The sequence below is a fragment of the Emys orbicularis genome, chromosome 1 (genome assembly GCF_028017835.1).
Source record: "Emys orbicularis isolate rEmyOrb1 chromosome 1, rEmyOrb1.hap1, whole genome shotgun sequence".
Taxonomy (NCBI): domain Eukaryota; kingdom Metazoa; phylum Chordata; order Testudines; family Emydidae; genus Emys; species Emys orbicularis.
In genome coordinates, this window is record NC_088683.1 from 106,356,533 (window position 1) to 106,500,711 (window position 144,179).

A 144,179-nucleotide genomic window follows, 5' to 3' on the forward strand; every position below is an offset into this window, starting at 1 on the left:
AGCTGTGCCTCTCCAAACAGCCTGGCCCGCCCCCATCCGACCCCCACCTACTTCCCACCCCATGACTGACCTCTCAGAACCCCCGACCCATCCAATCCCCCCGCTCCTTGTCCCCCGACTACCCCCTCCAAAAACCCCCCGCCCAAGACCCCACCCCATCTAAGCCCCCCTGCTTCTTGTCCCCTGACTGCCCCCTCTAGAGACAACCCCATCCCTAATCACCCCCAGTACCCCTCCCCCTACCCAACCCTCCTGCTCCCTGTCCCCTGACTGCCCGACCCCTATCCACACCCCCGCCCCCTGACAGGCCCCCCGGGATTCCCACACCCTATCCAATGCCTCCGTTCCCCGTTCCCTGACCGCCCTGCCCCCAGAACCTCCGAACCATCCAACCCCCCCCTGCTCCCTGTCTCCTGACCGCCCCCTGAGACCCTCTGCCCCTTATCCAATCCCTCGGCCATGGCCTGGCACCCTTAACACGCCGCTCAGAGCAGCATGTCGGAGCCAGACACGCTGATCTGCCGGAGCATGCAGCCCCACCCCCCAGAGAGCTGCTTTACCGCGTTATATCCGAATTCGTGTCATATCGGGTCACGTTATATCGGGGTAGAGGTGTATCTCTTGTTTATCATTTTTACAGTGCAAATATTTGTAATCAAAAATAATAATATAAAGTGAGCACTGTACACTTTGTATTCGGTGTTGTAATAGAAATCAATATATTTGAACATGTAGAAAAACATCCAAAAACATTTAATACATTTCAATTGGTATTCTATTGTTTAACAGTGCAATTAGTCACGCTTAATATTTTTGAGTTTATCGTGTGAGTTAACTGCGATTAATTGACAGCCCTACTAATTATTATCTTTTAGCCCTCTAAACATTTAGAATCTGAGCTTTGAAATGTGTTGTCTTTACTGAAAAATAAAGAGAAAATATTTTTCCACTAACTTTTTTGTTATATTAATCTTTGGTGTTAGTTGTATCTACTGTAGGTAGATTTTCAGATAAACTGTGATTGTCAAGTTCACAGTTTCCTTTTAAATGAAGCAATTTGGCCAAGATCACATAATGGCAGGATTGGGATACAACCCATCAGTGTGGCACTCTGGCCACAAGACCATATTTCCCCAGTGTGACATTTTGGGGATCACCCAGACTACTATGGGGTTCTGTCACCACATGTCCCATACCCAGGGGGTGTTTTAAAGCTGTGCTGCTCTGGCTCAGATCCCTGCCTACAAACACAAAGTCTCGTCCTGGCTTCCACCAGCCTAGTTACTCCTTAATTAGGAGTATGGAACAGCTTCCGTATGAGGAGAGATTAATAAGACTGGGACTTTTCAGCTTGGAAAAGAGACGGCTAAGGGGAGATATGATTGAGGTCTATAAAATCATGACTGAGGTAGAGACAGTAGATAAGGAAGTGTTGTTTACTACTTCTCATAACACAAGAACTAGGGGGTCACCAAATGAAATTAATAGGCAGCAGGTTTAAAACAAATAAAAGGAAGTATTTCTTCACACAATGCACAGTCAACCTGTGGAACTCCTTGCCAGAGGATGTGGAGGCCAAGACGATAGCAGGGTTCAAAAAAGAACTAGATAAATTCATGGAGGATAGCTCCATCAATGGCTATTAGCCAGGATGGGCAGGGATGGTGTCCCTAGCCTCTGTTTGCCAGAAGCTGGGAATGAGCGACAGGGGATGGATCACTTGATGATTACCTGTTCTGTTCATTCCCTCTGGGGCACCTGGCACTGGCCACTGTCGGAAGACAGGATACTGGGCTAGATGGACCTTTGGTCTGACCCAGTAGGGCCATTCTTAAGTTCTTATGTTCCTTTCAGGGTAACACCAATAGCCACTCCAATCCCAAGTCTCCCCAAATCCATCCCTCCTGAATTTTTAACTACCAGACATTCAAACATTTCCCCTCTGGTTCATCACCCCACCCCCCCCAATAATGTGAAACCAGCCTTCAGTTATCCGCTCATTTTGGCGCACACACTCAATGCAGTTTGCACAACGGAGACCTATTTAGGGTAAAAATAAACAAAATATTTATTTAATCGTAAAACCACACAAATTCAAAGATGACAGAAAGGGAAAGCAAACATATACAAGTTACACAGTAAATAAACATGAAGACGTAGCTTCAGGCTTTACACTTCTATAGTAGATAAAATCTCTTTCTAATATAAGTTACTCATTGCCTTTGAAGAATTTACCAGTATACCGCTGGCCATAGGGGGGATCTAACAGTCACAGACAGCTCCCGTCTTCGAGACTGTCCCTCAAGTTCTGGATGAAAACCTCAGATTCAAGCCTCCTTTTTAAAAGGCTTTCCCCCCCCCCCCCTTTCGCCACACCACCCCCTGCTCCCGGCATGGTGACTTATGGTTTTTCAGAGTGGGGGAAATTCTGTCTTGGCTCAATGTCTTTCCATTAACCTTAATGCTCCACCATTGTCTTTTCCTGGGCTGGACAATGGATGGGTACTTGAAGCTGGTTCCATGTAAACAACTGGCTTAGGAGGTGCCTCTCTTTGTCTGATCTGTCACTGTCCTGCTGTGAAGTGGAGTTGACATTAATGAGCTCAACTCTCTATATACACAAATACATAAATTCATAACCATACTCTGTATACGTCTCACAACGCTTATTAAATGTAGAATGTTCTAAGCTTTCATAAAAGTCCTTACTCGACATATGTTATAGCACTATAACATTGTATGCAATCAGTTGATTCAACTATTTATTACACTGCTCTACAGCCAAAATGCTTCTGAAATAAATGTAGTCAAACTTTACTAATTCTGGGTCACTGAGAACGAAAATGATGCTTAAAATTGTTGATTGGCTCTAGTTTTCAAGATATGCTATTGGGTCAGTATATACAACCCTTGACTTGGGAATGGCGGAGGATAAGTGAGTTATAAAGGGAAGGGATCTCAATTTAAACCAGAAATGACTAAAATACATCTTTGACTGGATCTATGAATAAATCTATGACTGGGTTTGGACAGTACTTGCTTTTTAGGCAAAACAATGAATGATGCAATCTGAAGCTGGTATTGCGTCATACATGATATGAATTGCATCATGTTAGTCCTAGAAGTCATGGATGATGCAATCGTAATGAAGCTTACATCACTCTGCTGAACAAATTGCCCTATATCAGCTCTAGAAATCATACAGTGTCGTGCTCTCTTATTTTCAGTGTTTGATTTTGCAAAGGGACACATTTCTGTTTAGCCAAAGTGAGCAGAGATGCCTCGTACTTGTGTGAACAGTGCAGATAACTTCTGCTATGTTTGTGGTGAAGTGACTTTTGCATCACAAAAGCGCAGTATAACCACTATGGTTAAGAAAGCCTATCACCTTTATTTTGGCTGCAAAATTGGAGATCAGGACAAGAGGTGGGCCCCACACATATGCTGCAACACTTGTGCAACAAATCTTCGCCAGTGGTTGAACAGGAAAAGGAAATGTATGCCTTTTGCAGTGCCAATGATTTGGAGAGAGCCAACAGATCATACCAGCAATTGTTACTTCTGCATGGTGCCTCCAGTTGGGAAAGGTGTGTCAAAGAAGAAAAAGTGGACTGTGCATTATCCAAACATTCCATCAACTATACGCCCAGTACCCCACGGAGAAGGACTGCCGGTTCCTGATGCACCAGAATCATTCTCACTTGAGTCAGACGAGGAAGAGGAAGAGGATGAAACTTCTGGTCCTGAACCATCAATGTCACAGGACCCACATTTTCTGCCATCCTCCTCCTCTGAACCACACCTCATAACACAAGGTGAACTGAATGACCTTGTCAGGGATTTGGAACTACCCAAGAGTAAGGCAGAGCTGTTGGGCTCCAGACTACAGCAGTGGAATCTCCTGGCAGGTGATGTTAGGGTTCCCATGTTCCGTGACCGTCAAAAGGATCTTGTCCCATTCTTCTTCATGGAAGGTGATCTTGTAGCCTGCAACAACATCGATGGTGTGATGGCAGCCCTCAGCATCGTTCATGATCCAGATGAGTGGAGACTGTTCATTGATTCATCGAAGACGAGTCTTAAAGCTGTTCTACTGCATAATGGCAATGTTTTGCCATCAATTCCAGTTGGTCATGCAGTCCATATGAAGGAAACCTATGACAACATGAAACAACTTTTGAGGTGCATAAACTATGACCAACATCAGTGGCAGCTTTGTGGCGATTTGAAGGTTGTTGCTCTCTTGCTTGGTCTGCAGACTGGATACACAAAGTACTGCTGTTTTCTCTGCGAATGGGATAGTCGTGCAAGAGATTCCCACTACATCAAGAAAGATTGGCCACTCCGACAGTCATTGGAGCCTGGGAGGAAAAGTGTTCAGCATCCACCACTTGTTGAATCAAGGAAGATTTTGGTACCACCCTTACACATCAATCTAGGTCTGATGAAGAACTTTGTCAAAGCCATTGACAAAACACAAGCAGCTTTCAAGTACCTCCGTGGAAAATTTCCAAGGTTAAGTGAAGCTAAGATAAAGGAAGGTGTCTTTGTTGGTCCTCAGATTCGTGAACTTCTTCGAGATGATGCATTTGACCATGCACTGCGTGGCAAGGAAAAGACGGCATGGAAAGCCTTCCAGTTAGTGGCAATACATTTTCTCGGAAACAACAAGGCAGACAGCTACAGGTTGTTGGTGGAAACAATCTGAAGGCATACAAAAGCCTTGGTTGCAACATGTCACTAAAGATACATTTTTTGCACTCTCATCTAGATTTTTTTCCACCGAACTGCGGAGCAGTGAGCGACGAGCACGGCGAGCGATTTCACTAGGACATTGCAACAATGGAGAAACACTATCAGGGCAAATGGAGCCCATCAATGCTTGCAGACTATTGCTGGACAGTGACAAGAGATGCTCCATTTAATGAATACAAGAGACAAGCCAAGAAGCGCCGAGTAGACACTGAATAGGACTAAACTATGTACAGAATAGTTTTTTGCCTTTTGTTTCATAATAAATTTTATTTATATAACCCTTTTGCTGATTTTTAAAGTGTTACATAAACAGGACAGGTGAAATATTATCATGTAAAGCAACCATAAACACATGAAAAGACCTTGGTTTACAATTTATGATTAAAACTCTACTATCTACACAATATACATAGACATAAAATGTAAAAACTTAAATATCTTAGAAACAGTAGCCAGTTGTTTTAATTGTCATATTTGAATTCAGCACATCAAAATACATAATAAATAGCACATTTTATCTCTGAAGCAGACGACTTCTCAAAAATTGTAGACCAGTGTTATTTGGGGTTCAAGCCCCCTGTTATTCCCATGGGGTGTCTGGACCCTAAGTGTCACAATCCGTCAATGAAGTGCTAAAGTAATTTGATCAGCAAATTGGATAAATAGGGGCACATACAGGTCTAAATCCTGCAAGTTGCATCATTTGGGTGTAATATATATTGTTTTTACTATTATTTATTAATTATTATTATTAGGGCTGTTGATTAATCATAGTTAACTCACGCGATTAACTCAAAAAAATTAATCACGATTAATTGCACTATTATACAATCAAATACCAATTGTAATCGATTAAAGATTTTTGGATGTTTTTCTACATTTTCAAGTATATTGATTTCTATTACCGCACAGAATACAAAGTGTACAGTGCTCACTTTATATTATTATTTTTGATTACAAATATTTGCACTGTAAAAATGATAAAAGAAATAGTATTTTTCAAGTTACCTCATACAAGTAGTGTAGTTCAATCTCTTTATCATGAAAGTGTAACTTACAAATGTAGATTTTTGTTACATAACTGTACTCAAAAACAAAACAATGTAAAACTTTAGCGCCTATAAGTCCACTCAGTCCTACTTTTTGTTCAGCCAATCACTAAGACAAATAAGTTTGTTTACATTTACGGGTGATACTGCTGCCTGCTTCTTATTTACAATGTCATCTGAAAGTGAGAACAGGCGTTCGCATGGCACTTTTGTAGCCGGTATTGCAAAGTATTTACATCCCACAGGTATGCTAAACGTTCGTGTGCCCCTCCATGCTTTGGCCACCATTCCAGAGGACATATTTCCATGCTGATGATGCTCATTAAAAAAATAATGCATTAATTAAATTTGAGACTGAACTTCTTGGGGGAGAATTATTTGTCTTCTGTTCAGTTTTCCTGCATTCTGCCATATATTTCATGTTATAGCAGTCTCAGATGATGACCCAGCACATGTTTATTTTAAGAACACTTTCACTGTAGATTTGACAAAACACAAAGAAGGTACTAATGTGAGATTTCTAAAAATAGCTACAGCACTGGACACAAGTTTTAAGAATCTGAAGTGCCGTCCAAAATCTGAGAGGGACGAGGTGTGGAGCATGCTTTCAGAAGTCTTAAAAGAGCAACACTCAGATGTGGAAATTACAGAACTCGAACCACCAAAATCAACCTTCTGCTGGTGGCATCTGACTCAGATGATGAAAATGAACATGCGTCGGTCCATTCTGCTTTGGATCATTATCGAGTAGAACCCATCATCAGCATGGATGCATATCCTTTGGAATGGTGGTTGAAGCATGAAGGAACATATAAATCTTTAGCACATAAATGTCTTGCGACACCAGCTACAACAGTGCCATGCAAACACCTGTTCTCACTTTCAGGTGACACTAAACAAGAAGCGGGCAGCATTGTCTCCTGCAAATTGTAACCAAACTTGTTTGTCTGAGAGATTGGCTGAAGTAGAACTGTGTGGACTTGTAGGCTCTAAAGATATACATTGTTTTATTTTTGAATGCAGTTTTATTGTAAATAATTCTACATTTGTAAGTTCAACTTTCATAATAAAGAGATTGCACTACAGTACTTGTATTAGGTGAACTGAAAAATTATTTGTTTTGGTTTTTACAGTGCAAATATTTGTAATAAAAGATATAAAGTGAGCACTGTACACTTTGTATTCTGTGTTGTAATTGAAATCAATATATTTGAAAATGTAGAAACATCCAAAAATATTTAAATAAATGTTATTCTATTATTGTTTGACAGTATGATTAATCGCGCAATTAATCGCGATTAAATTTTTAATCGCGATTAATTTTTTTTAATCGCTTGACAACCCTAATTATTATTATTACTGAAAGTATCAGCAGACTATAAGAGAGTGAATGAAAATAACCTACAGTACCTGAGATCAAATACATGTGAAGTATATACAAAAAGAAAACTCTTCCGCCAACCAAAGAGAATCAGCCAGAAACTCTTCTGTTTCTTCAAAACTAACCTAGAATCATTGCTCTCATACCGTGAGCTGTATACTTATGGGCCTACTAACTAACAATCCCTTCCACAGGAGGAACTCATTCTATGAATGTCCGAGTCACCATTTTGGATTTCTTTCAGACATAACTACCATTGCAGAGGGCACTCAGAAGCTGTTGAGTTTTTGATTAAAGAAAGAAAGCAGAGAAAGAATAGGAGAGAGGGTTATTACTGGGACAATGTAATGAATCATTTGTGGGGTCTGCTCTCTCTCAAGTTTGAAAGGAAACAAAACATTTACTTTTTGGAGTTCAGTGGGATACAGGGCATTTCAGATTTGTTGCATGTTCTTCTCAGAATGTTCATTCCACCAAGTGCCCACAATGTAATGTAATACTTCATTCAGGTATGCATTAAACCAGTTTTGCCAATGCTTGTGATTTTAGGTGTTTTTTGTGAAGCCCCAGCTCCTAGAGTAATATGATCCTGTGAGAATTTCTACTTTCTAGGTTTTCTTTTTTTTTAAAGTAAATTTCTAGCCTTTATGGTTGTGGAGAAAGCTTGAAAACGTGAATCCTGAAGGTTAAAAAAACCAGAAGGCAAATAAACAGAACCCTAAATTTATTATTATTTTTTAAAATCCTATTATCTTAAAGTCAGTCGTGTTTGTTTGAGGCCTGGCTCATGGTTACCTAGGGCTGGCAAATCTGCCATATCCATAGAGATAGTTACAGTTGCCTCCATGCTCCATAGTGCAATGTCCCTGTGGTGCAGCTTACAATTGCATTGGCGTCCCCCCACTATATTGCATTACTCACTTGGTTCTGATTTGCTGTCCACTGTCACTTCTAGGTCTCTTTCAACTGTACTGCTTTGCCAGTCTTTCAGGTTGAATGTCTGTTCTAGAATATTTCTATGCTAGATGTATTAGATTGCATTTTTTCCAAGTTGGATCTCCTCCTGATTCTACTTTCCAAGTACTTTTGTATAATTTCTTTGTCATCATTAGAATTTGCAGCTCCTCCCAAGCTAGTATTAATTACAAATGTCATTAGCATTCTGTTTACTCCCTGTTATAAATCATTCATTAAGGCTATTAAATTAGGCTGAGCTGAACACAGATCCTTGCAGCATCTGACCAGATAACCGCTCCTAAATTAAAATGGTAGTGTTTATCTTTCATTACTCTTTGTTTGTGGTCCTCCAGCCAGTTTTTAATCCACTTGAAATTCCTTTCCTATCTAGTTCAATCCTATAATTCCTCTTCAAGTCAATTTCAATTAATTTTGAGACCAAAATATGAGGTCCTGTATTCATTCTCTAGTCTATTGCATAGCTGCATAGGTAAATACAATTAAATATAAAGCAGTAAATCTAAGCTTTTTTCACTATTGCTGTTCCAATATTCTACTTTTCCCTTTTGAACTTTATGCACACCAGTATTCCCGTTCACTTCAATGGGGTCTATTGTGTGTATAGTGTGACAAAGTTCCTCCTCTATCTTGGTGGGTCCTGCGCTTATTGGCGGATTTTCTTGCTTCAGAGATTTGCCATGTGGGTTGTGGAACAGCCCAGAGACCTTCTCCTCTGGTAGAACCCACAGTCCAGGTCAATTGGGAGGTTTGGGGGGAACCCGGTCTCACCCTCTACTCCGGGTTCCAGCCCAGGGCCCTGTGGACTGCAGCTGTCTAGAGTGCCTCCTGGAACAGCTGCACAACAGCTACAACTCCCTGGGCTACTTCCCCATGGCCTCCTCCCAACACCTTCTTTATCCTCACCACAGGACCTTCCTCCTGATGTCTGTTAATGCTTGTATGCCTCAGTCCTCCAGCACTACATCCTCTCACTCCCAGCTCCTTACACACACACACCTCACTGATTGGAGTGAGAGCCTTTTTATACCAGGTGTCCTGATTTGCCAGTCTGTCCTAATTGATTCTAGCAGCTTCTTCTTAATTGGCTCCAGGTGTCCTAATTAGCCTGCTTGCCTTAACTGGTTCCAGCAAGTTCCTGCTTGTTCTGGAACTGCCCCTGTTACCTTACCCAGGGAAAAGGGATCTACTTAATCTGGGACTAATATATCTGCCTTCTATCATTCTTCTGTAGCCATCTGGCCTGACCCTGTCACAATAGTTAAGTACATGCTTAAGTCTTTGCAGGATCAGGGCTTGTATTGCCTGATCAATCAATGAAGGACTGCCTATTTGGTATTGTCTGCACTTGGGTTATTGGGAGTAAAAAATGTGTACTGTTCCTAACATAATTTTGGCTCTACTGTGGGTAGACAAGGCACCTGAGGCCTTCAGTTTTTTTAATACCATGACGTTTAGACCTGCTCTGAGTATGGTCATGTTTTTATGACTGTTAATCTTCAGTGGTGCACTCTAAAATACTTGAGACGCTTCTCTGTGTTGTTTTGAGTGCCGTGCGCATTTCTGTAGATGGAATCAAATGACTATTGACTGTATGGAGTATGGAGTCCATTTATAGGGAGAGTAGGAGTCACTGTCTCCATGGTTACTGGGTGAAATTTCCGTTAGCAAGATTTCTTAATGCAAGAGAGGCATCTTATATTTTTAACCTTATTTGAGAAAATGTTAATCAGCAGGGAGACTGGTATGAGTTGGAGAAATAGGTTTAGTTAAACAGAAATGTGGTTAGGAGTAACAGATTTTTTTTAAAGAAACTAACGATAACTTTGTAGCAGCATAGGTGTGGATAAATCATACAAATTAAACTAGGTGCTAATATGAGCCGCAGTCCTGCAATGAGTGCCATGTGGGTGGATGCCTCTGCCCACACGGAGCCCAATGGCTTCAAAGAGGACCATTTATGATTGTGCCTCATTGATACAAATCTCAAGGTTACCCAATTTACCCCTTATTTTCCATTCTTATTTCCTCCCTTCTCTTTTGCACGTCTTGGTCTGTCATTGTTATGTTCTCCACTTTATTTAGGCCCCAACCCTACAATTTATAATGCATGGGCAGATTGCTACGCACACATGGAGTCCCACTGAAGTCAATGGGGCTTGGGGTGATCACCCATCCCTTATTTTAAGGATTGTCCCTTGACCATTTTAAACATTAAATTGAAGCGTATGATAATTGCATTGTATACTTAAGGGCAGGAGAAATGTACACTTGAGAGAAAAATACATGATATGCTAAGGAACATGGTGTTTCCCTAAAATGTCCCTTAAAATACAATATTGTCCCTTATTTTTCATGTGGTTTTCCCTTATTTCCATCCAACAAAAGTGGTCTCCCTAGTGGGGCTCCTTGTTGGGTGCATTATTCCGTCCACAAGTTGTCAATTGCTGGACTAGGGCCTTGGCTTGTAAGTTCCACAGGCCAAGTTCTCACTTGTCATGTGCACCAATGGCACACTGTATATAATCTGTTTAACTGGTTCTATTTGAGCTTTATATTTAACATACTCAAGTTTGCTGGGCCTAATTGGGTGCTTCAAAGAAAGTAAAAGGTTCATCTGCATTTATCAGAAGGAACAACTGTGGTAAGAGTCTGTGGGACTGAAGCTCAGATTCCTGAAACATGAAGAAGCAGCTTTGTGTCTCTTTGGATTTGCAAAACTGCCCTCAAGCGAGTGGATCTAGTCACCAGAGGATCCTCGTACTCCAGGGAAATTTTTGAGTGATGTAGAAGCCCCGACGCCATCTCTACCCAGTTGCCAATGCAGTGAGCATAACTGGGATTTCTTCACACCCCAGCAATTTCCAGCTGCTGGAATGGCTCTTGGTTGACACTTGGCATAAACGAGAGCAGCCTTCAGGAGCAGAAGGCCTAAGGCACCTCAAATTTATGCTGGTCAGTAGATTGACAAATGCATGGCCCCATGATTGAGAAAGCATAAAGTGGGCATAAAGCTGTGCACATAAACACATGCACATAGCATAGGAGGCTATGCACACAAATGCTCCCCGCCACCGAAGAGGACTGAACACTTCTAGCCACAGCTCAGGGTCTGGCCCTAATAACCAATCTAGTGTTATTTATTATATAAATGAAGACAAAGTGCTTGGTGCTGCATTAAAGACAAAGATCAAGAAAGCCCCCGTCTCAAAGGGCTTAGTCTAGAAGGTACAGAAAGACTAGATTAATTGGGGGAATGCAGGGGAAGGCGATATCTTTAGTGTTTTATTGCATTTTCCCCTCATTTGAATTTGATATTTTACAAATTATTTGTTGGGCCCCAAACAGAGGTGGGTCTTTTAGTGAGATCTGAAATGAAAGATTGGTGCCTGGAGCACTAGTAGTGGGAGTTCCTGTCATGCATAGAAAGCATGAAAACGGGGGTAGGAGGAGAAGGAAATGAAAAGGGTATCAAGACCGGGAAGCTTAGCAGAGCAAAGGGTATGAGGATATTCAAGTTGCCAAGGTGAAGGAGGAAGTGGTAACCAGATGCTTATAAAGCAGTGTAGAAACACTAGCTCAGCAGTGACTTGCCAGTGACAATGAAAATGCCTGTGGCAAAGAATGTCTTGATTATAATACCCCATTTACAGTTTCATAATTTTTATCTAATGGTTATTTTCATATTAATGATTCTTCCAACATCAGACAGCTGCTGTGTTGCAATTTCTGTATGTTTTCTCTATTATTGCATCAACCAGTTATTCCAACCACATGATAAACCTTTGAACAAGACTGCACTTCATAACCTAGCCTATGTATGAAGTTGGAGTAACAACCAGTAAATAAATGACAGGACAGAACATAACTGAGAACCGAGCCAAATTGTTTGTTACCCCATGTCTTGTATGTTTCACAGAGTTCAATGGAGAGCTAAAGAAAAACACCACATTCATTAAATGCAACCACCTGCTTCTCTTGGAGGTTAATGTTCCTAGCACTGGGAAACTAATGTAACTATTTTATCTAATCAAAAATTTTCTATATAAATCTTATCCTTGATGTTCATCTTGCATGATGAGGAAAGAACCTCAATAGCAGTATGGTTATGAATTACACAACTGCTGCGATGTGTATAAGGAATCAGTGAATTAGGGAGGGACAGGTTGGTGAAAAGATAAGGAGAGCTGTCACTATTCCTATTATAATTAAAAACACTGCAAATATAAAAGAGTATATATATATTCCCCCAATTTTTATGCCATTTGTCTTAGATGGTAAGCTCTTTGAGTCAAAGATCATGTTTTCATATGTACTTGTGCAACACCTAGCACAATGGCATCCTGGTTACCACTGGCACGTCTGCAATGTGGAAATTAAATGCTAAAAGAAAACAAAAGAAGCAGGGAGAGACAAAAGGGCATCCTTTAAAAAGTTGAAGTTAAATCCTAGTGAGGAAAATAGAAAGAAGCATGAACCCTGGCAAATGAAGTGTAAAAATATAATTAGGAAGGCCAAAAAAGAATTTGAAGATCAGCTAGCCAAAGACTCAAAAAGTAATAGCAAACATTTTTTTAAGTACATCAGAAGCAGGAAACCTGCTAAACAACCAGTGGGGCCATTGGATGATCGAGATGCTAAAGGATGCACTCAAGGACAATAAGGCCATTGCAGAGAAACTATATGAATTCTTTGCATTAGTCTTCATGGCTGAGGACGTGAGGGAGATTCCCAAACCTGAGCCATTCTTTTTAGGTGACAAATCTGAGGAACTGTCTCAGATTGAGGTGTCATTAGAGGAGGTTTTGGAACAAATTAATAAATTAAACAGCAATAAGTCACCAGGACCAGATGGTATTCACCCAAGAGTTCTGAAGGAACTCAAATGTGAAATTGCAGAACTACTAACTGTAGTTTGTAACCTATCATTTAAATCAACTTCTGTACCAGATGACTGGAGGATAGATAATGTGACGCCAATTACATTACGCAATTACAGGCTGGTAAACCTGACTTCAGTACCGGACAAACTGGTTGAAACTATTGTAAAGAACAAAATTGTCAGACACATAAATGAACATAATTTGTTGGGGAAGAGTCAACATGTTTTTTATAAAGGGAAATCATGCCTAACCAATCCACTAGAATTCTTTCAGGGGTAAACAAGCATGTGGACAATGGGGGATCCAGTGGATATAGTGTACTTAGATTTCCAGAAAGTCTTTGACAAGGTCCCTCACCAAAGGCTCTTAAGCAAATTGAACTGTCATGGGGTAAGAGGGAAGGTCCTCTCATGATTTAGTAACTGGTTAAAAGATAAGAAACAAAAGCTAGGAATAAATGGTCAGTTTTCAGAATGGAGAAAGGTAAATACTGTTGTCCCCCAGTGGTCTGTACTGGGACCAGTCCTATTCAGCATATTCATACATAATCTGGAAAAAGGGGTAAACAGTGAGGTGGCAAAATTTGCAGATGATACAAAACTACGCAAAATAGTTAAGTCCCAAGCAGACTGCAAAGAGCTACAAAAGGATCTCACAAAACTGGGTGACTGGGCAACAAAATGGCAAATGAAATTTAATGTCGATAAATGGAAAGTAATGCACATTGGAAAACATAATCCCAATATACATATAAAATGATAGGGTTTAAATTAGCTGTTACCGCTCAAGAAAGAGATCTTGGAATCATTGTGGATAGCTCTCTGAAAACATCCACTCAATGTGCACCGGCAGTCAAAAAAGCTAACAGAATGTTGGGAATCATTAAGAAAGGGATAGATAATATCATATTGCCTCTATATAAATCCATGGTATGCCCACATCTTGAATACTGTGTGCAGATGTGGTCGCCCCATGTCAAAAAAGATATATTGGAATTGGAAAAGGTTCAGAAAAGGGCAACAAAAATGATTAGGGGTATGGAACGGCTTCCATATGAGGAGAGATTAATAAGACTGGGACTTTTCAGCTTGGAAAAGAGACGACTAAGGGGGGATATGATAGAGGTCTATAAAATCATGACTGCTGTGGAGAAAGTAAATAAGGAAGTGTTATTTACTCCTTCTTATAATACAAGAAATAGGGTTCACGAAATGAAATTAATAGGCAGCAGGTTTAAAACAAACAAAATGAAGTATTTTTTCACACAACGCACAGTCAACCTGTGGAACTCCTTGCCAGATGATGTTGTGAAGGCCAAGACTATAACAGGGTTCAAAAATGAACTAGATAAGTTCATTGAGGATAGCTCCATCAATGGCTATTAGCTAGGATGGGCAGGGATGGTGTCCCTAGCCTCTGTTTGCCAGAAGCTGGGAATGGGCGACAGGGGATGGATCACTTGATGATTACCTGTTCTGTTCTTTCCCTCTGGGGCACCTGGCATTGGCCACTCCTGGAAGACAGAATACTGGGCTAGATGGACCTTTGGTCTGACCCAGTATGGCCGTTCTTATGTTCTTAAATAGTAATATGGTGAGATAATGTAAAATAACAATCAATAAACAGTATTTTGGTAGGTCTTAAACACTTCATGTTTATTGTACATTAAATAAAACACTTTAATTTCAGTTGAAAGAAACTTGATTTGTGGGTGAGTCATAAGAAATATAAATCTTCTAGATGAAGAAATATTCAACTGAAATGACCATTAAATGCATGTGTATTAAACAGTCAGTTTATAGCAAAACCGTATTCTTTTGAACTACTGTTGGATGAATAAGATCCATTATCAAAAGAGGTATGTATGTCAAGGCCCTACTGGATTGCCACTGGTTGATCAGTCTACTTTCACTCTGACAAAAATATGCCTAGCCCTACAAAGTACAAAGTAGAAGACTGTCTTCTCATGCGTATTACACGGCTTCTTCTCCTTTCTCATTAAAAAACAAACAAAACACATTATCAAACAGAAAACAATGCTGAACGTTACAAAATGTGTCTTGGCTTCAATTTCAACCCCAAAGCAATCCATGCGTAACTTTTATTTTCAGCAGCAGGAAGGGGAAAAAAAGCAGGGAGGCACACTGTTGTGATGCTATTGCAAGAATTAAAACGCTGTAATGCTGGCTACCAGTTTCCAATGCAGTGGCAGGAAAACACTGTGTGGACGGGCTCTCACTTTCCCTCAGGGTTGCCTGCTTGCATTTCTTGCATATATGAATGAACGATATGTGGAGGCACCCCTTGCATTAATAGTCTGAAGAACGAAAGTCCACCTATGGACAAGAAACAAGACAATCGAATGGTTAAAATTACCAGGAGAAATAGATTTTTAAAAATATTTCTCTGGCTCTCTGTGAAAAATATTGACCCAGTTAAGTGACAGAGATCTAGTCAGTCCCTATGCTGTATTTTCTCTTGACACATGGTGAAATTTACCCCTGTGCAACGGGCCAGCACAAAGATTACTCATAATTTAAGCCCTAAATTGGGATTTTAAGTGGTGCATAGAACTTGTGCTGGCCCCTTGCAAAGGGGTGTATTTCACCTGTAATGGGCCAGAGTCGGTCATCAGTTGCACCCAATGCGACCCCACCGATACACAATACATAGCTTCATCTCAGACAACCCTGTTCATTTCAATGGAGTTGCATGAAGTGTATCTAAGGGTAGAATTTGACTAAGAAAGTCCAGTGCAGAGAACACTTGACACGCAGAAAAAAGACAAGAAGTGCAGATTCACATTATTAGTGCTGGATTTTATAATAAACATTTAGCAAAATATTTACTATACCTCTTGGAATTTGACTGAAGTATGTGTAACTTATTTATGTGTATGAAAGAATTGCAGAAAAAGGCCCGGATTTTCAAAAATAGATGCCTGAATTTAGGTTCTGAAGCCCATATTTAGGCACCTAAATTTTCAAAAAGTTCTTTGAAAATCTGACTATAAATTCTCAAATAAATGAAGTAGAATTGGCATGAGTATTATTCCTGTTTTTATTGTAAAAAATCTCCTCTAAGATTCAGCAGTGAGCTTTCATTTTAGTTTCAGCACCTTCAATATGGCACTGGCCCTTATTATAGTTTGAGCACAGGCGTGGGAGCCGGCAACTCCTGAAAGTGAAACCTTTCTCTGATACCGTGACCTTAAGGAAATCACTAAGGCCAGATGCTCCTCTTCTGCATTGTGTGGAGGGGAGTTAATGTACATGGAAAGACTGCAGGGTCAACATTTGGAAGGGAGCCATGGTCCTTCCAAGCTGGCAGTAGGCACTCCACACAATGAATCAATGAATCCTGTCAAATACTGCTGTCAGAGCTGGTCTTTGAGAGGTGTAAAGCCTGAGGATGTGCTTCCCCCATTTCCTCACTTCCTTGATTCTGAGGAAAAACAGAATTGTCAAGACACATCTCAGTAATTGTGGGGTTTTTTTTTTAAGGTGATACATTTAACTTTCTTTGTCGCAGGCAGCACCTTGAAAATGTAAATCAGTTACTGGGGTTCAAAGTTTGTCACAGTTTCCCCTAAAATTATAGCTCATTCATGACCTCTCCTACAAACATCTAGTGCTAGCCATTGGAGCCCATGAAAGCCATAGGTATGAGGACCCCGCCCAGGTTTGGGGAGACCCCTGTGGAAGAATTTGTCAAGTGGGCGGCTATTCATAGTGATGTGATTGTTTCCCAGCTTCCTGCAGCTTTATTATTAAAAATTTATATTATGGTAGTTCCCACAGGTCCCAAGACCGAGTTAAGAGAAGCCAGAAACTGAAGCAAAAATGGCACTTCAACGAAGAGGCATTTGCACAGGAAGTGAGTGAAATGGACCTTGAGTATAAGGTCAACAAGGACATGGATGAAGACTACAAAGAGTTTATCTCACAGATAATCTCAGCAGCTAAGAAGGCAAAGGCATTGAAAATGCTGGGACGCAAGCAGAGGATCAGCGAGGAAACTGTGAATCTGATGGCGAGGAGGGCGTGCATGAAATTAGAAGGAAAAATGGGTGAAGAATACAGAACACTGTGCAAAGAAATTTGTGTGAAGATCAAAGAAGATTACAAAGACTTTAGAAAGAAGAAATTGAGAGAGGAGTCCAAAAAGAATGAGAGTCTGAAGAAGGTACAAAGAGATGTTAGGCTGAAACAGATTATCCTGGCAGCGCTGAAAAATGAAAATGGTGACGAGGACATTGAAAAGGAGTAAGATAAATGAAATATGTACAAAATTCTACAATGACCTCTACTCCTCGCATGTCAATGTCCAGCGTACACTGTCAAGGCAGCAGGTTACAGAAGAAGTTCCTGACGTTATGTGGGAAGAAATTGAATATGCAGTTTGTAACATAAAGAAAGGGAGAAGTCCGGGAGTGGACGATGTTTGGCCGGAATATCTCAAAGTAGGGGAAGATACTCTCTTCAAAGCGTTGGCGCAGCGGTTCACCATCTACATCAATAGCAAGCATGTTCCAGATGCATGGAAGAAATCGAAAACAATACTATTGATGAAGAAAGGCAATCCAGAAGAACTGAGCAACTACTGTCCGATCACACTTCTCTCAAGTGTATAAAGTCTTCATCTGCATCATACTCAATCGGATTAAGAAGGATCTTGAAATGCACGAAAGCAGAGAACAAGCTGGTTTCTGCTTGGGGTATTCGACAATTGATCACATCCACTCAGTTCGGCAGCTCATCGAAAAATGCAAGGAATACAAAGTACCATCGTGTATTGCATTTGTCAACTACAAAAAGGCATTCAACTCGGTAGAGATCAACGCTGTACTCAATGCGCTCGGAATTGACCCAAGGTACATCGACCTGCTGGAAGAAATTAACCGCAATTGCTCGACAGAGATAACATTATTCAATGTCCCCTGCATTATTACTATATGCAGAGGAGTCAGACAAGGCGGCACAATCTCACTGAAGCTGTTTGCAGCAGTACTGGAGTCGCTGTTCAAGAAATTGAACTGGGAAGAAGGAATCAGAATTGACGGAGAACAGTTAACGCATAAGTCTTCACTGATGACTGTGTAATACTGGCAAAGGACACAGCAGAACCGGAGAACAGATTGCAGAAACTGCAAAGACTTTTGCATGATATCGCGTTGGAAGTGAAGATGTCAAAGACGAAGTGGATGTGGACTGAGCATTGTGCGGAAGGAATCATCACTGTAAACGGGAAAGAAATCGAGGAGGTCGAAAATATATTTACCTGGGTCAGCAGCTGAGCAGAGACAACTCATTCGAAGGGGAATGCAGTAGGAGACGAAAGGCGTGGTGGCAAGTTTCAACAAACTAAAGATGTGTCTAACGGATGATGAACTGCCCATGAAGAAAAGGAAAGAACTGTTTAACTCCACTGTTCTGACAGCAATGATATACAGAGCGGAAAGCTGGTCAACGACGAAAGCAGAGGAAGAAACATTCACTGTCACCCAGAGAGCAATGGAAAGGCGAATGTGTAAGATATAGCTCCGTGATCACATACCGAATGAGGAGATCAGAAGGCATACAGAGGTGACCAGTGTAGTGCAGGTGATATATGATGCAAAGCGAAGATGGGCGGGTCATGTAGTCCACAGACAAGACAATAGGTGGACAACCCTCATCAGTGACTGGATCCCCAGAGACCACAAGTGACCGCTGGGCAGACCGAAAACGCGCTGGGCTGATCCCATGACAAAACTCTTTGGCCAGAAATGGAAAGAACGTGCTCTCAACAAAACAGAATGGTGTGGCGTTGACTTGCATTCGTGGAGGGATGGACGAGGACAAGCTGGACAGAGGTGACAAAGGTGATAGGTCCCAATAAGAACTGAGGGGTCTCACTGTGCTGTGTGTTGCTTTGTCCCTTCCGACCCTCTGGAAAGTCTGTTTCTGGTCTCTGGGGAGTTGGGCTTGCTTTGGAACTTTGACAGGCAGCGGTGTCTACTGAATGAGCATCCTACAGCACAGTCAACATCCACAGCCTCTCAGGGCTTCCAGGGTTTGGAAGGCATATTGCTTTGGATCTGGCACTGTATGGGTAAAGAGAGGGGACCAAACCTGTTTTTAGTTACACTGGCACAATGTAAACCTGGGGCTATCATGAAGACAATGGAGTTATTCAGAATTTAGCCTGGTGTGATGGAGGGCACAGGTTGACCTGAGACCTTTAAAATAGATTTTAATATATATAGAAACATGAGAAAATTTTACGTTTTTCACTCTGTGCAGGACAATACCGGGTCTGTTTTTAGACCCAGCTTTGCATTTTATGATTTTGTTTTGTATTGTACCATGCTTCCACCACTCTCTCTTGTTTCTAGTTAACTCGCCTTTTTTAAATAAACCTAATCTTGTTTTGTTGTAAGTGCTCACACATACTGTGTGATTTTACAGGAGCAGTGGTTTAAGGTAAAACTAGCCAACTGGGGTATGCTGCTTCTCTAAGAGCAGAGGACCTGGGATTTCTGTGAGTAGCCAGTGTCAGGAGCTGGATATCACAGGAGAATGATTCAAAGGGACTTGGGGATGAGGGTGCACCTAATGATAACTTACAAGATGATGACAGCACTGGATTAGCCCAGAGGAGAGTGCCTGAGTGGCCAGCAGGCTGGTGATGTTAGAGAGCTAACACTGAACTACCAGAGACAAGGCTACCTCTCCTTAGAGGCAGGGGGTAAAAAGGTTTGTCAGTGTTGGGTACCCCATGAACTGTCAGAGAGGGACAGTGGGAAAATGGCAAATATTTTGCTAAAAATATTAGAGATCACCCCTCCTCGATAGGGAAGGTTGATATGCATGATAAAGAAACTGCATTGCTACTGTACCTTTTATAAGTCTGCATGGATGTTCACTTCTGCAAGGTGCAAACACAACCAACCCCTAATAACACTTACCTTCTGAGGCATTTCTGTAGCACACCAAAAGTTTTAAAGCAAAAGTACATTTTCAGGATGAACACATCATTCTCTTTACCTGAGCAAACTGTACATTTCAGCTAGATTAAACTGACTGATCCAATATTGATATAATCTTATTCTATTTACACAATTTAGGACAAGCCAATATATCCATTAACAACATTTTCCTACTAAAGAGCCATTATTTAATTGTAGCTCCAAGTAAGTGAGCTACATCATTTAACCTTATCATTCTTTCAGAGTTGTGCTTTCCTGGTCTTAGGTAAATGCTTAATACAGACAAAAAATGGCATGCTTTATAGCATTCTTTAAAACGTGTGTAATGCAAATGTTCATAAGAATCATTCATTTTTAAATAAAATTAAGTGATGTAAAAATGGTCTCATTTATTTAGAAGTCTATCCTTAGATGCAAATAATTGACTGTAGATGAAAAAATGCTCTTATGTTACTTGTATTTTCTCTATGGTAAGTAATTAACCTAACTCATGCTCTGTTAAATTCAGCTGAAGCATTTTCACTAGCAGAAAGTAAGTGGATGTACCACTAAAGGGAGTTACTATAACAAGCAATTATTGGAAAGATTAAGGGTTAATTGTTAGTTTAAGGATAGTGTAATATAAATTCTAATTATTAAATTATTGATTGAAAAACATTTTCATTAAATGACATAATGAAAATCATGCCATACTTGGCAGGCTTTGTATGACGTGAAAACAGACATAAGCTTCATATGCAAGAACCATATGAAAGCTTACCTTAGATGGCAATATACATTCAAAAATCCTTACTGTGCAACTAAGGGAGAGAGAGAAAGAGAAATAAGCACTTAATTGCTAACACCAAAGTAGAGAACTTGTTGGGTGAAATTATGTTCATAATTATGACAAGATGATGTTTTAATCCTTAGTCATGTAAAATATGTAAGAAATAGAAGCACATGGAAAGTAAATGGCAGGGATCCAGTACCACTTCAAAATTATAATTAATATGTGATATTAATATGCACAAACAAATATGACTGTTTTCTGTAATTAGTCTAGGGTACACAGTGGAGCCAGTCAAATTGTGCAACTCACTTTTAGAATAAAAGTTTCCAAACTTAGCTTCAGGCGAAGCTAAAACATATATATATATTTGTGTTTTTCAACACAGGAAAAAACCCACACACATAGCATTATAAATATATATACATATGTTGAAACTCTAAAAGGCAAAATTATCAAGTATAGACTAGTTACACACCAGTACCTTATTATGTACCTTTACACAAATACATATTTACATTAGTTAAGGCATGCCATTTACTCTATAGGAACCATTAGTTTTAATTAAGTATTTTACGTATGTAGTGTTATGTATGGGCACTAAACTGTAGCAGCCATTTACAAAAAGAAATATTCAAAAATATCTAAAATGGTTGCAGTACATTCTAGCTTAATTGCGTCACAAGAGTAAGTTTTTAAATTGTGCATCTGAAAGCCTCCAGTACTGGAAACATCAGTGTTTGGGCATTTCTGCAATTTAAAAATGGCCATGTTGATATTTTTGAATTTTGGTAATGTTAAAAATGTCCTTTCTATTTAAAGGGGTAAATTCTCTGCTGGTGTAACTCAGCTGAAGCTGAATTTGAAGTTAACAGAGTTATGCTCATAGATAATTTATTTGGTTCTAAGGGTGAAATCCTGGCCCCACTGCGTGGGTATGTCTACACTGCAATTAAACAACTGCAGCTGGCCCGTACCAGCTGACTTGGGCTTGCAGGACTGTTTAATTGCGGTGTAGACGTTCGGACTTAGACTGGCATCTGGGCTGTAGGACCCTGTGAGGTAGAAGGGTCCCAGAGCTCGAACTGCAGCTCGAGCCCGGGAATCTATGCTGCAATTAAACAGTCCTTTAGCCCGAGCCCCGCAAGCCCGAGACAACTGCATGGGTCAGCTGCAGGTGTTTAATTGCATGTAGACATGCCCACTGACATCAATGGAAAGGTCCCATTGACTTCAACAGAGTTAGTATTTCCCCCTTAGACTTTGCATGCCAAGTGTCAGCCTGTATTGAAGTTCTAAGTACCAATTCAGAATAGAAATGTAGTTTACAATAAGGAATAAATTTTAAAATAAAATGGATAACATGGTGATACCTCTGTTCTTTCAATAATTCTCCAGGTTATATCAAACTAACCTAAACCTGATCCTCTGAGATGCACCTTGACAAAGGGAGTTGCATACATTTAAGGATTTTGTTTGTTTGTTTGTTTGTTTTTTTATACACACATATATGCATGGTTTTATGTCTAATGAGAAAGTATAAATTCTTGCCTCAACTTTGCATAACTCTGATGTTAGCTCCTACATTCTTGATTAATTTGGCCTTCTTTGCTCATGTGACATAGCCAATGTATGCCATGAGACACTAGCTAGTGCAATCTAAAAGCAACTAAGGAATACACACTTTACATGCAAATACATTTTGATGTAAAAAGAGAGGAATGGAATGGAAGGTAATGTCCAGTGGAATATGCTTTTTATAAACCTGTTTCTTCCCCGCCAAGAAGAATGGTTCTCCTGGGGTAATTATTCCATGATATAACACTGCAGAATTAGAATATTCGTACTGGTATTTATTCTTGTTTGAAATTGTTCCCAATTAATTTAACAACTTATTTTTTTTAATATGATTAAAACCAATTGCAACTTTTCTCAGAATCCATTACTATCATCGAGTTATTGAAGTGATAAGCAACCTTGGCTTCACTCTTAAGGCTGATCACTCTCTCCAAAGTAGTCAATTATCTCATGACAACAGGTTCATGATTAGGGCTCTATCAAATTCACGGCCATGAAAAACACATCATGGACCATGAAATCTGGTCTCCCTCTGTGAAATTTGGTCTTTTGTGAGCTTTTATGTAATACTATATAGATTTCACAGGGGAGACCAGCATTTGTCAAATTGAGGGTCCTGACCCAAAAGGGAGTTGCAGGGGGGTCACAAGGTTATTTTGGGGGGGGGGGGTCACTGTATTGCCACCCTTACTTCTGTGCTGCCTTCAGACCTGGGCGGCTGCTGACTGAGGGCCCAGCTCTGCAGGCAGCAGCACAGAAGTAAGGGTGGCACTATCATACCAGGCCATCCTTACTTCAGTGCTGCTGCTGGCAGTGGCTCTGCTTTCAGAGCTGGGCTCCCGGGCAGTAGCCCCTACTCTCCAGCTGCCCAGCTCTAAAGGCAGGCTGTTGCCAGCGGGTGACCTGTGGGGGAGGGGGCGAAGGGTCACATGACCCTCCCCAAAATGCTGAGGGGGGCAAGGCCAGCAGCTGGGGAGATGAAGGGGCAGGGCCAGATCTGGAAGGGAAGAGGCGGGGCCAGAGCCTCTCCTCTTCCGGCCTCCTGGCCATGCTGCCTGGTGCAGCTCGCAGACTGTGTGTGGCCGGAGGCTGCCTGGGAGAGAGCAGCCGCTGGGTGCCGCACCACGGGCAACATCCCAGGCAGGCAGTGTGGCTGGAGGCTGCCTGGGAGAGTGCATTAGTGGCTCCACACATGCCAGGGGGACTGGAGCAGAGGCCTCCCCCACCCCCCAGCCGGGTAACATGGGATGGGGAGGGGACGGGGAGAGCACAGGGTCCTTGGGCTGGGGGTGGGGATGAGTCACATGGGGGGGTCATGTGGGGAACAGGTTGGGGAGGAGTCATGTGAGGGGGGTCACGTGGGAGGGGGTCACGTGCCTCCCTTTAGCTGGTGCCTCCTTTGCGTCGCTCCCACTAGTTACCAATCCCCCTCACAACTCCTTGATGGGTCAGGACTCCTAAAATTACAACACTGTGAAATTTCAGATGTAAATAGCTGAAATCATGACATTTGCAATTTTAAAAATCCTGTGACTATAAAATTGAACAAAATGGACCGTGAATTTGGTAGGGCCCTATTCATGATACATTCTCTTAGGGCCTGATCCAAAGTCAACTGAAGTCAAAGGGAGGCTTTCTATTGATTTCAATGGGTTTTGGAACAGGTTCTATCTACTGAAAACAAAACAAGACAATGATTACGAATTCTTAAGACAAACCAGCCACGATTAGGAATCTAGCTCAAGGAACCGTAAACAATATTTTAAAAATTTTCTTTGGGGAGAGGGTGTGTGAAAAATCCAATAATAGTTTTAATGGAATTCTGTGTTTATATAGCTTGTCATCTTGCAAGACATAGTTCAGATAGAACTTTTTTTCTTAACAAAGATCTTTTGCAAATTGCAGCATGAACTTTTTCAGCACTCTTGTAGACCCTAAACTTGTCATGCTATTGTAGTAAATAGCCCAACTGTTTGCCATTTTAAGTACATCTAATAGACCTGAAAAAGATTAAGCAAATGCTGTGGTTTATCGGAAATAAATAACATCTATGAACAGAAAACATTTCACTGACAGTAAAATGAAATACTTGATATTCTATTTGTCTATTATTATCAATAAAATGTTTTAAGAAATGAGGTAAAATTTGTAACTCCTGATAGTCTAGATTTGAAGCCTAAAATGATATATGCAAAGTGATAAAAGAAGATAATTGTAATGCACTACTAGTATACCGTGCTATTACCATAACTTTTCATTTATTTAGATACCAGATAAAATATGAGTAGTATACTGTATCCATGATATTTTTGTGACATTCCTAGGAATATGTCTACATGTTAAAACAGAGATTACTAACAGCTCAGAAACAGAGGGAAGAAATTCTGGACTATTTAGAAAAATGAGAGTTAGTGCAAGATATATTTTTGTATGGTGTATATCTGTCTAACACGATGTGCTATCCAAAAAAAAGTAGTTACAGTACTGTAGCTCTTAAACTCACCAGTTATGTAACATCCCTTACATTATAGCTTTGACCCTGCAGTCCTTACCCAGGAAAAATTCACTTTGAAATCAATAATGTTTTGCCTGAAAAATGACTGTAGACTCAGGCCCTAATTTTTTACTTCCTGGAGTAAAGTGGAAGCTACATTTAAAAAAAAATATATACACAATGATTTGTTTCCATTGACTCAGAATGCCTTTCCTCCAGAGATCACTTTTCTTTGTGTCGTTGTGCTGCTCAAGCATCTGATCGCTCCTGCTGAGGCAGCAGACGGGCAGAGTGTACAACCAGCATATAAGTGGATGGATGGGGGAACACCTGTAAAGTTACCTTTTTACAATCTGGCTATGTGCAATACCCACTGCATTTGTCTCTCTTTCACATAGCAAATCCGGACTGTTTATTAATGCACAGATGCCAAAAGCTGGGACTGGACAACAAGGGATGGATCACTGAAAAAATTGTACTGTCCTGTTCATTCCCTCTGAAGTATCCAGCTCTGGCCACTGTCAGAAGATAGGATACTGGGCTAGATGGACCATTGGTCTGACCCAGTATGGCCATTCTTATGGTCAGTACAATTGCTGATTATGGGCTTGATCCTACTCTACTTGAATGCCGTGGTTAAACTCTCCCTGACTTTAATAGCAGCAAGACGGAAACCTCTCCACAGATGTACTGTATTTGAGTCTAACAACATGCTAGTCTGAACCTTCTTTTGAAAGGTGAAAAAATTAATGGCTAAATATGCTAGTTTAAAGGAAGGAATATAAACAAGAGAGATGATTCATGGTCCCTAATTGTTGGGGATTAGGAAGGGAAAAAGGATTTGCATGCCTCATGAGTTTGGGGGGGTGCGCTGGACTGCCCAACGGTTAAGATGAGTTTAGATTTAAAAACCAGTCAATCAACAAGAGAGGTGTGACGTGGGTTAAACAAAGAATTGGTCAAAGACAGTGAGAACGCACAGCCCAGGATGGAACGCTGACAAAAGACACAACTATTTCTAGGACTCTTTCCAGATCTGATGCAGAAAGTGGATACAATGACATGCTTTGAACATGAAGACTTTCAGCTTTTGTATAGTCTCTGGGGTCTGCCAAGATCATTCACTTTACTTTTTTAACGTAAATGTTGAGTTCTTTAGGGGGAAAAGGAGGCATGGAAGCTATTAATAAGGATCCATCAATGATCATGCTTCAAAGCTCTTGAGGGCGAAGGCGGGGGAAGGGGTAGTGGAAGGTTTTGTTTAAAAGTGGGGAAGGATGGACTGAGACACCGCTAAGGGGAGTGAGTTTCACACCCTTCTTCCCATCACAGCACATGCATGATTGTTTGCTAATCTAGGATGTGATACCACAGCAACTGAGGTTATTTGAGGCACCTAAGCTTCCTGACAGTATGAATAGGACAGGGCTGCTAGTTCGACATTCTTGCTGAGTGATTCTTGGGCTTTGGAACTTGCTTTCTGAGTTGGGTCTGCTGAAAACTTGATAGTGTGACCTTCAGGACATGCTGCAAGACCTACTTGTTTACCGAGGATTCCCCTTGGGATGGATGACTGGGGGAATGAAGAGATCTAACTGAGGGGCTGGGGCATGGGGGGTGTTAGGAGCTGAGTTGTGAAGAATTGTTTTTCTTTCATATAACAAGCTGTAGAAGTAGTCAGTCGTGGATGCAGGTAGGCATGGCTGTCAGTGGTAGTATTTTGGATTGTTTGCAGTTTTTTGTGCACCATCCAGAGCACCAGACTAGAATCTTATAAATTTTTTTTTTTTAAAAGTAGTAAGAGGTGGATGGTGTCAGATCAAATGCCCATCAGGAAAAGGCTCAAAGGGGTCATCTCAAATGTAGCTGGTAATGACTTTTTGCATCAGAGCCATTAAAGTTCTACCCAACTACATTACTGAGCATAACAGACACATTGAAAAATGATCTAAGCATTTTTACACTTCAAACATCAATTTGTAAATGCCAAATGTAAAGAAACATGATTCACATCAATATTGATCAGAATGGCAAAATCTCCCATTCATTCCTCAATAAACCACTGTTCAGGGCAGGATCAATTCTTGGTCAATGATTTCCAGGTCAATGTTGCAAAGTATTCTGTGGCTTAGATACCAGGGAAAGCCTGAATAAAGAGTTGGTCTTGCATCATATGCTAAAAGTGGCAAGACTATAATTCATCCTGATGTCCAGTAGCAAAGACTTCCAGAGTATAGGGTTTCACACCATACTGGATCTTTCCCCTTGTACAGTTATTATCAACACTGTTGTTGGGTTTACTGAAGAATGCTACACGGTCTTTGGCAACAGTAACATCTATGGATGCTTAAGACTCCTAAATTTGACAAATATTAACCAAGGAAAGCTTATGCTCCAATACATCTGTTAGTCTTAAAGGTGCCACAGGACTCTCTGTTGCCATTAATCAACATTGTTTTTTCTGTTTGAACATGTTTGATATGCTCTATTTTCATGTAATTAAAAGCTATTCTGTAGGGAAAAAGTGCCCTGTTAAATCATTGGACACATAGAGAGACAGAGAGATCTTACTGTGATCATAGAATTGTGTTATTTTGACCATTTTATTGTGAGCAGAACATTAAAGATTCAAAAGTTGAAGGTAACTACTGGTAAGGTATTTAGGGCTTGGGGGCTTATGAGTTATAATGAAAGATTAGTCTAACTTGGCCTCTAGATTTTAGTGATTAATGGCTATCTTTGTTAGGCCATATGATCTTCTCCTGTGCTGTGAAACAGGGAGCCTTGCTTGGTATTAAGAAACAGACTGTATAAATCTAGAATGAGGACATCACTTTCACCTGCCAGAATATAGTAAAAAGGTATCAGGACAGTCAAGAAATGTGGCTTTACTACCACATGAACAGACCAGTTATGTCATTACTTCCTTGCTACCATATTTGAGCTATGTGACAAGATATATCAGAAATGAAAGACAATATTAATCATAATCCAAAACAAACAGAAAGCAACCAGTATAGAAAAGCTAAATATATTGGCTTTCAGTACATACAAAATAATGGCTACAGAATAAGTCTTTTATGAACTGGTAATCCTACGAAAATATGCTTTTTAGACCATTTACTGCATGTCTGATCCGAATCCCATTGACTTCAGGTGTTGGATTGGGCCTTAGGACCATTCACAATACCTGCAGTCAATACTAAAACATCTTGAATTCATAAAATATATTCATTTAATGGATTTAAAAGGGATATTCTCAAGGTTGCAGAAATCTGACCAACTTCTTCCCCTTTATGTCTGTTTGCAAAATCAATATGATTCTCTATATGTATTTTTCCTAAAAACAAATACAATAATAAGATCTATAAGCCAGTGAAAGATTCTCCTTTTGGAACTAGTGGAAGTGCCATTACGTGAGGCATTTAAAAGTACATTGGGCAAAACACTAGAAAAATATACTGTAGGGAATAACCCTGCACTGGACAGTGGAAAAACTATCTAGATCAGTGGTGTATCAAAGCCTCAAAGTATCTTGGGGCAAGAATAGGTTAGTGGGCCCTTTTCTGACTTTGAAATCTATCCTTCTCCAGGTCCCCCACAGACCCAATCCAGCCCCCATCCCCTACCTCCTTTCCAGCCCTCCTGTCCCTCCAGACCACTAGCTCCCCCACAGCCCCAATCGAGCCATCCCACCCCCCAGCTCCTGACAAGATTCCCTCCAGCTCCCTCGAGGCCCCCTACATGACCCCAGTACCTGCCACAGCCCCCCTCACCCTGCCCCATTTCTGATCCGGCCCCCATCCAGCTCTTCCTCAACCATCCTCCAGAGTCCTTCAGTCCAGCCCCCAGCTCCCCCAACCCCGATGCAGTCACCCCCGCAGGTTCTTTTAGTTCCCCTCCTGCCTCCTATTTTCCTGATCCACCCCCGCAGCTCCATTTCAGGCCTGTACAAGCCCTCCTCCAGCACTGCTCCAACCCCCTGTAACCACCATCCTCCCATCTATGCTCCACACCCTCTGAGCTCCACTCCAAGCCCCTCCCCACACCTTCAACAGCTCTGATCCAGCCCCCCAGTTCTACCCAGATCTGCTCCAACCTCCTCTTCCACCTCCTTTTTTTAAGGCTGACAAACTTTATTGCCGTGTTTAGTTTAACTCCTTTTGGCATCCTTTACAGATACTCCTCCCATCCAAAACTGTTCCTTGCCTAATGCTTGTGGCATGCGCTGTACATCTGAGAGTCGTGTTGGAGTTTGTCACATGAGCAGTACACCTTCTGGTCCCTAAGGGTCATGTCCACTCATGAAAGAACCCTTGACGTCAATGGATATTTGAATAAAATTGGTGCTAGGATATACCCCCCAGCATTTGCTTACTGCACTCTTGACTCTAATATATGCTGTAACAAAGAGTGGATTTGCTCTGATCTTAGAAACCTTACCTTTCACTTCCAGTTTGCATTCAACCGCTGCCTCTCCAAGTTCATTGACTGCTTTGCAGGTGTAAGTGCCTCCGTCATAAGGGTTGGGTTTGCGGATCTCCAAGGTACAGACACCTTGGTTACCAAACATTCTGTATCTTGGGTCATTTATTATAGTCACTTTGTTTTTCATCCAGGTTATTTTGGGCTGTGGTAAAAAGTGCACACAAATATAGGCAATTAAATGTTAAACTCTTTCTGTGACCTTGTATTAAAGTTGAATGATATATTAGTGGTATATTAACAAAATATTGACAAAAGGGAAGTTGTAGTCCATCCATAAAAATAAGTTTGGGCCATATCATGCCATTATAAGGGCCACAGCTCCCTGTGGCCCTTATAATTTAGCTGAATTCAATCAAGATAATATTTTTGGGTGGGCAAAAATGTAGATCAGTTACATTACAAAGGGTGTACCATACAATAGTAAACTGACTAATAATTTTCAAGATCTAAATATTCTAGGTTTGTCAATAAAGCTGTTTTTTTTTTACTAGTAACCAATGCATAGAACTTAATCCAAAACCTTGGAAGTGAATGGTGGATCAGAGAACACTTTTTAAATAAAAATTCTGAATTCTGATTTTACTGGGTCAGTTCAATTTTCTACTCTGGAAAATTGGTCAAAGAGAGAGAGAAACTCAGTTGGGCAGGGACCATGTGTTTGTACAGTGCCTAGCACAATGTGACCAGATCCTGACTGGGCCTTTGGGCGCTACTATAATATAAATATTAGTATTTATAATTATAAAGAGTATTTTGTTTTAAACCAAAATCCTTATTGATGTATTGACCATGCAGCTCTTGTGAGTTACTGAAGTAGCAACCCTAGATTTGCCTGATCAGCTGGGAAAAATCCACATTTTCATTAGGATAATCTGTGGACTCAGTAAATCTCATAATACCCACGTTGTAGAGGGGTAAACGGAGACAGAAGGGGATGTGGTTTGTCCATTGTGATACAACAAATCAATGGCAGAACGGAGAAGAGTACTTAGGAATCCTGACTCTTGCTCTATTCTTTAGCCCACTGATTCTCCTTAGAGCATGTGTGTGAATTATAAGAACAGGAACAGTACTAGAAAACATCAGTGTCTGATTAAACTCTCCTTTCCCTTCACTGATGTTATTAAGTGGTATGCCATACCTTTGGATTTCCTCGAACACTGCAGTTCAAAGTAGTATTGTAACCAGCTACAGCATATGTGTTAATTAAAGGTTGAGTAAACATTGGTGCTTCGGTGAAATTAAAGTCTTCATAAATTGGATTTTTGTAGACTTTACCTATGAAATAAATACAAGACATTAGGAGCTGTTAGAACAAAGTTAAGCATTTCATATTGTTTTCAACAGTATTCAACAGTAAAGAGTGAGTCTGCTCTAATTTGCACTGCTTTATATACCAATGTAACTCCATTTATTGCACTCATTCTCACTAGCGTGAGAGCAGAATTGAGCCTGGAAAGTTACTGTAGTTTCTGATCATACTGTACAGAGGACTTAAAATCTCCCCTTGTTGTATGAATACATGGTATATTAAGTATAATGTATATACTCTGTATGCATGCCTGCAATTACACACACACTTTGTACAACAATATGAATACTGACTAGCGGGCTGGTAAGAGTGATCAAAGAGGTGACTAAAATGTCATCTTAATGTTCCACATTTATTCTTGTCACTGATTTCTTTTCCTAATTTGTTCCATCTACAACTAGTATTTCCTAACTGCCAGTACTGTAAACTTGGGCTGGCACAGTCTCTGAAAATCCATATGTTCTTCTCCTTCATTTTGCACAGCACCACCAATAAAGACCACAGAAAATGTGTTGATCCTGTATAAAACAAAATCTAGTAGAGCTGGCTTTCTCGCTGATAATGTATCTGCACTTGTGGTGCTGACAGTAGTAAAAACATTATTTTTCTCTGTAAACTATGCTGATGCATAGAATGGACATACGGGGTGAAATTCACCCCTGTGCCAAGGGCCAGCACCAAGAGCTATGCACAACTTATACCTTACTTAGGCTCTCCAACAGGTGTTCACGGGTGCATGGGCCTTGTGCTGGCCCTCGGCACAGGGGTGAATTTTCAGTGACAAGAAACAATTTCTACAGCGCCTCTTCTGACCACCCCACCCCACTTTTAAATAGAAAACTATTTCCGCTCTGAGCGATCTCACGGAGAACTGACAGCTTTGTGAACTCACTGTTTTCAGTTTCCTTTATGCAGTCCCCATTTTTGATGGGCAGAACGGAGATGCTTTTCTTTCGAGCGAGAGAACAAAGTTCTGCGTCGCCAATAGGAATGCCATTAGCACTGGCTCATACAGCAAGCGACGGTTGTCACCCATCTCTCTAAACTTAAGCCAACTGCCTTCACAGGACATACTGTATCGGAGAGACTGAGCATTCCTGAACTCAGGTCATGCCCACTGCCGTTCTCCTTTACAACAGTTTATGTATAGATTACAAAAACACCTTCATTTCTATTTTAAACTGTTTGAAAGCTCAGATATATAATTCAGAATCGAGAGAGGAATTGATGTTACCATTTAAAATCAAGCGTCATCCTCCCATAGTTTGTTGCCTGTCCCATAATTTGCAGTTGTGTGTAGTGAATGCCATACACTACCAAACTGGAATGGTAGCAATTTACACTCACTTTGCACAGGTGTAAGTGGCCACACCAGGTACAAAGAGTGGAGAATCAAATCTTTTGTCTCTGATTCCCTTCCCCACTCTGAACCCCATCCTTCCCCCTTAGGAACATAATTGACAGCTAACCATCCTTTGCGATCACAGCACTCTCTGTGGTCATTGTCGCGTCCTCACTGAGGCCACACATGTTTTCAGCGAAGATCCGGAAGTAGTACTCATTTCCTATGATGAGTTCAGTAATGGTGGCACTGGTTCGGTGGTAGTGCTCAATTACAGTGAACCATTCCTGCAAGACACAAACACAGACTAAGTTTGCCTGCAACACACTTCATTTATCAACAGCTAGGGTTTAGAATAGCCATTGTGCATATGAAAGCATGAGAACAAATTTTAAGCAATTTATATAACCAGTAAGGCATAATATAATAACTGAGTTGATGGCAATGGATTCTAAGCTAATCACTACACAGTAACTGGGTGATGACAGAAGGGTCACAAGCAATTCACCACTGTGCTATGAAGGGTGAATGGAAAGTGAACCCTATTAAATTGTCACATTCTGATGGTTAGTCAGGCGGGATAATTGTAGGAAATGCAATATTACAAAGGTCCTATTGTGCAAGAGAAGAAAGGCAGGCTCTGCCACTCAGATTTCATATTGCTGACAGAGAAAGTATTGCTGCAGATAAGAATGCAATCCCAGTACTAATCTGCCTCCTCTGGCACTAGGCTAAATGAACAATATGATTATGGAAAGTATGATTCCATTCCGGTTATTTCTCATGATTTAAGAACAGTTTAATAGGGTAGGAGGAGCAGTGGATACAGCCCAAACTACAGACACTTCATCAGACAGGTGACTGGATCTTAGAGGCTCTTTCTCTTAGCAGTAGCAACAGTACAGTCTAAGGAGAGCAGTGTGTAAAGCTCACTCAGCCAGAGTCATGCGACTGGAAGGGGCCAGGTCTCCCATGGCAGTAGCCAAGAGGTAATTTATTTGATAAAAATATGACTTCCAATTCATTCTTGATTTAATTTTGAGAAATCGTGTAAATAAGGGACATTCACACAATGTAATAAACAGCTAAAAAACCCTGTTTGTTAAATCAGTTTTTGAGGCAGTTCCAGGGGCAAAGTTAGAGGACAGAAACAAGCATTCAAAGTATGGCATGTGTATTTTTTTTTTCTGTAACAAAGTCCTGTGGATGTAATTTCATCAGTTCTGAATTCCTGTGATTTCTGGCACAACACTCATCTCTTGGGAAGTATTATATACTCCAGTGCATACTGCTTCAGGCATCTATCTGCATAGCTCTCAAGAGACCCATGTTTAGATGAAAGGCATCTCTTTAAATATCAAATTTAAATTTGATCTTGGTACACAATATCCACCTAGTGAGATCAGCAAGACTAATGCTAAAAATATTATTCACGTAAAGCAGAATCTGACCATGAAAATGCTCTCTTTTATTTATGCCACCCCTTCCAGTTGTCTCCCTTTCTCACAGTATATATTTGTGTAAGTTTCTTGTGCCAGAGTTTATACTGATATGTACTAAACCTGCAGAGCCACATTATTTTAGACTTCCCAGTAATATAGCTCATAGCGCTCAGAAAGGATCATCTACTCGAAAGAAATTGGGACATCCTTTCTTCAGAGGCAACTGTTTAAGAAAATGTCCCTTTGGAAACAGTCATTATTTAAAATCCCACTTGGTACTATTACAGGAAAATTCTTGTCACAGACAGTGTGGAGATAACATGGAATCACTGCCCTATGAGCACACAGTACACTTTGGACACTAGTTATTATTTTATTTTGTATTACAGTAGCACCTAGAAGTCTGAACTGAGACGGGCCTCCATTGTGCTGGGCACTGTGTATGCATATAATCAGAGACAGGTCCTGGCCGGAACAGCTTATGGTCTAAAGAGAGATGAAGGGTGGGAGGGGGAATAAAGTCACAGGGAGGTGAACTGACTGGTCAAAGGTCACACAGCAGGTCAGTGTATTAGTATTCTTCTCATGCAAACTGGTTCATCTCTCTTAGATTCACAATGTCCAAACTTGCAGTATCTATTAAATGTAGAAATCCAACCGCTGTCTCTTACAGAGCTATAAAAATTGAAATAATAACAATAATTAGCTCTCATATAGCACTTTTCATCTGTAAATCTTAAAGCACTTTTCAAATTAGGTAAGTTATCAGTATCCCAATCTGTAAAATAGGGATAATGATACTTACCTAATTTGTGAAGTGTAGTACAGAGAAGTGAAGGGATCTGCCCCAGGTCACCAAGCAGTGACAGCTGGGAATAGAACTCAGATCTCCTAACCACCTAGTGGACTATCTGTGGGGCCACACTGCCTCCAAAATGAGCATTTGGGATTTTGATTCTCTATTTCCAGAGGGAATAAAACAGAATTATTTCTCTGTGCTCCCCATGAACTCTGAGGGGTTTAGACAAATGAGATGCAGATCTACTCCTGCCCGTCCCCCTCACTTGCCCCATCTCTAATCTGAACGCAGATTTGTAAATACACATGTTCTCATTTATAAACTTTGAATACTGTGGACACTGGGATTTTCTGATGAGCTTTTGAGATTTTCTGAGTAGTGGTGTGGTTCTGTAATGATCCAATGTATCAATCATCGACATTAGTCCATGCAAATAGGGCTTTTTATATTTAAAAGAAAGAACATGGTGACTGTCGGATTTAAACTGAGTCAAACATATTTTATAACTTACCATGCTCTTCTTGTCTGCTTTTTGAATCGTGTACCCAATAATGGCTGCATTACCATCATCCTTTGGTGGCTGCCATGATAAAGCAACATTCTCTCCCCAAACATCCTCAATCGTTACAACATGTGGTGGGCCAGGGCGATCTGTAATGATGATATGGCATGGTCATCTTTCCATTATGCCTGCTCTCTGTTTCTCTCTCTCTCATATATGATATATCTCTATCTAGATCTATATCTAGAGCTAGATAGATATATATCTTACACACACAAAACAATGGTAAAAGACGACAAGTCAAGCACTCAAAAGTCAAGCACTCAAAAGTTAGGAAATGCCAGAATTCAAGTTGCCTCTAATTTGGCCTTTAATTTTGGCCTTTAATTTGACCCCATTGTGCGTATGCGTTATGATCCAGTCTTCAGTTACATGATCACATACTATTTTGGCAAAGTTATAAGCAAATGAAAATGTGATCTTATAATGGGAAGTCTCAGGCAAGCTTAAGTATACAGCTTCACCTATAAGATATAGTGTCTGAGATTTCCCAGGTGTGTCTCTTTTTTCCATCATAAGGCTTTTAACACTGGTGGTCTCTTCCAAGTCATGTTTGTGAGAAACTAACTCTTGCTACAGTAGAGCTGTATCAGATCTGACTGAGTGCCACCTTAACAATAAAAAGCTTCAGTGTTTCGGACAAATATGGAACATAAAAATCCATTACAAACAGTGAAGTAGTGTAGGATTCTAGGGTGGGATTGGAATGTTCAGGCTGGCTACTGACGTTTTGTACAGAGGTCCCCAATTACCCTAGCTGAGGACCTGGCTCAGAATCTCTGGCCAAGTGAGCTGAAGTAGAGAGGTACCATTGTAGAGGAGGCTGTAACTGGAAATCTCATGTTTTCCAGCACACTGGTAACATGTTTTTGGAGTCTGCTTTGCCAAAATAATTTTATTTTATTTTTTTAAACATACCAACTACTTGAATATCTATTGTAGCTTTGTCCACCAAGTTTTCTACTTTCACTTTCAGGTCATATTTTCCTGAGTGGCTCCTCTCTGCCTTTCGGATAAAGATGATAGTATCATTTTCACTGTTGCGGATGTTAATTTGGTTCTTGTCTACGGAAGCACCATTTTTCTTCCAAGATACCTTTGGCCTTGGTCTTCCCTGTAAAAAGCCATGGAACAACTGATGTATGCTTTTGGGAGGAGAAAGAGGTGTTAGGCTGTCTCAAAGACAAAAATAAAAGTCTTCTTTAACCAGAATGGTGGAAACTCTTTAAAGAAAAAGCAGATAATTCTAAACACAAGGCAATTCAGAGGCAGTCACATGTTCAAATACTTGTCTTTTTCTGAACTTAATGGGCAATATTATTTTGTTTTTAGTGGTTCTCAGAAGCAGATGCCCTAAGAGAATCACAGTGCGATGTCAATAGACACTAACTTGTTGATCATGCAGTGTCACTACTGGGAGTTTGCCCTTCTAGAAACGAGAATTTCAGAAGTGCTGTCCAAATATGGTAACCTCAGTCCTTTCAGAGTGTATACACCACACAGTAGTACTTTTAATTTACCAGGAGCAGCATTTCCTATAGCACATAATGTGCACCGGCATCTGTGTATGTGCACAAAGGAAGGAGAAGGCATAAGGTCTGGACACAGTAGGGGTTCTTGCATTCAGCAGAGCAAGGACTCTGCAGACAAGTATTACTGGAACAGTTAGCCTCTGCAGGGGGTGTCGGATGAGGTCAGGCTATAGCCCTGCCTCCAGCCAGCAGAGCTAACCAGCTGGAGTAGAAAGCGCATGTTGCATCCTTGGAAGTGCTGGTGCAACAGCTGTGCTTCCCAGGGGCTCTATGAAGCATTGTTGCACAAAGATTCTGCTGGGTTGGTGAAACATCACACCACCCCCAAAGCAAGATAGTGAATAAATGTCACATTCCAGCTCTAGACACCATATCTAATCATTGTCTATTGCAACCACTCTGTGCTGTGCTAGTGATTCTCTTGTGTGTAATGGCAAGTCTACATTGGAGATTATGGGTATTCTGTGGACAACAATAGACAACAGATCAGCACTGTTTGCTAGTTACAAAATTCAGTCTTTGGTTGAGCACAGTCTGATTTCAGAAGACACAGAAAAAGCCATCTGGCAGGTATCCTGACTGACCAGGATTTAATTCTGCTTAAATTAACTTCATGCCCTACCACAGTTGTATAACATGCAGTTCTAACAATCTCAATATAAGAAAAATAAGCATTAATAACTGTCTTTATTTCTTACCTGGAAAGGAATAACAAGATTCACAGCTTCTCCAACCCTTCGAATGTAGGTTTGTTTTAAGTGTCTTGGTAGACGAATCTTTGGAGGTTCTAAAAAAACAAATTAAAAAAAAATAGTGTGTTTTTGTGAGCACCAACATTAGTAACATTAAAACCTATGGCCTACATTTCTCCAAAGTGAGATGTGAACTGGATGCCTCAATTTTTGGGTTCCCAACTTAAGACATCTTAAAGAGACCTTATTTTTTAGAAAGTGCTGAGCGCACTGATAGGCTAATGGGTAGGTCAGTGATGGACACAGTTAAAAATGAAATGGTCAGACTGCACAAAAAGACGAAGGGCCAGATCCTACTCATGCTAAAGCCCTTCTGTGCTATTCCAGTGACTCAGAAGGTCTTTAAAAATGCCCTATCTGGCCAGCTGAGGATTCCCCCACCATAGGAAAGGGCTGTGGGAGTGTGTAAAATGTTCAGAATGCTGCTACACTTTCATGATCCCTGCCTGATATATTGGTCCCATGCTAAACTGTTCTAATTTATGCTAGGCCAAACCAGCCCCCAGCATCCCCCTGGATTGGACAATTGCAAAGGCAATGTACAACTAACTACCTTTGGTCCCAGCTGGCTACAAAGATATTGGGGGGTAAATAACTTCACATGGTGCCAGGGCAGTTGTACTGATCCAATAGTGGACAACAATGTGTGTATGAACTGATGGTCAAATTCAGCTATATTACTAGATCTCAAATTTCAAAACTTGCCCATGTCATCACTGGTCAGCAGCATAAGAAGGGAATGAGACTGAATGTAAGTGTAACCATGTCTTTTTGCGTTACTGTTCCTTCCACTTTTTGAGACAATGAAAAAGCAAATTGAAGTGATAGATGTGACCTACTTTCACCACTGTGCCTGCAGCTTGTTCTATCCAGCATCAGTGTTGCCAATTCTTGCAATTTTATCAAGAGTCTCATCAGATTTGGTGTGCTGTTTATTATTTTTTAAGCCCCAGTTCCTGGAGTCATGTAAGTACATGAGAATCTCAACTTTCATTAAAAGAAAAAGCAAACTTCTAGCCTTCTTGGCTGTAGAAAGAAGCTTGAAAACATGAGGCCTAAGGCTTCAAAAAACCCCAAACAAACCAGAAGGCAAATAAAAACAACCCAAAATGTATGATTTCTAAGGCAATCTCATGATTTTTGAATGCTTGGAGTTTGCAGTACTGCATTGGCTTCAGCATGTTACTGGATGGCAGTGCTTCTGCAGTATACAACTGCAGGTGCTAGTCACAAGAAAGAGGAAGCATGAACGCTGAAAGTGTGTGTTTATTGGTGAGAGAAGAGATAAACAGTGGTGTATCTTACCTATAACTTCCTTGACTAAAATAGGTTGTGGGTGCAATCTAGGTTCACTGGGACCAGCAGCATTCACAGCTTTCACTCTCACGAAAATTTTGGAACCAGTTGGCAGGTCAGTGATGGTGTACCTTGTTTTGTCTGTCAGCTCGGGGTTAGCCACTATCCATTCTTCCGCTGGTTTAGGAAAAAGAAAAGAGGGGGCAAAATTACAGAATTATATACGTAATCACTTCTCCATCAAGAAAACTTACAGTATAGTGAACAACTGCACAGAAACTGTTGCTGATTTTATTCTCTAATAATGCTATTATATGACATTGATTTGGATTAATACAATGATAATAAGTAGGGGAAATGTTTCTAAGGATACTCAACATTATCTTTTAAAAAAAAATTAAAAAGTAAATACGTGTGAACAGTAATTACAGGATGTAATTATAGAAATCCATTAAAAGTCTGTTGATAAATAACAAGGGCATATAGAGTGTGGTTTTCAAAAGCACTCAGCATTGGCCTAACTCTGCTTCTGTTGAAGTCAATGAGAAATTTACCATTGACTTCAGTGGGAGCACAGTTAGACCAGCACTGAGCACTTTTAAAAATCACACCTGTCATGTACAGATGGTAGTAGCACATAATTAGCTATTTATGAAGTGTCAGTTTTCCTATGGCTATTGCTTCGTTTGGGAAACATCATGGTTCACGGACAGGGCCTAAGATTAGCAATCTGAGTTCTATTCCCCAGCTCTGCCACTGACTGGCCATAGGTGGGTCACCAAAGCTCTCTGTACCTCAGTTGTCCCATTTGTAAGATGGCGTTAATGATATTTACTTACAATGTAGAGTGTTCTGAGATCTAAGTATGGACAAAAGCATTTTATATGATCTAACTGCATTATATTGTTAGCTCTAATGCTTATTAATGAAGTATTTGTTATTTAGCTACTTTAGAATTTTAACAAATAGGGTTGCCATGAAAAACAGACTCTCTGCTTGTCACTTTAAGAAAAAAGGACAAGACTGATCAGAGTTCTTCAAATGATTCCAGTGTTCTCAGTTTTTTCATCTTGCTATAATACAGTCACATATAATTCGTGGATCCATTGCAAAATTACATATTTTTAGAAAAGCCCAGGTTACGTATGACACAGTTTCCCCCATCCCTCCCCTCCTGCCCTCCAAATTTGGATCACTTTAAGACCCCTAGCTTTTTGACATTCAGAGTCAGATTTCTATAGCAACAAGTCAGGAGTTTAACTTCTCTTATAAAGAAAAAACACTAGCCCTCAAGACTAGTTACACTGTTATAAGCTTTAGTGCACTGGAGAATTACTGAAGAATATTGGGATACATTTTTATAAGGATGGGCCCCACTCTTAGGAAGAGATTAAACAGAGTTCTGTTTACAAACATTTCTTCCAACTAACACAAGAGGGTTGGGGTCAGGGATTCAGTTTCCTGATCCTTTCCCCGTCATCTGAATGCTCCCAGAGCTTTCTGTGGGTAAGTAAAGCCGCAGGTTCTGGAGGTTCATGACCCCCAAAGTCAGTTAGGCTCTCAGAAATCTGTCTTTGTATGGGTAAGAAAGTTTTATAACCTTCATTGAATACTGTACCTTCCAGGTCATAAGTTGGCTCCACCAATTCATCACACAGATCTGCCGATATACCTTGTGAGAGTCCATCATTAAAATTAATCAGACACCCACTTTCACACAAGAGTATTGTCAGTGGTTAGCATTCCCTGTTAGTAATTATGCATAGATCTGTACTGCTCCCTGGAAGATTCAGAGGAACCTGTAGGGTGATCAGGGAGTTTGCAGGCAAAGTGCATCTGGGGTGAGGGACATTCACCAGAATAAAGCTTGTATAAGTAGTACTCCTCCAGGTAAGCAGAGTAGTTTAACTGGTTTCCTCCATGGTTTACTAAGGCCGAGGCTCCACCCACAAAGTGAGGTTGAAGAAGAAAGAACCACAACTGACCCAAATAGGATAACTCAAGGAAGTTTTTGTTGTACTATCTTCTCTCTGCATCAGGTTCCCATTCTTCTTCATACCACTGCTTTGCTGTCTTCAGCCCTATCCCTTGGCCTGGGTGCTTTGTGCCTGAATCTCTCAGTGAACTGGGAAGTGCATCCGGCTATTTAAACCCATGAGCATCAGGGCATTTGCCTCGCTCCATTTGAGCATCCCTACAGTAAAACCCCTAGTGGCTCCAGAAAGAGTTTTGGTTCCTAATAGTAATCAGTTTGTGCTCAGGTGGGAACAGAAATGAGGCCTAATCATATTTGGATAAACATCTTGTCCCTCAAACTGCATGTGGCTTGGCAGAACAGAACCTCTTCTTTGGGCCAGTTGCAACTTTGAAGGTGCATGGGAGCTACTATTCAGGGTGATTATGGCTCTAGAGATGGCTAATGGGAAAGAAGAGATGCTCTTCTGAACCATTCAAGGTGCTCAGGGAAAAGGTGGCAGGTGGGACAGAAGAAATTGTTTTTTGGACTGATAAGTCATGAAAAGGGGAAAGGAAAGAGAAAAAAGGAGAGTTTGAGAAGAGAAATGGAGCAAAAAGGGAGAAGGAAATACAGTACAAAAGGAGGGAATGGCGAGAAAGAGTATTGAGTGAGGGAGGACAAAGAGAATAGAGGGAAGGAATGAAAAAGAGGTTTGAGAGAGGACAAATTTAACTAATGGGGAAGAAAGAAGAATAGCAGAGTGCAGGAATAAAAATTAATTTAAGGTAACCCCTAAGGCTAAATTTCGATCATGGCTGTCATGGCCATAAAATCATGGGCTCTGTAATTTCCACAATTTTAAAAATCCATTATTTTGAAACTGTTGCAAGCTGGTGGATGGATGTGATGGCAAGGATCTGAGCCAATTCAACTGAGAACCTTGTAAGCTGCCAAGTTGCTAGCTTTCAAAACAGACCCAGGTCTAAGTGGTTGCACAGGTCCTGTGCAGGCCCTTTGTACAGGGGTGAATTTCACCCGTAGACACTAAAAGCTCATTAACCCTGAGATGACACAAAGAACTAGATCAGTCCCTATATTACTGAGGTTTAATTCCTCCAGAGTGGATAAGGTTTCTCTCCCCACCAAGGAGTAAAGGGGGAAAAAAAGACCTTCCACTCCCTTTTTAAAGGAGAATCAAGTTGGATATTAAAGCCTGGCTCTGGGGTAGGATCTCCTGTGTTCAAATGTGTTCCCTGTTATCACCGTGCAAGCCCCACAGTGCAAGTTCTAGATATTCATCCCAATGCTCCAAACCTGCAATAGATACATGTAGATGCAACCTTACAGCTGCATGGGACCCACTGAAGCCAGTGGGTCTCTGAATGGCTACAGCGATCCATCTGTGTAGATCCAATTGCAGGATCAGGCCCTACACCGGGGAAATAAAGGTTTCTAGGGTACAAACCAATGCCTGTGACACCTGACACTTGTAATCTATATATTTCTATGATTTTCCCCCTTCTCCCTGATTTTTCCTGAAAAATTTGATGATTAAAAAAACTCTAATAATCCCACATTCAAGGGCAAGAAAGAGACAACATACTACTGAAGGGATAAAGAAGCGGGCTAGAAAGGCAGAATCAGACAACACGAAGAATGACAGATACTGTCTTTTGACATTCAAAAGAATTATTAAACATTATAGAAAAATTAGTCCGAGGGACAACAGACACTGGAAAAGACTGAAGAGAACATTGTAAGAAAGAAAAAGGGATACACAGTAAGTTAAATATCTATTTGTTTGTATTTTCTATAAAGCTTGCTTCCTAAATGTTATGATAAAATATATACATAAATAATTTTGATTGTGTATATATAAATGTATATGTATATATGTGAGGCATATATAGATATATAAAAACACACACAGAAATCTATGTAAAATACATTGTAATCATTGTATTTTATCTGAGGTGGGTAACACCAAAATGACAGATTCAACTGTCATTTTGTTGTATCTTCTTATGTTTTAAACCTATCTGAAAGAAAAAAGTAAAGAATTTGCTCTGTTCGACAGGTATACAAGGATCTTTGGTCTTCTGCCACTTTAAATGTATATTTGGAAAATCCCTCTCAATACTATCACTGGTATTATCATAAATATTGTATTTAGCCTCTTATCTGATTAGAGAAAATTCCTCTTGCTGTTCTGCAATGAGCTACATAGTACTGAGACCTTAAGGCCATATTATATCCCTGATTTTGAGCTATGTGTGCGGAACAAGGGCATAATGTACGGCAGCTCTTAGATTCATTAAATCGTCAGTTGCCTTCTTAGTGCAGTGTTTTCTACAGAGTTTATTAATAACATCCAGGCCTGTGCATTTGAAATATCATAGGAAAATATGAATGTATCATGTACGTGCTGCATTTGGATCTAGTTCTACATGTTTCCTCTTCCCAGACCTTCTCCTATCTCCCTCCCTCCATACATGAAGGAAAACCCTTCCTACCATTCCAATTGTGTTTACCTTTATGTCAACTGCTCAGTACCTCTGAGCTTCTTCAATTCTCTTTCCTGCTCCTTATGGATTTTCAGCCCACTCCTACAAGGTGCTGAGGGCTTCCTCAGAGGTGCTGACAGCCCTTTGCTCCCATTGACTTGACTGAGATTTAAAGGCACTCAGTACCATGCAGGATCTGGCTGATTTTCTGCTCTATTTTTTCCACTGGGGTGTTTAAATGCCCCAAAGCTTTCCTGTTGTGGGTCATATGTTCTATCCTGTACAGCTCTTGCCTTCAGGCTGAATCCTACAGCCCGTACTCATGAAAAACTTCTGTTGATTTAAATGCACAAACTGGCGTTCATTTGTAGATACTTGTGTAATATGGTTATACTAGTCCTTAGATTTACAGCATTGATAACATCACAAGTGGTTAAAATAAACTAAACTGCATCACTATTCATCAAAATTTGCATTTTTCTGGCAGACCCATTCCCCAGAAATAGTCATCTGGGACACCCACAATGACTTATTCCACTGTGTCAAGTTTTGCTTACCCATTCCAGATGTCACCAGCCTTTGTTGCTTTCTGTTCCCAGACTCCATTTCTATGTCCACTCATAAGAAAGCTTCTGCTAAGTATGTAACTGGGAAACACTGAGGTTTTGCTATTTGATCACTTTACACAGTAAAACTGCTGGTTGTATGATATATATTGTTTGCATTTCTCTGTCTCCCATTATTTTCCTCTGCTCATTTAATTTTCTCTTCCCCGTTTCACCTTACACTCCTCCTATCCTCCTATATGCCTCTATATCTGAATGAAAAATCCTGTACACGAACACTCCCAAATGCAAGGGGCATTCAAAATCCAAATCTGAATTTTGTGGCTTGGACCACTTCTATCTGATGATATACCACAGCCACAGGGCTGTCTGTCCTCTGTGTGTGAAACTGGTACTCGAGGAAGCCACTATTGATTCCAAACACAGAGAAACCCTTTTGTTAGTATTTTGAACAGATTTAAGATACCAGATATAGACTCTCCAAGCCCCTATGTGACTGGACTTTAATCCAAAACAAGTTGAAATGTGGTTCTCCAGTTTTCTCCAACTGCCAATTAGGAGGTTCATTTGTCCTGCTTTTCCTTTTCCCCCATCCATCCAAATATTTAATCTCTCTGGTGTGGCCGGATTTCATGTCCTCAGGGAGCAAGCTGTGGAAGCCCCTGAACAATGAACTCTTTCACATCAGCACAGTGCACAGCCGCCAAGTCTCTAGACTAACTGGATGTTGTTTTGAAATGCCAGCTCAAATGTAGGAACGGATAGGTGTGCAGGAGCTAGAAAGGAGCCTGGATGAAACTCAATAGCTTGAGAATTCTGGCTGGCTAACTTTTACCTCAAAGCAACAGTCAGCTCTCACGGAGAAAAGGTGGGGCAAGTCTCACCTATTTTAAGCACTAGGCGCATACCATAGTTGTTGTCACTTACTTCCTTCAAAGCAGTACTCTATAACATAGCCGTCTAAACCTGCTGCTCCAATGTGATCTGGTGGCCGCCATTTCATTGTAACGGTGCTATCAGTTACTCCATCAACTGCCAGGAGAGTTGGTGGACTGGTGACAGCTAAAAATAAAGAAAACATTTGTATTAGCATTAAAGTGTGCACTTATGATATACAGCAAGTGGGAATCTTCTAATTGTTACCCAAAGTGGCAACACAGATTCTAGGGCATAGATACTGGAGAATTTAAGCCTTTATTTCTCACCTTTCTGAAAGGCGTGTGTTTTATTCTGTCCCATTAGAAATTAAGAAACACCTGCTCAGTAAATAAAATACTGGCCCTCCGGCAACTGCTCCCAGAACTTCCATCTACCAGGCTCTGCAGCACTGATGTGCATTTGGATAGATGAGAAGCTCCTCAGACCACAGTATTGTTACTCTCAGAAGAGGAGAGGACACTACTGCAGCAGCACTCTTTCCCCATGCTCTCTAGGATTATGAGTGTCCTCTGTAAAAGGCAGCAAACCCCTACTGACAGAGCCAGATTAAGATTTATTGGGACCTTGGACACAAAGAACATTTGCCCCCCCCCACACCCTGAGGGCCCAGGGGTGCTGGAACCGGGGGGCGGGGGGGGCGGGGGCAAGGCCTTCCACTTTTAAAAGTGGGAGGGCTATGCTTGCCTACCTTTTAACATGGGCATAGTAGCCTTGGGCAGGCGCAGAGCGGTGCTGGCAGGGGCTGTGCTGATAAATTTATAAGTTCCCCTGCTAAGAAGCGCAGACCCTGCTAGTGGCGCCAGCCTCTTCCAGTGCAAGGCTGAGGATGGCCTTAGCCCCCCCTACACGGGGCCCCATTCCCTGCTCCTCCTCTTCCCCCTGAGGCCCTGACCAGGCCGGAAGCTGGAGCCCGGCAGTATTAAGAGCTGCCCAGGGAGTCCAGGTTGCTATGCAAAGCCTTGGACCCTCCACCTGCCCTGGGTGGCGTGCCCCGGGGGGTGGGGTGGGGTGGGACAGGGACATGGACAGGTTCTGCTCTTGCCACGCTGGCCCCCACCCAGGGCAGGTGGAGGGTCTGAGGCTCGCCACAGTGGCCTGGCTCCCTGGGCAGCTCTTACCACAGCTCAGCTCTGGCTTCTGGCCTGGCCAGGGGGCGGGGTCTTGGGGGGAAGTGGGGGATGCAGGGAGGGGCCACAGTTCCAGTGCCACTGGCCTGCCCATTTCTACACAGGTTTCAGCATTCCTGCAAGGGACCCCAAATTGGCCGGGGCCCCTGGGCATGCGCCCCGAGGGCCCATGCATTAATCCACCGCTGCCTACTGACCTAGAGAATAAGGCACTGTGTGTACTACAGGGAAACTGTGTTTATCAGAATCATTTAAAAACATGTGTCTTTCCACAAAGGTGCCAACATAGCTTTCTGGGACAATGTCCATCAGATTTAACCAGGTTGGGGTTTACTAGGGTCCTGGTCCATGACTAGGGCTCTTAGATGCTACGACATTACCAATAATAAATAGTAGGGTATGCAAAACTCTTTACAATATGGTTAGTTTACCCTGGCTAAGAAAAGATGTTGAAACCATGTTAGCCGTTCTGGGGGAAAGAAATGTGTTTTCACTAACATGGTATGGTAAATGGAGCATAGGGCTGGAACCCAGGACCTCCTTAAGTCTTAATCCTAGCTCTGCTACCTAACTTACTGTATGATTTTGGCTAACTTAACTACTTTGCCCCAATTTTGCCATCTGTATAATGGAATTGATACCTGTCAACTTACAAACGTGTTGAGAGGATAATTTACTGTTTGCACAGTTATTTGAAATGGCAAAGCACTATGCAAGTGCTAAATATTACTAAAGGAGTAAGCTTGAAAGAAACTCAGATCTCCATATGGAGTTTGTAGCACATGACACTGAGCCACTCAACATGAAAATATTGACATTTGATTTTTGGCCAATTTTTAAAATTAATTTCCAGTGCTTGGTTGCTTCCAGAATGAGAGATTTTGCTAAGGAATACACAGAGGGACCAAGACTGTCACTGATCCTATTCTCTCACGAATTCTGTCCACTGTATGCCACTACTGTGCCCTTCTGCGTAAAACATCCCCTTGCTTCATAAAAAGAAGACATTACAAGCAGAAAGTTAGGACTGTTGGATGTGGCTCTTTAAAATTTTATACACAAGCCAATGTTTTAAACGTGCAGATATGTCTATATTCTTGTTTACTCACCCAAGGGAACAAAAGCCTTTGAGGGCATACTTGGTTTGGAAATTCCTACTGCATTAACAGCAAATACGCGGACCTCATAAGCAACACCTTCAATCATCTTCTTTGGTTCAAATGTTGTTTCTTTACATAGGTCAAAATTCAGTCTCATCCACCTGGAGCTTTGTTTCTTTTTCCTTTCAATGAAATATCCTATTGAACAAACATAATTATGTAAACTTAAATAAGGGACCAGCATTTGTAAAATCAGATACAAAGCCAAAATGAATGCCATCTTTTTGGCTGGCCAGTACCCCTTTCTGGATACAACTCTACATTCCCTTCTGACCCTTGGGGTTTTGCCAAAAGTTGCAAGTTAGGCTTTCTCTTCCAATTGCAACCATTTTTAAACTTAATTTTATAACATCACAGTATTTTGCCCACGGTGATTAAGAGCCCAGGTCTACCAGCTTCTGAGCACCCCGATGTCCATTTATTGTAGTATATTGGAAGCTGCTCAGCTAGACATGGAACTGTTCCCTAAGTCTGCTAACTCTCAAAAAGAACAAAGTTTCAGAGTTTGGTGGTTTATGATAATATGCAAATTGCCCACCCAACTCAGTCCTGTCAGAATAGTGGTAATTTAATAACATTACAAGATAGTGAGGATAATCTTCATGTCTCCAAGGATCTGTAACCCAGATATCTAAGAAAACACCTCTTATGGAAGTTAACAGCCATATGATGCTCTTGCTGTTGATTTCCAAAAATTGAACTTTCCAGGACCAGAGGCTGAGCTGTTTCAATACAGGGTCCATTTCTTTGGAGTTCACTTCCCTTGATCATACTATGATATCACCAAACAAAGGAAATGCACTTACCTAAGAGAGGAGACCCGCCATCATAGGCTGGAGGTTCCCAGTTCATAAAACACCAGTCTTCACCCACCTCCGTCACGTTTGGTGCAAGAGGAGGGTCAGGGACATCTGTTGCAAACACAATAAATATATCTTTTAATTAGAAGAAAATGAACCTTTAATTTTTTTTTATAATGAAGTAAAGGAGGACACAGACTGCTGTAAAATAAACAACATAAAAATAACAATTCTTAAAGTGCAATCAGGCTTTACCATGAGAGCAAGACTAGGAGCAGTTTTCAAAGGCAGAATAAAAATGTCATAATAATCAAGTCTGGAGGTCAAGAAGGGATAGTTACTGTGACTAGATACATGGTGGAAGAAAACGTCAGAATATGTCAGGGTGACCAGACAGCAAGTATGAAAAATCGGGACGGGAATGGGGGTAATAGGCTTCTATATAAGAAAAACCCTCAAATATCAGGACTGTCCCAATAAAATCAGGACATTTGGTCACCCTAGAACATGCTGGAGATGAAATCCTGTCCTGAGCACTATAGAAATGTGGGCTTCAATGTTTAGCTCAGGAGGTCAAAAATAGCTCCCACTTTGTGAACCCTTTCAACTAATTTGGAGCAAACCTCTTCATAGAGGGGAAGGATGATCTGGTGGCTAGGATACTATGCTATGGCTTGTGAGACCCCAGTTCAATTCCTTAGTCTGCCACAGGCTTTCTGTGTGAACTTGGGTGAGTCACTTATTTCTCTGTGCCTCAGTTCCCCCTCTGTAAAATGGTGATAAAAGCACTGCTCTACCCAGGGCCGGCTCTAGGATTTTTGCTGCCCAAAGCAAAAACAATTTTGGCCACCCCCCCCCGTTTTTTAATTACCCCACCCCCGGCCCCACCTCAACTCCGCCCCTTCCCCAAATCCCCAGCCCTGCCTCCTCCCCCCAGGCTCTCAAGCCTGGGAGGGAGGGAGGGGAGCAGCGGCGCGCGAAACAGCTGTTTCGCGCGCCGCGGCCGCTCGGGATCTCCCCCTCCCTCCCAGGTTTGAGAGCCTGGGAGGGAGGGGGAGACCCCGAGCGGCCATGGCGCGCGAAACAGCCGATTCGCGCGCCGCTGCTCCCCCTCCCTCCCAGGCTCTTAAGCCTGGGAGGGAGGGTGAGTAGCGGCACGCGAGCGGCAGCGGAGGTGAGCTAGGGCGGCCGGGGCACATTTTTAGGGGCGGCATTCTGGCGCCGGCCATGCTGCACCTAAAAATGTGCCACCCCAAGCACCAGCTTGTTTTGCTGGTGCCTAGAGCCGGCCCTGGCTCTACCTCACAGGGGAGTTGTGAAGATAAATACAACAAAGGTTGTGAAGTGTGTGCCAAAATACTATGGAAATGGGAGCCACATAAGTACCTTAAACGGCTTAGCTAGATCATTAGGGAGGACAGCCACTGCACATAAGGTACTTCAGATGTTTCTCTTACCCTACAGCTGATAAGTCCATCTTAGGCTCCAAAAAGGGTCCATCTAGAAGGATGGGATCTAGAATGCCAAACGCTGGGGTGGGTCACAAAACAGAGGCGCCCTAGGGCACCATAAGAGATATGAAAGACTCATATGGGAAAAAAGCTGATTCTAGGTGGGGGATTTCTTTAAGAAAGTGAAGTAGATATAATAAAATCTGCCAGTTTGGTGCTGTGGCCTTGTGCATTAGAATGACTTACCAACCACCTTGATGTTGATATTAGCTGAGTCTTCTCCAGCCTCATTCTTTAGCATTATTTTGTAGACGCCTGAGTCATCCCTCTCGGCTATATCAATTACCAAACAGCTGCTATCCGGATAAGTTTCTGCCCGTATTCTGCCACCTGTCTCCATGATCCACTAGGAATCAAAGTAAGGGGAGAGGAAACGTAGCATTATCTGACTTGAGAACCAGAATGAACAAAAATCAAAACCAAAGAACAATACAGTACACTTAAAGGAAAGAAATCTGCAAAACAACTACAGGAACCATCTTGAGCTTTACATTTCATTACTGGATCCTTTCAGAGATTCTTAGCTTTGACACTACCATTAAAATTTACTAAGGAATACACAACGATTTGACCATGTGGTTCTTACTGAAGTTAATGAGAACCATATGTCCCTATCTCTGCATGCTGCATTGAAAATATGGAGGTGATACATTTGGCTTCTTAGAACTATGTGGTCACAGACAGATCTATGTGAAGTTTTGCATTGCGTCACCATAAGGAGTTTGCCTGGCTCGTTGTTTCACTACAAACTTGAAACTCCAATAGTTTGTCAAGAGGGTCATTAACATTTGCAACCATGGGCTAAATTATGGCTTTTTGTCAAAACCTTGCAGCATTTGCAGTTTTACATAAATTATGTAAAAACTAGGTAAAGCGTTTTTGACCGTTATGTTTAAATTTTCAGACTGTGTGAACCCCTGTGAAGCAGATGGCTTGAATCTGTGAACCAAAAACCATCAAAATTTCACAGAGTAGAAACTGAAGGCATCAGAGGAACAGGTTAATAAGGTAAATCACTTTAGAAATGTAATTCAAGTGCTATTTAAAATGTACTGAGTAGCTGCAGTTCAGCTAGTTTACAGAAAGAACAATTTCCTCAACTGCAGTAATTTGTAGGCCTGTGTTATGCAGACTAGACAATCATAATGGTTCCTTTTAGCCTTTTCCAGAAATCTATGAGAAGAGCAGTCTACATTCCAGTAATAGCACATCTGATATGTTTGGCTTACTTCTCCAAATGAGCATGGAGATTGGGTTTTTCTTTCCAACAGAAACATGTACTTCAGAACAGGAGAGGATTGCGTAGGCTTCTCTACACTGTGTCTGATTCCTCACTGCCCTTTATATTGTATGTACAGCAAGACCATTTCCTCCATTTGCATGATTTTAGCTATCCAACCCTTGTTTCAAAATAACACCAAATGGAAAATAACAATACATAAATATATATAAAGCTTACTCTTCTCCTTGGAATCAGAATTATAGAGATACAATGTAGTTGAGCAAGTGTCTCCTCATTATCTTTTGCCAGGGTGAGAGCCATAAAACAATTAAAACAGATTGACTCACCATGCTGAAAACTATTTTTGGTGAAAAAGCCCTTCACCAGACTACAGAAATACGCATACAGTAGGATCAGCTGTTATACCTTATCCCCTTTACTCCACATAACTTTTGGAGTCGGCTCTCCAGAGATTGGGATCTCCAGTCGTAGTTTGTTTCCTGCTACTACTGTCACCGTGTTATTGTCACCAAGATTTTCCAGGTGGAGCCTAGGAGGATCTGAAAATTCAGACATTGCCAAATTCATTAGAGTCCTGCCACATTGAGAAGCACATTTGGGTAAGTACAATGACCTGGGCATAATTGTGCAATATAAAGCCTATTATAATGCAGAGAAAAATGGTCCAAAACACTCTAAGTTGGGTGCTTCCCTGATATTTTTAATATAGTTGAACTGTCTTTTGGGGGCTGGGGGGGGGAGGAGGAGGAGGGAAACAACCAATCCTATTACCTTTCTTACACCACCCATCTCCAAACATTCTCCAAAGGCCCACAGCAAAGCCATTGATAGGTCACTGCCATTCTCTGTTGTTCTTAGCCTGTCTCCTCTCTATCTGATACAAGAGCCATATATAACAAAATACTGGTAACATAACATTATATTAAAGATGTACAGTTTGACAAAGCCACCCTTAATATTCAATGGTTACTATTAATATTAGGATTCATAACCCAGCTAACAGCGCATTAGTGAGGGGACAGTCACTGTGATGTTTTACTTTTGTTTGAAAAATTGGGTGCATTAACAAACCATGTATTTGACTCATTTAATATATCTTGGTTAATAAAATTAACCATAGATTACTTAATGCACTTGGTATGTGGGGCAAAGTGCACCTATACCACTATTCCAGTATCAAATACGTTGACAAAAAGTGTCAGAATTCAAATGGGATGGAAAGTCAAAACTTTGAAGAACATAACGCTGCATTCTGCTGTTGTAACGCACGCTACATAGAGGGCCAGCAGCAAGTGTTTGAAGAAAACTCTTAATACTTGCTTATTTTTAGGCTTAGAAATTCAGCAGGGGAATCGTTCTTCTGGCTTCAATGGTCTTTGGATCAGGCCCTCAAATCATAACCAGATCATGATTTCTGACTATTTCCCTTGTATTTTGCCTAAGTAAAAACTCTGGTTTGCTAATGGGAGATTGCGTGTGTGTTCTGAAGAATTTCTGACCAGAATCTTGGATATCTCACACAGCACTCACTTTCCACAGGTCAAAGAAAACTTTATAACTATAGATGCGTCATGCACTTACCTATGACATGTACTCTGCATGGTATGTTAACTTTATAGGCATCTGGTACGAACATGTAATCACCTTCATCATCAACAATGGAGCTTGCTATAACCAACCTGTGGATTCTGTGAAAAATTTAAAAAGGAACCCATTTAAATTATATTTTGTAGAATTTATGCAGATAAAAGGAAGAATTATTGTTACATCTCAAGTTACAAGTTCACCAGGTCTGCTCATTTGTGTCAGATTGCTGACTCTAAAAAAATCTTTGCTACTGTTTGCTAAATAGTGTTTTAGCTGATTAAACTGTTGGTGATTAGAATTTGATTTTCTTGAGAAGGGCATCAAGGAAAGTAGGAATAGTTAGGGCTCTTGATGTTGTCCGCTTGATCATGGAAAACTACAGGGAATATAATCTCTTTTACTCAAGTGTTTTGAGCCACTCCCTGTAGGGTTGCAATTAGATCTCTATGAGAAAATTTGATGCCCCTTTCCCAGGAACCAGGCCTTATATTTGTTGGTCCTTCCTTGTGACTCTACTGGTTCTGTCCCTGGAATAGAGTGGCAGGGTGAATAAGCAAGGCACGCTGCTCTCTATCCTATGCCTGGGTGAACTCTCCAGAAATACACTCAGATTTTTTTGGGCTCCTGTCTTCTGGTCCGGCTGAGCTATGCTCAGGGCAGGACCCAATTTGAGAGGTGCAGGATAAATGGCTTTATACCACCTTTATGGCTCCCGTACCCAATCCCAGGGCGCCAGGGGCCACAGGTTAGAGCAACGGCAAGGCTATTCTACTGTATGCCAACATAAGGGTCTATTATGCAGCTGGGGTTTGTCCCAAGGTGCTCCTTATATTGGGGGTGGCAGAAGAGTGAGTAGAGCCAACATGGTAGCTTTATACCACCCCAAGAACTCTCCTACACATGTGGAATTCCCAGATACCCATTTTAGTGTGTTGGTGCAGGGCAAAGGAAAAGTATTGTGGTCGAGGATCTGGCCCTTAGCTTTTTTTAAAATGGAAAAAATAGTAAACGAATTTTCTGGAGAATTAGTCCAATGTTCAGAACAGATTTTAAATGCAAAGGGACCTGATAAATGCACATAACTTGCATTGGCAGAAATGTGAATTCTGTGCGCAATACATGGAAATGGAATAGAAACAGACAGTAAAACAGAAATCTTAAAATGGTATTTTTCTATCATTTCGAATAATTGTTTTAATTTTGCTACTTAATGTCCCACAGTGAGTGCAATACAGAAACTTCAGGCAAAATACATCCCTTGAGTGTAGGTACATCATGAAATATTCCATTATGGCTAATCAACAGTCTGAGTAAACTGACTGAAATAGAGGAGCAGCAGTGAAGCTGGTAGCTGATGAATATTGCTCTTATTGTGAGGTCAAATATAAATATCTCTGATGGGGTTGAATGTGAGGGGTGGAAAATATCAATGGGGCAATTCACACTCTGGAATCGCTTGAGGTCAGTCACTATTACAATCCAATTCGTGTTTCGGGATGCCTACCTTCCTTTGTGATATAACTTTACACGGTCACTAGCTGGAAGAAGTTGCCCATTTTTGTACCACTTCCCTTCTATGTTCTCAGATATCTCACACTTCAGGGTGATTTCTTTCCCAAGCCTCGCAGTCTGGTCTGTTAGTGGCTGCAGTATCTTCAGTGGTCTCACTTAAGAAAAGAGAACCATGGAAATTAGTGCTGATATTGTATAACCATTCGTGATTTTATTTGGGAGCTGCCACTAGCAGCCATAATCTGAAAATCAGATAAGCGCCCCTGTGATTACTAACAAAAGCGCCTCTCAAGGCTAAATACTAGTAATATGTACAAATCTAACATGCATTCTTTACTTAAGCCGTGAAACATTTAGCTTTCAAATGTTTCATGTAACAGTGACTAACGTTCTTTAATTGTATGTGTTCTTGAAAAGTGCCATATTGACTGACTGATGGTACAAGAAACATAATTCCTTCTCTGATCCACAAAACAGGCAAGGAATGGGAAAACACTGTGCATGCTTTCCCTAACAACATGCCAATGAGGGACCACCTTCATAGGTCAAATGGTAGATCAATCTTAGTCTATTTATCCCTTGTCCTCCCTACTAAGAGGGACAATTTTTGTGGCATCTGTCCACTAGTAATTGTAGTGAGACCACAAATGTAATGTATATATATATATATATAATTATATATGATCACTTATAAGATAGTAGTGGCTTTCTCTCACTTGCAACCTGGACCAGATTCAGACTGGTGATCCAGAAATGAAAATTTGTGTATATTAATAATTTTCACAGCCACCCATACTCCTGGTAGTTATTATCTTGACTTATTGAGATAGATTAACCAAAATGGGACATGTTCGCAAACACTGCAGGACTTAACATGGCTAGAAGAAAGATAGAATATAATTTAGCAGAGTTCATTCTGTCATAAACACACAAACATTTACAAAATGATTAAAGGTATGTTACAATAATTTCCAACACTTGCCCCAAAGTAAAAAAGCAGTAAACTGCAAATGTGCATACGCTTGGCTAGAAAGCATGTGTATTCTAGCCACTTTTAAAGATATATTGCCACAAACCCCAGTGTTGGAAGTTAATTACATGTATTTCTATGTCATATTTTCAATATTGTTTCTATTCTTTTTTTCTCATGACAAGTCTAAGGGTTGGGGATTGGGGAACTAGTTCCTGGTAGCCCTACTCCTACTTACAGAGCTGGTGGGAAAATGTTTATTCTCCCCATGGAAAATGTTGACTCTTCATAAAAAAAAAACACTGTTTTTTTTTTTCTGGTTTTGGGTGAAAAAAAATTTGCCTTTTGGTTTTCTAATGAAAAAGTTAAAAATGTTGAGAAAAACAGATGCTTTCTGTGAAAAATTTCATTTGATCAAAAACCCAATTTTTCATCAAAAAAGTTTTGACAGAAATTTTTCAACCAGCCCTACTTGACTGTCTGTTAACCCCCATAATAGCCAAAGGAAAAGAATGCAATACACTGATCCTGGAGATAAGCAATAGAAAAATCACTATGAGAAAAATCAGTTGAAACCACTGTCTATCATGATGAGCAATACTCATTGTTTCGTTGTGCTCCTCCTTGTGCCGGTTTTCAACGGTTGTCCCGTGTCTTATAATTAGATTGTAAGCACCCTGGGACAGGGACTGTCTTTTTGTTCTGTGTTTCTACAGCACACAGCACAATGGGGTTTTGGTCCATGACTAGGACTCCTACGCACTACGGTAATACAAATAAATAAATAAAATATGTTGCTCAGTTTTCCCAGTAGACTCATAGAAATAGGCAAATAGCAATAGTGTACTAGGAAAACAGTTCTGTTACAGGAGTAAAATTTCAAGCACAAATAGAAAGATGTACAGTACTTACAATCAACTGCAAGCTTAGCAGCTGATTGCCCTCCAGTTGTCATCACTGAATAGGTTGCATTGTCAGCTTTTGAAGCTTCATCTATGATCAGAGTGTGTTTTTTACCATCAACCTTAAGTCGGTATCGAGATCTAGGTTCATTGGTCAGCTCCACACCATTCTTAAACCTGATAGAGGATAATAAGTATTACTTCCTTAATTAAACTTACCATTGCTAATACTATATCAAGCAAGTTCTGCATGAATGAGTATCCTGAAGAGATCAAGAGAAGCTTTTGTAGAATGTAGGGCAAGAGAAAAGATTTAAGTGAACTAATTCATTAAGGAATTCATTAAACTAAAAGCATATTATTACTGTCACAGTATTTTTAAAAATAATACTTTCTGATATTTTCTAATTACATTTCAGATTTATATACACAGAAGATGAAATTGTCCTTAAGACACTGCACTTTTCATTCTTGGAGAAAACAGCATCTACTCTGAGGTGGATGAAAGTGGCTTACCATTTCACATTTGCATCCTCTTCAGACACTTCACAGGATAATTCTATTCTTTCACCAACATAGGTACTCAGGTCTTCCAGGGCCTTGGTCACCACCACTGGCGGCTCTATGACGAGAAAAAAATATGGTTTTATGTTTCAGAAACAGAACTAAACGAAATAGAAAAAATGTGTTATAACAGTACAGAAAATAATTATATTTTAAAAATTCTAATGTCAATCATCTTCTTAAGTTATTGGCTAAGACTTTGGGTTTTTTCTACTTGAAATCAGTAAGAAGATGGCCCATGTACCAATAGCAGGTATAGTTATTGCAAGATCTTGAGTCAGTTAAAAGAAAAACCTACCTCTTAATCCATTTTACAAACAATGTGTCAACCTAAGTGGATTAAGCACAGATCCACATTCCTATTTTCCTAGAAGCCCTCCATCCCCCAGAGTACAATGGTCTCATCATACATTGCATACGATGAAAATGGCATAATATTGAATCTTCATACGGTAGATCCATCCCTGCTTGTTCAAACTCAAGTCAACTTAATAAACAAGAGAGAATACAACCCATGTGCTACATTAATTTAAAAGGACACTGACAACTATTTGATAGGGTTTTTAGTCACTATTGTTTTAAATAGCTTTTTGATATATATGAAATGGCCTTTCTTTTCCTGTAATTTTTCTTCCTACAAACAGGAGTTGCCCTCCAATTTTCTAATGCAGCTTTAACCAAAAGGCTTCCCTTTTACTCAGTTTCCTGCTTGTGCACCAGTAGCACCATCAGTGATTCCAATAAGAATATTAACAGCACAAGTGCTGGGAGACTTGGAGAACCAGCCACCAGTCCACGTGCTTGAGAGAAAGAAGAGTTTTCTCTTAAGGTCAGTGGCCTAAATCCAGGGCCGGTGCAAGGATGTTTCGCGCCCTAGGCGAAACTTCCACCTTGCGCCCTCCCCCCTCCCTGAGCCCTGCGGCAGCTCCCTGCCCCCCGCCCTGAAATGCCCCCCCTGCGGCAGCTCCCCCCCCCCCGGCCCGGGGAGCCGTGCGGCAGCTCCCCACCTCAACTCACCTCTGCTCCGCCCCCTCCCCGAGCCCTGTGGCAGCTCCCCACCCCCCGTCCGCCCTGAGATGCCTCCCCTGCGGCAGCTCCCCACCCCCACCTCCGCCCTGAGGCTCCTCCCCCATGGCAGCTCCCCCCCGCCCGGGGAGCCGTGCGGCAGCTCCCCACCTCAGCTCACCTCTGCTCCGCCCCCTCCCCGAGCCCTGCGGCAGCTCCCCCCCCACCCTGAGGCGCCCCCCCCGTGGCAGCTCCCCCCCCGCCCGGGGAGCCGTGCGGCAGCTTCCCACCCCAGCTCACCTCTGCTCCGCCCCCTCCCTGAGCACGCCGTCGCTGCTCCACTTCTCCCGCCTCCCAGGCTTGCGGCACCAATCAGCTGTTTGGCACCGCAAGCCTGGGAGGGAGAGAAGCAAAGCGGGGCGGCATGCTCAGGGGAGGAGGCGGAGCAGAGGTGAGCTGGGGCGGGGAGTTCCCCTGCGTGCCGCCCCCCCCCGCCACCTGCTGCAGGCGGCCCTCCCCGTACCCCTCTGCCCCAGCTCCCTCCACCTAAATGCCAACGATGACTGGGGCGGCCGAAGATCCGGCCGCTGCGGTCGCCGCCGAAGAAAATGCCGCCCCCAAATGCTAGCGCCCTAGGCGACCGCCTAGGTCGCCTAATAGGTTGCACCAGCCCTGCCTAAATCTACAGCTGGAAAGATTGGTTTGCGATGATTTTCAAAAGTTCAGTTGGCTTGAGTGTATTGAATATCACAAATCCCTGTGCTGCTAGGAAGGCTAACACTGTACTCAGTGGGTCCCCCCAAAAGGTTGCAATCTACCTAGAGGATCACAGCTTCACAAAGCTCCTATGTGCTGAAGTTACCACTAGACCACTAAGAGGTGGAGGAAAGAAGAATCAGTAGGGTTGTCAAAGAGATAGAGAGAGATCTTAGGAGATGGGGAGGGTAGGACGTACAGACACACACTGGGCCAGAGTCTCACCTGATGTAAATCATCATTGTTCCAATAAATTGAGCCAGGCTGATTTACAACAGTTAAGGATCTGGCCTGCTGTTTTAAAACTAAAAAGCAAGATGATGTACACTACCTCTTACAAACAGTTCTGTGGAGCATTTCTCATCACCAGCCGTCACATGATAGCGGGCGTCATCTGCCATTGTGCAGTTATTGATGAACAAAATTCGCTGGTTACCTTTGTGCTCAAAAATGTACCTGTTTGAATTTGCACAGAGCAACCCAGAGTTAGCAAAACGTGGTCTCTTTTGTTGTTCTCCTTTTAACTAAAATGTTCAAGGGATTATTGTAGGGGGAAATCCTGTTCTGTGCGTGGCTTTGGAGTGGATGGCCTGAAAGGTCTTCTCCAGCCTTAACAAGGATGGAGATGTAGTAGTAAATAACCAGTAGAAAGAAAAGCTATAGGCTTGTTTGGCACCTAACTCCCTTGGGCTCCTTTGAAAATCCCAGCCACAATTATTTGGAAAAATAATTGTAAACTGGCTCTTGAAAATAGCAGAACAAAGTGGGTATCTGAAGTCCTAGACCAGTAATGGTGAAAATAATCAGTAACAGGAGCCTAGGCTTCATTCTGACACTCAACATATTTTTGAGGTACAATAATAACTGAGGTGAAGAAGTTACCATTATTGGTAGGCCAGATGGCTCAGGGGAGTTGTAATAGGATATGGACCATTTCACCTTTATGTCACTGGTTCAGATTTGCTTCAGGTCAGTAATAACCAAAGCTCATTAGCATTTGACAGAGGTTCTGCAGCCTGTGTGAAATGAGTTGGTGATTTCAGTTCAGCGTCTACAGGATGGGTGTCCACAAATCAGCCTATAGCGGAACCCTGAATTGGTCAAGGCAGATTAAGGGATTAAAGATAAGATACCTAGACTTTCTGCATGATGGCAGTCATTTAATACTGGGCCAAATCCTGCACTGGCTAATAGTGAGAAGGGGGGCAGGAAAGCTGCTTACTGAGTCCTCTGTACAGGGGCTTTGCTGGTTAGGATGTTCTTGGGAGGCTAGTGCAAGCAGCGTACTGGGATTTTGAGTTGAGTACATTTTGCTGTTCCTGGGAGCAGGTTCACTGTGACCTTATCCATTGATAGATAATGCATGGTGCTGACCTTAGCATAAGCGATAATTTATTCAGGGAGCATTGGACATACCTGCTTCCTCCCCTTTCTTCCCAACCACCGCTCCCCTAATTTATAGACTCGCCTCCACCCTCCTGGGGACATGACGCATGGTCTGGTATATAAAGCCAGCCATCTCTCCTCCAAGTCATGCTGCAGAACTGCTATGGAGTAATTCTGACCATACCATTTCCCAATCCCTTACAGATTAGAGGGCAGAATATAGTTCAGTATGTTTTGTTGTGGGAATATATTTTCTTTCCTCTCCATTCCTGGGGATGCAGAGAATACTCTATATTAACACTGAAGCATATTGTGGATTGTTCTTTGAACTATAGTTCACTGGCACCTTTACAGTGTGCATATAACTTATATGTAGTTTGATTATGATAAACAGTCTGCAAAAGAAGTTGGTGTGAGCTTGGTTACTGAGAGGGGTAAATCTACACAAAACAAAACCAGCGTCAAGGGAAGATGCAATGGTGTTAGTCCAGTGAGAAAGTGTGTGGAATTTATGATATGTGTTTAGTAAAAATCACTTACTTTGTACTTGGTCGTATTTCTTGGCCATTTTTGTACCACTTGAGCTCCACCGTTGGATCTGCCAACTCCACCACAAACCTTACTTTACCTCCTTTATCCACCTGATATGCAGGATCCAGAATTTTGGAAAAAGCTGTTGCAGGGTGTATGAAAAGAAGAGGAGAAACAAATGAAAATTTGCATGTTATAAGGACATTGCATAATGCAAAACCCAACTGGGACTGATACAGTACATAATATGGAACCCATTTATAATGAATTTAACTACGATGGAACTCTCTGTTGTTGTTATTATTGCTACTTAGGCCAACCTTGAAGTCCTTAGGCAAAATTCCCACTGAACTTCCTGTTGTCAGAGTGAGCACTTTGTGGTTTGCCTAAGAGTGAATGAAAGTCCCAAATTGTTTCAGTGGATTGGAATATGCAAACTGCAGTTCCCTTTGTAGTGGAACTGTGCAAAGCATTATAAAAATACCTGAAACCAGGTAAAAATAGTCCATTTTCAAATTTCATTACAAGCTCAAAACTAATGAGGTTTGTCAAAAGATTTACTCAGGTTTGCAAATCTGCTTAAGCAAAACCTGGTCTGAGCTATAATTTTGGGCCAATTTGTGACTTTGTATAAAAATCATATAAAAGTATAGTTTCATCTCATTTAAACATAAGGCTAGGTAAAGCCTAGAGGTTTCAAGAGAGTTTCACTTTGAGTTTTTATTTACATTCAGGCACAGAAGTGAGACTCAGGGGAACACGTACCCAGTGGATTGAAAGTGAAGAAAATGTTCCCACAGATAAATTGTTCATGGCTAATTACAGTGTAATCAGTCTTGGTGTGACAGCAATTACAACCTCATGCAGTATCTTTGGGGGAACAGATTGTATTAAGTTTATGTATCACTGTGGGCCAGCGATTATATGTATGATTGTGTTTCTACTCCATGAGGGAGGGTTACCACAACTCCTTCAGGAACTAGAACTGTGTGAGTGTGTGTATGGGGGAGAGGGTGAGTAAGGTAAATCACTCATGTTGTAAACACCTCCAGAAAGGTATCTTCCCTGGGGGAGGTTTACATATACCAGTTCAAACTGAGTTTCCAGAGACTATGAAAACAAAGAAAACAAACATTTTGGCTTTAAAAGGCTCTGTTTAAGCTGACTCAGAACCTTCTTTCTAAGGGGGCGGTGGGGGCGGTGGGGGGGGCTTGTCCCTTACAAAAGGATTGAAGAGACTTTGGCTTACTAGGGCCTCATAAGACTGACGGCTGACCTCTGGTAAGCTTTTATCTTATGCATTGTTTTTTATGTTTTCTCTGTAATGCTTTTACCTTAAGAATAAACGTGCTTGCCTAGCAAGAGCTGTGTGGTAACCTGTAATTGTTGCCAATACATTGTTCATAGCCCTCGGAGAGAAAAAACAATGCACCGGCACTGGCTGTTAGGCAAACTGCCTTGCTGGGAATATCACAGAGTAAGGCAGGAAGTTGTGTAGCCTTAAAAACCCCTGTCAGAAGGGAGTGGCACCAGGGTTCCTGCCCAGAGACAGGTGGTGACTGAACACCTGAAACTTGACTGGGATCTCCTGGAATGCGCCATGGAGGTGGGGATACAGGTGCAGCTACCCTGAAACTGACACTCAGTTTATAGTGCAATTGGGGGGGGGGTGGAGGTGGAAGAAAGGTCTCTACAGATCTGCCAAAGCTACAGATTTTTCCCAAGGTCTATAGGTTTTCAGACTCTCCTACAGGTCTGCAAGGAAAACCTCAGCTGCAGGAAAAACCTCATTGGTTAGGCAGCCCCTCCCCAGGGAATGGGAGAATAGAAAAAGCAGCTAATCAGAACTGCTGCAGGTGCTGAGGGACATCCTGGTCCTTCGCCCCTTGGAGCAGTTAGTGCTCCTTTCCCATCCTTCCTGCTAGAAGATTCAAATGTCCTTGTGTGTAGCAACTGGCTGGGGTGCAGCTGTTCCTGCCAACTCTGCAGTTCCTGCTTTGATTCCCAGCACTGCTTCTGCGTCAGGCCTGGGTGGGGACATGAAGATTCTCCCCAGATGGCTCCACCTGCCTCTCCCCCTTTAGAGAGTTCCACCGAACAGAGGAACTGCCATAGTGGCATAGACCAAAGGCCCATTTAGTCCAATACTTTTTCAACACTGGCCAGTGCCAGATGCTTCAGCAGATGCAGAACGGTACCCATAAAAGTCAATTGTGCAATAACATGGCTATGGTGATGGAGATGGGTAACTTCTCCCTGACCTCAGGAATTTGGTGGCTGACTTCTATCCAGAAGCACAGATTTGATGTTTTATGTAAATTTTTGTTCTAGTTTAGAGCAAGTTTTGTTATTCTTGTTATTCAGATATTTGCTTAATCCCTTTTTGAACCACACTAAGGGCTAGTCTACACTTACCCGGTAGTTCGACGGCTGCGGATCGAAGTTCCGAGTTCGATTTATCGCGTCTGGTGTGGACGCGATAAATCGAACCAGGAAGTGATCCCCGTCGACTGCGGTACTCCAGCTCGGCGAGAGGAGTACCGCGAAGTTGACGGGGGAGCCTGCCTGCCGCGTGTGGACCGCGGTAAATTCGAAGTAAGGTATGTCGAATTCAGCTACGTTATTCACGTAGCTGAATTTGCGTACCTTACTTCGACTTGGGGGGTAAGTGTAGACCAGGCCTAAGTTAATCACTTCAATAATATCTTTTGGCAGTAAATTCTACAAATTAATTAAATGCTGTGTTTAAAAAAATACCAAAAGTATTTTTTTTTATTAATTTTAAATGTGTTGCTCTTCATTTACATGGACTGTCCCCTTGTTTATGTTTTATTAGAAGGTAAATAGGAGTGAGAGAATAACCTTTTCTATATCAGTTTGTATGTTAGAAGTGTTCCACCATATTATAGTACGAAGGGACAGTTTAAACCCAATTGCTTTTAACAACCAAGAAAAAAAATGGATCTCTGATTGTGTAAATGACAGTAGATGATTTTAAATTTCCAAGCAAGACTGAAGCAGCAGAACCATTTATTTTACTTCTGGTAGTACTTGACATAGTTAAATAAATGTACATTATTTCTGGATTTATTGGCCCAGAATATCTGGTGTGGCCAAACTGCTCAATGCAGAACCAGAGAGATTGAGCAAAGGTGGCCCTTATACCATCTTTATGTTCCCCCAATACTGGTACTGGCCAAGGGTTACTCCAATCTCTGGCATAAGTTAGAGCACTTTAAAGACTGCTCTAACTTACACCCATCTGCCAGTGGCCCCAATGGATTGATCTAATAGATCGGGATCACTGGGATACAAGAAGGCCTTGGCCATGCTCTCTTGTCTCTGGGAATGCTTCCTGACCTGTGTTCTGGGAGGGAGATATCTTCTACACAAGGGGAATCCTCTGGGGAACCACTGGAGCAACACAAGTATCTGGAATGAACCTGAGAAGTGCCCCGGTATACAAGCAAAGGCCAGAACGTTACCTTGGACAGAATGCATGTGCATGTACATATGTTGCACTATTTGCATTACTAAGCATCTTGGGTGGGGAAGGACAGTCCTGAATCAGCCTCCCCTGCACCCAAAGAAGTGTTTGCGCACTAGCCAGGATCTCAGTGGAGCTGAGCGAAGTTTCAAAATTAAGTAAAAAAATAAATGGCGAAGAGCAAGTAAGATGTTTAGTATTCCTTAACTTTAATAATCTAAAGTGTTACTCCTAACACAGGGTCTAAATTCTGCAGTCCTTAACCAAGCAAAACCCCCTTGCAAGTCAATGGGAGTTGTGCTCAATTAAGAACCACAATTTGGCATAGAGGACATTAGTGATAAATACCGAATGGTATGTGGTTTTTATGTTAAGCACTGTGAGCCAAAACCTGCCCCTGGTTTACTCCCTGTACAACCTCTTCAACTTGAGTGGGGTTTCACTGTGTGTAAATCAGGTTAGAGCTTGTCCCTGTATATTTCACGGACTTTGCCTCACCCTCTCTCTCAAGAAGATGGTTCATGTTTGACCAACAGATGTAAGAAACCTTTTCCTTGGTCATACCTGCACTCTTCTTCTCTTCTCTGCGCATGCGTTTCAGACGTTTTAACATGCCTCTCAGATCAGTGATACCGTACTGAAATGCAATCTTCTCATATTCATTGGGATTAGCATTCTTCAGGAGCTCCCACACATCTATATCGGGTTCTTCCTCTTGTTTAATCTCCCTAACAGTAGCAAAAAAAAAATATTTTTTAATGTAGAATAGTTAATGAGACTTCATTGCATTAGAAAAGAAAGGGACAAGTGGGTATTAAATCTATGGTGAGCTTAGAAAAGTTTTGGTTAAGGTTTGAAGATTTAAATCAAAATTTTGATTCACTTAAGGATGGGCTTGAGCTACTGAGGTTAGTTCTGGATTCAAAGTTTCTCACAGTACATGAGGTAACTGAATCAAGGGTTCTGGTTTTGTCTCTTATAGACGGATGGCTAACTCTGAAATTCAGATCCTGATTCAAACTTCTCCAAAAAGTGCAGGAGAAGTTTGGATCCAAGGTTCTTTTTTGGGATGTCCAAGTACCATCAATCTGTGGGAATTTTTACATTTGCTCACAAGGAAAAAAATATTTGAAAATACAGTAGTATAATGAGGCCTGATTCTGATCTCACACAAACCAGTTTCTCATACTGCTGTAACTTCATTGTCTTCAGTGAAGTCACTTGTGATTTACACCAACATAACTGAGATCACAGTCTAGCATATACATTATATAGTTATAAAAGAGGCCTTTATTCTTTGAATGGAGACCCCAGTTCTGCAATTGTTTCTGGTAGCGGGACACACACCGAACCTCACTGAAGTCAACAGGAGTTTGTGCAGGCATAAGGGTACACCCGTTGTCAGGAATTAGTGCTTGCAGCTGAGCCTGGGACAGGCTAGCTCCACCTCCCTAGTGATCAACAGAGGACTTGTAGCTGAATCACACTTGGCTTGCAAGAAAATCACCTGATTGGCCAGACTGCCCAACTGGCTGAACGAACCAATGGTGTGCTCTTAAACATAGGAGCAGCATTAGGCCAATGGCTGCTCAACGCATTCGCCCACAGCTGCATTAGTTCCTGCTCCTGGCTTGGCCCCAGCCCTGCGCCTGCCTTGCCTCAATTCAGGTAACCCAGCTCTGGCCCTCAGCTCCAATTCCTGACTTCTGACTCTAGGTTCCTACTCCTGACTACTGACTCCTGCTCCTTCACTAGGCTGGACTCCTGCTCTAATCGCTAGATATGACCACCCACGTTCCGGTCTCTGACAGTTTGTGCAGCCCCAAACCAAAATTGGGGTAGCTTCCTCTTCCAGGATGGATCCCACAAAAACTAACATCCCTTTGTTGGAGTTAGTTGATGCCTTGCAGAATTTACAAACACAGATTAGCACTCTGCAGGAGCAGAACATTGCCTTTACATACGCAAGCCTTGTATCAGGACCTTAAAGAATCGAAGACTCATTTACCAGGCAAGCTTGATGGACACCATGGAAAGTTTCGTGACTTCCTGAACCACTGTTGGCTCCTATTTCTATTATGCCTGCAAACTTACCCCATGGACTGGTCCAGAATGGGGCTCATCATCAGTTTGCTGACCAGGCACGGGCAGGTCTGGGACTCTCCACTATGGGAAAAATACAGCCCTTTCTTGGGCCAATTCAAGAATTCTGTCCAAGTCATGGAAATAATTTTTGATGACCCAAATCGAACATTCACAGCACAAGCTGTGGCATCCTGAGACCAGGATGCCAACCAGTCAGCAACTACGCCACAGAGATTCAGCGCCTGGTGACGGACACCAAGTGGTACAAAGCTGCACAGTGCTAACATTTCTGGCTCCATCTGAACAATAAGATCAAAGGCAAGCTTGTGTGGGCGGAAGCTCTGACCAGCCTGGATGCCCTTTTTGCATTAAGATAGACAAACTGCCTATGGGAATGCTAACAGGAAAAGAAGTGGTTCCCTGGCATTGGTCAGAAAACCTTCCACACCAACCCCACAGCCTGAGCCCATCCAACTGGACACAGCCTGACACCATCTCTCCGATGCAGAGAAAGATCAACATGGGGCATCAGAGCTATGTCTCTACTGCAGAGGACCAAGACACTTTGTCTTGAGTTGTATGGCAAAGGGATGATTGAGAAAATGCCAGGTTCCAGCACCAGTAGAGGGATCTGGGTGAGGCTAGCACTTCCCCTTTGCTCCCATTCATGGTTCCTACAGTGGTCCTCAGGCACCATGATGGCATCTAATCAATGCTCAACACACCTTCAGCTCCTGCTCTGTCTACGATACCCCCTGATGACAGAGCTCAGCCTGGAACCACTGGTGCCTCCAGGAATTGTATGGACCTAGAATTTTCCCTAAAACACAAGATTCTGACACTGCATAAGACCATCACTGCATGGAGACCATCAACAGTTCTCTCCTATCTTTAGGCCCAATTACACAAGAGATCGCCCTTGGAGGTCACCACCCATCAGGGTCATCATAAGTCCTTCCAGTTTGGTTTTGTCCATTTCCCACACTTTCCAATCATTCTTAGCATCACATGGCTTGTGACACATGATCCCCACATCCTCTGGGGATCAAGCATGGTGCATTTTAATTCCCGGTACTGCCAGCAGTCCTGCTTTCCTGAGCCCAGTTGTAGGTTAGAGTTTCTCCCTCTGAGTGAGTCCAGCCCCACCTCAAGGACTTCAGAACAGGGGGACCCAGCTTGAAGTTGTCCCTGCTGGCCCCAACAGCAAGAAGGCTGATGTTCTGCCTTCTCATTGGTGCTATGATTGTCACTGAGCTGTTTCAGTCCTTCTGGGGGCAGGGAACCATTCCACAGGAATTTAGAGACGCATCCATCTTGCACCTCTATAAGAGGAAGGGCAATCGCCAGGTATGCGACAATCACCGTGGAATCTCGCTGCTTTCTACAGCGGGGAAAGTTCTTGCACGGGTTCTGTTGAACCGATTGATTACTCACCTGGAGAAGGGCTTACTGCCAGAATCACAGTGTGGCTTCCGCAAAGGTCGTGGGACTATTGACATGATCTTTGCTGTGCGTCAGCTACAGGAGAAATGTCAAGAGCAGAATCGTGAACTCTACACAACTTTTGTGGACCTCACGAAAGCATTTGACTCTGTCAGTCGCCAGGGCCTGTGGAGGATCATGTCGAAATTTGGCTGTCCAGACAGATTTATACGAATGGTACGTCAATTTCATCACGGTATGATGGCTCGTGTCCTGGATGACGGTGAAACATCTGAGGCCTTCCCAGTCAACAACGGCGTCAAGCAAGGGTGTGTTTTAGCACCCACTTTGTTCAGCATGATATTCTCTGCCACTCTGACTGATGCCTTTCAACACTGCACTGAAGGAGTAGGCCTGAAGTATAGAACTGATGGGAAATTATTCAATCTGAGGCGACTGCGTGCCATCACCAAGGTGAAGGAAACTGTACTTCGAGACTTTCTCTTTGCTGATGATTGTGCTCTGAATGCTAGTACTGAGCCAGAAATGCAAGCCAGTATGGACAAGTTTTCAACTGCATGCGATAACTTCGGTCTCACTATTAACATCAAGAAGACTGAGGTCATGCACCAGCCAGCTCCCCACACTCCGTACTCAGAACCGTCCATCACTGTAAATGGACAGAGACTTCAGACAGTGGACCACTTCACGTACCTGGGCAGTATTCTTTCCCGAGCAGTGTCAATCGATGATGAAGTAAACTGCAGAATTGCTAAAGCCAGCTCTGCATTTGGCCGATTGCGCTTCAATGTTTGGGAACGTCGAGGGATCAGCCTATCAACAAAGCTGAAGGTCTACCGAGCAGTGGTGCTTCCAACTCTGCTGTACGCCTGCGAGACGTGGACTGTCTATCGGAGTCATGCACGAAGGCTCAATCACTTCCACATTTCCTGTCTGCGAAAGCTTCTAAAAATCAGATGGCAGGACAAAGTACCCGATACTGATGTCCTTACTAGAGCCAGTCTGCCGTCAGTTCACACATTGCTGATGAGAGCCCAGACCAGGTGGGCCGGACATGTTGTGAGAATGTCAGATGAATGCATTCCTAAACAGCTCTTCTACGGAGAACTCACTCAGGGAAAGCGCTCCCATGGAGGTCAAAAGAAGCGATTCAAGGACACGCTGAAGACCTCTTTGAAGTCCTTCGAGATCAACACCGCCACATGGGAAACCTTCGCACTGAACCGTTCAGCATGGCACAGCCTCATTCACACAGGCAGTAATACCTCTGAGGCAAGGCGTATTGCTGAGGCTGAAAAAAAGCGTGAGCTGCGCAAGTCCAGAGCTGCTCATACATCATCGACAGTGCCATTACATGTTTGCCCGACGTGTGACAGGACGTTCCACGCCCGAATCGGACTGATCAGTCATCTTCGGACGCACAAAGCCTGGTCATCGAAAGAATGAGTTGTTGAGGTCTTCATCGATAACGATGGACGAACATCATGATTGTCCTATAAACCTTCAGCCCAGAGCCGAGGCTCCCTTTGGGTGTATCTACTCTCTTGCTGAACCAGAACTACAGGCACTCAGAGTCTATCTCTGAGGGAACCTGGAAAAGGGAATCATCTGTCCTTCTATGTCCCATCTTTTTTTGTGGCCAAGAAAGATGTCTCTCTGAGGTACTCTGTGGACCACTGGGTGTTGAATAAAATAACCACCCAGAATCAGTACTCCCTGTTGCTTATCAACAAATTCTTTGAGCAGCTTTGCTCTGCCAGGGTCTTTACCAAACTAGACCTCCATGGAGCCTAAAACCTGGTTCTGGTTTTGGAAGGGGATCAGTGGAATGCTGCCTTTCACACCCAGTATGGACACTGGAATATCTGGTAATGCCCTTCATACTGTGCAATGCCCCAGTGACCTTCCAACATGTTATCAATGCTATTTATATAGAGGTGCTGTATCAGTTTCTTGTTATATAACTCAATGATAGCTTCATCTTTTCTGAAGACCAGACACTTCATGATCAACATGTGTGCCACGTCGTGGAGAGGCTTCATCTGAATCATCTCTATGCAGAATTAGAAAAGTGTGAATTTGATCAGAATATGATTGAGTTCCTAGGTAATATTATTTCCCATAGGGAACTAACTATGAATGCCTGCAAGGTAGCCACCATCTCTAACTGGACAGACCAAGGGACACGTTGGGGGGTGCAGCAGTTTTGAGGCGTCGCCAACTTTTACCAGAAGTACATTTGAAACTTTTCTGATAGCTCCGCTGACGGCACTCTTTCGGAAAGGAGCTCAATTCCTCTGGTCCCCAAAGGCTTAACTCATCTTTGACCACTTGAAGAGGGCTTTTACATCGGCACCCATCCTGGTCCACTCCAACTCCACCTGGTCACTTATAGTAGAAACCAGCACATCCAACTTTGCCATTGGAGACAAACTATCCGAGCAAAGGGGCACCCATAATCAACTTCATCCTCATGCTTTCTACTCCTGTAAACTAACCCCAGCAGAAACGAATCACAATATCTGGGATAAGGAACTACTAGCAATCAAGACAGCCTTCAAGGAATGGCACCATCTCCTGGAAGGAGCTGAGTTTCTGGTGTAGGTTCTTACAGATCACAAGAACTCGGAATTCCTCTGCCATGGCCAGGTGCCTGAACCAACACTAGATTTGCTGGTTCCTATTCTTTTCCAGGTTCAACTTCATGGTGATCTACTGCCCAAGGGTAAGAAATGGGAAGGCGTATGCCCTATCCTGCGAAGATGAATACCTCGAAACGGACTCAGAACCCCCTTCCATGGTCCTTAAATCATCTAATTTTATTAGTGGTATGGTGGACAGTAGCCCGATGTCCTCCATCCAATCTCTCTTGTCTTGTGACCCGTTTGCCACCCACCTCTGTCAGATCTTAAATACCACTGTTTCCCCACCAACTCAGAACTTCAACTGAGGGACGGGACAGTCTATTACAAGGAACAGGTCTATGTTCCAGAAGGACATTTCATTCCTTCCCGCCCTAGCTTGACTCTTCTTGGAAAATGTTTTCTGATTTCATGGTTTACCTTCTGGTGTCGTGTAACTCCAAGCTCCACAATTGATTTCCTGGTTTTCTTCAAGCTCCTTGGTGTGGAGTCCCTTATATCACCCTCACCCCAATGGGCAGACGGAACACGTTAACCAGATCTTGGAAAAATGATTCCACTGCTTCTTAAATTACCAACACTACGATTGGGTTCCCTTGTTACCACACACAGAGTTAGTTTATAACAGTTCCACTCATGCCTCCACTCAGCAAAGCCTGTTTTATGCTAGTTACAGATTCCATCCTCACTTCCATGCCCACAGTCTCCCTGGTATCCACAGCAGTGGAGCTGGTCACCCATCTGCATCAGATACAACAAGAACTCCAAGAGCACCTAAGCACCGTGATGGAAGCCTATAAATGCCACGCCAACGAGGGCCATCCAGACATTCCCAACCTTTCAATAGGAGACAAGATCTGGGTGTCCACCCCAAAACCTTAAATCCATCCGCCCCTCAGCTAAACTGCATCACTGGTACATAGGACCCTTCATGATCATAGAACAGAACAACTTGGTCTCTTTCAAGCTACAGTTTACCAAGTCATTGAAGATTAATCCATGTTCCATACCTCCCTTCTCAAGCCATGCACAGAGAACCTGTTTCCAGCCCGTCCAATCCCCTGCCCACACCCATATCCATCGAGGGGGAAGATAAGTATGTAGTTCGAAAAATCCCTGACTCCAGGTGAGTCTGAGGGAAAGTCTAATACTTGGTTATTGGGAAGGTTATGGTCTGGAAGACCCATCCTGGGAACCAGAGGAGAATATCCACAGAGCAGATTTACTGTGAACTTTTCACTGGTCCCAGGCGAGCTGTCAGGAATTAGGGTTCGCAGCTGAGCCTGGGACCAGTGAGCTACACTTCCCTAGTGAGCAACAGAAGATTCATAGCTGAATCACAGTTGGCTTGCAGCAGAATCACCTGATTGGCCAGACCACCTGATTAGCTGGAGGAACCAACAGGTATGCTCTTAAGCACAGCAGCAGCATTAGTCCAACGGCTGCTCAAAGCATTTGCCCCACAGCTGCATTAGCTCCTGTACCTGCTCCGGCCTTGGGCCCAGCCTTGCTTCTGCATTGCCTCACTCCAGGTCACCTGGCTCTGACTCTACTCTGATTCCTGACTTTGGCTCTGACCCTTGGCTCGGCCATGTGGCCTCTGACTCTGATTCTGATCCTTGGCTCCGATTCCTGACTTCTGACTCTGACCCTTGACTCTGGTAATCTGGTCTCTGACTCCGGCTCTGATCCTGAGCTCCTATTCCTGGCTACTGACTCCTATTCTAATCACTAGGCTGACTCCTGCTCCAGCCAGTAGGCATGACTACCCATGTCCCCATCTCTGACATCTGTACTCTCAAACTGCAGGACTGGGGTTAAATTTGGTACAAGGTCGGTATTATGGGTCCACCGATACCTGTACTCATGACACAAATATGTTGACCTCTGTACTTACCGTGGTCTTTAGTAATGGGAAGCATTTTTTAGATCTCTAGAGTTAGTTCTGTTTGTTCACGCTTATCAGATTTCATATTAAACAAGCTAGAGTATCATATTTATTGTAGTTAGCTTCAAAGTCTATATTTGAGCTAACAGAGTCAGCTGATAAAAAAACTAGTTAACTATTTTGAAACTGGCAAGCATTAAATGCAGGGATAATGTGGCAGTGTGGATAAGATCATAATTTTGATGAGATCCACTGGTTATCTCAGAAAAAGCTACTAGTATAATTTAGGGGCATTGGGGAGAGAGGGCAAAGGTCTTGACCCTTCTTTTCCAGAAGCATGTCCTGGCTGAGACCAGGGTTGCCCTGATTAAATCTGACAGGTTCTGGGGGAATCAGCACTTTTGGCAACAGAGCAAGAACACAAATGTAAAAATAAAAAACTTCAGCCTTTATTGCCTTATGGTATAGAAAAATAATGGGATCTCTGAGAAGTCTGACAGGGTTGGGCCAGTGATTATGGAACAGTACTATACCATTATATAATCCATAAAGTTTACAAGCTTTTATAGTAGTTCAGTGGTATTTTTAAGAAATAACTAAAGATGATTCAAAATGTTTATGGTGTGTAGTATTACTCGTAAGATAATATAAAGACTGGCATTGCATGATATTTTATGTCTTTAATTTTTGTTTTATGCTTATGATTTATGGAGACTGACTACTTACTGAAAACAGTCATGTTTCAATGAGATTCCTCCTGCATGAGATCAGGTCAAAACCAGCTTGCAAACATATGTAAAAGCTGACACGCGCTAAGGGGTAGAATTCTCATCTCATTGCGCTGGCCATTAGCTGTGCAACTCCTATCAATGCTAATGAGAGTTACACACACACATCCACATGAACCGAGATGATAATGTGCCCCGTTAAAATCAGGCAGTGGTTGAGAATGAGGATCAGCATGTCCAGATTTTCAAGTAATTAAACAATTATTCCAGACTCTCTATTCACCTTGCATAACTAAGAACAAATTTTGACACTTTGAACAACCACACTTTGTTCTGAGACTATAATATTTGTACCTGTGGATAGTGGGCAAACATTTATTACTTTCCAGACAGATCCATTGTAAATTATCTAGACCACAATCTCATCCAATTTCCCCCCCCTGAGATATGTGCATTTTGTTAAAAAAATTATTTTAAAAAAAAGTATAAATGTTTGAGTCTTTTTGAGATCTAGCACCTTTTGGAATTTCATGGCATTATTGACCCATTGCTGTGATAAGACATACCACCTCACACAGTATGTCATTAAGATGGCTTATTGGTTTGACTTCCTGTGAGAGCATCACAAAATAATAAAAAGAAGCATTCAGACTCTACACATTTAGACTTTTGTTAAAATATATATTTCAGGTACTTATATATTGCATTTCAGCAGCTGAAATGTGGAGGCAAAATACTGGTCTTATCAATATAAAATTATTCTATTTAAAAACAGATTGGTTTGGTTTCCCCATTAACCACACAAGAGTTATACTGTGTTTCTATGAATATATATTTTTATCAAATAAAACAATGAATTATTTATGTTAGTGAAGTGATAGTCACAATTTCACATTACCACAAAAACAATGAAACCTCCCCACATGTAATCCATATATTAGTACGAACCCCTCCCCAAGACAGTCAATCAGAACTATCATGTTACTGTTGTTTCAGTGGGATAGTTAAATGAACACACGTCAAATTTCAGAGGGGTAGCCGTGTTAGTCTGGATCTGTAAAAAGCGACAAAGAGTCCTGTGGCACCTTATAGACTAACAGAAGTATTGGAGCATAAGCTCATGTGTCTGATGAAGTGGGTATTCACCCACAAAAGCTTATGCTCCAATACTTCTGTTAGTCTATAAGGTGCCACAGGACTCTTTGTCGCTTTTTACACAACAAATTGAAGTTCCTAGTTAGGAATGAAGAGAGGATAAAAAATGGAGACCTGGTGGATATGAATCAATTCAAACAATTCTTTCACATCCTGCTTCTACTATATACTGAAAGTTGGTCCCATAGAAGCTCTGCCACTGGTTAAGTTAGAAACTGCTCTTGGTTCTATCAGGTATTTTTATTTTTCTTGTAGGACAAAGTGTAGCTATTTAGATATCTAAGTTATTTATATGGCCCCTGTTATCATACTATCTAAGACCTTCACAATCTTTAATGTATTTAATGGCACATGTTTTTTTCTCAGTCAGAGGTGAGTGCTAGCAGAGATTAAGGGAAAATTCTCCCTTCAATTATGCATGCGTAGGAAATTATGCATCCCGCAGCGTAGGAAAGATAGGAAGTATGGAAAGAGACCACCCTGGCTTAACCAGCAGATCTTCAATTATCTAAAAATCAAAAAAGAGTCCTACAAAAAGTGGAAACTAGGTCAAATTACAAAGGATGAATATAAACAAATAACACAAGCATGTAGGGACAAAATTAGAAAGGCCAAGGCACAAAACGAGATCAAACTAGCTAGAGACATAAAGGGTAACAAGAAAACATTCTACAACTACATTAGATGCAAGAAGAAGACCAAGGACAGGGTAGGCCCATTGCTCAATGATGGGGGGAAATAATAACAGAAAATGTGGAAATGGCAGAGGTGCTTAATGACTTCTTTGTTTCGGTTTTCACCAAGAAGGTTGGTAGTGATTGGACATCTAACATAGTGAATGCCATTGAAAATGAGGTAGGATCAGAGGCTAAAATAGGAAAAGAACAAGTTAAAAATTACTTAGACAAATTAGATGTCTTTAAGTCACCAGGGCCTGATGAAATGCATCCTAGAATACTCAAGGAGCTGACTGAGGAGATATCTGAGCAATTAGTGATTATCTCTGAAACGTCATGGAAGACGGGAAAGATTCCAGAAGACTGGAAAAGTGCAACTATAGTGCCAATCTATAAAAAGGGAAATAAGGACAACCCAGGGAATTACTGACCAGTCAGCTTAACTTCTGTACCCATAAAAATAATGGCGCAAATAATTAAGCAATCAATCTGCAAACATCTAGAAGATAATAAGGTGATACGTAAAAGTCAGCATGGAGCTGTCAAGAACAAATTGTGTCAAACCAACCTGATAGCTTTCTTTGATAGGGTAACAAGCCTTGTGGATAGGGGGGAAGTGGTAGACATGGCATATCTTGTCTTTAGTAAAGCTTTTGATACTGTCTCGCATGACCTTCTCATAAACAAACTAGGGAAATGCAACCTAGATGGAGCTACTATAAAGTGAGTGCATAACTGGTTGGAAAACCGTTCCCAGAGAGTAGCTATCAGTGGTTCACAGTTATGCTGGAAGGGCATAATGAGTGGGGTCCTGCAGGGATCAGTTCTGGATCCGGTTCTGTTCAATATCTTCATCAATGATTTATATAATGGCATAGAGAGTACACTTATAAAGTTTGCAGATGATACCAAGCTGGGGAGGGGGGGGTTTGAAAGTGCTTTGGAGGATAGGATTAAAATTCAAAATCATCTGGACAAACTGGAGAAATGATCTAAGGTAAACAGGATGAAATTCAATAAGGACAAATGCAAAGTACTCCACTTAGGAAGGAACAATCAATTGCACACGTACAAAATGGGAAATTACTGCCTAGGAAGGAGTACTGCGGAAAGGGATCTGGGGTCATAGTGGATGACAAGCTAAATATGAGTCAACAGTGTAACACTGTTGCAAAAAAAGCAAACATCATTCTGGGATGTATTAGCAGGAGTGTTGTAAGCAAGCTATGAGAAGTAATTCCTCTACTTTGTGCTGATTAGGCCTCAACTGGAGGTGTCCAGGTCTGGGCACCACATTTCAGAAAAGATGTGGACAAATTGGAGAAAGTCCACAGAAGAGCAACAAAAGATGATTAAAGATCTAGAAAACATGACCTAAGAGGGAAGATTGAAAAAAATTGGCTTGTTTAGTCTGGAGAAGAGAAGACTGAGAGAGGACATAACAGTTTTCAAGTACATAAAAGCTTGTTACAAGGAGGAGGGAGGCAAATTGTTCTTTGTAACCTCTGAGGATAGGACAAGAAGCAATGGGCTTAAATTGCAGCAAGGCAGGTTTAGGTTGGACATTAGGAAAAACTTCGTAACTGTCAGAGTGGTTAAGTACTGGAATAAATTGCCTAGGGAGGTTGTGGAATCTCCATCATTGGGGATTTTTAAGAGCAAGTTAGACAAACACCTGTCAGGGATGGTCCAGATAATACTTAGTCCTGCCATGAGTGCAGGGGACTGGACTAGATGACCTCTTGAGGTCCCTTCCAGTCCTATGATTCTATGCTCACCTCTCATTGATATCAATGGAAGTTGCACTATACTATATCCAATGGCAAAACTGGGTCCAAGGTCTAGAAACCTGGAGAGATGTGACTGTCCTAATAGCAACCACACTTTAAATGGGGTCTTGAGGAGCAGATGCCTAATATGTTTAGCTGCCATCACATGAAGGAAAATCAACTTAACATTGAACACTTGTTGTTCATATACCTAAAGGTTTGGTGTGCATGTACAAAAATTTGATGTTAGGTCCTCTTTGGTTATTAGAACTGCAAAGTCATGCTGCATATCATCTGAAAGTTAATTTTTCCTCATTTTTGTAAGAAGCTATCAAGTTTTACTTAGGACCTCACTGTCTCAATAATATATCTGCCTGTTCCTTGAACAACCTGTTTGTTGCTTTTTGGTCAGATGATGGAAGAGCACATAATGCTCAATAAATAATAAGTTTACTGCATTCTCTAGCTTGGGCATGGAGAAGGGAAGAGCAGAAGAGTCAGCGATCATCTAAAAAAATATCCTTCTTCCCTGATTTGCACATCTTGAACCAGAAAACCCCTTGAAAATAATATAAATGCCTTCATTTTGAAAGCATTGTATGTAATTTCCAGTCAGGATATTTGCTAAAGTTAATTTAAAGTGTGCCCAAAAGAGCCAGCTTACCCCCTATAGTTTCTTACTTTCACACCAGACTCAATTTTCCAACCTGCTCATCCCTGCATAGGAAAAAAAACTCATGCAACCACAAAATAAATAGCATGTAGACTAAATACTATTGATTTGTTCCATTAAGAAAGTGTATCACAACCTAAAATCTTTGATACACTCAAATCTGAGGTTTCTTTCCTGCCTACTATGTTTACATGATATGATTAGTTGAACTTTTGCATTTCATACTCAAATAATTAAAAGTTAGGAATATCAGAAGAAAGTAAGATCATAAAATTCTTGAGAAATGATTAATGCTAAACCTGACTCTTTCTGCGTATGAACCTAATGATTTCCAATCCACACCTGCTCACTTCATCACTTGGTTCTCACCTACGTTTCAGGAGACCACTAAAGTCAAGTTCTCCTGCATCCTCTTGTCCTTCACCGCTGTTGTTAATAAAAAAAAGATCAAATCTTTGTTTAATACAGAGAGACTTGGACAACACACATTGCAAACACTCTAGATGTCCTGTATATGCAATACTGTCTAGGCACACAAATAATGGTATAAAATCAACACAAACTTGTATTCGTTTCCACGCAAGTTATGGTTCCATAACAAGCACTTGTGAAAAATAAACACAAAGGTTTGTATTGCTTGCTGTTATACTTTTAAGGCAAATTTTTGTAGATTGCATACATTAATTTGCTAAGATTTGTGTTATATTTTAGAACACAAATTCACTTAAGCCAATCAACACAAAGGGCTTTGTTTTTGGGTTTGAGTAATATGTATGTGTAAAAAACAAAGGGCTTGTGCTGATCTCTGTTATAAATATAAAACAAAGATTTGCATTGTTGAGAGTGCTGCATTTAACAATGCATAGCTGTGTCAAATACCAGCTAGCAAAGCATTACACTTAAGTTTAACCTCTGTGTGTCAGCGAAGGGAGAAGTCAGACAGAAAAAAAGAAAAACAATACTTTGTACTCTTTTAAAATGGGATTGTAGCCTTTTTAAAGATGCAGTCCCTTCTAGAAGGTCTTCTTAAGCAAGAACATTTTATTACAATATACAGTACAGAGAAGAAAATGCTCTATTGTTGGGGTGATGACAGTAAACATTAGGGGTGAAATCCTGGCACTATTGAAGTCAATGTCAGTTAACTCAATGGCACTTGGATTTCACCTTAGAGTTTGCATACAGTATTCCTTTAAAGTTTTCAGAAGTAATTTTTTCTGTTGGCATTGTGGTTGCTGCTGAGTTATAGTACAGTGTGCAAAAATGCGCCCCTAGGAAAGAATTCACCTTGAAATTAATATCCTTCTGAGCTTGAATTTATCTCAATAACTCATCATTCAATAAAAGAAGTTACTACTTAATCACAATTATAAAGGATGTTTGCTTATTTCTTTAAGTTAACAAATGATACTGGTTTTCTGTCCACAAACTATGTTCCCAATATTTACATTTCTGTTCTGGTAAGAAAAATGTGTGCAGATTTAGAAAGTGTAAAGACTATATCATACCAGTGGTTTTAATGGCTATTTTATCTCAAATTCCAATAACCTGCGAGACGATTTAGGATATAATGCTGTATACTAAGACTTCTGGAATGCATATATTTTAATTTTATTATAAAGATGAATTTGACATGCATTTTTCTTTTTATCATAAAATAATCCTGTCGCATTGAAGTCAACTGGAATTTTGCCATTGATTTCAATGAGTGCAGGACTGGGCCCACAGTAACTTTCGCATCATAGATGATTACTATCAGGGAGCATATAGTAGGATATTTTAATGAATCACAAAATAAAATTTTAAAAATTCTTGTAAAGAAATAGATAATATTTAATGGCATCTTACAAATAAGATGGAAAATGTATTGGGAAACACATTAAAAGAGTTTAAAACACAAGTTCTGTCTTAAGAAGTAATGATCTTAAGTGTCAATAACTATTTTAAAATGTTTGGATGTTTTCTGTCTCTGATGTTATCTATCTGCCCTCTGCTAAAACAGACAACCTTCTTTTGCAATGTGCTGGCTAAATCCCACTTGTGTAATTATTGTCTGCCTATCTAAAGTTCCTGTCTATTTTTAAATGAATGAGAGAAACAAGGTGGGTGAAGTAATACACATTTTTCATTTTCTGCCCTGAACTACTGTGTAGTGTTAGTATATGATGTTTATAGGCTACAACCTTCTATCCCAGAAGACACTGCTTGCAAAAAGACAGCGTCTTTGGAATCTTCACACACTAGTTGCTACATAATTGGTGTGGTTATTTAACTCTGGAGTAGAGCTAGGTGAAATTTTTCAGATGAATAGTTTATTCACCTAAAAATACCGTTCCGGTCAACCTGAAAAAAATTTGTGAATCGTTTCAGCCAGGAAAAAATGTGGCTAGATTCACAAAATGGCTGAAGGTAGAGAAGGTGATGGTGGTACTCACCTAGGGTGACCAGAACTCCCGATTTTATAGGGACTGTCCCGATTTTTGGGTGGTTTTTTTATATAGGCTCCTATTACCCCCCACCCCCTGTCCCGATTTTTCACACTTGCTGTCTGGTCACCCTATACTCACCTGGGATGTGGGAAACTCAAGTTCAAAACCCCGCTCTACATCTGACAGAGGAGGAAACTGAATCCATGTCTCCCACCTCCCAAGTGAGTACCTGTAAATCACTGGGCTAATTAGTAAAAGGGGCACCTCCTTCATCTGGTTATTATGTGAATGTAGCTCTTTTGAAATACCCAGAAACAAAACATTTCAGGTTAAATGGCATATTTTGTTTGACCCAAAATGGACTTCTTTAATTCACCTATATTTGGGGGAATGTTTTGATTTAGTTTGACCTGGACCAAAAAAAATTAAATTTTTTTTTTTTTTATCTGCCAGTGAACCAAAATCAGTTATTTCCCCAGCTCTACTCTGGAGTTACTTAAAGAAAATGATATATAAGCTTTTATCTCTTAAAAATGGAATTTCATAAATGCAATCCTATAACTTTATTTAGCCTTTGCTGTGCTTACTGTATGATTATCTAACTCCATCAACATTTCCCCTTATAGCAATTACACTCGACTCTCATTTTAAAGTCTATTATACTGTATATGCAGTTTCTGATATAAGGCTACTTCATCCCACCCACTTTCAATTATCTTACATTCCATTTTTTTCATCCTTATTTATAACACCACCTTTTTATAACACTTGATATGCTTGGCTAGGAGAGATGGTATGAGGTGATTGTATGCTATATGTGTCCATTATTGAGTAACTTCACAGGATCACCACTTGAAGTTACCTTCTTTTGAAAGCAGATCGGATGTCAATAGATGGAGCAGCCTGAGAAGATTCTATGAAAGAAAAAAAGTTAAAGAAATATTTTTACCTTGGTGCTTTAAACTACTTCAGTTTCATTGCTAAGTGACCACCATGTATATGCCCTTCTGGCATCAAGATCTGCCAAGTGCAAGTCTCATCAGTGCAGAGGTAATCTTTTTTAGTACATTTCTCTAAACTACATTATACATTTCTGCATACAAGATCAAATTGTGTGATTTTTCTCTCACATTCCCTCCTGACCGCACACACCCTGTGTCTCTCTCACTTTTTTTCTCTCACTGACATCTTCCAGTTTTCAAAGTAAATTCACTCCTGTCCAACATCTTACAGGAAAAAAGAAGTCCTGCATAATCATATGGGGGGCCCAAATCATCATCAGTTGTTTTTTGCCACCCAGAATAGACTTTGTCTTTCTCCTGCTGGGTGGTCAGCAAGAAAGATACAAGAGCTTGGTCTGACTGAGTGGGAGATTCTGGGGGAAATTCATTCCTGTGTCAAGGGCCAGCACAAGATCTCTGCACCACATAAACCCTATTTGGAGAGTTTATTTGTGATATAACTGATGGATAGATCTTTGTGCTGGGCCTTGGCACAAGGATGAATTTCCCCCTGCATGAATTAGACATATGAATCAGAGCTAAATAGATGAAACAACTCTGTCCTATAGAAAGTTTATAGATGCGGATAGATGAGTTCTTCACCTAGCAGCCTATGAATACACGCAGATTCCTAGGCCTGTCTCGGTCAATTAGCAATCAGCTGATGGGCATTCCCTTAACTGCAGCCTTCTTCCCTGGCTGATGACCAAGCTGATGACCTTGGTAATTTGGTAGGCTTGTTTTGCTAGGATGAACAAATACTCGACTAGGCTGCTTGGAGTGTTGCTGCCCTCTGGGTATTTGGGAAGCTTGCCTGGATCTGTCTAGCAGCTGAAATTACAGGACCAGGTGAACATTTGCAGGTTTTAAGATTTGAACAGTAGCCTTCATGGGGCAGACAAGATTGTTCGCTCTTGTTTGCTCATTGCTTCCTATCTCTCTTTGGCTCTGCAAATATGCATCTGCTAAAATTTGTTCATGTGAGAAGTCCCATGAGTAAAGTTAAGCATGTGTGTAAATGTTTGCAGGAAGAGGGTCTTTATCATGCATAAGTCGACAAATAATTTGACCCTGAATCTCCACTGCATTGTGCAGTCGTTTATACCTGGGCAAAGTAGATGTAAAATGCTACCACTGACTAGATACCATTTTACGCTCTCTCTGCACAGGTGGGGATTCCGAACCATTCCATATCAGAATCTCTCTTGGATATAACCGCATACATAATCTCTCTCATGTGGTATCTCTTGACAGATTTATGACTGGCATTCTTTTTGTTCAGCAGAGGCCTGATCTACAGTCAATAGAAGTCTTTCTATTGACCTCTGTGGGCTGTGGCTCAAACCCATGCTTGCCAGCCACCCCCCTCTACCATATATTTCATTCCAAAAATAAATCACAGTTGCTAGGAAGCATTGTGTTCAAAAAGTTAACATTAAAACTTCCCTCACTGTGGCCTTGAGAATACAGTTATATCATATTTGTTGTAAAAAGAGAGAAAAAAATCTATAAATGGACAAAAGGGGAATCTTACCGTGGACTTCAAGATCGAAAGAGCAGCTATCGAACTTATCCTTATATGTTACTTCGCACCGGTAGTTCCCGCCATAGTTTTCCTTAGCTTTAATGATTTGCATCTCAAATGTATAAACCTGAAATTCAAATGCGAAGTCTAATCATTTTAGTTTAGGATACATTTGTACAAAGAGGAAGTTAAAAGCTATGACCAAGATGGAGAGTTTACTCTCTCCGCCTGTGTCAGGAGTGATGCAGAGCTGTGCTGCTCAGGAGGAACTCTGGAAAGGAACTGTGACTCAGAGACCCCCTTTCAAAGTTATTACTCAGAGGAGCTCCTGTTTTATGCCAGGGGACATGATGCATCAGATCCTTACCAGACACAACATCCTAGGGAAATGTATGGTGCAGCCAGAAATTGAACCCAGTTCTCCTGAGTCTCTATCCAATGCCTGAACCACAATGCCCTCCATCCTTAGATGAATGACTGATTAAGAATGGTTTTTAAGGCTTCAAGTTTTGTCTCTTTAAAAAAGAAAAATAGAAGTGTACCTTGCTATGACGCTCAAATGTCTCCTTCAGCTGAAGGTGTTTGCCTGCTTTACTGGCCAGGTCCATCCATTTACCTTTGAACCACTTTACAGTTGGCTTTCGAAGAAGATCTTTGGCTTCTACTTTGGCTATAAATGTAATATTTTCTCCTTTAAAAAAAGAAAAAAAATAATAATTCAGTCATTACTGAAAATGTGGTTGCCTGTCACATTTGTACAAGTTTCTTTATAGAAAGATATGAGTCCGAGCCCAGGTTTACAATGCAGTGTAGCTATACCGTTAGAAAGAGACTTGACAGGGAGGTTGTATGGCAACCCCAAATGGCTGCCTGAAAGACCAGTATTGATGAACTTCAGAGAGGGACATGTCTAGTTCCTATTTCTCCAGTCCCTAGTTTTGTTTATGCTCTACAGATCCCCACAAAATCCTTTCTTCTAGTTAGAGACTGAGAAAGTGTAAGAGCATATGAACAACAATCTCTGAAACTCTCCCACTGTGTCAGCTGTTGTACAGCTAAGAGTAGTACAGGTGATCACCTATCCTCTCCAAGTGACCACAACTTCCAGCTTTCACCCTGACTAAATTATTAGATCTAAATTTGGTCCTGGTATTAACCAATTGAATATTCTCTTCACAGACCGGCCAAATTTGTTCTTCAAAGAGGAGTGTGCGGTTCCCACTGAAGTTAATGGGAGTTGCATGTGCCTGAAGGCAGAATTTAAACGTTATGTGAAATGCACCTCTTGTCAGACTTTATCTGTATCATAAAACCCCCAATATTTAATTTGTTTCTAGCCACTTACCAACATTCACTGAACCACCCTGTGGTTTTTCAATAAATAAAGTGGATCTCTCGGAATTGTCATGCTTCTCTGGTTCTTCTGGAGTTCCATCTCCAAGAGACCATACTAATATGCAGAGAGAGGGAGAAATATCATTTGTCTGAGCATGGTTCACTCCCACCAAAGTACACTTACCTGAGTTCATTAATCTCTCTAACCCTTTAGGCATCCTCAGTGGTATGTAAGTCTTCCGTTCCCTTACTCCCAGTGACACCCACTGTCAGGGTCGGGGCTGTCACATGCTCTACAGTTCCTATAGAAATATCATCTATGTGATGATGGAAAATGGAACTACTCGGGAAAGGAATTTGGGCAGATGGACGGTATAAGTGTCTTTTGTAACTTGGACTGCAATAATGTTCAGCCACGAGTGCTTTATAGGTATAGTCCACGAAAGTGCTTTGTAGAAACAGACACCACGGATCAAAGGTCCAAAGACACAGCCAGTCTTAGGCACAAGCAGGATAAGTGTGACCACTTGGTGCATGATTTTTGTGGATCTCCCTCAATCCTGCACTCGCTCAGCAACTCATGCAAACTAATCTTTCCCCTTTGCCAGTGAGATAATGATGGGAAGAGGCTCACTGTTCAATCCCAATCTCTCCCTTCCGTGATAGAACCAGTGAGGCAGCAACTTGTAGCCTGATTTCCAACCCCACCACCACTGCCACCAGCCTCCGCCTACATGTACCCTCCCGAAAGTTTGGGTCCAGCAAATCCCCAGACCAGCCCTGTGCATAGATTGATGTTTATAGGTGACTAACTAGCCAGACACAAATGATTAAGTCACACACTCAGGTACAGATCCTTCTCCTGTTGAAGTCAAGGGGAGTTCTGAGCCAAAAGTGGGTGGCAATGCTGAGAAAGGATGTATGTACTGAGTCTGCAGAATATCTCCCTCTCTGACAACTCCTTCAGAGCCCTGGCAGGAATCAAAGTTGACTTCCAGTGGAAAACCCCATGGAGAGCAATAAAGAAAACATTTGTGGGCCACAGGCTCTCCTCCTACAGACTGGGTAAAACATGTGTCCCATATTCTGAATTAGAATGTGTGCAGTAAGAATGATATATACTCTCCTTTAGACTGAGGAGTGTGGGCTAGTGCAGAGTGGGGGAAATGAATGTAGCTAGTAAAATTAGGGCCACCCAGGCATATATGTCAGAAAGTACAATCTGTGCAGAAGAACATGAATACTGGTCTATCCCCACAACAGGCCATTTCTTTGCTCTCTTTGGATCAGAAATGCCTCCTTATTGTTCTTGAATGGAAAAAAAAACATGATACTGTGTGATTTGGGTCAGTGTGTTCAAAGGCCATCGGTCTCTGATCTTACAATTAACAAACAGGCACAACAAATTGCAATATAATTCATATTTTGTTATGCCTTGTTGCTAATATAAAAAGTTCCTTTTCATGTACAGTACCTGTTGTAAAAGATCACGGCAGATGTCAGCATGGTTTTTACACTGTATAAAGGATTATTACAGAAGGAATCATGCTGGCTGGTGAAAGTTAACATTGCACAGATATGTAACATTAACTACATTGGCCACCTGTGGAAAAAGGTAACCAAATGTTTTTGTTTTATTAAAAGCTATAACACATTCCAGGAGGTACAGGAATACTAAATAACTCCACTTCTAGGATGATTAAAAGAACTAGGCTTTTAACTTTGTCTCTTAGTGCACTCAATGTGCGGGAGTATCCAGTTCTACTGCACATGTAATTGTGTTATTGCTCACATGTAAACACACATATACACATGCACATACAGACACAAATGTATAGGGAGAGATGTATCTATCTATATGCTGTATATATAGTATACTGGTACACATACAAAAACACAACATAAATACAAATTGGAAAGGGTCACTAGTGAAAATTCTTTATATAGCTGTGTCTGGTACTGGAATTTTTAGTGTGAAACCAGCTGCAATCCTAATAAACCACAATGTGATTCTGAAAAAAAATGTTATAAAAGTTTCTATATGCAAGAAGATCACATAAAGTCATCATGTGTTTGGTTTTTATTAAAAAGATTCACAGATTTCAGCTATTCCAGGTAAATAACTGGGGTTGAAGTCCCATCTGCACATTTCATTTAAGAGAGATGTCTATTTCTAAATTTCCAAGTAGATTTTCCCGAGTAACCCCTTTTCTTTGACATTTAAAATCAACTGAAAAGTTAAGATTTAATGGGATATGAATGACTGTAATATAAAATAAAGGTACATTAGTGCCAAGAAATAATTAATTAATAATAATTGCACTATGTTAGAGTTGGAATGTTTCTATTTTTTTTTCAGGAGGTCTCACCTGAATCTTTTCTCTCCACTGACCGAGTAGTCCCATCTGAAAGGAAAGAGTAACCTGGATGATCCCAGTTTAGAGATCACAGTGTAATTGACCTTAGAGTTTACTGGTTCTTTAAAAAAAAAATTGACTGTACACAAGTAGCAGAGGTAGAACAGAAATTTAGGAGCATAATCATGTGGAGATGTCTCAATACAGGAATATGAAAAGTGTATAACTGAGTCTAAACCTCAATTATCTTTCTTCCGTTTCTGTATTCAACACAGGAAGACGTAATTAACATAGTGTGCATCTCTGTGCAAGGCTTCCTTTCCAAAGGTTCACATTTTAGAAGGATGCAACAAGGCCAATACTTTCCTCAAAATTCTGGGTAGTTCAAGATAATAGAAAACATTTCAGTCCATTATTCATCCTAAAGGACAGTATCTTGAAGTTTAACAATATAATGACTCAGGTTGAAAAAAAAAATCCAGAGAAATAATGGAAAAGAAATGTTGAGGGTTCTTTTTAGGAGTGGTTAAAATAATAGTTTTATTTTTAGAATTAAGGGCCAGATCCTCAGCTGGTACATATCAGTGTAACTCCACTGATTTCAGCTGAAGATCTGGCCCCTGTAATATTTCATTTTCAAGGGGTTTGTGTAAAAGTTGATAATTTCTTAAGGGAACTAAAATAATTCACAGCATTTCTTACTTTAATAAATTGATGTGAATCATTAGGCATTCCATCATTGGGTTTCATTAAGGGTTTGCACTCCTTTTTAAGCAAATTAACATAAAACATGGTTGGAAAGCATGTGTGTGGGCAGGATGAGGTTTCAGCAACACCCCAAAGTTGGTGGCACTAGGACCTTACACAGCATCTTTTACTGCTGCTTTCATTCAGTGGTTGTGGTTTGAAGCCCTTTTATTTGTCAGCTGACTGGTGGTCAGCACTGAAAAATTAAAGCCACCTGACTTCTGATTGACTGGTAGAGCAGTGGCATCAGTAAACAGCCCAAGTAAGGTGACATCCAATCAGGTGGCGATAACTAGTTTTAAATCATAAGGATTTAGTTTAATTATAATTCTGAAATTTGGGTTCAGGTTTAACCTTAAAAATGCAGTCTGTATTCCTCCAGATGAATGCATACAGAGTCTGACCTTCAGAGCAGCTGAGCATTTCACCTGCTATGAAATAGTGAAGTCTCACTTAAGTCCTTATAAGAAGATACAAGTGGGATTTCAGTGCTGTAAAAGCCTTGTACTGGCCCACTGCATGGGGAGGTGAATTTCAACTAAAGTATCTGAAGAAGTTTCTGTGTTGATGGAAATTATGCTTAAGTGCAAACTACAGAATCAGGACCTATTTTTTTCTAGTCTAGTTTTTTCTAAGGAGGAAGGAAAAAAGCACTGTAATAATCCTAACCTGCTTGTGGCGTATTAACTGAAGCACTGTCATCTTCATCTGTAAAAAGAAATATGAATAAAAAAACTATACAAGGAAAAAGAGAGCACTGTAGATTATCCTTTTTAGTACAAACAAACGAAAATGTGAAACCTGCAAAATAAAAGGGGGGGGGAAATCATGATAGTTGGAAACACTCGTAATGGAAACTTCAAACTGATGAATAAAGCGTTGAGTAATTCAGTAGCTGAAATGGTAAACCTTAATGCTCCAGGCAAGTAAAATAAATAAATAAACAAATAAATAAATAAAATAATGGGATGTGAACTGTGATCTATTATTAAAATATGGATTTATATGAGAGTTTTTTAAGTGATTCTGTTTGTTAGAGATGTAATCCACAGTGAATACAAAAGACCAAAAAATGAAATCAAGGTCAACCACATATCTGACCTTCTGAAGAGGATGTCGATTCGCTGACGTTCATGTCTGCAAGTAAAATGCGTACCACATATACATTCAACATAACTAAACCATTTCAGACACGCAAAACATACCACAATTTAAAAAACCACCACTATACACACAGTTAGTAACTCCTGCATTAGAAGATTAATCCAAAATGAAGGGACTAAGCAACTCAGTTTTTTCCATATACAGGTAACACTTCAAGTACTGAATCATTATCAGTTCACTTGGTTTTCATTTGATAAACATTGAATAATGGCCCCACTCTTTGGTATTAATACTTCATTTCCTAAGAATTATAATCTATTTTAGCAATTGTACTGTTATTTTAAAATGTTAACTCATATACTATGCCCTGAATATTATTATTAACATTAATATTTTAATGGCACTTTCATACTTTTCCAGGTTTTATTATTATTAATTATTATTATTGGTTTTATTATTATTAATAATAATAATAATAAAACCTGGAAAAGTATGAAAGTGCCATTAAAATATTGATGTTAAGGTCTAGTGACAATATTCATGATTCTGAGGAGACCCTAGTGGCAAGATAAAAGGCACTTTCTACAACAGTACAGTATTTTTCGTTAGCTAATAACTGTATTTGAATTTTAGCTGTTGAATAGAACACACACAGAGCTCAGTCTCTGGTGAAAATAGACCATAAGTATTAGTGTTTTAAATGGGTTTTAGTAGAAAAATATAATTTTTACCTGTGTACTTGTTGAGAGGCTAGAACAAACTAGATATAATTATGGCTTCAAGATATACAGACATACAGTAGAACCTCAGAGTTATAAACACCAGAGTTACGAACTGACCAGTCAACCACACAGCTCATTTGGAACTGGAAGTACGCAATCAGGCAGCAGCAGAGACGACAAAAAAGTAAAAAAGGCAAATACAGTACAGTACTATTTTAAATGTAAACTACTAAAAAAAGGGAAAGCAACATTTTTCATCTGTACAGTAAAGTTTCAAAGCTGTATTAAGTCAATGTTCATTTGTAAATTTTTGAAAGAACTATAATGTTTTGTTCAGAGTTACGAACATTTCAGAGTTACAAACAACCTCCATTCCCAAGGTGTTTGTAACTCTGAGGTTCTACTGTACCTATAAATGTTAACTAAAATGTGCATCTTCAACTTTATAAACTTTATTTTATTTAACTTTATAAAGTTAAATAAAATTTGCATCTTTTTCTAAATTGGCCTAATATAACAACCTGTTTCCTCCTCTTCAGGAACTACTATAAATGGTTTTTATGGTAACTAACAGCTCATATAACTACATAGCATGGCACTTTAATGAAGGTATATAAATGTGACTTTTCTGTTATAGGGAAATATTAAAGCAGTCTCATTTAATTTTGTAAAGAGATTCACTAAACTAACAGAGCTACAGAAAGCAAATGATGCAATATATTTCCCAATAAAACACTGATAACTTGGATGAAAGGTTGCTGAAGTAATTAATATAACTCTTCCACAAAAAAGATAATACAGGATCAACAGCAGAACAACTTCAAACATTACAAAGAGTGGGAATGAACATGAAAGGTAATACATATTGCCTTCACATTCAGTTTCTGACAGCATTCACATGTGAAAATGTGACTACCTTAACTTTGACCAGTGACCACATTAACTTTGACCCACAAGTCATACTCATGCATACATACTCTTTCAATGGTACACATACATTAGCAATGCCTATTTACATATATAATCCTTGATCTTCTACAGCTAGATTGTACCTTTAGGCACAGTCCTGTGTAATGGGGTGGTCTGTAGCTGTGTAGCTCCCGGAGGAGCCCTAAAGGGCTTAGAATTGGTTCTGGGGTAAATAATTTGTTACGGTCAACATGTTGGGGGTGAGGCAAAGATATTAACTTTCAGACCCCTCCTCACCCACTTGCTTCATAGGATGATTGAACACTGGTCAGGCGGAACCTGCTTTCCCTACTGTGCCAGGAGCCAAGATGCATGGAGGTTGCTCAGAGGTGGGTGAGTGTGGTCTTACTCTTTCCCCCTTACATCCTGTGCACACAAGAGAGGGCGTTCCACAATCTGCCCCTTAATTCTTAAGGTTTTTTTAAAATAGTAATATTGCAGTTCTGTATTTTACTGAAAAATTATAATTATTACTTTAGCAACCTTAATGTTAAGTTAATAAAGGTTTCCATGTTGATATTTTCTTCTTTTTTAAAATTGGATTGGCACAGATAATTTTGTGTGCCATATGTATTACATTTTCTGTGGTGCTGGGTTCCTCATGGCTTCCACGGTGTGCAAATGGGATAGCAGAAAAGCTGTGCAGCTCCCAAGATGTACAGGAGGGGAGTCCCACTACAGATCTAAGAACACCCATTCTTTACACCTTAGGAGGTGTGCTTCTGGAGAAGATGTATACACTAAGCTATATTGGAGCACCTACCCTGCTTCTGCGGCACCTGGAGCTCTACTGGGGAGCCACATCCTCTCTAACAACTTATTTTCACCTGTGCCTCTGTGGAAAAGGCTCATATATAACATTCCTGAAACTGTTTAGATCTATATCTCTAGAAAGTTTGAACTGTTACAACTTAATAATTTCTAAACAAGAATGCTTCACAAAAACAACAACTCTAAACTATTTTTTTAAAAGTCATTCAGTCTCCTAACTATTGAAGGAATTCACATCAGACTTCCCCCAAAATTCAACCTACACATAGAGTGATTTTAGTTCTGTTCCATATATTCTCATGTCTAACAAACAAATTTATGCTCTACTTTAACTGAAAACTGAACACTATTTTAAATCTAGAGTCACTATTGTCACTTTTGTGAAAGAGCAGAAAAGGTTAACTGAGTAGAGCGCAGATACAAAACAGCACCCTTAACATACATGATACTTTTGTTTATTGTAGGCATGGAAACACTTGACTTCTGAGTTGTGCAGGAAGTTTGGTAATGTAAGCAAGTTATTTGGATATTTGCTGCTACAGATTAGGCAAGCAAAGAATAGGTATTGCAATCTGAGAAAGCTAAAGACCCATACATATAGCAGGCCAAAATTTCCTCTCAGTCATACCCAGGTAACCTCAGGTACTTTTGCTTAGGTTAATGGAGAGCTATATTTTACCCGGTCTGTGTTATAGAGGAAACACTTTTTGACCTTAACATGATTTAAGAATAATAATATGAACAGAACTATATTTAAAGATGTTAGCTTTCACAAATAGGAAGGGAGTAAAGCGAGATGAAATAGATGAGAATGTGCATTCTTACACTAACACAATATATGAAAGTCATAAAGCACTTGGATAATTATATATATTGCATATACTGATTATCTGTAACACTTAGTGGGGATAAAATAAATTATAGATCTATTAATAAATTAGATATTATGAGGGAGTTGAGGATATTCTTACAATCTTAGGTATTCAAATTAATGTACATCAATTAACATAAATTTACTATAAAGTCACAAAGAAACTGGGCTCAATTCTCTTCTCACTTTTACCAGGATAAACCTAGAATAACTCCAATTAAACTCACTGAGTCAATCTAGATTTACACTGGTGTAACTGAGAGCACAATTTAGTCCTAACAATGACCAAGATTTTCAAAACTCTGTGCCTAAAATCAAGCTTATTAAATACATTGTTTGGCTTTTCAAAGTGCTGAGGACTCAGCAGCTCCCATTAAACTGTACAGGAACTGTTAGGTACTTAAGGTGCTGGGCAGCCAAGTGAAAGAATTGAAGTTTTAGTAGACAGATGAAAGGCTTAGTGAAACCTAAAGAAAATACAGGGATGAAACATGCAGACATTTTAGTAGATGGCTGGATGGAACCTAGAGAAAGCACATCAGTGAAATACGCAGAAGTTTATTAGTAGACTCCTGAATGGCTGGATGGTACCTAAAGAAAGGAATAAGCAAACTGTTTTTAGATTGAGAAAATCATGATAACAATACTTTGTGTAAAAGATGATGCTAAATTTAAAAAGAAAAAAGAAAAAAATGGAAAATGGGATCAGTATAAGATGACATGGCGATAAGTTTGGTGGAACTTCTGCTGATTCACTTCTTGTTCTGCAAATAAAATGAATACTTAGTAGCTACATCTGAGTTCTGAATTTTCCAGTTACACAACTCAGATGTCTATGAAAGTGGCAAAATTATACAGGAGCAGGCAAATTTTCTTTTCACTGCTCTGAACTAATCATTTCCAGTGAAAAGCCTAGAAAGAGAACAAAGAATTTTTCACATGGTGTGACCCATTTTCTCAACTCTACTAGACCTACTAATAATGTAATAGGTAGACAAATGTTTTACCATGGACAGACAGTAACTACCAACAAGTAACAGAATAGTAGAGCAGACACACAAGTAGGTATACTTTTTCTGCCTAACTGCTGGCTCTATGCCACAAAAATCATCTGGAACTTGTGAAGAACATGGCCTAGGTTTTCTTGCTTGGCTGTAGGATTCATGTACAACCTGATCTCTCTGCAGACAGACAACTTCCCATGTACCGGGGAGGGTGGCTAATATGAACTATCATGAATATCTTAGAATTTGTTTGATCTGCAAAGCATCCATGTATTATGCTATCTAGATGTGAAACCCTTCACCATCCCACATAATTCAGAGAAGACCCAAAACTGCCACCTGCAAAGTTATGGAAGCAGTTTTTAGCTCCATCCTGGACTCAGTAGTACAAAAGCCAGTTGTTGGCTGGCTCTCTCCCTGTTCCTTGTTGGTAAACAGCCCTTTAAAATATATTTTTCTAATATAACATGACTTTCAGCAAATGGAGAAGAGAGAGGCCTTTTCTTCTGATATTCAGGAACTATGCTTGTTATTATAAAGAATACCATATACAAAATTCTTCATAACAGATGAGCATGAGAGTCTTAAAGACTCTCTTCCCTTATGCACAACGGAATCCTAGCCCTGGATTGGGGTTCACAGGAGCTGGGGTTCAGACTGCAATGTAAATAATAATAAATTTAATTAATAATTTCAGCTAACTCATTCAGCATGCTCTGAGTCTTACTGACAATGACTTCTGTGCTGCTATATAAAGGAACAGCTCCACTAGACCATGATGGATGAGAAGAGAATCTTTTCTACTTATCAGTACCACAATCCTTCTGACATTTCACTATTCAGTTTCTTATTGGAACTCTTACTTTAGCGGTTGTTGCTAGTTGAAATATGATTAAAATGGAAACACCTCAACTTTTACTTTGTGTAGTAGAATCTCAAACAATTTTTTAAATTTAAAAACCATTCCAAGCACTAGAAGTAAATGGCTCAGCCCCATGAAAAACTCCTACCCTCCAGCAAATCTCTTTATTCTTTGCTAGTGTGAAGCTTCAAAAACCGCAAGACAGATTGTATAAAAAAGATAGTACAGTAGTGTTCGATGAGATACTTACCAAGGTGTCTTTTTAATTCAGCAAAATATAGACTTGTAGAGTTAGAGGGGAAGATATTATAGATGTTCAATTCAGGAGCAAAATGTTTTTCCCAGGTCAAAATTCAAGCAGTCATAACCAACAACTGCTAGACTACTATAAGGCAAAAATCTTCATTTCTGTTTCTACCTATTTGGAGTGCAAAATGCTCCTGAATAAAACTGTTGCCAAGAATGATAGATTTAAGTCCTTCCCAAAATATTTTTGTGACAAAATAGAAGCACTATTGGAAGACAGTTAGCAGCATGCACTGACGCTAAGTTCAGCATGTTTATTCTGCCAGTGATATTTGGTTCATTCATTCTCAACATTGGCATTCAGATTTTCTTGACACAAATGGCCATGCACTGTGCCACATCTTTTTCAAATTAATCTGTAAACAAGTCTTAGATGCCACATCACATCTAGTCTTTTTAAAAGGCAAATCTATAAGCTCCCAGCTAGGTGAGATCAAAGTCAGAGTAGATATTCAAGGCCTGTTCCAAATAATGAAAAAATGTTGGGTCAACTATAAACAGACCTTAGTCTGATTGAGATTTTTTTTTTATCAGCATCAGAAACCTCATACTTGAATCAATAAACTATACTGTCCATTTCAAAGTGAACTGATGAGCTGTTCAAGTAGAGAATACAGAATAATGCACAGTATGTGCCATATTTGATCTTTCTTTTCATACAAAAGGGTAGAATTTGACCCAATCCCACCAAATGTGTGCTCCTAAATGGAAGTGTTGCCAATTGAGGGCCAGATTCTAATTTCAGCTAAGCAGCAGGAATAGCTTTGTATCTTGAAAACGTAGCTGTTTGTTGGATCCATGTATAATTATGTGTATGTTTGTGTGTGTTCACAGCAGATGATTTTTCAAGTAAGGCAGTAACACAGAACATGTATTGGGGTTTACCACTGGGCCCTAAATGAAGAAAAATTAATGAAGTGAGACGATTCCTTTACAGAAGAACATGTGGAAGTTAGATGACTTAGTTGACCAGATGTCTGATGAAAATGTACAGCATGAAATACCAAGGTTCTAAGGTAGAATAGAAACAGCCTTGGATGATAAAATGAGATTGCCCACCTCATGCAAGAGCTACTGGTATGCACTGATCTGAATTTTGTTGAATTCTGTCAATGTCACCATTCATGCTCATTTGAAGATGGCTTTCTGCTCATGCAAATCATTTGAAATCTGATCCAGGAAGATGGACCATTTTATCTAACTAATCATGGTTACAACACAGTATAGCTCAACAAAGGCTAGTGAGTTTCATACTTGTTTATGGAACTTTTGAAGGAAACACATAAACAGCATAATTTCCTTGTGCTCAATGAGTCATGCAGAAAAAAAATCCCGGAAGCTTCAAACCACACTACTGTAATATAATGCACCAAAATTCTGAAAAAAGCTCAAACAATCTAGCATCATTACAGCATTTATGGATGCTTTGCCTGCTTCCAGCTTTTGGTATATGACTGTCCACTCACCTTTAGCCTGTTCGGTTCCATCCTCTTTTGGTTTCTTTTGTTCTGTGTAGGAAGTACAAGTACATTTTTGAGAGAATCTTAAAGTAAAAAGAAAAACTTACACAGCATTATAAAGAATACAGCAAAGCTTTAGGTCATGTAAATGTGTAAACCCCACTCCACCCCCACAAAAAGGCTATTTCTTAGGGTTATTGGTAATTGTATAATGTGTAGCTATAATTCACCACACCAAATGTTACATATTAGAATAATATACATGCATTTTGTGTTTGATATGTTATCGGATTATGTACTATTGAAGAGGATTGTTGCGGCCTCCCTCACAGGAAGCAAAGTGACACCTTCTTTGAAAGCAGCAATTGTTAGACCCTTGTTCTCTTGGGAACTGTTCTGAAGCCCACTGTTGCCAATTGAAAGACTCCAATTGATGTCAATGGGCTTTGGATCAGGCATTCGATACTGTCATATTCTGATAGTACCTAAATGCCTCAGATCTCCTGGGCCCCAGTCAATTTGTTTTTAGGTTGGTGTACAGTACAGACAGATAGCGCTGGAGATATGGTCTGACATCTCTTCCTGGGGAGGGTTTAAGATCAAATAGCCATACTGATTCTTTTAGGCTATCTGCTTTCATTACTGTTGGCAATGAGGTGCTATTGTAGATCATAGCAGGAATAGATAGGGTCACTCCTGAGTGACTCATCTTTTCTGCCTGAGACAACCCAGAGGTTAGTTTTTGTAAATTCTTAATTGCCAAAAGGGTTCTCTATTCCAGGGTTTTGCTGGATTCTATTTTGTTAACTATCTTGTTCAATTTGTTTATGGGGCCATTTGGAGGTGTTGCAAGGATGTATGGGTTGTAGTGTCTTCAGTACACAGAGGACACTCAACTCTATTTCCCATCAAATCTGACCTCCTCACTGTGGTTGAATGACTTACATAGTGCCCAACAGAGTATGGTGGTTGGATGAGAGTTAACTAGCTGATGTGCAGTCCAAGATGGGACTAGAAACTAGAATTGATCCAATAATAAACCAAACAAATACATGGGGTATATAGTTATACCACTTTATGAGTGTTAATGTAGTTCAGGTGAGCATGCAGATCAAACCATAAGTGCTTGGGCCTTCTACGGTTCACGTTCTCACAAGAGAAAAGGGGCTAGCTATGTTCAAATCTTCATATTTATCTGAAGCCTTAGAATCATAGAATCATAGAATATCAGGGTTGGAAGGGACCTCAGGAGGTCATCTAGTCCAACCCCCTGCTCAAAGCAGGACCAATTCCCAACTAAATCATCCCAGCCAGGGCTTTGTCAAGCCGGGCCTTAAAAACCTCCAAGGAAGGAGACTCCACCACCTCCCTAGGTAACGCATTCCAGTGCTTCACCACCCTCCTAGTGAAATAGTGTTTCCTAATATCCAACCTAGACCTCCCCCACTGCAACTTGAGACCATTGCTCCTTGTTCTGTCATCTGCCACCATTGAGAACAGCCGAGTTCCATCCTCTTTGGAACCCCCCTTCAGGTAGTTGAAGGCTGCTATCAAATCCCCCCTCATTCTTCTCTTCTGGAGACTAAACAATCCCAGTTCCCTCAGCCTCTCCTCATAAGTCATGCGCTCCAGACCCCTAATCATTTTTGTTGCCCTCCGCTGGACTCTTTCCAATTTTTCCACATCCTTCTTGCAGTGTGGGGCCTAAAACTGGACACAGTACTCCAGATGAGGCCTCACCAATGTCGAATAAAGGGGAACGATCACGTCCCTCGATCCCTTATTCAGTAAGGGTTTGATTCTGACACCCTTATCCACACTGAGTAGTACATTCAATGGGAAATGAATGGGACTTTTTGTTTAGAAACAACATGAATGTGGGTAACATAATCAAGTCCCCAAATTTTATCATCCCTTTACAATGACTGTGTCCAGAAAGATATTTTCAGTCTCATATTTATCAGCTCTCTTCTAAACAACATCAAGCTTGAGAAATTAGCAATTCTTAGGCAAACCTATATGAATGGTAAGTGAAGACAACACCTTACTAAATCAAGCTCACTTCCTATTGTTCAGCAGCTGTTTATTTACAGTCAGACAATAAAAATAGACACCACAGTATTGTAGCACAGTCCAGACTCACGCAATTCTGTTTATGCTACAGACCAAATCAGGTAACTAAGGCAATTCCTTTACTAACCTGCAGGTGGCGTGGTTTCTGCAGGTGGCAAAATTTCTGCTTCAGTTTCATTCTCTGAAAATAAAGAAAGGAAAAAGCTGAATTTGAAGTAAAAAACATATTTTTCATACATTTCATTGTATAATTGTTGAAACCAGAAACATTCAGGGTTAGTTTAAGGCTTCAAACCAAACCTCAAAAATCAGCTTCTATTTTGATACATATTGCAAAACATCTTTCCTATTCCCTATGTCATTCATAATTTCTCTGTATTGTGTCTTCATAATGACACCAGTTATTCTAGAGATTTATATTTAAATGGTTTTTATTTTGTACAAAAAAGGACAGAAATTATAACAGGGCCCATTTGGTACTACACAGAATCTCGTTAGCAGTTCTATACACTTTTTCTACAACTAATATCACCAGTAGCCTTAAGAACATAAGAATGATCATGCTGGGTCAAACCAATGGTCCATCTAGCCCAGTATCCTGTCTTGTGACAGTGGCCAATGTCAGGTGCTCCAGAGGGAATGAATAGAACAGGTAATTATCAAGGAGTGATCCATTGCCTGTTGTCCACTTCCAGCTTCTGGCGGTCAGAGGCTAGGAACACTCAGAGCATGGGGTTACATCCCTGACTATCTTAGCTAATAGCCATTGATGGACCTATCCTCCATGAACTTACCTAATTTTTATAGTTTTGGCCTTCAGAACATTCGCAGGCAAAGAGTTCCACGGGTTGACTGTGTGTTGTGTGAAATACTTCCCATTGTTTTAAACCTGCTGCCTATTAATTTCATTGGGTGACCCCTGGCTGTTGTGCTATGTGAAGGAGTAAATAACATTTCTTTATTCACTTTCTCCACACCATTCATAATTTTAATAGACCTCTATGATATCCTCCCATAGTTGCCTCTTTTCCAAGCTGGAAACTGCTAGTCTTTTTAATCTCTCCTTATACGGAAGCTGTTCCATACCCCTAATCATTTTTGTTGCCCTTCTCTGTACCTTTCCAATTCCAATATATCTTTTTTGAGATGTGGTGACCAGAACTGCACCCAGTAATCAAGGTGTGGGCAGGGCTGTCCCTACCCATATGCAAAGTACGCATCTGCGTAGGGCACCAGGAAATTTGGGGCACCACAGTTCCTGGTGCCCTGCGCAGCTGCAATCTGCTCCAGCCCCTGCCCCATCTCTTCCCCATGGCCCCTGCTCTGCCCCAGCCCCGCCCCTGTCCGCCCCAGTCCCGCCCCCACTCCCCTGAGGGCTGCAGCAGGGGTTGGGTTCCTGCACCCACCAGCGGCGGGAAGTGCAGCGACCTGACCCCAGCCACGCCACCGGTGAGTGCTGGGGAGCGGTTCCCTCCTGCGCCCCAAGCCAGCCCCCCCCCCCACGGGGGGGCTGCATAGGCCCCAAAATAGCTAGGGACGGCCCTGGGTGTGGGCATACCATAGTGGCATTATGAAACTTTCTGTCTTATTATTAAGGCTGCAAGTCTTTCACGGAAGTCACGGACGTCATGGATTCTGTGACTTTCTGGGACCTCTGTGACTTCTGCAGCTGCAGCAGCTGCTGCGGCTGACCCCAGGGCTCCCCGAGCAGCTGGGGTGGCCTTGGGGTCAGCAGCGGTCTGGGAGCAGCAGCAGCACCCCAGGCTGCCCCCACCAGGAGTGGAGGCGCGGGGCCCCGGGCTTCCCCGTCCCCAGCACCTAAGATTTAATTAGGGGTATTTATTTTTAGTAAAAGTCACAGACATGTCAGTGGCCGTGACTTTTTGGTTATTGCCTGTGACCTGTCTGTGACTTTTACAAAAAATACTCATGACTAAATCATAGCCTTACTGATTAACTATCCCTTTCCTAATGGTACCTAACATTCTGTTAGCTTTTTTGACTGCCTCTGCACATAGAGCGGATATTTTCAGAGAACTATCCACAATGATTTCAAGATCTCTTTCTTGAGTGGTAACAGCTAATTTAGATCCCATCATTTTGTATATATGGCTGGGATTATACTTTCCAATGTGCACTCCTTTGCATTTATCAGCATTGAATTTCATCTGCCATTTTGTTGCCCATTCATCTATTTTAGTGAGATCCCTTTGTAACTCTTCACAGTCTGCTTTGGACTTAACTATCTTGAGTAATTTTGTATCATCTGCCACCTCACTGTTTACCCCTTTTTCCAGATCATTTATGAATATGTCGAATGGCCTTGGTCCCACTACATATCCCTGGGGGACACCACTATTTATCTCTCTTAATTCTGAAAACTGACCATTTATTCCTACCCTTTGTTTCCTGTCTTTTAACCAGTTACTGATCCATGGGAGGACTTTCTCTCTTATCCCATGACAGCTTACTTTGCTTAAGAGCCTTTGGTGAGGGATCTCTTCAAAAGCTTTCTGAAAGTCCAGATACACTATATCCACTGGATCACCCTTGTCCACATGCTTGTTGACCTTCTCAAAGAATTCTAGTAGATTGGTGAGGCATGATTTCCCTTTACAAAAACCATGTTGACTCTTCCGCAACAAATCATGTTCATCTATGTGTCTGATAATTCTGTTCTTTACTAGCCTTAAATATATAGATTTGACCTACTGCTTCTTTTAATTATGGATCAAATTACACTAGTTTTTGTGGTTCGACTTCCTATCTGCATAACTCAGCATAGTAAATAAATGGCTACCACATGCTATACTAATATTTATAACCCATATTTTTTTCAAAATAGATTTTAAGTGCTTTGGGACAGGGACCATATCTACTTGTGTGTTTGTATAACACCTTGTCCAGTGGGACCCTGACTGAGGAATTCGGGCAGTACTGCAATAGAAGGGCCTTATTCAGGAAAGCAAGCCATTTCAGAACAGCAGTTAAGCATGCCCCCTAGATGTCCCATTGAAGTAAAAATTCATTCTGAGGTTTGGTGTGAGTTCTTCAAGTCAATGGAACTTAAGCACACCTGGTCCTCAATATGGATGCTTTCTTGAATCAGGGCCTAAACCACCATCATCATCATGATGCTTTTGTCAGGTGCTTTTCCCCCTTTTTTAATATAGCAAAGATATCCCATGTTCCAGCAAAATTTCCTTCAACTGGAGGAATATGGAATATGAGCTTTGATAGTGAGCTGCAATCAATATGCTAGCTAGTAATACATAAATATCTGAAGCACTTTAAACTGACATAGTGGAGGAACACTCCTGGCAACACTAGTACCACTGTTAGTCCTGGTCTACACTACAGGATTAGGTCGAATTTAGCCACATTAGGTCGATTTTATAATGAATGTGTCTACACAAGCAACCCCGTTCCCTTGACCTAAAGGGCTCTTAAAATCGACTTCTGTACCCCTCCCGGGCAAGGGGAGTAGCGCTAAAATCAACATTGCTGGGTCGAATTTGGGGTAGTGGACGCAAATTGATGTTATTGGCCTCCGGGAGCTATCCCAGAGTGCTCCAATGTGACCGCTCTGGACAGCACTTTCAACTCCGATGCACTAGCCAGGTACACAGGAAAAGCCCCGGGAACTTTTGAATTTCATTTCCTGTTTGGTCAGCATGGCGAACTCAGCAGCACAGGTGACCATGCAGTCCCCCGGAATCGCAAACGAGCTCCAGCATGGAGCGAACAGGAGACACTGGATCTGATTGCTGTATGGGGAGAAGAATCTGTGCAGGCAGAACTCCGATCAAAAAGAAGAAATCCTAATATATATGCCAAAATTGCACAGGGCATGATGGACAGAGGCTACAACAGGGACACACAGCAGTGCCGCATGAAAGTCAAGGAGCACAGGCAAGCCTACCAAAAGACAAAGGAGGCAAATGGTCACTCTGGATCAGAGCCCCATACATGCCGCTTCTATGATCAGCTGCATGGCATTCTAGGGGGGGACCCTACCACTACCCCACAACTGTCTGTGGACACCTGCAAGGGGGGAGTCTCACGCAACACGGAGGAGGATTTTGTGGATGAGGAGGAGGAGAATGCGCAGCAGGCAAGCGGTGAATCCGTTCTCCCCGGCAGCCAGGACCTTTTCATCACCCTGGAGCCAATACCCTCAAGGCGGAATCCCCGACCCTGAAGCTGGAGAAGGCACCTCTGGTGAGTGCACATTTGTAACTACAGTACAGGGTTTAAAAGCAATAGTGTTTAATGTTTGATTTGCCCTGAAGACTTGGGATGCATTCACGACCAGTACAGCTACTGGAAAAGTCTGTTAATGTGTCTGGGGATGGAGTGGGAATCCTCCAGGGACATCTCCATGAAGCTCTCCTGGAGGTACTTTGAAAGCCTTTGCAGAAGGTTTCTGGGGGGGGGGGCTGCCTTATTTCATCCTCCTCGGTAGGACACTTTACCACGCCAAGCCAGTAGCAAATAGTCTGGAATCATTGCAGCACAAAGCATGGCAGCGAATGGTCCTGGGTTTTGGTTGCATTCAAGCAACATTCGGTCTAGATCTTTCTGTGTTAGCCTCAGGAGAGTGATATCATTCATGGTCACCTGGTTGAAATAAGGGAATTTTTGTAAGGGAACAGTAAAAAGTCCCCATTCATGCTGGGCTGTTTGCGCTTGGCTAAAAGGGATCATCCCTGAGAATAGCCACGCGGCGGAGGGAGGGGTGAAGGGATCATCCCAAATAGCCACACGGAGGGGTGGGGGGAGATGTGTGCTGCACATCCATCCGAAAACCACAGCCCCTCCTTTTAAATGGCAAACCCAACCGGCATTGCTTGCTATGGGAAAGGAGGGCGCTGCAGTTTGAAAACATTCCCACATGTTATGAAGGCATTAGAATCCAAACCCACGTACCCTTTGGCTTACCATGGCTGCCTGGAAACCGAATTCTGTTGCCCAGCCATGTGTGATGTGTGCCGGCAGGCCCTCAATATAAAAGGCAAAATGCGACCTTGTACCTAAAGCACATGTGCTGTCTGCTATGAATTGCTTGATTCGCTGTGAAAGAGTCTCCCTTTTGTTCTCAGAAATGTATCATCTTAAATTTTACTCTCCCTTTTTATCCCCCCGCAGGTGCACATGTTTCTATGCTCCCCCTATCATCTCCATCCCTGAGGTTATCGCAGATTAGAAGGTGAAAAAAACGCACTCGCGATGACATGTTTTCCGAGCCCATGTAGTCCTCCTGCACTGATAGGGCACAGCTGAATGCATGGAGGCATTCAGTGGCAGAGTCCAGGAAAGCATTAAGTGAGCGCGATGAGAAGAGGCTGGATGCAATGCTGCTGAGGCTAATGGGGAAGCAAACGGACATGCTCAGGTGTCTGGTGGAGCTGCAGGAAAGCCAACAAGAGCACAGACCACCACTGCATCCACTGTACAACCGCCTGCCCTCCTCCCCAAGTTCCATATCCTCCTCACCCAGACACCCAAGAACGCGGGGGGGGGGGAAGGGGGAGGCTCCGGGCACCCAGCCACTCCACTCCAGAGGATGGCCCAAGCAACAGAAGGCTGTCATTCAAACAGTTTTGATTTGTAGTGTGGCTACAATAAGCAATGTGGCCTTGTCCTTCCCTCCTCCCATCCTCCCACACCCCACCCTACCCCACCCGGGCTACCTTATCAGTTGTCTCCCTTTTTTTTAAATTAATAAAGAAAGAATGCATGGTTTCAAAACAATTGTGACTTTATCTCCTTTGCCAGCTGTAATCGAAGGTGGGAGGTTGGCTTACAGAGAATTAAAATCAACAACGAGGGCGGGTTTGCATCAAGGAGAAACACACACAGCTGTCACACTGTAGCCTGGCCAGTCATGAAACTGGATTTCAAAGCCTCTCTGATGCACAGCGCGCCTACCTGTGCTCTTCTAATTACCCTGGCGTCTGGCTGTTCAAAATTGGCAGCCAGGCAATTTGCCTCAACCTCCCTTGCCATAAATGTCTCCCCCTTAGTTTCACAGATATTATGGAGCACACAGCAAGCAGTAATAACAATGGGAATATTGGTTGTGCTGAGGTCTAACCTAGTCATCAAACAACGCCAGCAAGCTTTTAAACGTCCAAAGGCACATTCTACCACCATTCTCCACTTGCTCAGCCTATAGTTGAACTGCTCCTTACTGCTGTCCAGGCTGCCTGTGTATGGCTTCGTGAGCCATGGGAGCAAGGGGTAGGCTGGGTCTCCTAGGATAACTATTGGGATTTCAACATCCCCAACAGTAATTTTCTGGTCTGGGAAGTAAGTCCCTTCTTGCAGCTGCTCAAACAGCCCAGAGTTCCTAAAGATGAGAGCGTCATGCACCTTTCCCGGCCATCCCACATTGATGTCGGTGAAATGTCCCTGGTGATCCACCAGTGCTTGCAGCACCACTGAGAACTACCCCTTGCGATTTATGTACTGGTTGGCAAGGTGGTCCGGTGCCAAGATAGGGATATGCGTTCTGTCTATCGCCCCACCACAGTTAGGGAACCCCATTGCAGCAAAGCCATCCACTATGACCTGCACATTTCCCAGAGTCACTACCCTTGATAGCAGAACGTCAGTGATTGCATTGGCTATTTGAATCACAGCAGTCCCCATAGTAGATTTGCCCACTCCAAATTGATTTCTGACTGACTGGTAGCTTCCACAGGGCTATCGCCACTCGCTTCTCAACTGTCAGTGCTGCTCTCATCTTGGTATTCTGGCGCTTCAGGGCAGGGGAAAGCAACTCACAGAGTTCCAGGAAAGTGGCCTTACGCATGCAAAAGTTTCGCAGCCACTGGGAATCATCCCATACCTGCAACACTATGCGGTCCCACCAGTCTGTGCTTGTTTGCCGGGCCCAGAATCAGAGTTCCACTATATCAACCAGCCCCACTGCCGCCATGATGTCCCAATTGCCAGAACCCATGCTTTCAGGAACCTCTGTGTCCATGTCCTCCTCACAATCGTCCTCGTGCTGCCATCTCTTAGCCAGGTTCTGCACATACTGCACTATAATGCGCGGGGTGTTTACAATGCTCGCAACAGCAGCGGTGAGCTGAGTGGGCTCCATGTTTGCCATGCTATGGTGTCTGCATGGGTAATCCAGGAAAAAAGGCGCAAAATGATTGTCTGCAGTTGCTTTCACAGAGGGAGGGAGGTAGGGAGGGGAGACTGATGACATGTACCCAAAACCACCCGCGACAATGTTTTTGCCCCATCAGGCATTGGGAGCTTAACCCAGAATTCCAATGGGCAGCAGAAACTGTGGGAACTGTGGGATAGCTTCCCACAGTCCACCGCTCCATGAGTCGATGCTAGCCACGGTAGTGAGGACACACTCCGCCGACTTAATGCGCTTAGTGGGGACATACACAATCGACTGTATAAAATCGATTTCTAAAAATCGACTTCTATAAAATTGACCTAATTTCGTAGTGTAAACATACCCAAAGTGTTATTGTTTTAGGGTGAAATTCTTCTCTCAGCGCCATGTAGTGGATCTTGATTCTGATATGCCATTCTCCCAACATGATCAGATTTTCCATTAGTGTTTGTGGAAGTTCTGTGCAAGTAGAAAGCACAAAATATCAGAATAAAGATCCACCATCTGGATTTTAGGGGAGAAATTTGCTCTTATTCCTTTCCTGCATTGCCTAAAATAATTTTATCTTAAAGTATCCCTGTCACATATGCTGAAACACACCTATTTTCCAACACCTTTCTGTGCCACGTGCCCACTTTTTACACTATTGGATGTAATGTAAGACTGGTAAATAGGCTTGATAGAATTTGACATTTAAAAAAATAATTTTGACATTTTAAAGCAATTTTTAAATTTTTTTATCGATTTAAAGTTTCACAGTTGTGGGAAATTAAGAGGGGGTCAGACAACAGCAGAGGTCAGACAATAATTATTTAATGAAAGTAGATGCTGAGATTCAAAAAGTTAAAGCTTTATAACTATTAAAAGACAAATTGTCAATATCACATACAAAATATACAAAATAAATATCCTTAAATCAAATGCTAATAAGCTCCCAGGCATCTTTTTTTTTTTTTTTTTTTTACTTTGAGTGTCTGTAAATTTCTATTATCAATGGAAATATTTTTTGTTCGTTTGTGTGTGTAAAAATACAAATCTAATCTTTCTAAGCCTACCTATAAAATACCTCATGTTGAGCACACAGGTGATGCTATCCTGTTTTTTTTCCATTGTGTATCTCCCACCATAACTCTTTCTGGTTAAGAACTGAAAGATCATTTCTACATTTTCTCCATGTTATTTAATATTGAATCTATAGAATAAATTTTGCCCTTACCATATTTATGACATAGCATCAAATTTTCTAACTCAATTAAGACCTATTTTTGGGATCAGATATTGTCCAACCTGAAAATATTATGATGAAAGAACTTCAGATTTGGGATACTTTTTATTTGTTCCCTTGTCATTATAAAACCTTTAAAGACCTTATTATTAAAGCAGAATAAGATAACTTGTTTCCAAACTATAACGGTATTAGGATTGTACACTGGATCAAAAAGCAAAAATACTTATTGTACCTATTGTATCAAATTTTAGTTTGAATCTTTTTAACAAGAGTAAATTTAAAAGGCTGAATTCTTCTAACTGTAATAGTAGACACTGAAGTCAATGGATACTGACCCCTGTCATGTGACAGGGTGTTACCCTATTAACCTTTGGAACCATGACCCAGGTGGTATCCTGGAAATAAAGTTTCAGTTTCTGACACATAGGAATGCTAGTAAGACTACTCCCCTGCCCTTAGGCATAAATATAACTAGATTCATACTTACCATTCTTAATAAATTCATTTAATGTTTAAAAGAGAAAAATACTTTTAGTACACAGAAGATTTGGGATGATTCAGATTTCAATCACAGAAGTGGTTTGAAGTCAGATATTATGCTACACACTACAGTGAATCAGTGTAATGAATACATGCAGATATTATGGCCACTAGTTATAGGGACAGAGTCCAGGACTGTAAGCTCCCAAGTCACAGACCTCTACCATTTAAGATAAAGGTGAAACTCCATTAGATGTCAGTAAATAGGCAGTATGATTACCATGATGCTTTATATGGGTTCATATCAACCTTTTTATCTGGACTTGGTTCTCACTACTTGGCTTTGCTTTGAGTTTTGGCTTTAAAAATATCCTTAAGCTGAAAGCAAAGCTTCCAAATTTTACTGCATTTGGGTTCAAAACCACATGAAGCCACATAGTGTCAGATGGTTTTTACCTAAAGCTGTAAAATTGCCTGGGTCAGGGTTTCTCAAATATTTTCATAATGTGGATCACATCTTAATAGAGAAATTATCTCCTGGAACATCTCCCTTCCCATTCATGCAGATTCTCTCCCCTACCACTGACAATCAAATAACATCTCGGTGACAATTACAATCACAGCAATTCCAGACCTTACCCAGAAAAGTACCATTAGGAAATTATGTAATGTATGTTTAACAGTTTAAAATATGATTTAGCAACTGGAAGCAAGGAAGAGTGCCAGCTCTATGTGACCAGTCAGCTCTCCATGGGTCTTTACCAAGAACCAAATACTGATAAGCTATGGACCACAATTTGTATGTCTAGGCTAATCTTTCTAAACTCAGTCCACGCTCAGCTGAAAGGCTCACCTTTCAATGAGCTCTGGGGTTTGAGATTTGGATTTTGTTTAGAAAGTTCTGAATGGATCTACCTATTAGGTGCACCTTATATTAGACTGTATTGGTTAACTGGTTTCACTCCCATTGTTTCACTTCTTGAATGTTAATGTAAAATACTTCATATCTGTGCTGTTACTAATTATTAGCAAATAATTTTTTTAACCATGGTCTCTTTCAGTACAAACCCTGGTATATCTCAGGTCCTTGTTAGTGCAGAAATGTTACTGTGTCATCAGAAAAGGCCTGATGTAGAAGGCCATCACACCGAAAAATAAGTTGCAAAATACACCAGAGGAAGTTTATATGCATTGTCTCACTATGGTTGAATTTTACATAAGAACGGCCATACTGGATCAGACCAAAGGTCCATCTAGCCCAGAATCCTGTCTTCTGACAGTGGCCAATGCCAGGTGCCCCAGAGGGAATGAACAGAACAAGTAATCATCAAGTGCTCCATCCCCTGTCTCCCATTCCCAGCTTCTGGCAAAAATTTCCCCCACCCCTTAAAGAAGGCTCTAGTCTGAAGTACAGCTCTTGTCTCCTGTATAACTGTCACTCAAGCCTAATGGGCCAATGGCCTATATTCATATGGGAAACAGTTTTGATTAGTATTAATGGTTTCTTGAATGCCAGCAGTCTGCCTGATGCTGTGCAGCTCCAAGAAGCAGACATGGTCCCTGCCTCAAGAAGCTTACATTATAAATAAGACATTGTCAGTCCAAACAAAATCTCCTACATTCAAATATACAAGAGACACTGGTTGATGCCTGAATCTCTATTCAGTCACTGTTTTGGGGTTTTTTTTTTTTCTTACTTATTCAAGGCATCACAGGTTGTTGCTGAGAGAAGTTCACAGAACTGTTCTCAGAAGAAGTGAGCTTGGAGGAGGGATTAAATATAAAGAGGAAGGAAAAGGGAGAAAGGAAGCTCCAGGCATAAGTGGAGGCAAAGAAGGTGTGATTATAAGAAAATATTTTGGCGATGTGTGACAACTTGGGAACCTATCTGTATCAATTCCAGTGATATTATGAAGTTGTTATGAAATGTTACTATGAAAACTGCTGTAGCATGAATGCCTCTCTGTATATATTTTTATAAAGCTGCAAGCTCCATTTTGAATGTGTGGCCATAGAGTCTCTATTATTGTTTTGTTTCCATGTTGGGCTAAAATTCCAAAGACTGGTGGCAAACGAATAACAAAAATGAGTTGTTGATGATAAGTGCTCTTCCATTAAAAGGTAAGAGCTCTAAATAACAAATTGGCTCCCAGGCAGGAGAACTTATTTAGCAGGGGAGAGGTTGCCTTGCCAACGAAGTCACGTGGCAGAGGTTTCTGGTCACCTAGGGGAAGCCAAGCGGGATGTCAACTGACAAAGGGGGTGAAAAGTTACAAAAAGGGAGGAGCTGATTTATCTGGGGTCTTTGCCCATTTTGTCTCCAGCTCAAAAGGAGAAAGAAGCATCCCAGCAGGGAGGGGCCTGCATGAGGCAGGGAGCCCTGCCTCCCTACCTGAGCCCAGAGGGCCCTCCAAGGACTCCCCCGGGAAGGGTGAGCTGGTAAAGGATGTTTGTTATGCTTTATATCTTCTGTACTCTCTTGTGCTTTATATGATTAAGTAAATGAGCAAATGTGTTAGACTTCTATGCAAAGTGTCTCTGTGTAGTATCTGCCTTACAATTACCACATGCCTCCTGAGAGCGTTCAACCATTAACCAGAAGGCTCAGTGTCTTTCGGTGGGATTTTGGGAGAAGGCGTGTTTAAGTACAGAGGAGTCTGAAGGGTCAGCATTGCTCTCAGGAGAGCTAGGCAACTGGACAGAGGGTTCCAGTTGCCAGGATGGGGTGCTAACCAAATGTCTGTGTCTCCTGCATGGGCCTAGAGACCCCAAGGTTGGGGCAGTGATTAACTCCGTTCAGGCTATAGAAGCTTAAAACACTCTGCGGGGCCAGGGACCTAAAGGCTTGGATTCTCCTGACAGCAGTCTGGTGGGTGGCCTGCAATCGGCATCTAACTGGATCTGTGACTCCATGTGAGCTCCCTTTAATGATCATACTTGACTGACAGCTTCATTCTGAGGCCAGCCAGGAAAAAAACATTAACAGAAGGACTCAGTAGCTTCCACTTCTCCTCTTTCCTGGCAGATCTCAGAAACGGACTTGTTAGCAGGAAAGAGCCCAGCAAATCCAACCAACAGCTACTGTTGTGTTCTTTTCTCTATGCTCACTGGAGTCCCCAAATGCCATTCTTAAGAGCCCAATTGCTTTATACATCCCTCTGGGCAGATGTTGTCAGAGACTTTACTGTGAAGAAAGTGTTGGTGCCAAAATGCCCAATGAGGCATTCCACAGCTACTGGAGAGAAGAAATTTTCCATTGAATCATCATGAACCTCCTGGGCTGCAGAGCACAGAAGACTGATGAAACTTCAGTTGAGCAGGAGTGAAGAAAGCTAATTCCAGCTGGATGGCTATACAAAGACTTTAGTGGAAAAATACCTAATAGTAAATAAAATAATTGAAAGGTCTGTCTTATAACTACTTAATATAATGCCAATAAGTTGCAATGGAGTTGTACGATGGCTGCAATAGATTTGACAATCTGTCTCCAGCTAGGGCAGCTAAAATGAATTTTGCCTTGCTGGAGTATATGGGGCAAAACTAATGCATTGAAACTGAGAACTGAATCCCCTTTTCTGAAGCTATTTCAGCAAAGCAATTCTTACACATCTGTAGTAGTACTGTACATGGTTGATGCCTTTCATTTGTTAATTTTGTGCTCCATGAAGAGCCTAATTTATCAGTTAGATGTGAAACACCAAGAGAAGTTGGTCCAATAAAAGATATTACCTCACCAAACCTGTCTCTCTAATGAAATATCTAAGACAGCTGATAGTAAATAACTATACAGAAAGAAATGAAACTAACCTAGCATTGCCTTGCATAAGGCTACTCAGAAAGGATAGTATGTCAAGAAGTGTAATTAGCAAATACAGTGAAAGCCCAACTGTCACTTAGATAATATCTCCACAAATGCTTTCATGTCTTAGTCATGTCATGAGGAGGATTACGGATCCAGTTTGAGAGCCAAGACATTTTGATTTTCTGATTTATAATTATACACACACACCCAGCCTTATAAAACAGCAGGCTTTGCCACTTGAGTCATCACCAATGATTTTTCAATCAGCTATCCATAATTTTTCAGTTAAAATGGGATTTTAAATCCCTTGCTATGCATCGGATAAATTGAAATAATCCTATGATACTGCTCATGCTAAAATTAGGGATATGCTTAATAACCTTGCTAAATCCAGGCATTCATAATTTAAAATTTCAATTCCACTATAGGCCCTGTCTTCACTGGGATCAGAAGTGCATTATTTACAACCACTTTAAGCACTGTTGTAGCCAGAGGCTTAAATATGGTGACCAGGATTTTAAACAACGGATGCCTACAATTTGGCTCCTAAGTCCATACAAAAGTACTAAATAAGTGGCCTGATTTTCAAAAGGTCTGACATACCTACATACAGCTTCCACTGATGTCAACCCCAGAGGCAGGCATAGAAAGCCCCCACAACAGTCTCATATACAAAGTTTATCCTATAATTTATATTTCATATCCCTTACGAGACTCCACTGGAGTGTACAGTAAATGTAATGAGGTGTACTTGCCCCTTTGAAACAGGCCTCTGGTCCTGAACTACCCTGATCTTGGCAGCAAAGCATCCTGAGACTTGCCGTTTAAATGGATGCTTGGGAGTTGTTGGCCACCACAAGGCATGCGGGGAAAGAGGACTTGCTATGATTAATTTTTCTCTTGCTGATTCCATAGAGAGATTAGTACTTCAGGGTAAGTCTCTCCTGGCCAAAACCCCCTAAAAAGGAGACTAAAGGTGTCTTTAAAAGAATGGTTTTGTTTACAAAGGTTTTTTTCCCCCCCATAGGTGAAGGAAGTGATGCACAAAGGCATTTTCTTGCTTTCAGGGATCTAGAGTTGCAATACTGAGTAGAAGGAGGAGGAGGAGGAGGAGGAGGAAAGTCCCTTACACTCATTTCTCTCTGCCATTAAGTGGGGGCTTGCTGGACCAGGTAACCCAAGAATTGAGCCATGTTTTGGGACTTGTTACTCCAAAAGGAGATGAACTCAATTTGGTGAGAGCACTAAGCCACCTTTATTCAAAAGGAAAACCAAGGCAGTGGCTGCATTGGCACGGAACCAGGCAAGAGATGTTTGGCATGTAGCAACATATTAAAGTGACTTAATTACATATGTTAGAGAAGAATGGAGAGGATAATGACCCTGTACTCTTCCATTATTCAGTCCTGCCAAGCTGCCTCAACCTTGAAAGAATGAATTCAGCTTGTGTTTATAGCCTCTATAGGTCAGACAAATATAACTATCACATAGGCATTCCTAAAATGTTAGCTCCACTAGTGAGACGAAAATAAATAATTCATTCAGGGAGAGATTGTGGCTCCCCAACCACAGGTCAGAATTGCATCCTCTTCCCTCGGGTATGTGCAAGGCCTACTCTTGGGAGCAGCTCAATGGAGAAGGAAAAAAGGAGGAGCCAGGGCTCCACAAGCCCCTTCCACTGGCCAGCTTCAGAGGAAAGGGGTAGGCTGCATGACCTCTTTAAAGAGGTGTTGCATACTTCCCCTTGCTTCCAAGCACTCAGGAAGCATTCTAAATGCCACCAGTGTTTCCCTTGGGGCAGTGCAGGGCCATACCAGACAATGCTTCGCAAGCCATCAACCATAATTTGCTGAACAGAACCATAAAGGTTACCTGAGTATACTGGATAGAAGTCACAACTGTTTCTAAATTAAATTAACTCAGAGATGGGGCTTGTTCCAGAGTCCTTTGAAGTCAATAGAAACACAATCATTGCCTTCAATGGGACTTAATATATAAGTTAAACGTGTTTAAGTGTTTTGCGGGATTCTGCTTCCATGTCTCAGATTTAGCTTGAGTAAACTGCCAAAGCATTCAGGGTTTCCTTCCTGACAATTCTCATCTCACAGCTGTGGAGAGAAGTTTTTTTTTTTTTAATGAAAGTACAGCCCTTGTACGTAATGTCAGCAATACACTCTTGCTCCAACAACCAGCCACATAATTACTCCTACTTAATTTTTTATGTAGGTGCATAGGAATTAGAGATTAAAAATATGAGATCAAATCACCAGATATACTGCATATATATGGTCCCCTGACTTCAGAAGCATCAGATATTAAACCAATACTGCAAATGATCTTGGCCAAAGCTCCACAATTAGTGACTTCTGTGCAGTACAGACCAAAAAAACAGGGCATACATTTCCATGTCTACTAAGTTTACTTCATTATCCTTGGCCAATCACTTGCTTGTCATTTTCTCCATTCTCAATTACTCTATTCCATAGAGGATTCCCACAGTGCCTCCTGTTCATTAGTCTTACTTGCAGCTACCTGTTTTCTCAGCTGTGAGTAATGTATCAATTAACTGCTGGTTTCCATGGGATCCCCAGCAGTTTCCTCTTTTCTCATAAGTATTGTGCTTCTTTCTGGGTGTTAATAATCAACATATTTATTTTGATCATCAAAGACAACCTACTCAGCCCACAAAACACCAGAATGAGTTAACTAAATCCCTCTTCCCTTCCACTTTTTTTTTTTAAATTAGGCCATAAAGAGAGATCAGCTTGTGGGCATTTGTACTACCAGGAGAAAAAGTTATGTTCACTTTTGAACGTAGCAGATCCAAGTGGAAGTAGAGTTCCATCTGAAGCCTAGAGCTGGTTGAAATTTTTCTACTGAAATCTTCCCATTGCGGGGGTCTTTCACACTTTCTCCTTCCAAACTGGCTCCAGTTGGGGCAAAAATAGGAGAGAGAGGGGTGGAAAAACCCAAAGTGGGAAAATGAATTTTTTTGGTTTCCAAAACCAAACACTAAGTAAAAATTTAAGAAATTGTTTTGAGACTTTGAAACGAAAAACTTCCATTTTCAAACATCATTACAAAACAACTGTTTAAAATTTCCTGTGCAAAATTTGAGATTTCAGTGGAAAAAGTCCCAAAGGATATTTTTCCTACAAAATGTTCTGTAGGGAAAAATATAGGTTTTCCACCTTCTCTAGCTTCAGCTGACTGGGAACAGCAGTACAGGGAATATTGCTCTAAGACTGAGGCTTTCAAACATTTCTCTATTATGAGCCCCTCTTCACTGTCCATATACTTATGACCTGTTCTCTCATTTAATTGTAACTATCAACTACAGTGTAAATTCTTGTGTTCCCCACCTACCCATTCCCATCTCCCTGTGCTCTGGTGGTTCTTTACCATTCATTTCTAATGAAATGCTAAGAGCTTTTGGCTACTGTTAAACAAACCAAAACAATGTGATTGGGAGAAGGGATGAGTCATAGTTATGTAAATCCCATGATCTAGCCCTTTGTTCTTCTTCCAGGCCATAAGAGTGTACATGTTCAACTAGGTGCTCTGTTTCTATATTGTAAAAATAGAAGGTGTCCCTTATTTTAATCTGAATTTCTAAACCCTCACCGACTCACCACAAACTGCTCTTTATTTTCCTTCTTAAAGGACATGATTCCTAATATAGACTTTGTCTGACACTGTATGAAAAAAGAATCCTCAAGATGCCTAATCTATTTGTGGTGGTTGCGCCATAAAAATCACCTGCTATATAACAGCACAGGTATGCGATCAATGACACAGCTGTATGGCATGTAAGTGAAATGGATGGAATTCTAGCTGATGCACTCCCTGGAGCTGTAAAATAGATGATACTGTACATGGTCTTCCAAATGCAAAAGTCTAAAGACAGACCCTCCACTTAGGTTCTGTGGTCCTGTGTCAGATATACATGGATCTCTCTTGCTGTTTTCATGGGGCAAGGCTATCAAAACAAAATCCACGAACTGTTGTAGGGAGTTACCCATATGCAGGTTTATTTTTAAGGATTATCACATGACTGTATCAATTCTTTCCCCTACTCCATTCTAGTCTTTTTCCCCCCAGTGCGCTAAAGTAGTGAAATTGATGAAGTCAATCATGTCTATGGTTTATGATGACTACTTTCTTCAGAGCTAGTCAATGGCTGTTAACCATCTACAGGGAGAATTCCCACCTAAAGCTCTGCTATACTTTCTTAATTAAATTTACAATCTGTTCAACATGTTTAGGTACAAACCTCAGACAGAATTTTTTTTTTTTTGCCAAAAGGATGAGATCCAGGGCAGTTTTTGAGTGAACCTGGTTCAATTTATGTTTTCAAGTGAAAACTATATAAAATATCAATGGTTGGGCCGATTTACACTTTGAGTTTGAGTTCAAACCAGCAATCCAAAGGCATTGTGAACCACATTTAAAGGTTTGCATGCACCCCATGAAGCAAAACTGCTGAAATTCTCACAGCTTTGGTCCTATCCTTCTCCTTCATACAAATTAAACCTACCTCAACTTGATTTCCTTTTCTGAGCAAGTACAAACTTAATATAACTTGGATGCATAAGAATCTTATTGTAACATGAATTGCACCTACAAATAATTTCAGGTGAAATCTTGCCCAAACAGTAACTTTCACCCTCAATCTGCAGATACCAAAAGGAAATCAAGTTTTTTAAGTTCTGGATAAATGTGCTTTTTTTATTTTTTTAGCTATTCTAGCCAAGGAAGCAGGATGCCAGGACCACTGTTAGTTGGCTTCTAGTCTAGCCCAATCAAATACTATTTTAAAATAAAATGGACCTAATTAATCTCTGGTGTGTAGCTACTGAAATTAATGGAGGTACCCATGACAAAAATTTGGCCCACTATCAAATGGTTAGCATGTAATGTATTTTGATCTCAGTTTACTACTTTTCCATGCTATTAACTATTCTGTTAGAGAACTAATTTCTTTCCAAGTAAATATTTTCTTTTTAAAATTAATGGCTATTTATTGAGAAATTCATTGGAGCTGAGTGATAGCAGAAGACAGCATGTTGTATTTGTCATATATATTGCTATATACCTTCCTTATGAAATACAAAATAAAGTAAACTTGTCCAAAAGCTGTTGGAAAGAAATCATTAGCAAGTAAACTACTGATGTTCAGGAGCTACAGAAATTTCTTCCCCGTCTCAGATTTAAGCATATATTTTCCCTTAAAACATCTTCAGTCCTGATTATACGATAAAAGAACTGCAATAAAAGTTGAACAGTTATTTATTTCAGAAAACTCTAACCAGTGAAAGGACTCATCCAAACTATCACATTTGTATCTCAAGCAGCATGGGTATGCACTAGTGCAGTGGTTCCCAAACTTTACTGATCCTTCTTTAAAAACTGATGTTTGAAATGCTACATGCAAGTGTCTCCTTTTCCTGCACATTTATTTTAAGCTTAACGTAAGTATTTCTGGACTCTATAGTAAAATAAATGCCTCAAGAAGCCTAAAATGTTCACTTATAGCATCCTATTAAAATATGTGATTTTTGGACAATGCATCAAAGAAAAACACTGTGAAGCAGCCATTACTATGCTATCTTTTGTGTTACTATAATGGCAAGAAGCAGATTGAGCACAGCTGAACTACATTCAGATTTGACTTTAACTTGTCTTTTAAGTTGGAAGTTCCTGCTATTTCGTATCCAGATCATTGCTGAACACGAGCCAGGCTTGTCTGGAAGGGCAGATGGGGGAAGGGGGGTCTTTACCTGTGCACCAAGGACCTTCACTGCCATAAGGTGACCAGATGTCCTGATTTTATAAGGACAGTCCCGATTTTTGGGTCTTTTTCTTAAATAGGCTCCTATTACCCCCCAACCCCTGTCCCAATTTTTCACACTTGCTGTCTGGTCACCCTACACTGCCACGACCCCCTTGCTCCTCAGCAGCTCCAGTCCCCACCCAAGTAGGGGCACTGGTTGCCTGTAATGCTGGCGAGACTGCTCAGGGGATCTCCCTGCTGGAAGGATGCTCAAATTGCAGGCAGCTGGCTGCTCGGCTGCTGTAGAGCCAGGTGGCTCTGCTTAGCCCCATAGTCCTATTCAGTGGGTGGTTAAGGCTTGAGGAGGTTTAGGCCCCCAAATCTATCTCTGCCATGTCATTTTTTGAGCCACCCCACCACCTGCACACCTCTGCAGCCTCACAGGACCTCGTCAACCTCCTCACGGCACAGGCCAGGATGGGCATCCATCATTCCAGGAGGAGGAAGCTGGATGGAGGGTGTTCTCCGACTGTGGGGCTTATTTCCAGTCCCTTATCCGATCATGCCTCCAGGCAGAGTTGCTCTGGCTAGCATCCACAGACTCCCTGGATACCTTTGAAGAGCAGTGACCGCTACTGGGGGTTCTTTGCTTGATGTCCCCTGATGGATCCCTGATTCTTCACCTCTGACCTCATCCCAGCTTAGGGGGAGGGATAGCTCAGTGGTTTTGAGCGTTGGCCTGCTAAACTCAATGTTGTGAGTTCAATACTTGAGGGGGCGACTTAGGGAATCTGGGGCAAAAATCAGTACTTGGTCCTGCTAGTGAAGGCAGGGGGCTGGACTTGGTGACCTTTCAGGGTCCCTTACAGCTCTATGAGATAGGTATATCTCCATATATTAATATTATATTTGAAGGGCCTTTAGTTTTGGGCTGGCCCAGACCTGTCTGTACCAGTACTTCAAATAGTATAGCTCAGCAGGCCTGCCAGGAAGGGAGTGGGGCATCATGTGGGGAGGGCCAAGCTTGCGTGCGGGGTTCCCGGCAGGTGGAGCTAGATTCCTCAGTTTCAGCATGGGGTGCTGGCACCTGGCTCTGAGCAGCACCTTCTGCGAAGGCTGAAGTTAGAAAAATGCTGGTTGTAGGAGGCTCTGCCAGGCAGGAAGGCTCAGGAACCACAATGGGGGAAGAGGCGCTGTGGCATCCAGCAGCCCCAGCAGGTGAGCGGCAGAGGTGTATCCAAGTGCAGATCTTGGGGGGTTCCCGAGAGGAGGAGGACATGGGGTTGGCATGGAACAGAGAGTAGAGACCCTGCACTGGGGATCGGGATGAGGCTCGTTGGGACGGGGCGAGAGTCCCAGGGAAGGGGACCCGGGGACTCCAGAAAGGATTAGGGGAAGGATTGTCCCAGGGAAACGGGGGGAATCCTGAGGTGATGGTGGGGAGAAAGGGAGTCCTCAGTAATGGGGGATCTTGAGGCCCTGCATCTGGTGGTGCCAGGGCCCGGAAAAGGACAAGATGGGGTGTTATGGGGGAGAGCCCCGCCTACACACGGACATGTACGTCAAGTGACGCTATGGCAGGCTCAGCTGAATCTGCAAGTAGCGAGAGCCAACAAGCTGGAGCAGGGAGCCAGCGCAGGAGCCACTGGTGCAGGGTGAGTGCAGGGCGGGGTCAGGCTCCCTTCCTCCCCAAAAGGAGTATTTGCACCAGCCGCCTGTGCCAAAAGCTCGGTTTTTGTCCACTGGACCTGACTACCACCCACATTCGGCAACTTCTCTGAGGAGACAGGAGGGAATTCCCCATGCTGCCCCTGGCCTCCCGCCTCTGCGGTGACCAGGCTACAGCCTCTGCAGGGAAGGGAGTCCAGAGAGAGCTCCTGCTCTGCAGCTTCCTGTGGGGCGGGACCCTTTGATCTCGGGGCCCCCTGCAGCTGCAGGTTTTGCAGCCACCCTGAACCTGCCCTATAGCAAATGTCTTTTCAGACAAGAGGGGCTCTGGCAGTGTGATATGGAACTTCACAAGTTCACTTCAGTAGCTTGAGCTCGGCAGCTCAGCACAAGCTGAAAGCTGGGCCTAGTAGAAAGCCAGCCAGCCATGCGCCACATGAGGACAGCACCCATCTGCTCAGCCATAGTACACTACACACCATTAAATAAAACTGATATCCCTACAAAGTTGTTGAATATTACTCATTGTTATGGCTGAAAGTGGCTAGACGATTGCAGCCCATCCTAATTTTGGATTTTCATCAGGTTAATAAAAAAGTTCATTTGCGCAAACGCTCTCCACTATTCAAATGTAGCTCATTTTTCTTTCTCTTCCCAAGACCAAAAGGCAGGTTTCAGTCAGCAATAGACAACTTCTCATAGATTGAAGCAAGAATGTCAGTGAGCTGTGAAACTTCCTAAATCTGGCCTCTTGTGAGTAGCAGCACTCCAACAAATTCAGAACAAAAGTAACTTGGAGGAGGAGGAAAACTACAGAGATTATTGTCCTAGATGGACAGCCATGTTGTTTCTACTAACTGTTGTAACTGATGCACAGCTCACTGACATTCTTGCTTCAACCCCAAATATTCAAAAATCAGGAGTCTGCCATAAATCATGAGACTTTAAAAAAATAATACATTTTGGGTTCTCTGTCCTCTGGGTTTCCTTGTGTCACATATTCAAGCTTTTTCTCTGACGTCACAAGGGTTGGAAACTTGCTAATTATGAGAATCTCAGCCTTTTAAAAAATGCAAAGTTAATTTAAAAAAATCACGTGTGGTGTTTTTCTTTAAAGCCCATCATGAAACTTGTGATAAAACTGTAAGAGCAGGCAAAACTGAGTTAGTAAAGTGATATGTGCATTAGAAATATATATCCTGGATACTCACATAGGCTTCCCAGGGGAAAGTATTTGAAAAGCTTTTGCAAATCACAATATTAGCTACATTTACCTGCTGTTCAACTGAAAATAATTTGTCAGATGAGTGCAATCCTCTTTGCAAAATATGGAAATGGAACACAAGGGCAAAGGAGAAAGGACAGAGGTCAGATTTCCTCTTTAAAAATAGGGCAAAGGAAAGCTTAGATAGAAGCTTAGTAAGACCAGAGGGAATGCCATGGAAAAAATGTCATCAGGCATCCCTGGAGTCTGCACCTGTGCAGGAACAGCAGCCATAGCCCCTATTAGTGTTCAGAATCTTGTTTGGGTCTAGTCTTGTGTATTTTTCCCCCTGCACACTAGGTTCTTAGAAAAATAGGGGAAAGAGGCCGTAAGCCAGGTATGCTACAGTGAGTATGTGCATATATATAAATTACACAGAAGCAATCAATCAACAGACCCCTTCTATTTACATACCACTCCTTATGTGACTAGCCCTAGATCTTCCTGGTTCTAGGCATTTCCCATATCTGCAGAGCAAAACTGGATTCTGGATTTTCCACTAGAAACAGAGAATCTTCAGTTCTAGTGGAAACATTACCCGGAACTCTTGAAGGAAAAACATAAGTGCGGTGCTGTATCTATTCAGTAAATGCAAAGATCTGGACTGATTCAATTCCAGGGGAGAAAAAGGTTAAAAGTTCCACCACTCTGGCACAGCGATCTCAGAAATTGCTTGTAATGGCTAATGTTGGTATGGGAGCACTGATAAAACTTGTGTGGAACAGTTGGAATTGTTAGTGGGAGCTGTAATATGGGCATCCTTTCTGGGATAGAAAAATCTCCTGGGAAAAGGAGATGATGAGAACTAACCTGGAAATGTTAAATACTGATATAGGGGTAGATTGCCGTAAGGTCAGAGCTCATAATGTGGGGCTCTGTGTTGCTGTGCTGCCCTGGGAGTATTCCAGGGAAGGAATTGTAGCCACAATTCTCTCCTGATCCCCTCCCAGCCTGCCCCTTGCCGGAGAGCATAATAATTTAGAACTTGCTTTTGGTATAGGCCAACAGTAAATGACTAACACCCCCTTCCACCAGCACAAACTAAGGCTTTGCCTGGGCCCCACCTATCTGGTCAAGGAGCAGGGGTAGAGTAAGTAAGTGTCTATGCAATATCTTTTATGTCTGTGACCACAGACCCATGTTCCAGGTAGCTGACAGAAGGGCATATGTGTTGGGGAAGGGAGAGGAGAATCTTTCTTCCCCTCATGCCCCTGCAAGCGAGCACAGCTTGAGCTACAATCTAGTCCTCGTCACTCATGGCTTAAATGGGGAACATTTTCTGGATTCTGCCAGTGTCCTGAAGGGTTTCTGTTTTTTACAACATCACCTCTTCTGAATGCATCATAACATTATTGAACAGCCAGACCTCCTAAAGGGATACTTTCCACTTCCATGAATTACATTAGAACAAATAGAGCTTTTTGTAGCAATCACGTGATCATCATAACTTTTACTATGTGTCACATATGAGGGCGATAGCAGCTCCAATTGACCACAGACTATCCTCTACTACACAGTGCAGGCAGAAGGTAGCAAACTGCACAGGACACATCTCCAAACCCACAGTGAGGAGAGAGCAGTGATTCTTTTGCAGAAGACCCTCTGTGTTGCAGGAACTCCATAATTCTGAGAAGGCAGAGTTGAGGCAGAGAGGAGCCAGGGAGCAGCCACTCTATGCAGCATGCTGGGCTCCTCAGGTCCAGGCAGGCCTCTGAGCAGAAATCCATCTGGAAGTTACTACAACTGGAATTAACAGTAACTCCCCTTCCATGTCTGCAACATGGGGAGTGACCGGGTGGAGGTGTCTGTTTCATTGCAGCCCCTGGGAGAACTGCTTGCTGGAATGGCTTCCTCGGGAGCTATGCTGCTAAATGCAGGTTTGTGCTAGAGAATACCTCAGGGAAGAGAGAGCGGATCAAAAGAAATCTGGGCGACAGTGGAGGCCTGGGCAGAGATGTGGTTTATTCTGTCAGGTGCAAAGATGAGGAAAGAATTTTAAAATGGCAAAGGAAGTGAAGCTACACTAGGGATGAATTTGGACCAAAATGTGTTAAATGTTCACAGGTTGCAAGAGGGTGATCAGTTGCAGATTGACACTGAATGAAAACTAAAACCACCAGCTCAGTGTCTGGTAAGCGAATGGAATACATCATTATAGAACTAATCAGACAGCATCATAATGGTCCTCTTCCAAAAGTTAAATGGGCCAAATTCATCACTGGTGGAATTCCACTGACTACAGAAATTTAGAACTGAGCAAAAATTTTTGATTAATTGGTTTTTCATTGAAAAATGCATTTTAAAGGGCCCAAACTATTCACTGAATTCAGGTTGAATATGATGAATAGTTTTGCTTTGAATTTTTTTCCCAAAAGTGTAAAAACGTTTTGTTTCAACTTTTCAATTCAAAAGGGCATTTCAATTTCACCTTTGGTCAATTAAAAAAAAAACACACAAAAAGGTGAAAATACCCCAAATGACCAAATAGAAATGAAAAACTTTAAAAAAAAAAATATTTTCCAGGCAATTGAAAATGTTTTGGTTGACACAAAACAAATTGAAAATCTGAAAAAAAACCACCCACGTTTTGAGTCAATTTGAAATGTTTCGGTTGATTTAAAATGGCAATATTTTTATTTGATGAAAAATTAAAAATCTTTTAAAATATTTCATTTTGGTTTGAAGATTTGTTTTAATGGTGTGGCCCCCCCAAATTGAAAATCCCGTTATTTGGTCAGCTCAGTTAGAATTACTTCAGGCATGAATTGAGTCTGATAAGACCGCTCATCATTTTGGAGACCACATTACTGGAGATGAATTGTTAAAGAACTGGTACAGAAAGTGGGTAACAATGTTGATATGGAAAAGTTGGGTGGGGAAAATGGATTTTATATTGATTAGAAAAGAAGCGAGTAAGATGGGACATAATGGAAGGGCATTGGAAGGAAAGTAGGGATATCCCAAAGCTATACAAATGGTTATAAAGATCAAAAATAAGAGGGCACAAATTCAAGCAAAGAAGGGAACCAGCAGAAAAGATGCTGAGGAGGAAGGGAGGAGGTAGTCACACTATGGAGCTGAAATTATGCAATATTAAAAGAGCTGGAGGTAGGGAAGTAAAACCAAGAATAGAGAATAACGTTGCTACACAGGATGGACTGGGCTACAGTACACGGACTGAAAGATGAATGACGTTCTTTCTCAGAGTTACTACACTGCCACAGTTTGCTCAGAAACTAATAGTGCAGTCACTGTAATATTCCTGTGGTTGCTAACCTGACAGAATTAATAGTGAACAAACATGGGCATTCCCATCCTTTCTTCCCCTACACTTCAATTGAAAGAGTTGCTTTAAAAATGAGAGCTTTTGCAAAACCAATAAGAACTTATTGGATTTGACATTAAAGTGCTATATGCTCCTATTATGATGCAGAAATAATTATTAATAACAGAAAAATTAGCCTTGACTGTTACCATCTGTGGTTACCTAACAGCAGTTACCACCCTCTGCCCAGAAAAAGCCCCTTTTCAGGATCTCTAGATGTTGATACTTCAATAGTGACTTGGAGTAAGCGTTGGGGTGGGAGGAGAACAATGAAAATGCTGCATGTTTCTCAGGAACTCAACTCAATACTGATTATTAGGGGATAGCCCAGCCAGTTTTGGCTGGTTCTTGTTTAGTTCAGTGTGTGGCAATAAATGGCTGGTTGCAAGGTTTACAGCTCTCTGTGTCTCCAGTGATTTCTTCCTAAAACTGCTACCCCCAAGGATATAACAACGTGGCAACGAGGATGGGATGTCTGTGCTGCCCCAGCAACAGAAGGAAGTAGAAGTCAACAACAACAAAAAACCTTTTTGCTGGTGGAAGGGGGTGAGAACTGGCTTGTTTGCACTGACTGTGCAAACTGAAACTAAAACCATGGCTACACTTACAGGGCCACTGGAACCTTTTGAGGAGACTATAGTGCTATGGCATGTATATACTGAGGTTTTGAGCTTTTTGTTATTGCAAATGACATTACAGAAGTGAAGAAGGTGCCAATATTCTTAAGCGTTGTAGGGGCTAAGACCTACTTCCTGCTACGCAGCTTACTACACCCTGTTAAGCCAGAGACTAAATCTTACAGTGACATTGTGGAAATTCTGGGGTCCCATTTTTCTCCAAAACCATTGGTAATTGCTGAAAGATATAGGTTCCACAAAAGAGGCCAGAAAGAAGATGAAACATTTGTACAATTTGTAGCAACTTCGAGAAAGCTTGCAGAACACTGTGAATTTAAGGTGATACTAAATGACGCCCTACATGACAGGTTAGTGTGTGGCCTGAACAGTGAAGCTATAAGGAAGCGCTTATTGACAGAGGTTCAGCTTACCTTACAGAAGGCTGTTGACATTGCGGTCTCCATGGAACTGGCAACAAAGGAGGTGCAATCCATCGGTGCATCCCCTAGGGTGCATAAGGTGTCACAAGAACCTACCCACAAAACTGTGGGGAGTCAGGAATGTTACCGCTGTAGTAAGCCGGGTCACCCTGCATCAGAATGCTGGTGTAAGGACCTGGCGTGTCGACGCTGTGGCAAAAAGGGACACATTGAGTGTGCCTGTAAACAAAAGAAAAAGAGGCCTGTGGTCTGGCTGACCAAAAAGGGAAATCTGCATACCCTAGAGCAGGCCCAGGATGACCAAGGAGACACCTCATCACAAGAAGAAGAGCCACTCCACATTTTGTCTTTGGCAGTGGGCTCACATGAATACTGGGTAACCCCGTTGTTGGACGGCAAACCTATACACATGGAACTGGACACTGGTGCAGCCGTCTCGCTGGTCTCTGAGACTGTGTACAAAGAAAAGCTACAGCATCTTCCGCTTAAAGCAACAAAACCAGTGCTGAAGACATATACAGGAGAAGCTGTGCCAATGTTGGGCACTACTGATGTTAAGGTGGAGCTCAATGGACAGGCTGCTAAATTGCCACTGTTTGTGGTGAGAGGTAATTACCCAGCCTTAATGGGTAGGTCTTGGCTTAGGAAGATCCAGCTGAACTGGGCAGAAGTGCACCGAGTGACTAAAGAAGAAACCTGTCTGCCCGCTATACTAAGGTTGAAGCGGACCTGGAGCGCCTGGTCACAAATGGAGTCCTAATACCAGTTACCCATAGCCCCTGGGCAACTCCTATTGTTCCAATAGTGAAGAAAGATGGCTCCCTCCGGATTTGCGGTGATTTTAAAGTCACCATCAACCCAGTGTTGTGTGCAGAGCAATACCCGCTTCCCCGCATTGATGACCTCTTCGCAGGCCTGGCTGGGGGACAAAAGTTCAGTAAGATTGATCTGAGTCAAGTGTATTTACAGATGCACATCGATGAAAAGTCCCAAGAGCTGTAAACCTTGCAACCAGCCATTTATTGCCACACACAGAACTAAACAAGAACCAGCCAAAACTGGCTGGGCTATCCCCTACTAATCTAACTCAGTTGCCATAGCAACAACAAGATTCTATTACCATGACAACCAGATACACAACAAATACCTTTAAGAGACTGAGGAAGTGGAGAAGTAACATAATAGGAGTTGGTGCTTCTGAAACTGGGAAAACTTTCAGATCACAGCAAAAGTGGGTAATCTTTCCCTCTTGTTCCTCCACTCCATTGAACATTCCTAGGTGCAATGCAAATGCTTAGTGGTGCATAATAAATAATCCCTTTTTAAGAATGCTACATAAATGTCATAGCATCGCTGACGACAGGTGGAGAGGCAATCTATTATTGTTTGCAGCACCGTTGAGAAACACTCTTCTGCCCTCACTAAATTGTTCATTCATTTTACATTGGGATCACTACTGAGCTGGTGAAATCTGTGAAAGTTTTGCCTGAGTGAGGACCTCAAGATTTGGCCTATTCTGAGGGTGCTTTCTCCATGCTCGAATAGCTCTCTGTTCCAAGGCATAGTTTGTTCTTTCAGTTCAAACAGTACTTTGGATGCCTCTGATACAATGGACTCCTTTGCACTGTACCATACACAGTTCTCCATGGACCATTAGTTTATACAGGGTGACTGCTACCAGTGCCTCACCAGATAACTGTGCCATCTTGTTGCTGTTTGACCTAAGCCCCAGACCTTCTTATTAGGCTAGAGGCCTGAAAATAAAGGCAGTTACTCATCCAGTTTGCCAGGGAAAGAGAAGAATAGTGTAGCATGTTTTTAAAAAGCTTGCTTTATGTGATATATTTAGGACTTATGAGGGGAAGGAATTGGACTGGCCTTTATTTATCTTCACAACAGGTGCAGCATGGAGAGACATAAAGGCAGCATTTTGCAAATGACAATTCTGCCAAGTACAAAGCACCCTCTAGTGCACTGAAAAGAGAATTCCCTTTGGTATGTTCCTTTCAGTCTTAGGATTTATTTATTCATTTATTGAGTGTACTCGTGGTAAACATGTCCTGTACATTGTTTTATGAGTAAGACAGGTTGACTTAAGAAATAAGAACAGTTTCAGCCAAGACTGATTTTGCTGTGTCAATGTATTGTTGTATCAATTGAGTTTAAAAAAAAGTATTGACTGAAAATTAAAAATTGACAAATTTCAGATTTTTAATGGAGAGGCAACTGCTAGTGCAACTTATCCAGTTTTCACCATAATCAAGTTTGGTGGTTTTTTTTGTTTTTTTGCCAATGAAAACTGCTTTTCAAACAGGTTAAGGAGATTAAGATTATAAAAGCAAACATCAGAGAGACGGAGGCTGAAGGTCAAAATATAAATTCAAGAGACAGACTGATATCTTGGGAGGAAGTGTGGGAGCAACACTTGGAAATAAATTATGAGGTGTCAAAGACAGCTTAAGAGTAATTCAGGCCCCAGCCTGCAACTGAATCTATGCGGGTGGACCCCTGCTCAATAGAGCTCAGCAACTGCACAGGGGTCCACCCATGAGGATCCAGTTACATGGTCGAGGCCTTGCTTGGAAGCCTTCCCTTTACAAATTCGTAGCTAGAAGTGATGAAAAGAGAATTTATGAAGAATTGAAAGGGAAAGTAAAATAGGATTCCCCCCTTCATTCCCCACATCCAAAATGTAAAGATGCAGAAAATGCTAGTGCCACTGAAAATGTGCAAGCAAAGTTCATGTATCTACAGTGTTATTTGAGTATTTGTGAATGACCTGTATGTGACTAGATTTTACATGAATCCTGCTATGGGGACTGGTACTCAAACGAATAGAACTAAAAGGTGTGCGGGGCAGAGGGAGAGACCAGTACTTAATGCCAGTACTGCAGAAGAAAAATGGTGATGGCAGCAGCAAAATATTTGCATGCTTGCCCCATGCCCTACTGGACCATGTGTCTACACAGAAAGAACAGCAGCAGCTGCACCACTCATTTGGGGGCTATATTAGGATGAGTTCCCAGGCTCAGAGTTAGGGTTTGAAGAGAGACTGAAACTGAGGTCTCCTTATTAGTAAAAGCGTAACTTATGAAACAGTGAAGCATCATTCTTCAGAGGCAAGTCTCTGCAGTAGTCACCCGAAGGACTAGATCTGAGTGAAATGAAAAGTAGCAGTGGTAGTAAATGATACTTGTACTGTATATTGAGTAGAGATGGTCAATATTTTTCAAATTATGATTTTTCTAAGAAATTTGTTGTCAATAACTTGAATTTCAACCAAGCAACCCTGAACATTTGAGTAAAATTTTCATTTATTTTTGTTTTGATTTTTGAAAAATTAGGGATTGAAGAATATGAATAAGTTTTTGTGGTCTTTCAACCATCCCCAATATTAAGACTAAGGTTGAAGATACTACTGAGGAGTGTAATAAAAAATCTTACAAAAGGGATTCCTAAATCTGGCTAAAATGTTGCAAAGAAAGCTTTGAAATGGCTTATTTGACTGTATCTGTTAGAACAATTCTCAGTCTGGACGTAACTAAATGTGTGTTACTAAATAATTTGACCATTCTAACTAGCGTCAAGACTTTTGAAATAGCTTATTTGATTTTACTTTTAACTGTAAAATGATCAAGTGAAGAAGTAAAATCACAGGTGGGGAAAAACCAACAACAGCAGAACAATCTGTTTGGACTGGGCTGAGAACCAGACCTTCACTTCTTCAAAGAAGCCTGTAGTACAACTCCTTTTTCCCTTCTCTCTTCCTGCAGCCGTGGCTTGCATACTGCTTTCTCCAGACATGTAAATTCCATTCTGCGTACAGTAGCTAAATGGGGTCAGTAAAAAGCCACATAAGGCAAAACATGCTGCTTCTGTAGAGTATTTCCATTCCCTGCCAGTATGGAGGAGAAACGGGAACATTCTACATGGCTAGAACTCTGATAGTCTTTGCAAAATCTTAGAAAATAAAGCTGGCAAACAATTGACAAATGCTTTTGAATTGGGACTAAGAATGATCATCTACGCCAGTGTTTCCCAACCTTTTTGATACCAGGGACCCACTTGCTGCCTTCCTAACTTGTGTCAGGGAGATCTCAGGGACTGGTGCTGGTCCATGGACCGGTCGTTGAGAAACAATGATCCATGCCATGACCATGACTTATTTCTTAGATTGGGAAGAATAACCAAACACAAGTTTATGGAGCTCTTTGCCACATACTTGTTGCACCTGTCCCATAGATAGTTTAAAATAGTTTGAGAGTTGGCAGTTTTACAAAAGCATGGCCAAGTATTTGTCCATGACGGTTTTTAAGAGGGTAGCTAATTAATGGCCAGACGTGACTAACATTGGTAAAAGGAAATCATGATGGAAAGGCAAGGGTGGGGCAGAGTGAATGATTGTTATATTTTCTTCTGATTCATTACATGAGTTAGACTTATTTTTGCTAGGGCAGGTCTACACTACTGGTTAAGTCGATCTAACTTACGTCGCTCAGGTGTGAGATGCTTTTCCACCGACATAGCTTACGCTTCTCACTGAGGTGGAGTAATTATGCCGATGGGAGAGCGCTCTCCCATTGGCATAGCACATCTTCACTGGATGCGCTGTAGTGGCGCAGCTGCATTGACGCACTGTAGTGTAGACTTGCCCTTAGTCATCAGGAAACGTGTAAAGGGCACTAAAATTAACTGTATCACTAAAAATTCTTTGGGATTACCAATCCTAATAAGATCGCCTCTTGACATTAGTTGGCAGGATACCCACTGATGTTCTTCTCTTATTAATCTAATGGGTGTGAAATTTTAAACAGGCCAAAACAGCTAAATTAAAATAACAGCAATAGGTCTGATCCTGCAGACCTTACCCAGATGAAACTATAGTTGTTGTAGGGTCTGATCCAACTCCCACTGAAGTCTATGGGATTCTTTTTGTTGATTTCATCAGAGCTGGATAAAGGCCTTAATTAATTAGTTAATTATGACTACTCTGTGCCAGTAGCCTGTCTGTACAGTGACAGATTCCACTAAATGGGTGTGCTCCTACAACCTTTACTCAATCAAGTAGTCATATAAATCAGTGGGGCTATTTGTATAAGCATATACTGCAGGATTGGGCCCTAAAAAAGACCTAGTCAGGAAACTTCCGGCTTTAGGGAACTAGTGACCTCAATATGGTGTATTTTAGTGGGAGTTTTCTCTAAGTACAACCTGGGAGCCACTGCAGAACTACCTTAAAAAAAAAATCTAACTATACTTACAAGTGATGCCTTTGAGCTGTTTATATCAATGGTATCAAAAATTCACTGCTCAGATCACTGTAAAAAGATATAGATTAAAATGTTAAATTAGTTTCTGATTCTGCAAATCCTTACACATGTGACTACTCTCATTGGCTTCACTGGGACTACTCATGTGAATAAGGAGGTGCACGATCAGCATCATCATAGACTGATTCTTTTGGAAATATCAGGGGAAACCTATTGTTGAGATGCTACTGTGATTGCTCTCCTGTCGGCCAAACACAATGCAAAGTCCTGTGCCTGAAGCCTTTTTTTGCTCTTCCTTTTCCACTGTATTCAGCCCATTAGTTCCCAATAGCAGAGAGTTTCCTTTCCTGAATGAGTCCTTTCAGAGGTGCCTGCCAGTGTGTAGTGAGTAGTGCTAGCACAAGGGCAATCATAATTAATGAATTAATTTCAGTCATTCTCACCCTGAAAATTCCTTTGAGGACAGGCATTTGCTGAACACGTGGGGATCTGAAATCTCACTATAGAAGTACATTTGAAGCTCTTGACCTACCAAGAAGCATTAAGAATCAACCAAAGTCTCTTAAGGACTATGAGCTGCTTGAGGTAGATGAGTTGGGTGAGATGATGATGTGCACGATGAATGCATATTTTTTCCAGAATTAAAGAAACTCTGAACTAGAGTTCCACTTTCTTTCAAGATCCAAGGGTTCTATATTATTGCTTTCTTATGTCCCGGAATGTAGGCTCATCCAAAACGCCTTGTTTGTTCCATCACCATTACATTTTTTTGTTCAAAGTCTACTGAAATTATTTTGCAGTATAACCATAGATTTCTGTTAAATGGTCTATGCTCTAGCTTTTACATTTAACCTGATTTAGTCTTAAAAAAAGAACACTCTTTTCAAAAAAAAAAAAAAAAAAAAAGACACCATACTCCACTCAAATGTTTTTGCCTAAACATTACATAAATGTTCCCAGTTTTGTTTCGGTCAGTAGTCTCAGAATGCATTATGATTAAGCTGTGTTATATCTAGTCAAAAAGGACACTTAATACACACATAAATCATTCACATTACATATAAGATACTTTAGAAGGGGCTTGGCTCTTATAGAGGATTAGGCTGTCGTATTAGTGCATGCATTTGGTGTAGCTATTTTCAGTGGGATACTTCATCCATCATTGTCCATGGGCTCTAAGGAAAGCCAAGCTGATCTTCACAGCCTGTCAACACTAGTTGTTTAGAGGTCAATCCTGCAGAGTGCATAGCTTCACCTGCGAGGTGCTGAAACCCTTAAATCCCACAGAAAGTTGTTCAGCTCCTTGCTTTTAATGACACCAGAAAAAAAATATTCAGAAAGGCTATCAAAATAATGCAATTTGTACTGATATGTCAATGTTAAAACAAACAGTGTATACACATATATAAATTGAGTTTTTCTGAGATTATTAAAGATTGATGCTAAATCCAGTTTTGTTCACGTGGATGGGTTTTATAAGCAACTGAAAAATAAAATGAAGTTCCAATCCTGCAAGGTGCTGAGCACTTCCTATGAAGCACTGAGTGCCCATAACTCATTTGAAGTCATTGGGAATTGAAGGCTCTGGCCCTTAGGAAAAGGAAGTACATTGGGGACAAATTTCTGATCTCAGTTAAACCAGTGTAAAATAAGGACTTCATCTGGATACTCTTGGTTTACACTGATATAACTGAAATCAGAATCTAACCCTACATGTCTAAAGACTTCCCTTGATTAGGTAGGCTCCATTATAAATACTACAGCTTTTGAAATTATTAGTGATTGAAAAACATGTCTATGCACCCCACACTGGGTGAGATAAAGTAAGGGCTTGATCCTGCAAACCCTTACTCATGTGAGTAAGGACTCATGTGAGTAAGGCTTGTAGGGTAAGCCCCTAAACTTTGCAAGAAAAGTTTTGTGTTTCATTCAGTTAATCTGTAAATTTTCTGTGGTTTACATATAGTTAGTAATTTGTCTACAGAATCATTCTTAATCACTGCCCAAAGAGTTTACAATCTATCTTTATTTTTGTCTCATACAACACTGAGTACATTGTCAATGCTAAATAAATAATAAGACTGAGAATGAAAACTGTTACCTAAGAACCCCCCATCCTTCTATCCACAAATTTTTTTTTAATTATGAAAGATAAGTGATGATGATGGAGTCTCACATCACTGTTGTAGTGCAAGGATTCAGCAAACACTATATAAGCAATGTACATCTGATATATGTAATACATTAGCTTTGGTTTTACTCATTGAAAAAGTTCCAAAACAGTAATAGATGCATTTTTAACAAAATCATAAGACAATAGTTATTAAACTTCTTAATCCATTCCAAAATCTCTCTAACATACAAATATGTATCTTGTTAACAAGCTATGTAACTAGGGACTTCAATGGGAGTTTTGCCTCTGAAAGGACTGCAGGAAAAATGGCATAGTTTTTCTGTCCTAAACTGTCCTTCTCCTGAAACCAACCATAATAATGTCTCCAGTCCAGTAAAATATACTATCATAGTTCAATTTATATAGTAAAACTGAATGTGTTTTCTTAAACATCACACATACAGAATACGATCATATCCTTTAACAGTCTAATATAGACCCGAGCTTTATTTTCAAGAAATGAATTCTTAAAAATCATAGATATATATTGAATTTTGAAAACACAAATGAATCCTCATGTCCTGTTTTTCAGGTTCAAGATAATTTTATAGCCAGAAATAAATAAATCAGAAATTACACTTCAAAAATCTTACATACTTTTAAAAGAGAATGCAATACTTGCTCCATTGAGTAGCTCCTTAATGCTCTCTGATAAACTGTTTTTTAAAATAGCTGTAGGTCAATTCAATTTTGTATTGGAGTCCTACTTTAATGTAGTCCCATTGCTTAAATTGCTATAACTATGCAATAATGTAATGCTAGTATACTGGTTAGGGCTGCTCTCCAATGTCATTAATTATTCCAATGCAAGATGGTTTAAAGGATATCTTTTTGTGTTTTGTTAAGATACATAATTTAAAAGGCTCTGGGGTTATGCTTACCAGCTTTCTGGGTGGGTTCCGGCATTGTTACTCTATTTATTCCCAATCAGTTTCAGTCCTTCAGATTCAACAACTAATAGCCCCAAGTCCAGTTGAGAATATGCAGATCAGTATGACAAGCAGAGTGGGAGAAGAATTCCTCTGCTTTATATACTGCATTGAAATATCAATCAAAATAGCACCTCCTCTCTTTTCAATGCAAACACTTTGAAAATTGGCTGTTATGGGAGCCCCTCTTACATCTGTTGTCTGCAGCCTCTGCTCTCTTGGCTTTTGGAAGGAATCTCTGTTGCATTTCATGTGGCTGATGAGAACATCTATAACTTTCTATATTCAGCAGCACCACACACACACACTCTCTCTCTCTCTCACACACACACAGTCCCACACACAGAGGAATAAAAAGGCATTGCCAGGCTATCAAAGGGCTCTCCAGCATGCAGAACTGATATGAACTGTTTGTATACAATTACCTTTTTTCCATGGCATAAGAGGATCACAAATAGATACATGACTATATGCACACAGTAATCTTTAACTTTCCCCCTCCCTTTGTAAGAAAATTTGCTCAAAGTCAAGACAAAAAAACTGTGAGCTGATACTTTGTGTTACTTTTATCCAAGGGAAGAGGATTCTTCTGTGTTCCTGTTGGAGCTATGAAACTTCATTCCCCCCTCTCCCTTTTTTGGTACCTGCTACACCTGTGTGGACCCTTCATTGCAGCCATGATCATTTTAGCATAGGTGGACAGTTTAGGGTTCCTTTCAGCACTGCTCCTTTGTCAGTCGGAGAGGTCATTGCTGAGAGATGTGACGCTTTCCCTTGCCCCCAGAGGTGAATGTGTGGCTTCTGCCGCACTCCTAGCTTCTGCCAGCCCAGGAAGCAAGACAGCAAGAATGGAAATCCAATGCACATCATTTGTGATGACAATTCTTTGTTCTACCACTAAACTAATCCACTGGGCTGCCCCTTTTGTGTAACTTCTACATAAAATAGGACCATTTTCTTATATAACATAACAGAAATATATCTCCTGTTATATTAACTTCACTATTTTTTATTTGCTACTTGACTATTTGGGATTTAAAGACAAATTTGCAGTAATTATCAGAATAACTAAAGGCCTGTAAGGTTTTATATAATTAACCTTTAGGAATCTAGCTAATCAATGGGCTGCCAACTTGCAAATTTCCTAATGATGTGGACTTCCACCTGGTGATGCTGTGCCAAGTAGGAGGGAGGATTTCTGGCTGCTGGGAAGTGGAGCCAGGTAGGAACTCTTGCCTGGAGTTATTCTCAACTGGCTTTGCCATAACCATGCAATCTTTCTATCCTCACAATATAACATCTTTCCCCTTGCTACAAGGTCCTGATAATTTTCTTGGTCTAGGCACTGGAAGGGAAGGTGGATCATATCCATCAGACAGTCCAGATACAAGGAAGAACTGGTGCATAACCAACACTGGGACCTGCAGGGAGGTGACACCATCAACACAGTTAGAGAGGTCGGAAGTGTGATGGAGCTGTGGTGTTGGCAATGCTCAGTAGGGAGTTGTGAAAGTGGAACGTGTGATGGAATGCTAAACTATATTATACTGTTCAGCCATGAGGTGGCACTGTGTGTAAAATACCTTATTTAAATGACCCTCAACCATACCTAGCAGAGCATAAAGAATTTTATGATGAACACATCTGGTGTGTATAAGCAAGCTCTGTGACCAGTCCATATCTGACGCAGAAGAACATGACATGGTATCAGGAGTAAACTAAGAACAGAAACAGAAGGAATAAAGCAACAAAGTTGCCAATAGAAGAAACAGTAACAGAGGTTGCAGGAACTCATCAACATGCCACTCTTCAGTGCCCCCAGAGAACTTCATCTTTGACAAACCTTCACAATGGGCAGACTGGAAGCAGTATTTGAACTCAATGGAATATTTGGTGATATTGGACTTTTGAAAGGAGATCCAGGACAAATAACCTTAAGAGACAATGCTGAACCATATAGTGTACACCCACCTCACAGGATTCCTATCCAATTACTTCATAAAGTGAAAACTGAGTTAAAGAGAATGGAGCAGACTGGCATAATTGAGAAATTTCTGAGCTAACAGCATGGTGTGCCCCAATCATACCAGTTATGGGGGAGTCAATCATTAGAAACATAGATAGCTGGGTTTGCGATGACCGGGAGAACCACATGGTGACTTGCTTGCCTGGTGCAAAGGTTGCAGATCTCTTGAGACATCTAGATAGACTTATGTGTAATGCTGGCGAGGAGCCGGTGGTCATGGTACATGTAGGTACCAATGACATAGGGAAGGATAGGAGAGAGGTCCTGGAGACCAAATTTATGCTGCTAGGTAAGAGATTGAAGTCCAGGACCTCCATGGTAGCATTCTCTGAAATTCTTACAGTTCCACGCACAGGGCCAGTTAGACAGGCAGAACTAAGGGCTGGGTGAAAGCCAACAGGTGCGGAGGAGCACGTGGTTCGGACAGAGACAACCCTTAGGGGAGGATCTATTAATGGAGATTCTCTATGTCCTAGTAAGGAGGAGAGGATGGAAGATGATAAAATACGAGTTGGATCTGATGAGAAACAGTTAAATGAAAAAGAGTCCCATTCAATTACATCATGTAATGGCAGAGAGCTAAAAAGTAACAATTTTTAAGTGCTTATATACAAATGCTAGAAGTCTAAATAAAAAGATTGGTGAACTAGAGTGCCTCGCATTAAATGAGGATATTGACATAATAGCCATCACAGAAACTTGGTGGAATGAGGATAATTAAGGCTATGATTCAGTCACAGAGTTCAAGGCAGTCATGGATTCTGTGACTTTACTGGACCTCCGTGACTTCTAGGGCTTCAGGAGAGCAGGTGGGACTGTGCATCCCTGCCCTGCAACTGGGGCTGACTGGAACCAGGACCCTGCAGCCCCAGCCCCGCAGCTTCCTCCAGGGGCTGCAGCCAGGACCGTGCGCCCTTGCCTGGCAGCATAGAATCATAGAATCATAGATCCCGGGCTTGACGGGGGCTGCAGCCGAGACTGTGTGCCTCAGCCCCATGGCTTCTGCCGAGGGCTGCAGCCAGGGCCGGGCACCCCAGTCCCCCAGCGAACATCAAACCTGATAGTCAACCAAAATATCTGAAAGCCAGACCTGTGCCATATGCCATCAGGCCGAAGGTTGAAGTGGACCTGGAGCGCCTGGTCACAAATGGAGTCCTAATACCAGTTACCCATAGCCCCTGGGCAACTCCTATTGTTCCAATAGTGAAGAAAGATGGCTTTCTCCGGATTTGCAGTGATTTTAAAGTCACCATCAACCCAGTGTTGTGTGCAGAGCAATACCCGCTTCCCCGCATCGATGACCTCTTCACAGGCCTGGCTGGGGGACAAAAGTTCAGTAAGATTGATCTGAGTCAAGTGTATTTACAGATGCACGTTGATGAAAAGTCCCAAGAGCTGTTGACTATTGTGCCGCATAAGGGGCTTTATCGATACTGTAGCCTATGCTTTTGAATAACGTCTGCTCCTGCCCTATTCCAGAGGGCTATGGACCAGAACTTGTGTGGCTTGCCAGGAGTCCAGTGCTATCGGACGACATCCTGGTCACTGGAAGGAATGAGGAGGATCACCTAAAGAATTTAGAGGCTACCCTACAAAGACTGGAAGGGTATGGCCTACGAGTCCGCAAAGACAAGTGTGAATTCTTCCAGCCCTCTGTTGAATATTTGAGACACATCATTGATGCTACAGGTCTTCATAAGGCCCCTGCAAAAGTTAAGGCTATTGTGGAGGCTCCCCCTCCTCGAAATGTTAGCCAGCTTCGCTCATTTCTAGGACTATTGAACTATTATGGAAAGTTCATCTCACAGTTAGCCACACTGCTAAAACCACTTCACGAACTCCTTGGGCAAAACAAGGCCTGGAAGTGGACTGAAGCCTGTGATGTTGCATTTAACAAAGCTAAGGATGCATTGCTAAATTCTGAAGTTCTGACGCACTTTGATCCATCCTTACCCCTACAGTTGGCCTGCGATGCATCCCCTTATGGAATGGGAGCAGTCGTGTCACACATTATGCCTTTGGGAGAAGAGAGAGACCTATTGCTTTTGCTTCAAGCACTCTAAGCAAAGCAGAAACTAACTATGCCCAAATTGAACGTGAGGCATTGGGAATCGTTTTCGGAATTTGGAAGTTTCATCAATACCTGTTTGGATGGAAGTTTACTCTTCTCACAGACCATCGACCTCTGACTTCAATTTTTGGACCCCACACAGGCATTCCCCCATTAGCTGCTAGTCATATGCAACGTTGGGCATTGTTGCTTTCAGTGCACACATATGAAATCAAATATTGGAAATCCACTCGCACGGCAATGCGGATGGTCTCTCAAGGCTGCCTTTGCCAGTCAAATGTCAAGATATTGCCCAGAAGTAAATCTTTTACTTTGAACAGGTAGAGAATACACCCATCACTGCTACTCAGGTAAAGAAGGCAACTCGAGTTGACCCAGTATTGTCCCAAGTTATGGACCTGGTAATGCATGGAACATCTTGACGAACCTCTCCGGTCTCACCCGACTTTGTTACCTACATGTCCAGGAGGACGGAGTTATCAATCCAATCTGGTTGTTTGCTGTGGGGGAGACGTGTCATTATCCCACCACCACTGAGCTCACAGATGTTAGAACAGCTACATTCCAGTCACTGTGGAATAGTGCGCATGAAGGAAATTGCACAAAGCTATTTTTGGTGGCCTGGATTGGACAGTGCTATTGAAGAGAAGGCAAGGGCTTGTATGTCATGTCAGGGTGTGAGGAATGCACCCCAGTGGGCACCCCTACACCCATGGGACTGGCCTGAAAACCCGTGGCAACGTATTCACATTGACTTCGCTGGCCCCCTGGAAGGAAGCATGTTCTTGGTGGAGGTAGATGCCCATTCTAAATGGCCAGAAGTCTCTATAATGCAGTCCACTACTGCAGAGAGTACTATCCAAAAACTATGAGGACTCTTTAGTCATTTCGGTCTGCCAGAACAACTTGTGAGCGACAACGGACTGCAGTTCGTCTCTCAGGAGTTTCAAAATTTTATGAAGGCAAATGGGATACACCACATCACTTCAGCACCATATCATCCATCCACCAATGGATTGGGTGAAAGATTTGTGCAGACAATGAAACAAGCTTTGAAATCATCAAGGGGACAATTATCCATTCAAAAGCATCTGGACACCTTCTTACTATCCTACAGAAACACACCTCATGCTACAACCAAGGCATCCCCGGCCTTTCTAATGATGGGACGACAGCTGCGCACTTGCTTTGATCTGCTGAAAACTTCTGAATCCCGACAAATTGTGTAACGTTAGCAGCAAGATCAAGTCATCAGGCATAGAGCAAAAGACTGAACCTTTAGCCCGGGACAGCCGGTTTTGGCTGGGAATTATACTTCTGGAGCTAAATGGGTCCCTGCCACTGTCATCGCTCAAACAGGGCCTGTTTCCTACACAGTCCAGACTGCAGAGGATCTCACCTGGAGGCAACATGTAGATCAGCTGCTGCCAGGTCATACCAGTCCTCAGGACACATCTTCAGTTGAGTTGTCTGACTTCACCACTTCCGGCGAGGCACCGAATCAAGAGTCACCTGTTCCTGACTTTTCCCCTCCATTACTGCCGGCGGCAGAGATACCCCTCTGCCCAGCACGAGCTGATACCACATCCTCACCCATTCGCCCTATGAACCCTGAGCCCATTGTCAGGCCCACACCCAAGACACTTTCGGGTGCAACAACATCAGAAGTCTACTGTAATCCACCTAGAGACAGAAGGCCTCCTCAATGGCTGGATCTTTAGCTAGGGCGAACCCACGGTTACGAGGCAAAATAATCCCAGGGTTTAGCCGGGAATGGAGGCAGTCTACCCTCCTTCTCTAGTTTAGTGTTTGTTTTATTTAGGGAACGTTCTTATTAAGGGGGGAGGAATATGTTGTGTATTTGGTTGTTGTGGTAATAGAATCTTGTGTTGCTATGGCAACTGAGTTAGATTATTAGGGGATAGCCCAGCCAGTTTTGGCTGGTTTTTGGTTAGGTCAGTGTGTGGCAATAAATGGCTGCTTTCAAGGTTTACAGTTCTCTGTGTCTCCAATGATTTCTTCCTAAAACTGTTGCCCCCAAGGATATAACAGAAATGCAAGAAAATGAAAAATAATGGATGGGAAAAAACATTTACTTGAATTTTTCCAAGCCTCAAAAAAAGTACCAGCACCAGATTATCAACTTGCATAACTTACCATACCTCATTTAAGTCACATTTGTACCAGCTGAGGATATGATCCTTGGTTTGAAAAACAGGCAAAGGTTCAGGTCCATTCTTATTTTATCTTAACCAATTTGGATAGAATACAGTGTAACATTGGTTATGTGAGTGGTATGAGGATGTGAAAGAAATTCTGGATTTGGATAAGTGGGGAAGTTTGTAATGTATATGAGATGTGATGTTGGATAAGAGGGTTTTCTTCAAGATGAGACCAGGTTAAACTTCAGAAACCAGGTTGATTTTTGTTTTATTTCTTCCCCCAAGATAAATAAGCTTGGAGACACTTCAAGGCATCTGAGTGACAGATAAACACCACTCATCAGCTTCACCTTCTGCTTGACAGTGACCCATAGAATGACATTACTGTATAAGCAACACATGTCCTGGAGGGTTATAACAGTCACAGTGTTGCATTTCTAACAGTAAATTCCTGCGCTGTGAAGCACTCAGCAGTGGTTAACAGACAGGCTTGCTACTAAGAGCACCAGGCAAAAAATAACACTGATCTACAATTTTTGAGATGTCGTCTGCTTCAGAGATAAAATGTGCTATTTATTATGTATTTTGATGTGCTGAATTCAAATATGACAATTAAAACAACTGATTGGCTACTGTTTCTAAGATATTTAAGTTTTTACATTTTATGTCTATGTATATTGTGTAGATAGTAGAGTTTTAATCATAAATTGTAAACCTAGGTCTTTTCATGTGTTTATGGTTGCTTTACATGATAATATTTCACCTGTCCTGTTTATGTAACACTTTAAAAATCAGCAAAAGGGTTATATAAATCAAATTTATTATGAAACAAAAGGCAAAAAACCTTCTTCATCAGACCCAGCTTGATGTGTAAGGGTGGTAACAAAATCTTCCTTGATTCAACAAGTGGTGGATGCTGAACACTTTTCCTCCCAGGCTCCAATGACTGTCGGAGTGGCCAATCTTTCTTGATGTAGTGGGAATCTCTTGCACGACTATCCCATTCGCAGAGAAAACACATGTACTTTGTGCTTCCAGTCTGCAGACCAAGCAAGAGAGCAACAACCTTCAAATCGCCACAAAGCTGCCACTGATGTTGGTCATAGTTTATGCACCTCAAAAGTTATTTCATGTTGTCATAGGTTTCCTTCATATGGACTGCATGACCAACTGGAATTGATGGCAAAACATTGCCATTATGCAGTAAAACAGCTTTAAGACTCGTCTTCGATGAATCAATGAACAGTCTCCACTCATCTGGATCGTGAACGATGTTGAGGGCTGCCATCACACCATGGATGTTGTTGCAGGCTACAAGATCACCTTCCATGAAGAAGAATGGGACAAGATCCTTTTGACGGTCACGGAACATGGAAACCCTAACATTACCTGCCAGGAGATTCCACTGCTGTAGTCTGGAGCCCAACAGCTCTGCCTTACTCTTGGGTAGTTCCAAATCCCTGACAAGGTCATTCAGTTCACCTTGTGTTATGAGGTGTGGTTCAGAGGAGGAGGATGGGAGAAAATGTGGGTCCTGTGACATTGATGGTTCAGGACCAGAAGTTTCATCCTCTTCCTCTTCCTCGTCTGACTCAAGTGAGAATGATTCTGGTGCATCAGGAACCGGCAGTCCTTCTCCGTGGGGTACTGGGCGTATAGCTGATGGAATGTTTGGATAATGCACAGTCCACTTTTTCTTCTTTGACACACCTTTCCCAGCTGGAGGCACCATGCAGAAGTAACAATTGCTGGTATGATCTGTTGGCTCTCTCCAAATCATTGGCACTGCAAAAGGCATAGATTTCCTTTTCCTGTTCAACCACTGGCGAAGATTTGTTGCACAAGTGTTGCAGCATATGTGTGGGGCCCACCTCTTGTCCTGATCTCCAATTTTGCCGCCAAAATAAAGGTGATAGGCTTTCTTAACCATAGTGGTTATACTGCGCTTTTGTGATGCAAAAGTCACTTCACCACAAACACCACAAACAGTTCTCTGCACTGTTCACACAAGTACAAGGCATCTCTGCTCACTTTGGCTAAACAGAAATGTGTCCCTTTGCAAAATCAAACACTGACAAATAAGAGAGCACGACACTGTATGAGTTCTAGAGTTGATATAGGGCAATTTGTTCAGCAGAGTGATGTAAGCTTCGTTATGATTGCATCATCCATGACTTCTAGGAATAACATGATGCAATTCATATCATGTATGACGCAATACCAGCTTCAGATTGCATCATTCATTGTTTTGCCTAAAAAGCAAGTACTGTCCAAACCCAGTCATAGATTTATTCATAGGTCCAGTCAAAGATGTATTTTAGTCATTTCTGGTTTAAATTGAGATCCCTTCCCTTTATAACTCACTTATCCTCCGCCATTCCCAAGTCAAGGGTCGTATACACTGACCCAATAGCATATCTTGAAAACTAGAGCCAATCAACAATTTTAAGCATCATTTTCGTTCTCAGTGACCCAGAATTAGTAAAGTTTGACTACATTTATTTCAGAAGCATTTTGGCTGTAGAGCAGTGTAATAGGAGAAATAAACAGGGCAGTTCTGTTCTTTTTCACTGTTTTGTTAAATTAGCCATAAAAGATGAGAAGAGAGATCCTGAGAAGGAAAGGCTGAGGCAGAGTTGGAGTGAAATCCTGGCCCCACTGAAGTCAATGGAAGTTTTGCCATTGACTTCAATGGAGCCAGTATTTCACCCTTTATTTTTATTATGTAAATTAGTTAAATGAAAGTTGAAAAGAGAAAGGGGAATAGTCAACTGGGAGAGGAAGAAAGAAAAATAACAGGCTTGATTTTTGCTGTCATGTACACCGGTGTACATTAGGAGCAACTCCATTGGAATCAATTGAGTTACACCAGTGTAAGAGAAATCAGAGCTGGGTTCATGTTTCATTACATTATAAACGGTTGAATTTTAAATGTGCAACATAAATATAACAATAAATAAGAAGTGTTTCTTTGGCCATAATTTGATTTGCTCATTAAGCATTTGCTCATTAAGCATTTCTATTTAGTTTTACAGCTTTGCCATACCAGATCATGCAGTATACCAGGTCCATGTAGCCTGGTATACTGACTCCAGCATTGGCCAATGATGCTTTAGATGAGGAAAACACCCCTACCACCCTTAATGCACTAAGCCAAATGTGCAACGCTATGACACGTCAGAAGAAATTCCTTTCTTATCCTAATAGGCGATCACTTTACATGAGCATGAAATTTATCACATGGTCATTAGATTATTGCTTTTTTAAATGGAGTATCTCCGCTCCCGTTATCCTTTATATAAACATCATGTGACCATCTCATTGCATTAAGAGAAAAAGGAACTTTAAGTAAAATTGCTACTCTTCCCACTCAATACACTTAAACGGTGAGTGAGTTTCAGAGGCTGTGATAATATAAAGTGGAATTAAAAGATCAGCCCTCTGTCTGAATGGAAAAAGTTGCAGACAACTGTTTTATCTTGTCATCACAACATAGTTTTCTTAGAAACAATCATGTCTCCTAGTATCACTTGAATACATTAAAAACATTCACCTTAGTCAATTTTCTGCATTAGTGACTTTCCAAATTTCATTGTCTTTGTGAAAAATAAGATAAATTTCTGATTTTTATAGTAAACTGTGAATTCAAAACTGGCCAAATGGACTTAAAAACAACCCCTCCCCCCAAAAGTTTAAAATATTTGTATTACTTTGTTATGTAATCATAAGTACCAACTGTGACATTCTATACCTTGGGGGAGCATATGGTAACCCTCATATTCCTCATTTTCATATAATTGTGATCTAACATATAAAGCATGCCTTGTAAGGTATCAGGGGAAAGGTTATGATCTGTGGAAAGTCATTTCTCTATCCATATATGTGTATAATTAATGCATATGAATTTATGGGAATTGTGTTGTATTGTGGTCACTAAAACATGCTGTAAGTTGGGGAATCAGCCAGATATTGGTTCCCCAGAGGCAACAGCAAGGAAAGTAACCAACGCTTGGGCGGGGTGTCAAACAACCCATCAACAGCCGTTGTCCAGCAAGGGAGCTACAATGCAATGACTCGCCTGCATGAGGCCACATCAGGGGAATTGCTCAACCCTGCTTGGAGAGACTCAGCAATGCCCTCCAGACGTGCCTGGACATGTGCTCCCCAAGCACATGGACTGAGGGTATAAAACAGAGTGAACACATACTGGGCCCTTCTCCTGCCCCCAACTTTGCTGCAAGCAACTAAGACACTGAGAAGAAGACAAGACTCCAACAGAGGAGACTGGCCAGGTTTAAGGAACAAACCTGTATATTAAGGACTGCAATATCCAGTGGGGTGAGAAAAACTGCTTAATCTAGTTGCTGCCAAGTCTAATAGGGTTGAGAGTTTAGACTGCGTGCTTATATTTTATTTCTTTTGGTAACTAACTCCGACCTGTTATGCTTTGACTTATAATCACTTAAAATCTATCTTTGCAGTTAATAAATCTGTTTGTTTATTCTACCTGAAGCAGTGCATTTGGTTTGAAGTGTGTCAGCGACTCCCCTTGGGATAACAAACCTGGTACATATCAATTTCTTTGTTAAATTGACAAACTCATATAAGCTTGCAGCATCCAGCGGGCATAACTGGACATGGCAAGATGGAGGTTCCTAGCATTGTGTCTGGGACTGGAGATATTGGCTAGTGTCATTCGGTTGCACAATCCAAGGAGCAGCTTACATGCCAGAGGCTGTGTGTGAACAGCCCAGGAGTGGGGGTTCTCACAGCAGAGCAGGGTAAGGCTGGCTCCCAGAGTCAAGGATTGGAGTGACCTAGCAGATCACTGGTCCAGATAACACCAGAGGAACATCACACCAACATATTAAATATGTGGGAAAGTACATATTTATTATGTTGGTACTTATGATTACGCGGGGGCATGGTGGGGCCTGGGCCAGCTCCCATGGGGGGAGAGTGGGGAGGGAACACCACCCAGCCCCACTCCGCTCCCTGCTCAAGGCCCCTGATTGTGACCCAGCTGAGGCTCCGCATACAGCTCCGACCCCAGCCCCAGCCTTGGCCCCTGGCCACAGCTCCATTCCTGGCCCCGCTCCCAACCCCAGACCCCAGCTGTGGTCCCAGCTTTGACCCCCCCTTATTCCTGTCTGCATTTTCCCCCACCCCAAGCGATGGCCCTGCTCCTGGCCCCAGCTCCAGGGGAGCGGGGAGGTGTGGACAGGAGTAAGCGGGGCACAACCCTGAAAAGTCTGGGGACCACTGCTTTAAATCAAGGTTGGATGTCTTTCTAAAAGATATGCTCTAGCTCAACCAAAAGTTATGGCTTGTGTGATGTAGGAGGTCAGACTAAACAATCACAATGGTCCCTTCTGATCTTAAAATCTATGAATCTATAATACAAAGTACCTACTGATATTAACTGAGCCACACAAACAACTCTGCGAAGGTGGACAATTATGATCATTTTACAGATAGGTCAAATGATTTGCCCAGTTCCACATAATATGTCAGCTAGAGGAAGAGAACAAAGGAGACCTGGCTCCTAGTGCTGCTCTTTGACTACCAGACCATACTTCAACTTCTCTGTGATTCCATGAACGCGGGAGGAGATATCCCATCCGAGTATGATTTTTTTTCTTCTTGGATTCCAGATGCAAAACACAAAATAGACCATCCTCTCCATGTATTTTGAGCTATTATGTTTGTCAGAGAGATTTATCTTTATGCGCTTCTAAATATATTTGACTGGAAGTCTTTCAATCTTGTATTACCACACCTCCCAGATATACCATTTCCAGTATATAGGTCTTAATACATGGGCTTCAAGGACTTGATTCCAGAAAGCTTTCTTTCTCAACAGGACAGTGCTGTGCTATGCTGAGTCTTGTTAGTTTAGTCTGAGCTTTACTGAACAGTATATTTGTTTTTAAATAAGAAAAAAAAATAGGCTTTTGCTGGACTCACAAGCACTATGGGAAAGATTCTTCTTCCAAAAATAAACCCATCCTGCTCAAGTTAGAGCCTGGGGCTTAAGGTATTAGCAGTCTGGAACCATAACAATACAAACATATGATAAGCCCAAATGAGGCTGAGCAGCATTTGTGCATGATATGGTCACTGCTTTGTTATTACAAGTTCAACAGCCCACTTGGGATTGCATCTGTAGGATTATTTTGAGTATTAGCTGGACAGAGAGACTGTGTGCCATCTGCTGGCAACTAAACAAGTATGTAAGTCTTTTTCTTCAATTTATCCACTAAACTTTCTTTTAAAATATTTCATGGCTTGTTCCCACAAACCAAATATTCTTGGGATTGAAAGAATCATTCATGTGAACTAAAATAAACCTTTCACAGAAAATAGTTAGGGCAGACTGTGGCTGGGCCTGTGTGGGTAGACAAACTGGGGAGGAGAGACAAGGAGCCTGCTCCTATCTTGCACTCCCCTGCAGGGACCAGCCACAATCTCAGTCATAAAGTTTCCTCCTTTCACACCAGACAGTGAAGCACTCCTGGAGGCATTTTGGCTGAGTCAGTCAGACCACAGCCAGCAACACCCGCCACTACTGAGCCCTCCATGCCTTCAGGGATTCTCCCTGCTACCAAGCCCCTCCACACACATCAATATGTGCTCTGACTTAATAGCCAAGACATGACCCTTCATTGCTAAACAGGCTCCTTTCTGTGGTTACCCTTTAGGGCCTGCTTCAGTTTACATTTAAAAAAAAAAACATGCTTAATTTTCAGTGTCCTCAGGTATGTCTAGACAGCCCAGGGCAGCGAGCCTCCCAGTTGACAGACTTAGCTAGTGGGGCTCTTTCCAGCCCTCTAAAAATAGCTCTGTAGACAACACTTTGCAGTTGTGGTTCAGGCTGGAGCTTGGATTCTGAAGCCTGGGGCGGCGGATGGGCTTTATTGTGGGGATTCTCTGAGGATGTTTGAACCTTTTTTGTTATGAAGGACTCTGCAGATTGTTTGAATCTTTTCTGTTTTCAAACCAGCCCTGGATATGGGTGCTGTTAGCCACGAGAGAGTGTGTGGCATTCTTAAGGGGCTTGCAAGAGGGGGTTAATGAGGGGAGGGTGCCTGCAAAGCAACCCTTGGCCACAAAGGGGTGCTCAGTAATCAGCTATCCCACTACAATGTCCTAGGCTAAGGCTATTGTGTGGTGTGTGCTTTTGCCAAGACTAGTTCAGAGAACTACAGAAATAGAAACACACACACACAAAATATCCAAAGGAACACTCAGTAAGTTCTGTGTGTCACTATCACTTTTCCTAGTTACTAACTTGGCATTTAAATATTACGAAGTATGAAGAATAATTTTAGCAAATGTCACAAGATTGGCCAAGATTTTAAAAATCGGAACCTAAAGTTAGGCTCCTAAAGCCAAAGTTACGCACCTGCCTCGTTTTCAAAAGTGCACCTAATAGCTCCCACTGACACTTGGTTGCACAGAAAATAGGCACAATCGTGGCCTAAATGTAGAACTTTAGCTTTTTTATTTAAACTAAGACAACTTCAGCACCAACATTAGGCAGGCAGTGAGAGCAGGAGACTGAGAGCCACAAATTCCAATCCCACTGCTTCCACTAGCACATGGGGCCTTAAGCAAGCCACTATGTTTTAGCCTCCCTACCTATCAAATGGGAATATTATACTTACCTTACAAATGCTCTCTAATGTATGAGGGTGACAATTACCTACGGGGGGAAGTCTTCACAACACTTCCTCACTATTTAAGACTTGCTCCTCCATTGGACAGAGGATGGCATAGGCAGAGAAGGGGAAGAACTACTGGATGTGCACCTAGGCCCAGACACAATAGCCTAACTATCCCAAATCAGGGTGTGAGGAATTGGGGGCCTCAAACCCAAGCCTGCAGATTCCCAGGTAGTGCTCAGAAGACTGCAGCCACCACCTGGCAGCTCACTGGAACCTGTGGAGAAGAGGGCTAGTGAAGCCCCCATCCACAAAGCTCCTGACTGTGGGAGCCATCCAGCCCCACCAATTGGCTGGGACACACTACTTAAGCCAGAAAGAAGCGCAGCAAGTTGTCTCCCAAGCTGTGTTATTGGCATGTGGGACAATGATAACAACACCAGTGTGCGTGCTGCAGATAGCCACTTGAGAAGCATCTATAAATCTAAGGATGAAACTATTAGATCTAACCTTTTGAGTAAAGGTAAAATGGAATAATGAAAATAGAAATACACAACAGATTTATGAGCATTGCTGGGAGCTTAGTAACCAAAATGATATGGATTGCCACAGACTTCCACATACTATCAGGGTTAAAAAAATGGGTAAAAGAAGAAATGTA

General features: G+C 41.5%; 1 protein-coding gene across 1 annotated transcript; it reads right to left on the reverse strand.

The window, feature by feature from the left end:
• Positions 1-15,278: 15,278 nt before the first annotated feature.
• On the reverse strand, positions 15,279-102,593 carry MYBPC1 (myosin binding protein C1). The gene is made up of 31 exons (XM_065406269.1): positions 102,446-102,593; positions 95,610-95,663; positions 93,416-93,457; positions 86,442-86,477; positions 86,010-86,048; positions 84,606-84,641; positions 82,247-82,351; positions 81,444-81,592; positions 80,911-81,028; positions 79,238-79,289; positions 76,316-76,372; positions 63,451-63,614; positions 59,409-59,541; positions 57,814-57,938; positions 55,674-55,779; positions 55,168-55,334; positions 53,278-53,440; positions 51,768-51,874; positions 50,592-50,725; positions 49,130-49,289; positions 47,439-47,543; positions 46,582-46,770; positions 44,334-44,468; positions 38,389-38,556; positions 37,030-37,118; positions 35,718-35,913; positions 34,749-34,888; positions 32,124-32,283; positions 30,484-30,620; positions 29,298-29,484; positions 15,279-15,379 (listed from the first exon to the last, which is right to left on the reverse strand). Exons 1-31 carry the CDS (start codon positions 102,591-102,593, stop codon positions 15,279-15,281), a joined length of 3,702 nt encoding a protein of 1,233 aa, XP_065262341.1.
• Positions 102,594-144,179: the final 41,586 nt, after the last annotated feature.

Bases quoted from the DNA above. Each gene is read 5' to 3' on its own strand.
- MYBPC1 (XM_065406269.1), bottom strand. From the start codon at position 102,593: ATGGAGCCCACTCAGCTCACCGCTGCTGTTGCGAGCATTGTAAACACC. The intron at 55,335-55,673 runs GTAAGCCACTTT...ATCCTCTATCAG, and splicing joins GAGGATGCAAATGTGAAATG to GTTTAAGAATGGTGTGGAGC. The intron at 35,914-37,029 runs GTAAGAAATAAA...GGCTTTTTACAG, and splicing joins ATCTTGTTATTCCTTTCCAG to GGAAGACCAAGGCCAAAGGT.